Source organism: Symphalangus syndactylus, chromosome 19, assembly GCF_028878055.3.
Source record: "Symphalangus syndactylus isolate Jambi chromosome 19, NHGRI_mSymSyn1-v2.1_pri, whole genome shotgun sequence".
Taxonomy (NCBI): domain Eukaryota; kingdom Metazoa; phylum Chordata; class Mammalia; order Primates; family Hylobatidae; genus Symphalangus; species Symphalangus syndactylus.
The window spans coordinates 24738382-24882560 of NC_072434.2; the positions used below are offsets into that span (position 1 = coordinate 24738382).

General features: G+C 35.0%; 2 protein-coding genes across 2 annotated transcripts; one reads left to right on the top strand and one right to left on the bottom strand.

Moving 5' to 3' along the window:
- Nucleotides 1–6938: 6938 nt before the first annotated feature.
- Nucleotides 6939–87872, bottom strand: NEK7 (NIMA related kinase 7). Its single transcript, XM_055233886.2, has 9 exons — nucleotides 87788–87872; nucleotides 70728–70868; nucleotides 61226–61288; nucleotides 59628–59738; nucleotides 45531–45639; nucleotides 44539–44646; nucleotides 30524–30618; nucleotides 26345–26458; nucleotides 6939–9947 (listed from the first exon to the last, which is right to left on the bottom strand). Exons 1-9 carry the CDS (start codon nucleotides 87842–87844, stop codon nucleotides 9837–9839), a joined length of 909 nt encoding a protein of 302 aa, XP_055089861.1. The 5' UTR covers nucleotides 87845–87872; the 3' UTR covers nucleotides 6939–9836.
- Nucleotides 87873–120078: 32206 nt separating this feature from the next.
- LOC129458188 (proline-rich protein 13-like) lies at nucleotides 120079–120632 on the top strand. Its single transcript, XM_055233888.2, has one exon. The coding sequence runs from the start codon at nucleotides 120125–120127 to the stop codon at nucleotides 120530–120532; it is 408 nt and encodes a 135-aa protein (XP_055089863.1). The 5' UTR covers nucleotides 120079–120124; the 3' UTR covers nucleotides 120533–120632.
- The last annotated feature ends 23547 nt before the right edge of the window (nucleotides 120633–144179 follow it).

Here is a 144179-nt window from a genome sequence, read left to right on the forward strand (position 1 = left end):
GTGCTTGGATTACAGGCGTGAGCCACCATGCCCAGCCCTTAAATGTTATTTTTAAGTGTCTTATATCTTTCCCTTCCCTTTTCTGTCTTTTAAACCACAATTTCTTGCTTCATGTCCTTTCCTTTCCTTTAAGACAGATAGGGCTGGAGCTGTCTGCAGGACTACGGCTCCAGAGGACTTTGGAGATGAGGAGGCAGCTGGGCCTGCAGGGTGTCCAGGGCTGAGACAGAGGAGGTGGTGGAAGTCTGCAAGTCTGTGCCAAGGAGGTTGTCTGAGCCAAGCAGCAGTCGGTAGGGTCAGAAGACCATCTACGTACAGTGGGAAAAAACAAATATTGATACTGAGACCCAGGTTTCTCATTGTCTGAAAAGAGAGTTAAAATTCAGAAAAATAAAAACAAGAAAACAAAAACTTATGGTGTTGGACTAGAACTGAAAGTCTTAGGGTAACCTCATAGTTTTGTTTTTCATATAGACAGATGGATACAGAAATATATGTAAACGTGTATGTGCATTTCCTAGTTCTGTCTATTGAAAAGGCCCAGAAGCAATGCCAGCCCAGTACAAATGAGCACACCTGGCATCCAGGTCTCTATTTCTAAATACCATTCTTCTATAAAATAAATCGAGTACTTTGGGGAAAAAAAACAAAAACAAACAAACAAACCAAACAAACCTGATTCTAGGCCTGGGAAATACAGGATATAAGATTAACCTATTTTATATATATATATATATATATATATATATGGCATTCTACATTTGAAAGACTGTGGCTTCTTAGTGTGGCATATATTTTTCATGAAATGGTCCTGTTCTTTTACATCAGGATAGCCTTTTAAAAAGTCCATTTGTATAACGTGCCGGTCTTGTTACAGTGCTGATGTACCAGAAATTAAGGAAATGCTCAAAAAATGATGGGGATTTGTCAAAAAGATACAGGAGCCAGTTTGTAGGGGCTCCCATTAACAAAATAAGGGACAATTTATGCATCAGAGAAGTAATAAGAGTAACAGATTATAACCCATTGAATAAGAATCTGTGTCTACACTGATATAAGTAATAAAGGAATAAAACATAAATTGGAGGAAAGGAGAAATTTTAATAGAATGTTAGCCAATAAATGTAGGAGGAATGACTATGTTGGTGTCAACATTTGGCAACCATCATAGTAATACTTCAGACAGGCAAGAATGATCAATAGATGGTAAAACTATTTAGAACTATTTAAAACTATTGATTTATGTTTATTGAGAAACAAAATATCGATATATTCTCAAAGTATCTAACCCACTACATACTATTAATTACAAAGAAATAAACAGTAACTTTATAGTTAAGATCACCAGTTTACCAAGTGATCAAAGTTTACATCACCAATAACAGACAAATTGGCATTCTTTCTTTATGATAGGTTGCACTGAGATAAACTCAACATCATCACTTCAGTGATATTCCTGCCCGAATCTAATCATGAGGAAATACCAGACAAACCCAAATCGAAGGACAGTCTACAAAACTGGTTTCTAGTTCTAAAATATGTCAAGGTCATGCCAAATAAAAAATAGACTGAGAAATTATTATAGATTGAGGGTGACTAGAGAGATATGACAACTAAATGCAGCATATGAGCCTTGGCTAAATTCTGGTTGAAAAACAAACAACAAAAAAAGATGTTTGCTATAAAGGGCAGTTGATGAAATCTGAACATAATACGTAGGTTAAAAATATTGAATCAATGTTAATTTCCTGATTATTATGGTTGTATTGTGATTATGTAAAACACGATCTTAGTCTTTTAGGAAGTAAATACTAAAATACCTGGGGGTAATGGGCTTCATGTTTGCAACTTGCTCTCAGTTGGCTCAGAAAAAAAAAGTATATATAAAGAAACAATAATAAAGCAAATATTAACATTTTAGGAACCTGGGTAAAATATTCGTGGGAGAGTTTTATGCTAGTCTTAAGATTTTTCTATAAGTTTGCAAATATTCCCAAATTAAATGTTTAAAGGCATAGACTCAACTGAAAGTTAAAAATGCGTTATTTTCCTTATTATTTTAGAGTTGGGGTCTCTGTCACCGAGGCTGGAGTGCAGTGGTGTGATCATAGCTCACTGAACCTGGAACTCTTGGGCTCAAGCGATCCTTCTGCATAGCTAGGACCACAGGCATGCACCACCATGCCAGGCTAACTGAAAAAAAAAAATTATGTTTTGAAAAAAGACACGGTCTTGCTATGTTGCTCAGGCTGGTCTCGAATTCCTGGCCTCAAGTGATCCTCCTGCCTTGAAATCCTAAAGTCTGGGATTATAGGTGTGAGCCACTGTACCCAGGCAAGAGTTATTTTAATTAGGAAAAAAAAAATCCATGTTTCGTACTGAACAATAAAAAAAAATTACAAAGATGTATAAAGAAGAACATAACTATATTGGTCACGTTCTTTGTCATCTATCCTCTCAAGATGATTAATGTTAGCAGCTTAGTTTGTGTCCATCCTTACCTTCCTGTATGTTAATGTGAACACATTCAAACATAAGCACACTTAGTTTTGTTGTTTTTAAAGGGAACCACCATATATTGGCTTGGAACTCATTACGGAAAGAAGCATCCTGGACTTAAGGAAAAGATAAAGCCAAATCCATCTTTTTATTAATAACAGGAGTGTAAAATAATTTATTCAACCAATGCCATATTATTCACAGACATTCAGCGTTCCTCTTCTTCCAGTTCTTTTTCCACCGTATACTATGCTGCAATAACAATCTTTGTGGAAAAATAGAGAAATAGAGAGAGAATCTTTATAAGCTGCTGCTTTTGTTTCTGTAGAATAGATTCTCGAGATTGCTATGTCAAAGTGAATATGTGTATTTAACACATAATGCCAGATTACTTTTTATTCACAATTCACACTGCCAACAACCGCAAGAGTGCATTTCCTCCATCTTCTCCAATCTTGGAAGACATCATTTTTCATGGTTATTGACTGATTTCCTCTGCTATTGATTATTGATGTTCTTCCACTGTGAATTGTCCACTTAAATCTTTTGTTCCTTTTTTCTATTTGCTTGCCTTTTTACTTACCTATTTCACTTACCAATCTGAGGATATTTACTTGTATGTCGTTCCCAGTTTATTCTTTGTATTTTGATTTTTCTATCCATTGCCATTTATTCATTTTTTTCGAGTTTTCTGTCTACCTTATATAGGTCACTCACTCCCGAGGTTGTGCTTTCTAAATTTTCTCCTAATAATTTCTGCTTTCTAAATTACATCATTAATTCATCTGGTATTTACTTTTCTATATAGTGTTAGGAATCTTTTTTTTCTTTCAGTGAACATTTGTACCAGTACCTTTTAATGAAACACACATAGAAGCTTTTCCCATAAACAGAAGTCCTCTCTTTCATGTATGATCCAATAATACTTGGGTGTATGTTTGACCCTTTTTGCCCCACCACTCTATCTACCTATATTCCTTGCCAATTCCATACTGTTTTAATTATTTTTATGGTAAGTTTTCATATTTGATAAGTGCAGCCCATTTTTGCTTTTAAAAATGTTCTTCACTATTCTTTTTAATATATTATTCCATATGAACTTTAACATCATTTTATCTGGTTCCAGAAAAAAGTGGGAATCGGATTGATACTGCAATACTAATATTATAGAATGCTTGATATTTATATTAATCTTCCCATTCAAGAACATGATCTCTTTCTCTATTTGTTCAGGATTTGCTTTGTGTCCTTCAACAAGATTTTATAATTCTATTCATAGAAGTTGTAAACCTTTCTTGATCATTTTTCTAAGCATTTTATAATTTTAACTATCACGATTTTCCCCCATTTAAATTATTGATTATCGCAAGTAGAGAGGAAAGGTACGCCTCCAAATTTACCTTGCGTTACTCCACCCCCTGCTCACCCACTTTCATCTTCTTTTGCATCTTAGATGGCAGAGTTACCGCTCACCCCAAGATCTTCACAGGTCTTCTTCCTCTGCCTGGCATGATCTTCCTCTTGTTTGTTCTTTGGCTGAGTCCTTTTAGGAATCTTAATTTAAATGTCACTTTCTCGGTCTTTCTCTCCCTTTATAGCACTCATCAAAACTTGCATTCATACATTTATACTTGTTACGTGTTTCTTCCCAACTTGATTTTCAAGTCCATAAAAACAGAATCATTTTGCTTAAGACTGTACATGTGGGTCTAGTACACAGGTTACTTGATAACTGTTTGTGGTTAGTAGACCAATCCTTTCTGTGGATCCCGTTCTTCACCACCTTTTGCACTCCCCCTCTAAAAGCTTCAGTTTCTTCTTCATTTGCTAATTTTCTCACCTTTTAAACTTTATTTTTAAAAAAAGATCTGCTACCACTTCTGATTATCATCTGATTTTTCTCCATATGCCATCATTCCTATTTTTACCCCAACGTTTCCTATTCTAGTCTCCTGACATGGCTGCTCTGAAGACGTTACGATGTGTTTCTCATTAAGTCCAGGGGCCTAATCTCAGTCCTTATCACTTTCAATTTCTTTGCAACCCATGAAAATGATAACTTCAAAATTTTCTTTTGGTTTAGCTTGTTTTTGCATCTCTTACCTTTTTATTTGTCCCAGTCTTTCCTGATTTTTCATGTTTTGCATCTATGTTCAACACTCTGTGGTGCTTGGATAATGCTCATTTATTAATTTGGCAAAAATAAACTGAGTACCACAAATCAGGCACTGTATTATTAAGTGTCGAACACCATAGTGAACAACGCATGAAGTATTTTTCATTCTAGCATTTATCTATCAGGGAGATTGAAATTAAAGAATCATGCAAGTAATCACTTGGCTACAGTTGGGGTAAGAACTAAATAGAAAAGTACAGAAGGTACTTGGTGGCTCCTGAAAAAGGGTATTTAAAGTCAGCTTTGAAAGATTAGTTGGATTTTTTTTTTTTTTTTGCTAGCAAAAAGGGAAGAGCCATTTAAGCTACACTGTTCCTAATGTGAGAAAGAACTTGGGGCCTTTGAAAAACTAGGCCAGTGGGACTGATGGAGAGAACAAGGCAAAAGTAGATGGAAGTATAGCGAGAGACGAAACACACAAATTCTCCTCAACACTTGTGTATGAAGAGCTACATTTATCACTATTAGTGCTTGATAAATGTAGCTCTTATTACGTGAGTGTAGAAGAGAATATGCAGCATTGCATTTAGTCATTATAAAATGCATTACAATTATCCTGTAGAGTTAGGAAATGATATCCCTATAATATATGTGAGAAAGTGAGGATTTGAGCAATTAACTAATTTATATACAGGATTTCATTTTGAGAAAGGAGTGAAAAAATGATTTCCTATGCATTGTAACACTCATAGTAAAAATAATGTACTCGAACCCCCTGGTTACAAATCCTAACTTTAAAGTTTCCTTCGACTTTTTCTTTTCTAAGGTTTAAAAATAGATTTAGGTACCCAAGCAAACATTCAAATTGGTATCTCAGAAGACCAGAAAGAAAACTTCCTCAAATAAATCTCTCAATTAAATATAAACTTTGCAAACATTCACCTATTTGTCTGTTAATCATCATTAATTTTCCAGAAATTCACATATAATTAAAAAGAACGCAACAACTGCATCGGAGTCTTTTGATAACTCAAGGGATTCACTGCAGTTGTCTTTGTTAATAATGTCATCATTCTGATTTTTAAAAGTAATTGCATCAATTTAATGGTACTTATAGCTGTACCAATTAATACATTTAAACATATATGCCTAAAAACAAGTATACTTTTTTGAAATAAAAATATTTCAAAAATATTGAAATATTTTTGACTAGCCCCACTGTCTTGTGACTAAAATTATTACAAAATGGGTCATTCTTCATGACGGTATATTTGGAATATAATTCTGATGTGTAAGGTATATCCACTCACTCTACCACCAGTCTGGTAGGTTTCATCCCACTAAGATCTTTCAGACTCACGTTTTCAGGTATAGCAGTAACCTTCATTTATTATGTGAAGATAACACTCAACATAAACCATCTGTAACATTCTTAGCAGCCCATTACAATGACAGGAATTGAATCCGTCATGTAAATTTTAGACTCTAAAGCAAGCTTGTCCAACCCACAGCCCATGAGCCACATGCAGCTCAGAATGGCTTTGAATGCAGTCCAATACAAATTTGTAAACTTTTAAAAAACATTATGAGATTTTTTTTTGCAAATTTTTCTTTAGTTCATCAGCTCTTGTTAGTCTTAGCTTTTTTTTTTTTTTTTTTTTTTTGAGACGGAGTCTTGCTCTCTCACCCAGGCTGGAGTGCAGTGGCGCGATCTCGGCTCACTGCAAGCTCTGCCTCCCGGGTTCATGCCATTCTCCTGCCTCAGCCTCCTGAGTAGCTGGGACTACAGGCACCCGCCACCACGCCCGGCTAATTTTTTGTATTTTTAGTAGAGAAGGGGTTTCACCGTGGTCTCGATCTCCTGACCTCGTGATCCGCCCGCCTCGGCCTCCCAAAGTGCTGGGATTACAAGCGTGAGCCACCACGCCCGGCCTAGTCTTAGCATATTTTATGTGTGGCCCAAGACAATTCTTCTTCTTCCAATGTGGCCCAGGGAAGCCAGAAGACTGGACACCCCTGCTCTAAAGATTCAAAGCAGTAAGATTAATATTCCTTTTCTTTTTTTTTTTACACCTTTTAGAAAACTTTTCTCATTTAAAAACAGAAAATGATGTCCTGAAGATGTCCTTAGTTTAACGCATGTTGATAAAACTACTTTTTAGGATTCGTGTAATCTCTGTTATCACCTTTGTCTATTCCAATTCTTAAGCTTCTCCAAAATGGCAAAGTTATGAAAATGTGTAAGAACTGTTTCTGTATATTAAGTATTAAGTAAAATAAAAAATGGAAGACTTTAGGGGAAAATATCATAGATACCCGGACATTTTACTGTATTCATTTTTATTTTTATATTTTTGTTTATATTAGAATATTGTACAATTTTCAAAGCTAATAACAGAAATCTTTTTGTATGTATATTTAAAGCATAACAAAATAAAAGTATTTCACAAAAGATGTCCATATTACAGTACTATTGAAATATGAGGCACAAGGTTAAGTATGCATTTGTGGGTTAAAAACATAATACATTCATTTTAAAGAATAAACATTTAATGTGAATAACATTTTGGTTAAAATAAATATCATAGTAAATGTTAACAGCAACACCTGAAGTATATGGATACAAGAAAGGTGTTTTGTAATAGATACTATGTTGAATGGTAAAGCATTCATGAAATGGCTGTAATATCTTACTAAATTTACAATCATTGCACATTGTTGAGCACTTTATTTATATAGAGATACCCTTCATCCACCATTCCTAAACCTTACCATACAAAACAAAGTTACTCCATATTTTCAATTGGGTAACTGGTACCAATGTCTAAATAAGGTTTAGAATAGATATAGCTTTCATTTTACTGCTCCTCAAATCAATTCAAAAGTTTAACTTAGTCAATATAAAATTTACTTATGAACACATATAAAGAACATTTTATAGGTGACTATATAGAGTTTCAAATCATCTTCATAATTCTTTGAAATTATTCCATTCAAAATTAAAGTTTGATTTTTACACAGTGGTGTCTTCAGGAAAAATATGAACATGTAGATTTAAAAAGATATAATATTCGAAGCAAAAAGTTTCCACATGTAGAAATAATGAACTTCCCTGATCATTAAATTCTTCCCAGCTATTTCCTTCTAGCAGATATATTCACTGAGAAGAAAAGCTTAAATCTTTACTTAAAAGTCACTTTGAGGGGTCAAGCTAATGAATTTTAGATCTATGTATTCTTAAAGATTGCAAGAAAAAAAAGAGAGTATCTGTTCCAACCAGAGAACATTTCATCTCAATTATATTACATTAAAATGAACATGACAATAATGGTCAATAAGAATAATTCTTCTCATACTTCTAGGAATATATCTATGGATGCTCAGTATAAATGTTAAAAGTCATTAAGAGTGTGAGAAAAACAATGCATCTAGCCCTCAGGAAAAACAAACAAACAAAACAGATTTCCTTTACCTATTCCAAAATAAAATTACCCTTCAGAAACCATACATAACTGATTAGATTTCAGAAAACAAGAGTTTAGACTTTTTGCCCTTTATACATTTTTTAAGTTTACAAATGCTTGAAAGCATTCAAATGAGTGTAAGAAAAACACATATGAAAAACAAAACCAGCAGTTACATTGGCTAAAGGGAAGTGTTCTTTGAACATGAGGTTTTCACGTTGGCAGGATAATTCATCCAAGGTTGTAAGATGGCACAGAGTCCTTTAACAGTGACTTTCGCTTGGCCTTTAGGCTTCACAATTCTGTGAGAAACTGGTTGCCACTAATACGAAAGCATTCAGGGAAAACACATCTGCACAACAGCATTTACGAAATTCTGCCCATTTCCTTAAGCTACACGAAGTGTTACCATCTCAGTCATCTTCATGAACAAATACAGTACTTTACTCAAAAGCTTCTCAATAGAAATGTTAATCTCATAACAATTCTGGCGGTAGTCATGGCCAGTTTTCATTTTATTAAGCATATTCTAGAATTACAACCTTGTCAAATGAATTGTAACTGTATCAACATTCACAGGTACAGTATAACACACATCCTTTCTTCCTCTTTAACAAGACCAAACATATGCATACAGGGTGGCCCAAATTTTAAAAAGTTTAAAAAAATGTTTTCAATCCAGGAAAAGTGTTGGTATACCAAATATCTTTTAAAAGGGTATTATGCTCTCAGAAAGTATGAAACATTAATGGATAAAATGCATATACAATATAAATAAGAAAGTAACTTGAAGAATAATATAAAAAATTTCTGAAGGGGACCAATCAGAACTTCAATAAAACTTATGAATAAAACTTAGGCTTATATTATAGTGTACAATTATGAGTTAAAATGCACTTAAATTTATAAAGAAATTAAAATATAGTACTGCAAGGTTATTCAAAGAATATTTTTCAAATGTACAAACAATAATAAAAACACACACAAAAAAGCCTTGGGTAATGTGCAACTTTAAAAATTATTATCACACCAGCCAAACAAATCCTTAACCACTTTTTAAATGGATTCATTTATACCATTTCAATGCAAAGAGAATATCAAAAATATTAAAACAAAACAAAAAACTCTTCAGTGTCTGACTCACATTTTGTCCTCAAATCTTCACATTTAATAGTTGCATTTTGAATGTATAAGCTAAGAGTTTTAAATGTTTCTCAAATAGTTTGTGTCTACATTTATCATAAGAATCATATTTGAAAACTACTCTGCTAAGAACTAAAACTAGTACTTCAAACGTTTAAAAATAAAATCATCACAAAAGTTCACAATTGTGTTCATCTCAATGTCCATAAATAACTAAAAAAGAAACAAGTCACATGTTCAGATACTTTTTCTCAGGTATGAGTCTATTCTGATGTGTGCCAAGCTGCACCTTCAATATTTGGCACTGACAGTCTATCTAAACACAATTTATCAGCAGAAAACTGTAAGAAATTCTATAAACCTTTAGCCATTCAAAACCATCATGTTTCATTTTCTCTCCTAACATGCAATTCAGTTATTCCAAAGTCATTTGGGGGTTGCAAGGAGGTGATTTAGGTGACTGGTACAAAATGAAGCTTATATGAAAACTGGTTAAGGATTCAAAGCACACTAGCTCTGAAATATTAATCTTAACACCAGACATAAATGGGGAGGTATGACTTGCACAAAATACTTTCAATTACTTTGGTTACACTCTTCATGATCTTGCATGTTTAGCTGCTTGCAGTGCATGCATGCATCCTCTTTGCTACGTCATAAACATAGGTGACGTCTGGTCGCTTCTCTGGATCTGGGTTGATGCACATATTAACTAACTGTCGGAGCTGAGAAGAAAGAAAAACAATAAAACCTGATTAAGACGACTATTTTTGGTTAGCTTACTGAAAGGAAGAAATTATGAATAGCTATAGATTTTACAAGGAAAGTACATTTTCTGACTAAACATTCACTGTACTAGAAATATATATAAGACTGCTGCCAATGATTTTACAATAAGTTAAATGTTCTATGAAGTGCATTGAATGGACAGTATTAATGTCAACCAAGAAGTATTTTCCACAATCAGAGGCTTTAAAATGGACTCTGTTATTTTTTTCAGAGTTTAATCAGAAGATAGCAGTCACTGAGGACACCAGGCTTGTAACTGTAAGTCTCCAAGTTAACTGTAAATACACACATACATATTTGATCTATAATCTACTACAACAGACTTAATTGTAAGTTTAAATAGAAGGCAATTAGACATACATTTATAATGAACCATTTTGTACAAATATATATTAAAAGTTTTATGTTAAATTTTGTATTAGAGAAAAAAACACTCCTTTAAATTAATTATAATAAATTATAAGGGAAGTTATAAGTATTATTCCAATCCTCAATTGTGTATAGAGTATTTAAATGTCCTCACTTTATAGATGAGAGAGTTGAGGTTTACTATTTTATTCTATTTATATCATAGAATAAAAGCAGATTTCAATAAATTAAGAAAGTACCCTCCTATATGGTCCTCGATCCATCGGGTAGAAGAATATAGGATTTTATTCTCAATTCTAATTTCCATCAGTTTATGAAACTATGTGTCATTGTAATATTGTATATGATCTTCATAGACAATAAACTAAGAGGAAAAACTATATTCTTTTGCTTTGTAGGTCTCTTTAGGAACAGTTTAAACATTTTGAGAATTTGCATTAACTCTGGCCACGATATTAGCACTTAGTAAATTTTCAAAATTAGCACAATTTCTTCATAGTTCTCAATTTCTACCATAAAATAACTTTCAACCAGAGAAAATACAAGTGATGATTAAAAAGCGTGGGCTGAAGATGTTGCTAGTGCTATGGAGAAGGCTAATGACACTGAGAACTGTCATTCTGAAAGAGGAGGTGGGTCAAAGAGTGCCAGATGAAGGGTCAGAGTTTGGTAAGGAGTACAGTGAAATGGAAACCAGTCTTGTTGAAGGCACTTTGTAGCTCTGTGCCCTTGGGTAAGTCACTGTCTCTGGAGGTTCATTTCTTCATCTATTAAATAGGGAGGCTGGAGTGGATGACCTATAAGGGCTGTTCTCGTCCTAATCTCTTACATTTTATGATTCTAGCAGAATGAAATTTAATGAATCAATCTTAGCTACATTTGGAAATTTAACAATGTTTCATAGTAATGTTACACCCACTGGGAGAGCCTGAAGATTTTAATTTATATCCCTTGCAAAAGAGCAGAGAACAGCATTAAAAACCCTTAAGGGGTACAGAAATACACAAGGCATTTTATTATGGTGACCTAAGAGAAATTTACATCAGAAAGAGACTGGCATTTTACCAGGTTACAAAAAAAAACCAACAAAAATAAATATATCCAGTCATACACAATGCAGAAGAAAGTGGGAAAAGCACTTATATAATGACACATAATTTAAAAGATAATGTGTTCTAATGGGTCATCTAGCTGTCAGAAATTTTCTTTAGAGATAAAAACAAGAAAGCAAGCAGAAAGAAAGGCAGGAAAAGATAACCGTGGTACAAAAAGTTCATTATATTTAGCTAAAATGCAAGTAGATGCATGCAGTAACAATTTTTTGACTTCCTAACACTGCCACATCCTTCAAGCTAGTTCAGAAACCTTACTTTTCCTGTGTAATAATTCAGAATAGGGTAGAATTTCCAACCACTAAGAATGAATGACTGGCCCTTAAGTTCTCCCGGCATGAGGAAAAACCAAGATTAGAGATACAATGATGCAAGTTTAGTTGAAGAAGACAGTGATTCTCTAGTTCACCAAAGTAAAAAGATAAGAATTGGGAATAACAAAAAGGGAGAAAGACAAAGAATAAGGTAAATAAGTAGTGGGAGTGCCAGTGAGCAGTTGCTTCTAAACTGCTCCTTTAAGGATGGCCTTTCAAAGGGATGACAGGTCAATTGGTGACCTTGCAACAGGCAGAGCCACAGCACTGTGGAGTTTGCTTTTCCCTCCCCACTAACTGATTCAATCTCCACCAAATAGGAAGTGTATCTTGTCATAAAGAGTTTCCTTTTCCAGAAGAATGAACAGGGCTATCACCATATAAAATCAGATATGTGAAATACAGAATATGCATACTTTACTATATTTATGAAACAATCTGTTGATAACTTTTCCTCAATTATTTGTTACATTAAAAAATTAATAAAGTATAAAAAGAAAGAAAACCTATAAAATTAAAATATGCTTTGGGAATGCTCCCACTTATCCACTCCAGCAACATTTCTAGATGATCTACTCTACAAGAGACACTATGCTGGTGATACTTGATGGCACCGGATAAGACAAAGGACCTGTCCACAAGGGAAGGCTTGTTGTCCAGGATGAGAAGTGAGAGAATGACTCATTTTCCTTTCTAACCATCTGACTCTTTTGTTCTTTCTTTTTGGCCCTCTCTTCCATTTTCAGCCATTCATTCAATTGTTCATTCAATAGTTTCCAATGGAGTATTTATTATGTACCAGACACTTTGTTAGGTGGTAAGGATAAAGCAATAATGAAAAATACACAGCACAGGCCCTTAAACAGCTTACAATCTAGCAGAAGATAGACAGAACAAAGAAACAAATGTGAAAGTGAGGAAATCATAGAAATAATTCTATTATAAACTACCAAGTGATAGGTATCGATCTCAAGAGATATCTGTGAGATAAAATATTAAGTGTAGCTGCCCAGAGGAGGAAATAATTACTTTCCTCTTTTTCTAAAATCTGTTTAACTATGAGTTGTTGCACCTTGTTCACGGAGGTATCGATACCCACACAGCTGACAGTATCCTTCTCCATTCCAAGTACTGCAACCCTCATCTTGGGTCACTTTCACATTTATTTGATGTGAATCAATACAAATCTCTTTGATTACCTGGCTGTAATCTTCACCTTCATACCAATTTAGTCTCTGTCTTCCAAGGACATAACCTGTTTCTTAAAATGCTGTGTCACATCAGAAATGTAAGCACACACTCCTGTCCTTCTGTGTCCCTCCCTCCCTTCCTCCAGTATGGTTGTGTTTGATTTGATTGAGACCATTTCCAATCTCTTTCATCCTGGTCAGCTCTATCCTTTTGGATTTACATCATTCAATTCCGGCCTAGACCTTAACTTCCCTGACATTTTCTTCCTAGTTTCTTTTGTAGGTTTATCTTCCTTTGAAAAATCTAGTAAATGTTGGTATGCCCTAAATATTTTCCTTTCCTTAACTCTTCCCCCATTTCACTCTTCCTTCTTATCTTCAACAACTGCACTTACTCCCATGCCTTCAATAACCACCAGTATGCTGAGGAACACAGGTTATCTGTCTCCAGCCTAGACCTCTTTGCAGGCTCTGTTCCCATACCTCCAACTGCCTTCTGAGTAGAGCTGCATGCAAATATTCACATTAAACATGTTTAAAACTGAAATATTAGTATTTTTTTCTCCCCAACCGGCTCTTCCTAATAGCACCTCCAACTTCTTAAGTCAAAAATTTGGAATTCACACCGAACATCTCATCATACTTCCTTCCCACCTGCCTAACCCTCAGCAACCAGTCCTATTGGTCTCAGGTTCCTTAAACCTTGTGTTTGCTCCTGCCACACCATCTCCACTGCCACACTCTTGGAATAGTCTTCCAGCTGACAGCTTTGTTTTCGGCTGTCTTCCCATTTCCCTTGCACTGCCTAACTAGCCAGGTGATGCTTCAACTTTAAGCATTTCAATGGCTCCTCATACCTCTTAGAAAAGCTAAGGCCCTTAGCCTGGCATAATATGAGCCACTAACATCAGTCTCCTGCTTCCCTTTCCAGGCTCCTATTTAGCCCCAAACTCCTCCTCCCTTCCCCCACTTATTTTCTAACCATAATAAAGCACCTGTAGTTCTGTGCTTGCCAAACTGCTTCATGCCCCTATATCTTTGTTTATGCTGCTCCTCTGTTTATAACACCTCCCTCAAAACCCCTAGCTCGCTCACCTGTCTGCCTTCCCCATGCAGCTCCTCACTGTGTATCTCTTCTCTAAAGTCCTTCCTCATTACTGTGTTTGCTACATGGAACTTACTCTATTCTACTTGGCCCCCAGCGTACCCTTCACATACTTGTATTAAAGTCCTTATAACACTTTATTGTACTTCATTAAATGTCTGTTTTCTTCTATTAAACTGCAAGATCTAGAGGATGGATACTGGATGAACAGTAAGTGCTCACTGGCTTGCTGAATGAATGAAAGAATGAATGGGTAACTTCTGGCTGAGGAAAAAAGAAAAGGTTTTGTGGAGGTGGCATCTGAGCTGAGGTTTGAAGCAAGAACATAATCTTAATATATAAAAGGGAGAGAATTCTAAGCAGAGGTAACAGAATGAACCTTGATTCTTGGCCAAAGAAAGCATGATGTGGGTGAAAGCAATGGCAACTACTTCTGCATGACTGAGGAGCAAGAGGGATGAAATGATAAGCTGAGATCAAAGAAAATAAAGATTTAAGGGGTTTCAAATCTATTCACATAGACAATGGGAAATCAGTATTTAAGGCAAGAGGGAGAAATCATTAGAGTTGTGCTTCAGCACATATTTTCTTGGTACAAAGACAGGCAAAAAGAGAACAATGCCAGCAGAATGCTCAATTAAGTTCCTCTAAGATTTCAGGCAAGAAATAGCATTCATCAGAAGGATTCACCAGGGTATCTGAAATGGGATAACAGAAGTGGTAACACTAAAGAAGGTGTGGCCTGGAGAGGGCAAGAAGGATACTTTTGAGTTTTTGAAGTCATCACATTTGAGATACTGACACATTGAGATTTGGGTAGAAATATGAATTCCTGAATTTTGGGTTTAATTCTGCATTCATTTCGAGATAGCTGAATTGTATACATTAAATAACTTTTGTGACTCTACCAGATCTAGATTATGAAGATAAAGGAGACAGCTCAAGTAAAAAGTTGTTAACCTATATTAAACAATCATTTTTAATTGTATGCTTCTCTTCAATACTCATGTGTTGATTTAGTCTTGCTTAATGGCAGGTATCATTCTGGATAAAAAGTATTTCATATTTACATAGAACTTATTATTTTACAAAATCTTCCACATAATTTTAACAGTTATTTTTAAAGCACTGTAATCTCCCACAACAGTCTCATTTTATAGATGAAAAATCCAAGAATGAATTAAAAAATTAATGGTGGAACTTAAGTTGGAACCCAAGGCATTTGATTTTTTTCAGGCAGGTCTTTTACCACTTGCCATTGTTGACAGCTTGTTTACTTTTACCTTTACCTACTTGGTCTTTTGGTCTGAATTTCTCATGATGCTTAATACAGCTATATATACATGATGATTATTAGTAACACTAATTTCAAATCATTTCCATTATAAAGGGATGTCACTTGATTTAAGGTATCATCTGAGTTCCAGTCAGGAGACATGAGTGACTAGATATTAACAGGTCATCATAGAATGGAGAAAGTAACATAGTTAGTTTATTCCACTCAGAGATTGGTCTGACTTTTATTCAGTGAACACAGTGGTAAGATGGCTCAAATTTCACTAAGGGTGTCCACCTGACATGTTTGTTTTCCCTTAAGCAAATCAGCAGAATAGAATCCAGGTTCTTGTCAAAGAGTATATAACCTTAAATAGTGTGCCATGTAGTGGGTCCTACCAAATTCTTGTTAAGAATTAAAATTTAGAGAAGACTCTGTAATGAATAAAAGTCATCTTTACAACTTTGGATAATCTAAGTTCTATCCTTTAATTAAGTTAGACCACCAGAAGGCTGCATTCTGGGAGCGCATTTGTTTATCCCGCTGACAAAGCGCCTTTCCAAAACTGTGCTTTGATACTTGCTTTTGGATTTTATCAAACATCACTTAGGTATTTGCTGTAAAATTGATGTTGAAGACACTGCTTAGTACATTACTCAAAGATCTTCATATGAGATATTTATACCATAATTTAGTAGGAGAAAACTTTGTCTTCTGTGAGGAACTATTAATAGTATATTTCCCCCTTTTAAGGAGAAACTAATTTGCTTACTATGATTCCCTTTGTGCCATGAGATAAAGGAAGCAATAACTAAATGAGAACCTCAATCACAGCAAGTCTGTTGGTCATAACAGGTATACATTTACATTCCCTTGTATCCCTGGTTCTGAATTTTACTTAAATGTCCTTTTTAACAACAGGTAAGTAATGTCCATTGCAATAAATTATCTCAAATATTTTTAAAGAAAAGTGGATTGTAAATTACAGAATAGGAGATTTATATAGGCTGAATTCTGAATTTGATGTAATTTTCCTTGGTATTTATGAAATAACTATTTGTTGTTCTAAAGATATACTTAAATAGACCTGTTACTCTAGTGGGGGTAAAATAAGTTGCAAAAGTCTTTTGGTATAATAAGGGGAAAAATCACAAGTAACCTACTTTTATGTTATAAACAACCACAGACTAAGTTTTATTCCTTTAATGTTAATAATTTGGCTTAAAAATGTGAATTCATATGGATCCATGAATAGTCTCTTGTAAGACTAAATAAAAATTATAAACAAGGTCACATCTCACTCCTTCTTCTTTTAATGAATACAAAATTACAATACCACTTTAAGATCGTAGAGTTATTTGTGCTTCTGCCATCATGAACAGGAGGATAAAATAGTCACCTGTGGCCGGGCGCGGTGGCTCACGCTTGTAATCCCAGCACTTTGGGAGGCCGAGGCGGGTGGATCACGAGGTCAGGAGATCGAGACCACGGTGAAACCCCGTCTCTACTAAAAATACAAAAAATTAGCCGGGCGTGGTGGCCGGCGCCTGTAGTCCCAGCTACTCGGAGAGGCTGAGGCAGGAGAATGGCGTGAACCCGGGAGGCGGAGCTTGCAGTGAACTGAGATCCCGCAACTGCACTCCAGCCTGGGTGACACAGCGAGACTCCGTCCCAAAAAAAAAAAAAAAAAAAAGTCACCGTGTATTATAAACCAGGAATTGTATTAAGAGCTAGGGTTTAAAATTTATTAATTAGAAGAAGAGAAAAACCCATTTTTACGATGTTAAATATACGTAATAGGTTGACTCGTGGTTACTAAGGGGTCACTTTTTGCAGCTAGTGAACATACCTGGGGTTATAGTACTTAGACTTAGATATTCCACGGAATTATTAGTTTTTCTAAGACTCCAATGGAGAACTGAAAATATAGTCCCCTGAACATTTTCAGATCAAAATATATCTCCTTATGCTCTTTAAGATAACTCTAGGGTTTCAACTAAATGCTAGTTCCAATGCTTGAGTAAAGAAAAACTATTTCCTAAAAGCTAATATTTAATATTTATGAACAATTCTATGCATTTTACATGATTTAATTTATTCAATCTTCATTAAAACTCTATGGGGTGGACACTACTGGTATGTACAATTTTATAGAGTAGCAACATTCCTAAGGCCACAAAGGCATAAGGGGCAAAGCCTGGATTTGAACTGAAGCAGTCTAGCTCCAGCGCCAAAGCTTTTATATACAGTACTATATTATACTGCCTGGGAAAATTCTAACTTGATCTGCAGGGTCCCTCAGGGCCACCTCTGCACAAAGGTGGGGTGACCTTTCACACAGTCAAAGACAGATTGTTAGGTTATTAGATTTTCAAAAGAATGTTAGCTCTAACACCAGTTCCTCGGGTTTCTAAAATTAATGGATCTGCCTTCACATTTCATAGGCCAATTCTGATCAAAAAACAAACTAAAAAATTTTCTCTAGAGTTCAGCAAAATTCCCAATAAGATACAGGCCTACTTTATCTGTGAGGGATATATTTAAACAATGACACCAAAATATTCAGATTATTATGACTAGAGGGATAATTTTAATGTTATTTCTAATCTGACTCATGAAAATGGCAGTAAACTCCCTCCAAATGAAATATAGTTGATTTTTGTCACAGAACAATTTCTTTACTCTGGATTATAAACTTACATAGTGACCTGATGAACATAAGAAATAACCTCTAAGTTTTTTTTTTTCCAGATATCAAATAATCAAAATGAGATAAAGATCTTAGACATCTCCCTCAGTGTTTATTTTACATTTTTTAAAAGTTTCTGTTAACCTCTGGAAGGAATAAAGTTATTTTAAAAACTTTTAACATTTATCCAATACTGTGCAATGATTCTAAGTACTACATTATTAACCATGTTCAAAGAAACCGTGATCAGATAATAACATTAAGAATTTCATATCATTCCTTCATGTCAGGTTTCAATTTCTAACAGTGTTAGTCAATCACTTGTTCAAACCATTTCTTGTCCTGAATTGAGGGAGTTAGCTTTCTATTTATTGCTTTAAATTTTAGAAATAATTCCAATATCAGTAGATATTACAACATTAATAAGAATAAATAAAACTAAATAAGCATTTCATGGTTTATGTTATCTCAGAAAATTTAGTTTGCATCACTTTCTACTTGTTTGTAAAAAATGTCTACTTTGCTGCTTTTGTAAAAATTGTTTTATGTTAAAAATAAGGCAAAAGTAAAGGTCTGAATATACAAAAGCCTTTGCAAAATCAGAGAAAACTGTTTAATTCGGATGCTTCACAAAAATTTAAAAAGCAACACAGAAACACTTAAATGAAACAAAGTATACAAACTAAAAATAAAATGGATTCTCTACAACATTCCTAAGGGATTACGAGGTCATTAACCGTAAGGAAATTAATGAATGTTCTCAATAAAGTAGAGAAAATACTAATATATTTTTATCTATATATTTCTAAAGAGATATCAAAGCAAGTAGGTTGATACCAGAAATATTAAAAAGAAGACAGTGTTAACAGTCATTGTTGTCAGGGTGATAACCCAATTACAGATCAAGTTCAGTCACGTACAGGTAATAACAATAGGGCTCTTTGTGCATTATAGCTTTAGGTCACTAACACAATTCTCAACAGAATAATAAAGACTAGTGCTATTGGTACTGTTTCTTTTTCACCCCCATCTTAATCCCTCTGAGACCAATTATGTTATGTCAGCCTCCCGGATATACCCAATTTCCATCTACCCAAGGACGTATTTTAGCACCCCAAAGTGGGTCTAATACATTAAAGTACACTATATTTTGGAGCTTTAGATATTTATACAAAATGATTAGGCGTATCCAACTTGTACACCAAAGTGTCACTAGTGATTGACTTGGGGGTAAAGGGAAAGGGAAAAGAAAGTAATCTTACACAGATATAAGGTAATGTAATGTCTATATTTCACAGCTGAGAATCATTCAGTGTCTTTTGAAAACTGTGAAAGTCTTACAGAAAGTTACATGATTTTGTAGGATCCCACAGGACATGTGGAATATAGGACACCGTTTTGGATTCATGTCTTCAAGGAGCAAGTCCCCAGTGTCGCTTCAGAAGCAAAGGTGAACAAAGGGACTGCTTAACTATATTTTTTAAACAAAAATAGAACAGTCAGAGCTTAAAGATCTAATCTTATATGGCAACTTTCAGCAAGGTGGCCAACTGATATTGTGATGAGAATGTTAAATTTACTGAAACAATTTATAGGAAAGAAAATCAAATGTTATTAATAGTGTTTGAGATAATACGTTAATTTTAATAAATAATGGCACAATTATATATTATTGATTTTATTATATATCTCTCTCTACATTTTAAAGTAAAATACTTTTACCTCAGCATTTGATTACATGGTTGCAGAGACTGCAGAAATATTTGTACAGAATTACCTTCAGACATTATTTGTGCCATATAAAATAATGTCCTTCTTTTAAATAATCTCGGGAAAATGTATTAGAAAAAAAATCCTCTAACACCAACTTAAACAACTGTGGTTAATTTCCAGCAACAACTCCAGAAAAGTTACATAGATCTATTAAAATTTGTAAATCTAGCAATTACAAACTAAAAATATTTGGACTGCTCAAATGAATAAAAAAGTTTTATAAACTTAATTTAACTTCAAAGATGCAAAAATAATCTCTACCTGACACTTTCATCTTGTTTTTTCTCTTATTTACATAAAGCAGTTCTTTTCATGAACCAAAACAAAGGTCATGGTTTTTGTTACTGACTTAACTCCCTTAAAAATCTTCTTTAAATATATTCTAAATTTAAAAATAAACAAAAATTATTTATAAATATTCGGTTTGAAACCCAGTTATATTTTTAAAGCTTTCATTTAGTGATTTCCTTTCCTTAACAGTAGCCATTTGAAAACAAAGTATTAATAAAATTATGACAAACTGTAACTTTTTTTGTTCAATATATTATGGATCAACATATTTGCTATCTTGAGATATATGCTTGGTTTTTCATACTCAAATATATGGAAATAATTCCTACCCTTCTGCCGTTCTCCCTCATTCTTTCCTTTCAATGTTACATTGCCCCTGAGTTACCATGAGCCAGAAGAGTGTTCTAAGCAAATACCTCATTGTGCCTAAGCAAATGTCTCATGCCCTCTAACCTGCTATGCTTCTAGGGAAGGAGATTCCAGATAAATATGGTGAGTGAAAGGGTTAAGAACAGAGAGGAGAAAAATAAAGAACTGGTAAGTCTAAGAGTAAAAATCATGAAATGCTCATTCATAAAACACCTGAGAGTTTACTTTGGGCTCTGTGTTCTTGTAACACAAACAGGGGGATGTCATGCCACACGGGTACCACCGTGATGTCCAGTGTTTGCTCTAAACATTGTCTAGGTCTCTACTTACTCATATGTAAAGTGGGAATGATGCCATTGCCCTTCTTTAACAGGAAAATTGATAATTGCATTAAAGAAAATGTGATTTCAAAAGTTGAAAAAAATTCAGTATTGTAATTTTATTCAAAGCCACATAAATACGTTATACTCTCCAATAACCTATAAATATCTGAAATCAGTTTAGTTCAATTAAAAATTTATTTTTGTTATTCATACATAATCAACCATAGGAAAAAAAACCCTGTACTTTTTAATCCCTGTGTTCATTTTAAATACACCAGAAAATCAAGACTTTTCTTGTTTCAACAATATAGGAAATGATGCCAGAAATTCTTAAACATTTGAGTGAAGCAGCAGGAAAGACATTATCAGGCTGCACTGCTAAACTGTTCCAGGAGAAGCCAGAAAGAACCTCCCCTCCTGCCTTCCATTTCTCTAACTTGAAAAAAAAAAAAAAAGGAGAGGGACACTGTCCACCTAAGAAAGAAAGTCAAAAATAATAGAAAGGAGATAAAACCAAAATATATTTATTAGCATTTATGAGGTAAAAGTTTACGATTCATTCATATTAGTTATATGATTGAATGTGACCTTTCAGGTTGATATTTTATGGGTTAATTTTTTTGAGTGGACTCATTACTTGATTTTTTTAAAAAACAAATAGTTTTCTATCTGTGGGCTGGAGGTATAAAGTCATAAAATGAACAGAAATTTAAGGTAAAACAAAAGAGACATTAAGTAATGTGGAAACTGATCACTGGGTTAATAATTCCGATTCCAAAATCACATTTTGTTGGTTTCTTCACCTAAAAAAGCATTAATGAGACTTACTAAACTATCAAGTTTTTGAAAATATAATCAGAATATAATCACAAGAACCACAAATATTGTATCCTTCAGTACTTTATTTACAATACATTTAAAATTACTACTAAACATCTGCCATAGCCACTAGTTCAGATCAGCAAGCACTGTTGTAATAATAGTCTACTTTATTAAAAACATTTTAACCATCTTTCCAATGTTTGATAGGTGCTTAAATTTCTTTTTCACTCAAAGTATTGCTTTTAGTCTTCAATTTATCTCTACCCAATTTTCTTCAACGAAGGGCACCCTTTATCCTTCTTTCTCATTTCCATTTCTTAAACTTTCATCTGCAAACCCTGTACTCAACTTATAGAACTTTCTTCTAAATCTATCTCCTCAAACCTAACATGAAAAGAAATGTTATGTTTTTTTGTTTGTTTTTTTTTTTTGAGACAGAGTCTCGCTCTGTCGCCCAGGCTGGAGTGCAGTGGCGCCATCTCGGCTCACTGCAAGCTCCACCTCCCGGGTTCACACAATTCTCCTGCCTCAGCCTCCCGAGTAGCTGGGACTACAGGCACCCGCCACCACGCCCAGCTAATTTGTTGCATTTTTAGTAGAGACGGGGTTTCACCGTGTTAGCCAGAATGGTCTCAATCTCCTGACTTTGTGATCCGCCCGCCTCGGCCTCCCAAAGTGCTGGGATTACAGGCGTGAGCCACCACGCCCGGCCCAGAAATGTTATGCTAAAGCAACCACTGAGGCACTACTGTGTCAACCTTTCTTATGCCAAATAAAAAGTATTGAAAGAAACGAAGTATATATTTTGTTTGATATTAATGCTGACATTTTAACAGTATCAGTTAAATTTCTAAATAATTAACAATATAGCTATTTACTATTTTAGAGTTTCATAAGTTTGTGAACAAATAGATAATTTTGATGACTACTGCAATGTCTCTCAAAGAAATCAAATACTGAAATGGAAGGAAAACAGTCTATTTATCTTATTTCCCAGTAAATGGACACCTGGCATTACAGAGAAAATGATGCCTATGTAAAACAGGAAGTAATATCAATAAAAGAAAACTATCACATCCTCTGGCCTATCTTGTGAGTAATTTTCTGCCTTACTCTACAGAGAGTTCTTTGGAGAAGTTTCTCTCACTCATTCAATTGTCATTTATTGGTTCATCCTTTAATCTACCTCTGAGATTACTGCCCTCATTCCCTCAATCAATCAATCAATCAATCAATCAATTACTAGGCCTTTTAAAATGTGTCAGGCCCCAGGCCCTAGAGATATACAGATAAGCAGCAGAGTTACTGATCCTCAAGGGCAGGAGCTTGACAGTCTGCAGGGGGAGGCATCCATGCAAGGAAGCTACTACAACATGGCGTAACTGCCAAGGGAGGAGGCGATGGGGAGAGAAGAAACGAGGTCAGGGAAAACTATGCAGGAAAACTATGTCCAAGCTATTTTGAAAGGAAAAGAGTGAGTTTCTTTGGAAAGAACAGGAAAAAGAGGTACTTCAGAAAGAGGAAACATCATCTATAAAAGCATGAAAATTCATGGAACTTCTAGTAGAACTTGCATTGATAAGAGTTAGAGAAAGAAGAAAAGAACATCCAATGATCAATAATTCTTGAGATGAGCCCAGGTCAGTTTACGATGGGCCTTTTGAGTCACAATTCCTTATACATAAGTAAATGTTTGCTTCACTGTCACCAACAATACCAAGTTTCATTTAAACTAAGAGATATCTAAGGAAAGATATCTATCTTTTCAACCCAGGACTCTTGTTAAATATAGTAATTGCCCATTGATACATGGATGAGATCATTACTAGAAAAGGAAAAAATACAAAACATCAAAAGAACTCATAAATAAATATATTTAAGTAAGCCATAAAATACAGATTCCCTAATATCACTTATGTGTAGCTGAAATATATCAATCTAGAACCCTAATTATTTGTACACACTAAGACTAGCATAATTCAAAAGAAAAGATTTGACATTCAGGCTTATTTTTCTAAAACTTCTCATTTTTTGTTTTAATGCTTAACTGTTATATATGTTTTAGAATATAAGATAGGAAATTAAAAGAAAAATCCCAAGCTTTTAAACTCTGGGTTCTTAATAGAATGACTATATCTAGAAATAAATTGTGTAGAGTTCCTGAGGATTCCTGTTAACTGAGGCTGATTGGAAGGTATGGCTAGTATTCTCATGAAATCCTCCCTTAAAATCTTGTTTGGGAAGTAACCTTAAAAATTTGGCAGTAGCTACATAAATTTGGTAAGCTCATAAATACATACTTGATAAGTTGATTTGCTTAATTTTTTTATTTTTCAAATAGTTACACACTCTGTTATCATTGTAGCTATAAAATTAACAAAATAAACTGTCTTTTAATTAAAAGTTCACTGTTGAAAAACTCTGTACTTCACTTTTTATTAGTTCCTGTATTCTGCCGTACTAACAAATTAAATGGTATTCTGGATTTTTAAAAGATCTAAAAAGTCTACTTTATTAAAAAAATTTAAGACATTATAGCACTACCAAATTTGGGATTTTTGGCTACCATAAATTCTGAACAATTATTTTACAAATTGAGTTCCTGCTTAAGGAGAGAAAATATTTATTAGCACATCTGCATTTCAAAGCTGTTTTGAGAACTCTTCCACATAAATAAATGGATTAAAGTAACATTGTTATACAGTCTGCATATTTTTATATTCATTTCTTTAGTAAGAATTATTTTCCACATTTACCTAGAAACTACAGCTTTCTATTTCATCAGGGAATGACAACAGATTTTACTAATACGAGGAATCACATTTTTTTGGAAAGTACACCATATAATGTGTTTTGCTTTACAGCTCTTTTCGAAACTGGTAACTATATAGAATGAAGTAAAAAGTGGAATCTATTTTCCTTTCCCAACTCTAAGACCTTCTATCTGGGCCAGACTTTGATATTTGCCCCTTGGCTGAGAATCCGCATATCCAACTTCACACTTAGCTGCAGTGAAGTAGCCCTGCAGGCAGGCCGACTTCAACGAACCACTAGTGGTATCATCATTAAAATCCTGCTGAAGGTCACCATGGTAACCGCCTGCTGAGGCTTCACTGCTGCACTCGGCATCTCCTAATCAGCTACCATGTGAAATGCAAATTCAGACAGTCTGAAAATTAGTCAAGAAGAATAGGGGATGAGGATGCAGATATGTGAAATATTCATGTGCTTCATGGAAAAAAGAAGACAGCATGAATGACACAACAAAGAAAGGCCCCTGACATTCTTGCTATCATTTTGCATTATTGTTCACACCCTACTGTATTTCCAGGCCTATAGTTCTGAAGTTGGTTTTGTGAAATGCCATATTTATAGTCTATACCCAAAATTGTAATTAAAAATGGCTAACATAATAGTATTAACATCAAATAAAGATAATACTTTTAAATTATCATCACTGCTGTGTAACAGTTTATTCTAATTACCTGAATACAAATGCTATGGAGAAAAAAAACAGGCATCACTGATTATCAGTATCAAAACTACCAGAAGAAAAAGTGCCTATTATATTCTAGGAACACAAATGCTTTACATGTGGTGAAAATTCTTTAGAGATATTTATTATTCAAGTTACACGAACTCAAATTTCCTTACATGATACTAAGACCCAATGCTATTCGTTTCACAATAGAAAGACTGACATGATTACCTAATAAGTGAACATTATAATTGTTTTATATTTTTCCTTTTCTCCTTTCCATTTTCCTGAGGCAAAAAATCTGTTGCTCATGAGAAGGTGCGATGTCCTAACTCAACACACTATTTTCTCTTGGTAGGTCCCTGATGAGTATTCCATAAAGAGCTAATATGAAACATTTTAGTTGACCTGAGATACTGCTATTCTGCATACATCCTCCTTAAATATTGGTAAAATGATGATACGTTAGGCTAAAATGGGAGATGTTTTGTTCAATGAAAGACTGGACATTGGGTAGAGCCAAAACAACTCACTTCAGTGGGTTACCAAAGCAAGCAAGCATTCAGACTCAGATCCTAACAAGGTAGCCTTCTAAGACTTTCAGCCACAACTAACACACTTTTTAAACATGTCTACAATGATAACCTCGAAACATTTCCCCAGCAGAATCTGAGTACAGCAGTGAGGTGATGATAGGACAGGTATAGTCAATGGAGGGAAGGTAAAGCTTAAATAATAAGGCTCAGAGATATGTAGTTAAGAGATGCATGTTTTGAGTTTTGGAAAACATGGACGAAAGGGAAGTTCTGCCAAAATAGAAAATTACAACTGTGTGCTGGTCTGGTCTGGGACTGTGAGAATAAGGAGTTAGCCCTGTTAGGAAGGGCCATCAGACATGATGATTAACTAGAGCCTAAGTATGAGTATTAATTCTGCCCTTTGCACCGTTCAGTACACTGTAGAGTCAGCTACTATTCTTATCACACCTAGAAAGTGGCCAATTTTACACCACATGCTGTGTTGTGTTGCACTACACATTATCAATTGCATAGTCAACTCTTTAGAGAGCAAGTCTCCAAGAGAATGAAAGCAGAATTAAAAAGTGCTAGTTCTGCTAACTATACCATTCATTTTCATTTCTGGATAAAGTAAAATTTCTTAGTAAAATAAAAATGTTAGCAAAATGGACAACAGAAGAACATGTGGACTGAAAATGACTTACTTCTTCTGAATAGTGATCTGAAGGAAGAGGTGGGTAGTCACACTGTTCTATCTTCTTACACAGTGAGTATAAATTCATTTTGTCACCATAGAAAGGACTCTGTAATGCAGCCATCTGTAAAATGCCCCCAATGAAACTGATATAGTTAGATGGTAAATTAAAAGGTGATTTCATCAAGTATGTTACACGGGGGTAGAAAATAATTACAAATATTTTAAATAGAGTTATCTGGGCATTTTGATTTTTATGAATATCCCCTTCTGAGGAAATTTATTGAGTTAAAAATCTTACTACAACTTTTGGTTATTTTTTTTCCAACATTTAAAATTCCCTAAAATAGAGAATGAGTTAGCATATTTCTTTAAATACAAGTGCAACATAAAGAAAAATAACACATAATTTAAAAACTCTTTGTACCTATAATGACACAAAAACAACTACTATATCTCACAACAAAACAGTCATCACAAGGTGTAGCTCAACCATACAGAACAAACATGAAACTGAAGTTAAAACTGAATTATAATCTAGCATAGGGAAGAGAATGCAGAGCATTTTCTCTTGCAAAGTAGTTTCTGAAGATAAAGGTTATTCTGAGAAAAAAGTCTTTTCAATTTAAATGCAATAACTGATCCCCAAATAGTTTACAATGAATTAGAACTCTTTTCTTTTGATAATGTCTCAAAAACATTAAATTAAATATGTTCGAAAGCTCAATGAGTCATAGCTGTAATTCAAGGCTTCCAAATGAGATTTTTATGCAGAAAAACACGACCCAAAGGATGAACAACTTTAAAAAAGACATTATTGAATTTAAATTTATTTTAAGACAAGGTTCTAACTTGACATTTAAAGTGCAAGCAAGTACTGTGGTAAGCAGTGTTACAAACTAAAAATTCAATTTAAAATGTTCGCATCCTGTTCAAAACCTTCTAAATCTTTGAACCGCAGCAGCAAGAATACAACACGGAGTGCCAGGCTGCCCCAAAGTCAGTCACCCTTTTCTACATGTGCTAATAAGTTTGATTTTGGAAGGACAATGTGTACATTCCCTAGACAGGCAGAGTGTGTGTGAAACACGCTAGTCCATGCTGTGCTACTCAGTGAGCGTCAGTGGGGACAGGACAAGCTGAAAATGGCTCTCATCTGTCTTCTGTGCTCCAGACAGAGCTTTAACTCCTTCAGAGCCTTGATGAGAAGGGGATGGGATTGGAAATCAAAACTGGAAAGTAGCTCAACACATTTTTATCTTGCTTATGTTTTACATAAAACGTGCACACAACTATATAGAAGTACCTTAGGAAGAGTTGTTTCACATGACAAGAAAAAAGTTAAAAACAATCTGAATGCCCCTAATCTTATTAAACACTCTGAGAGGAAATTTCTAAAAGAACTACAATCATAATAATAATAATAATAATAGTGGGTTTTGTTTTAAATGCAAGGACACTTTAAGATAAATGTTACCTTAAAAATACACTGTATATATAAACTATAGTCTCTCTGTGTTTGCAAAACCTTAAGTAAATGTACATATATTCATTATCATATTCTAGGCATTCATTATAGTCCTTTTTCTCAGTACTGCAGTGTTAAAAAAAAAAAAAATCTGAATGTCCCCTAAGGAGTTAAACAGGAATAGTATATTTTCATGCATCTCCTGCTTTGACAGATGAAAAATGTCAACTGTCCTGTTTTTATTTTCAAGCTTTTGCACTATTCATCTGGTTCATTAGTGCATCTCGATGCTGCCCCTGACAGCTGCTCGCCCTCTCCTCCCAGCAGCTGAATTTTTCAGGCTAATTTGATCCTCCACACTGAGACGATCGCTAGAATGATTGACTTACTCCCTGACCTCCAGGGTCTGACTTTCCTGATTAGTATTCCGGGGGTGTCGGAGGGACGAAAGCCCACTGTCTGTCTTCGGGGCTGGTGGCAGCTCTCTTTTTTTTTGAACTGTAAGCCACCAACCTACAACCCTGTAAGGATGCAATTGCTGCGCTGAACAATAAAGGAAATGTGTAAAACCTACTTTTCCATGTAAAGGTCCGTGTAGCAAAAGCACAGCATCTTGATTTTAATTAGTAAAGTCTACTTTGTTGCATATCAATTAAAACTGTACTGCTAGTTTTTTTTTTTTTTTTTGAGGTTTCAGGAATATTTGAAAGTCTAATTTTCTGAGTTTAAAATACATTTTCAAAAAAGGCTTCCTATGTCTTCATTGTTAATAGTAATTTTTTAGTGGGTACAATACAAAATACGTGATGTTATGACCACTTTTTAAAAGCCAAACTGTTAGGTATTTCTATTAACAGTATATTGAAACATAACTGAAAGGAGATAGAACATAAATTTAAATTAAAGCTTTAGAAAAATTCTAGTTCTAAAAGATTTGCATGGATACATCAAGAAAATGCATTGAAATGAAAACTAACGTTAGCATGATAGATACTTTAACTCAAAATCATCCACAATACATATAACTCATGGATGTAGGAATGTCCAAAGATGTTATTTTTATTTTTGTGGCATTTTAAGTCCACACAAAAATGGGACACCGTCTCTCAAAGGCAAATTCAAAATGTGATAAATTATTTCCGTTTTGACATGAGTATGCTAGATCTAAAAGAATTATGCAAACTTCCTCTCAAAAACCACTTATTACCTCAATTGAACTTTTTCTTTTTTATTGCTAAATTTAATCTAGTTATTGGAAACCAATTTGCTGTTTACTTTTAGGGATTTGAAGAGAAAATGTTGCTTTGATAATATTAGACTATGCCCTAAAGGAATCTAAGGTTAACTAAACAAATATAAAATATTTTAAATGTACAGAGTGACTTTTAAACATTATAGTAACAATATAACAATCCAGTTTTTAGCATTGTACCAAATTATTAACAAAATATAACACAGTGAGTATAATTTCTTGTAATCTCATGTGCACATATAAAAACATGTTTTGTTACATTACTGACTCATAATTTTTCATAACAAAAATTATCCAAAGTATGAGTTTATTTAAGAATATTTAAAAATCCTTTCATTTTAAGTAGTTGTTAGTCACTTTAGTAGGAAGGACAAAACAAATAATTTCAGGTTACTTAAATTAAGGAAATTTGAATCTGCAATGAATAAAATAATAAAAGATCATGACATATATTTTTAAAAAGTCAAAAAACACCTCCTAATGCTCTACTTCCAAGTAATGGTGGCACAATTAAAATAGATGACTTCATCATATATTTCATTTAATTCTGGAGGACAAGAGACAGGAAATATATATAGTAGGAAATGCACTGGTTTCTATCCTCTTTAGACTTCTCTCATATACACAGAGATATGAAAATGATTCCTACACAGGGATATGAAAATGCTTCCATGTATTACATTTCCTCACTTTATTAAAACCTACTTAGATATAGACTAATTTTTAATTAACAGCTTTGACTCAAAGTCTATATTCCTAGGAAAATTATCATTCAATTAAAAAAACAAAATTACAGAAGTCACTAGCTTGAGATACTTTTATACCAACAAAGATGTAAAATGTGTTACTAACATGCTTTCTTTTATCCACCCAAATTATTACAGTGCAACATTTCTAGAGGACCTACCTACCTGATTCCATCTTCCTTTGATAAATGTTCACCAGTAGAACAAAAGAGATAGTATTTCACTGAGCTTTACCAATACAAATTATTACTCATGGAAACTAAACTAATAACCTAGAAGAACTATCTGTTTGCATACTATCCTTAATGCTAAATTACACCTGTGTAAAAGTGAAATAAAATATTGATAAAGATATTTACTATACTTTCATATATTAAATCCAATCCATTATGCCTCTCCTGTAATGCATGGATCAAGATTTATAGATGTTCAAACGTATATATTTACAAATGCAAGATATCAGAAAGGCATTATATTAACATAAAAGTTAATGCTTTAAAAATAAACTTCTCATCAAAAGAACACAATTTAAAAATATATTAGATGTGTAGGAATGTATAGTTATTAAATTCCATTATACAAAGTTATTAACCAACGAAAATTCTTCATAATTAAAAAGGTGATTCTTAAACATCCAGAAAAAAGTAAGTATATACTATAAGGATAGAGGAAATATACTAAGTAAAACTGCATCAATATTTGGAATTTATCAACATTACCTACCTCATATAGTAGACAGCCAAGAGACCAGATGTCAGATTTGAAGTTGTATCCATTTTCATGTATTCTCTCTGGAGACATGTAATAAGGCGTACCAACTGCAAAAAAACAAACCAAATAAAATAAGAGGTATATAAAAATAAAGATGCAGCTGTGGTAAGAAACTATATACAAAATTTTGAATTTAAAAACATCACCAAAATAATTCATTAGTATCAGAAAGCTGTTCTTGAGAATACTAAAAACTTTTTAATTTCTTCTTTACTCCTTGACCCTTAAATAGTACATTAACAACTGCACTAAACAATGTGGTGGGTTAAACTTTATTTCCTTTTGATCAATCCAAGGAGAATCAACGGAGCATAACTAAGGGAAAAAAGGTAATTCTGCTAAGAATACCTACTTAAATGATTCACATTGGCTTTATTTTTTTTAAAAAATATGGCTTGAATATCCCAAATAATTAAGCATGATAGTTTATTTAAAAATAAATAGTATTATATAACAATTTAGTACAGTATGAGTAAATAAATCATATTTGTTAACTTTTACAGAAACATCCTTTAGAACACAGCGTGGCTGTTAACAAATGATATAACACTTGATGCCTTACTTCCACTTTAGAAAGAATACCACAGACTTTTGTACATCAAAGGATTATATAATAACAAATGTGAAAGGGCACTGGCATCTCTGGAAAAATGTCTTGAGTTATTGTTACTACTGAGACCTTTTTAGAGACAAGACACTCAAGATAATTTTTGTTTTTGTTTGCTTGCTTTGATGTGCTAATACTTTTTCTTTTTTTATGACTGTTTTAGAAGATGCTATTAAACACTTGAAGATAAACAAAAGCATATATGTTACACTTTGAAGTGTAAAAATATTTAAGTGACTTTCAAAGTGAGTATCTTTAATTTCAGACTCAGACGGCTATTTCATCATCATTAGTCTAAGGCTTTTTGCCAAATAGAAAGTCAAAGTTTATGAACATTTAGAATCTTATTTACCTGAGGGAAGGGCTACCAAAAATATGTTGCTATTCAAGGAGAAAAGGGCATTCCCCTTTTTCTATTAATTTTTAAGACCTCCCCAGGTGTTTACTATAAATCTTAAATAAGACTAACAAGACTGAATAGGGGTCTTTAGTCAGAAGCAACAAAAGACTCACACCAATAATCAAAGCACTATACTCAAAGGCAGGAGTCAGTTTGCCAAAAGAATAAAGTTATAACCTAATAGTTATGTGTGGAAATTACACTAAGCTAAAGGTGAAAACATCCTACCTGTATCGGAATCCATTTTTACTAATCATAGATAGCCCTAGTCAGACTGGATGAAAGAAAAGTATTTATGAAAGTGACGAAGTTAAAAAAAAGTATGCAAACAGGATAAGAAACTTATATAAAATACGAATTATTAATATACGAAAATTAATGAGACAAACTTTAAGACATAAATTATTTAATAGTAGCATTTACTTTGAAGATAAACAGGTAAATATGCCAATTTCTATAGTGTCAGAAAAGCAAAGAACTTTGGAAAACAGCTAGGTTTAAAGAATCTGTATTATTACTGTGTAAAATAAACACAAGCTATCTAGCTTTGGGAGTTCTAACTACTTTCACCTGTAGTTTGCATAAGTGACACCAATTATTGGAAATATTTACACATTCTCTCCATTTAAGGAAGGATGGCAGGTACAGTTGGAATAATAAACGGGCTCTGCTCCTGGTTTCAGGACATAAAGCAAGTGACTGGCAGTGAGGAATGTGCAGAGAGAGGCTTCACGGAATCCACAGGGGGGCAACTGAAAACACTGAGGCTTGAAGGTTCAGAGTTTACCAAAAGCAAAGGTAATTTTAACCAGTAGCTCTGGGAAACCTGCTGATACATTAGGGGTTTGATATGAGTGTGAAAGATTGATGATAAGGAAAAAGAAGAACAAATGCTAGCATTTTACAGAGATTAGCCCCAGCATAACACCTTAACTGCAACACAAACTGAACTCAAGGACGACCCCCAAGTGAAGGGAGCAGAGGAAAAGAATGATTAGGAATTCTACTAAGCTAAACTTAAAATGTAAAAAATGTTAATGTACAAAAATCTTTTTTCAGTGAGCTGCTGGAGGTCACTGCAAAAAGTTACACACTCAGTTAACACTGATACTTTAAATTTAGATACTGATTCTTAATATTATAAATAACAAGCCTCTTTATATTAAGTAAGCATGTTGTATTTCAATATTTAAACTACATATATTCATTAGTATATATTAAAATGTAAAGCTAAGGATGCTACTCACCTCTTTGATCAACACATTTCCAAGAGTCATTATATGAGTAAGTTTGTATTCTGCAGCATAATTATTAATAGGATAAATTCATAATTCACTAGGGAACACAGGCCTAAGAGAGAGGTTCTACTGTCTCCTGACATGCTTCCTCATATGCCCCTCCGTTCTGGACAAGGACTCTTACGCTGACTGACACTGAGCAAAGAGGTTCAGCCCCATCACATAAACTGATTCGTCCTTACCTCTCTCTCTGTAGCAGAGAGGCCTAAAAGTTTAAGTGCTCAGGAAAATTTGCAGTACATTTAAATGCAGTGATATGTTTTCAACATTTCAAAATTAATGAAGATATAATTATTTCCAAAAACCTTTTTCAGAGATTCATGACAGCTGTGTCTACGATTACTGTTGCCTCAAGAATGTTGTGACTTCTTTTAACAGCTGTACAAGAAAAGAGAGTTATGGAGTGATATGATTAGACATTAAAATGATCATGTGAATTACTGTCCTATGTAGTGAGAAGCTTGAAGACTACAGCACATGCAATTCCACTTATCTTTCAAGAATTTATGATTGTAGGTAAAATGAGAGTACATTTTGCAATAGCAGATACTTTCGCCACTTTAACCTTCGGACACGAATAAAAGTAGGAAATGGATGATAACATTATAAAAAACAGAGGCTGACATTAGAGGAAAACTGGTAACAACTAAAAATCTTACCTGACCTTTCTTTATTCTATATTAATATTACATTAAAATATACTAAGGCAGTCATCCATATGTAAAAATCCCTTTCATTACATTGACCTGTTCTAGCTATATGAGAAAAGTTTTATATGGTATATACTCCATAAAAAACAAATATATTCTAATCTTTATCCTGAATAAAATGAAGACTGATATTTAGAAGTTCTGCAATATGTTTAAGAGAACCAACAAGTTCCGCTAACATGTTGCTATTATAGAAGGTATCACTAAATTAATAATTTTAATCAGAGCAGGTTATATATGGGATAGTTTAGCTAACATTTTAGCACTGTAATCTCTGCAAAGATTTGAATGAAAAAAGAAAACAAAATGACTGAAGCATCCTCATATGTGGTTAGCTTTGGATTGCTTTTTTGTGTGTTTTTTAAACAAGGGAGGCAGCACAAAACCAGTGAAAGATAAATCTCTTTCACATCTTACATTTGCCACTAACATTAGTTAGGACCATTTAACTTCTCTTTTCATTTCCTTCCCTCATCTGTAAGATACAGTGATGAGAAAGATGAGCTGATCTCTGAGGTCCCTTTTGCTTTAAAATTCTGTAGGACTTATAGAAACTCTACAAAAATCCATCTGGAAAACAAAATGGAAAAAAAAAAAAAGTCCTTTTTAAACTATTACTTAGGACAGCTGAGTGAGAGTGTTTTAAGTCCGAGAGTACAAACAAACGAACTGAGTTTAGAAATATAGTTTCTTTCTCTTAGAATCAGAGAAAACTACAGAAAAGAAAGCTTTGAATATTCCTTGTTGGGAAAATTAAAAGGAGACAAATCATCTTACACCTCAGTTTGATGTAAACACACACACACACACACACACACACACACACACACAACTTCAGGAAATAGGACTTAATTTCCATTCTTTCCTTCATACTTATGAGTCAGCCCAGAAATTATGTTGGCAGACAGAATGGAGAGAGGCCAAATTTATTTCATTGTAAGTAGTATTAACCGAGGTCAATATAGAATGGCTGAGTAGGAGATCAATATTTCTTCTGCTAAAGACATAAAATAAAATTTGTCATCTTTGAAGTGCAACCGATAACATTTAAGAGCTTTAATAATGCCGAGGAAAAACACCTAAGCATATTTTATTGTTATTGCTGCTGTGCTCCAGACCCTGTGTTCAATGCATTCTATGTATTATCTTGCTGAATTTTAACAAAAGTTTACCATACCCTGTTGCATGGTACACAATTCTAGGTCCCGTGGTGACAGAAGTAAACAGGACAAATCGTTGATCTTGTGGGGCTCACAGTCCAGTGAAACGGGGACTATTATAAGGTAGTTTTATGAGATGTTTCAACTATTATACTGCTTTAGAGAGAAGGCATAGGGAGGTCGGTCGGGTAACTTGCCAAGGATCATAAAACTGTTAAGCTGTAGACCTGGAATTCAAACCCAAGTAGTTCTTGTCTCTTGCATTTAAGCAGATGGTGATTTCATTATAACTGACCACTGTGAAATAAAACTGAAAAAAATATCTGTATCTTTCCAAATTAAGAAGCAGAGAAATCTTCTAAAAGTCACAGCATGTACATAAGAAAAACCAGGAATAAGGGTTCAGGTTCAATGGGCCAAAGGTGAAAATTATGCTACTCTGCAGCTACGCTGATTTAAAAAAATACTTGTTATGGCGGCTGGGAGGTTAAACATGCACAGTTTAAAATTAGATAATAGCTTCTTACCAGAGCAATTACTTAAGTCAAGAAGGGATTGAAAGTTAAAAATAAATCAGTGAAAGCAGCCTATAGTACTGACTGAACATACGCTGCCTTTATAGCTCTAAACCACCCTGAACAACGAAGGGGAAAAAGCCAAACAAAGATCTATCGAGAGGTGCTAGGAAAGGTGTGGGAAAAACAAGTATGTGACCACAGGTGGCACCTGGCACCAAAAATGAAACTGTTTTAATGCCTGGCTCAAGAACACTAATTTTCTAAGTTGAAATCAGAGGATATATCACACTTGGAAATAGTGTGGGGAACACGAATTGTACACTCAAGAGACTCTAGTGTGAAAACTCTGATATCGAGCTTGAATGATGGCCATGCATTTACTCTGCTGGCAATATTACAAAATCAAAGAACCATTTGTCTCACTGCGAAAGGTAAACAGGAGTTCAAGCAATCCTATAACAAAAACAAAAACAAGAACATAATTTCCTCCCAAGGGGTTTCAAATATTTGTTTAGCACAAGGATCAATATCAGAGAGTTTTAGTTAGCTTTTTTTTTTAAGCAAAAATCTATCTCATTTTTAGGATGTACAACAAGCACATACAAGTAAACTCACACACAAACATGCACTAAGCTAACAATGAAAGAAAATGATCTGTTTATGAATTTTTATTAAGCCAAGTGTGGCATTTTCTCCCTTGAAAAGTAAATGTAAATTACAATGCAATAAAGTACCTATAAAGACCTATAATAAAAATGTGAAAATCTAAAGTCAAAATATCTCTTCAAAAAAGAAAATATTTATTTTCAGTAAACGTAAACTTCCTTTAATTTTGGAACTCTTCCAGAGAACCTCTCTAGCTTTTTTTTGTTTTTGTTTTTGTTTTGAGACGGAGTCTTGCTCTGTTGCCCAGGCTGGAGTGCAATGGCGTGATCCACACCTGGCTAATTTTTTGTATTTTTAGTAGAGATGGGGTTTCACCGTGTTAGCCAAGATGGTCTCGATCTCCTGACCTCACGATCTGCCCGCCTCGGCCTCCCAAAGTGCTGGGATTACAGGTGTGAGCCACCACGCCCAGCCTAGAACCTCTCTAGCTTTTAAACAATTTCACCTATTTATGCTTTAGAGGAGGATACGAATGTCTCCCCAGCTGTCACGTCTACTAAAATGTCTATTAAATTAGTCTATTAAAATGGTGTTACAGGCAGAAATTTTGCCTCCACGATCTTCGCCTCTTGGTGCTATACCTGTTTATGTTATGGTAGTGGCAAGAGACTTTGCAGCCATAAAGGTTGAGGACTTTATAATAGGAAGATTACCCTAGATTATCAGTAAGAGATGCAACAGAAGGGGCAGGGGAGATTCAAAGTGTGAGAGGGACTCTCCACCACTGCTAACTTTTAAAAGGGAGGAAGGAAGCCAGGAGCCAAGGAATGAGGGCAGCCTCTAGAAGCTGGGAATGGCCCTCAGCTCACAGCCAGTGAGGAAACAAGAACCTCAGTCCTACAAAACCAAAAAACTGAATTCTGCCATAATCTGAATAGACAAGAAATGGACTGAACCTCCAGAAGTCCTGCAATCTTACAGATACCTTGATGTTAGCCTGGTCAGTCATATTGGACTTCTGACCTACAGAACTGAAAAATAATACATTTCTGTTGTTTTAAGCCACTAAGTTTTTGGTAATGTGTTAGGGCAGCAATTGAAAATAAATACAAACGTGTTAATGATTCGATTCATGCATTGAGTGGGAGAGTGAAACACTCAATTCTATGTGGTATGGATCTACCTCACAACAAGAATTACATAAGGACCGAGGGGGTAAGAGAAAAATGCATATTGTTCAAAAAAAAAGAGTTTGACCTCTAAAAGCTCACTGGATCATTTTGGGATGGTATTTTTTATTGTCAGGGGTGACGGAGCAGGAGAAGCCAATACATTCGCCAAAAGAATAATAATACGGTTAATAACGCAATGTATAAAGGTTAAAATTATGGTCCTTTGTAATTTAATGAACTCTGGCTTGGTCACTAACTGACAGAAATCTAAACTTGATAATCATACCTATCTCAAAGAGATGCAGAATAGAAATCAGTTAATGTGCTACATGACACTTAGTCCATATGAGTATTTAAAGCTTGATAAGTAACTATTTTTTATTATAAATGTTTTAAATTGACCAAAATAAGCTCTTATCAAAAGCAAGTCCAGCAGGGATAACTGCAGATTTATTGATCCAGAGAAAAGTCACCAGGGATCAATACTCCAGTGAACCTCATGAATCTTTCTGGATTTAAAGATAATATCTCTGCTTAGAATTTTCCAATTTAGAAAGATGTAAATTTCCTAATGGCTCACGCTTTATTCACCACTACCACCCATTCCCATTAAGAGAGTTAATTACCCTTTGGTTGCAATAGCTACAAATATGTCACAAAAATAAACAAGTAGGAAAAGGATACAAGCAGTATTTTTTTAAAAATCGAAATTAGGTATTTTTCCTCTATCTCAAAGCCATGGACAATACTCATATTCATTATTTCTGATTCTCCTCTTCCTGAACAAATAGCAGAATTACATTTCCCTGTCCCTTTGAAGTACTCATTGCCATGAGATCTGTTTTGGCCAATGAAATGTGAATGGAAGTAATCTGTGTTACATTCAAGCAGAAGGGCTTAATTAAGAGCCAGTAAGTGATTCTCCATGCTCTCTTCCCCTCATGGGATCACAAAAACGTATGTCGATATGAAGATAACACAAGACTGAAGCTGCCTGGAATGCCAAGTCACCACATGAAGGGACGTCAGCTACCTTAAAGACCAACAAAGGTCTACAACTCACTGTGGGTGACAAAAGGTTAGAACATACTTCATTGCTAAGCAATTGAAGCTTTTTTGTATTGTTTCTTCTTGCAGCATAATCTAACCTATACTTACTGATATACTTAGTCAAATTCACCCTTTATGTGTGTAGTCTGTCTCTAAGCTTCATTCATTTAATCAATATTTATTGAATATCTATTATGAGCAATCCCCTCTTCTAGGTATCTAGGATACATAAGGGAACCAAATACACAAAGATCTCTGTCCTCATAAAGCTTACATTTAGCTGGGAGAGACAATACATACAAAGCATAATAAGTAAATTACACGGCATGTCAAGATACTAAGTCCTAAGGAAAAAATAAAAAATAAAACAGGGTAAGGTTTAGGAGTTCTAGGGATGGAGTGGGAGTGAAGTGGGGGCAGTCAGGTTCAGTTTTAAATAGAGTGATCTCAGTTTTCTCATCTGTAACACTTACTGTACCCACAACACTGAGGAACAGAGGAGAAAACGTGCTTTAAAATGCTCAGAAATTTTTAAATGCTATGCAGTACTCGTATTCATTGCCACTGCTGTTATTGTTAATATTTAGTAGCAATAGAGGATTCTCCTGGGTCACTATTATAGGAAATAAGGGAAGTTTGATATGATTTGCCTAGAAATAGTATATATTTGGAATATATAAAATGGTTCTGGTATTCTGTTTATATGTTTAAATATTCAATGATTAAGATACTTAATTTCTTAGTAAGCTGCCTCTGGGTCAGGATGTTTATATTTGCTGAAAGGAGACCTCATAGTAAGTTAAGAAATAGAAATATACCAAAAGTATATTCTGCCTCTTATGATATGAGAAAATTTATTACTTGATTGCTGTGTTCCAATTTCACAAGTTTTGGTGAAATTTTAGCTTTCAGTATAAAATAGCCAGTTCTTTAGAAATATCAGCTAAAGTTAAGGGTGGACAGATGGCCATGAAGACAGATTTTGATATCCTAGAGGCCTATTTCCTGTTTACTTCTGAATCTTGGAGCAGCAAGAGTAGTCAATTCTAGGAGAGAAAGCAAACTATGTCTTCATATGTAGGCTCCTAAGCAATGTAGCAAAGCCGAATATAGTATTTCTAGATCTAATAACAACAAATCAGAAAACAGTAAAAAGAAAGAAAAAATGTCACAAGGAACTGACATAATGAAAAAACAGACTGCATGTGAGAGTAAACCCAGACTAGGAAGCCACAGACCTACTCACTATCTTCTAGCTGTTTACCTTTCTCTGCTTCGTTTTTTCAACTTTAGAATACAAACAGCTCATGTGCATAGTTCACATGTATGTGTAAAGATTTTAGAGAGTTGAATGATTTGCAAACTGTAAAGAACTATGATAAATGTTATTATACCCCTCCAGAAGCACAAGGAGCTGTGTAAATGAGTAATTTATGATTGACCAATTCAACTGGCCAGATAACAAGTCTGGAGAACATCCAAAAGTAGGTAGAAAATGGGAATTAGCATTTAAGTAAATGAAACAGCATGAAGGCGCTGCAGACCTAGACCAATGTTTTCCAAATTGTGGGTCATACAACCCATTGATGAGTTGTGAAATCAATTTAGTGGGCTGTAACCAGTGTGATTTCTAGTGAAATAAAATAGAACAGACAATATCAGAATGTAATGCAGTTGCATAATTGTCAAGAAATTTGAAAGCCACTGACCCACACTATTAGAAAGCTTAAGAAAGTTGTGCCCTCACCATAAATTTTAAAGATGTAGCTATAGATAATAAGTTTCTTAACATATATTTTTATAAGATTGACAAATAATAAGGCAAAATTCATAAGTGTATATATATATATACATATATATACTATATACTATATATGTATATATATATAAAATATCCTACAATTAGTCTCCCTAGCCACACCTCCATCCAAATTAATACAAAAACAACAAATGAAAATCTTCCCTAACATAACCTCGTGTAAAAATAAAAGTGAAGGTGGGAGGAGGATAAGGAGACCAAAAAAAACCCAAACAACTGTTTAGATCACAGATCACAGGCAGTGTAAACATTCTGTTCTATGGGCTAATGAGTTCCAGCGTGGTGTACTCTGTTCAGTTCTGGGTAGCACATACTAAGGGTACTCTGAGAGGAAAAGATGCAGACTCGCAGGACACAGAAGATCCTGAAGATAGGAGACTACCCTGGGCATGCTTAGCCCAAAGAAGAACGAAGGAGGTTCGTGGCTGCTGCCTTCAACCCAGATCACAACGCTCTCCTCATTACATTTAACCTTGGGAAAGCTTGCCACTGCACTTAGAATAAAACGTGAATTGTTCCTACATCCAGCCCTGTCTTTTCTTCACTCAGTTCCAGCAGACAGAGCTTATCCTGTATCCACCTTTTGTATGAAATGCTCTTCAGTCTACCTGGGACATTATTTCATAGCTGCCCCTTTTACATCCTTTACATCTCAGTTTAGGTATCACCTTCTCAGAGGGGACTTGCCCCACCTCACTCTCTCCAAATTAGTTCCCCAACTGGCCATTTTCTGTCATACCACTAATAATTCATCCTAGTTTTTTGTTTGCTTTATTATCTATTTCCTCCCACCACAAGGTAAGCTCCCTGAGGACACGGACTTCTCTTGCTCAGGCTACATTCCTTGTCTCTAGAATAGCACCTGCATATAACAGGTATGAAAACTATTTTTTGAATCAATCAGTTCAGGCAGAATAAATTGTACCTGGAGAACTCCTTCTCCACTTCCCCCTTTCTTTCTCTGCATCTTCATCACTTCACCACCACCATAAGCAATTGAACATTTATACAGTTCATTACAGTGTTAAGAAAACACTTGCATTCATTATATTATTTGGTCAGGGACTGTTCAGGAGTTAAGGGACAACATAGGATGGTTATTACCAGCATTTCTAGTTTTATAAATCCAGACACTGAGTTTTAGAAAAGTTAGTACATGGCTTGATAAAGGTCCTACAGAGCATGCAAATCCCAAGTGTTCATTCTTCCCAAAGCATCATGCTTTTCTCATGTTCACAAGAAAGCAAGAGGAAAAACATGGCTGGCACATCATAAACTGGGGAGATACAGTCAGTCAATAATCAGAGTGGAAAATTAGAGGAAACCAAACTGTAAAGGGCGCTGAATGCCAGGCCAAGGACCTTGCATGACATTCTTCAGGCAACAAGGAACCAAGGAGGATTTTGAGGAAAGTAACACAATCAGATACTGTCTTTGAGGAAGATAACTCTAGTGGAAACATACAGAATGGGTTATGAAGAAAAATATCAGAAACAAAAGAGGGTGATCTCCTAGTCCAAATGTGAAGTAATTATCGAGTAAGGATGAGGGAACAGAAAATAGAGATATTTTGAGACGATGTATGTGGTGGTAGCAGGGAGGAAGCAGAAAAACAAGTGAAGACCTGTTAGGATATTTTTCTGTTTTGAAGATCTGAACATAGTTTGAACATGCAGCAATATCAGATTTAGTATTTGTAATTTTCAATCTATATTAAAGGAATTACTACTATGCTATGTTGTCATACTTTTAAGAATTGGTTCTGAAAACTAATTGGAAATGTGGCCACCTATACAACTTTATTTGCTACAGAAGACAGAACTACAGGTTTTATTGTATGTTGATTTATTATGGAATGAAAAGATACAAATAAGAGACACAAAATGAATTGACAATTGAAAATGCAAAGACTTGCCAATCTCTTAAGGACTGTTAAATACAAAATAGTTTTGGAAGTGCACAATCCTATTAATGAATTAAAATAAGTTAAAATCGTATCTTGGTTTTTCAACAAAAATGTATTTTGAAAATTTAAATGCATAAGACGTTTTTAAAATCCTATATATCTTCACATTTTAAAATTAAATTCCTGAAAATACCTCCTTTCCAAAGTTAAAAGAAATTTGGCTCCAGTACAAACTTTGATTAAAGTAAACTTACTCAGAGTTTTCTTTATGAACTACATAGAGATTTCATTTATTTATAGTTTCACTGAAATTTATACCTGCTCTATGGATGAATCATGACCTATAGATTGTAACCTCAGTAAAATTAAAAAATGAATCAACATACAATAAAATCTATGGTTCTATTGTGTTTTCTATAAGCAAAATAAATTTGCATAGGTCACCACGTTTTCAATTACTTTTCAGTGCCGACTCTGAGAAGAAAACTTAAATTTGCTCTTAAAAATATATGACAACATAGCAGAGTAACACTTTTCCAAAAGTAAAAATTAGGGTCAATTTGTCATCAAGAATGTCTCTCAGGATTTCTATCATTGCTATTTTATATATATTGTATGTTAGCAGAGAATTTTTCTTGATTCTTCTAAGTAGGATTTTTATGGGGTCCAAAGAGCCTTAGTACACTAGAGTCCAAATTTTAATTATTTGTATTCAATGCACTATGCTTGGTGAACTTTAGTTTTAAACAATCAAAATCTTCAGTTCTTGTCTTCACAGAGAAGACAAGAAGGGATAAAGGAAATTTTCTTATTTTAAGGATATATTTTTTCTCAAAATAATATGTAAAACAAAAAATACTTGTGAAAAAAATTATATTCTATGATTCATCCATTAAGAAAACAGCCTCGTTTCTATTTTTTCACTGCTGTATTTCAGGTATGTCTTAGAATGCTTAGTAATTATGGGCATGAGCATATGTTTATTTATAATGTGTATATATATACACATTATATATATATAACTATATATTATATAAATATACATAATGTATATATATTACATATATATAATTACATGACCCTAGGTGAGTTGATTTTGATACAACTTGGTATGAGAAATTCATAATGAATTATTAAATCTTTTAAAATTAATTTTACTCTATAATTTCTACTAGCATATCACCTCAATTTGGAGATGCATATATGCTCTTAAATTCTGTTTAGAACTTTTACAAGAGGCAGTATCAGGCAAACCAAACAAAACGGTTAAGAAGTGAGTTTCATATGATAATGCTGGATCCTTCGGACTGGATGACTACAGCAGGCTCAGAGACGGTCTGCAAAGCAGCATGTAAACAACACACGTGTGTGCATGAGCATGGGCATGTGCAGGTGTGTGTGTGTAATTGTAGCCCGGCATTTCTAACTAAACTAGTGACAGAATGCTTTTATGACATTCTTCTATTCAGATGAGTAATATAAAGCGAAAACATGTTATCTACTAGTGATAAATGGCACTGGCTTAGAACAGTCCAAGGTTTTCTCTGTAGAACTCCTCCACTCTTTGTATTGCACGTATTGTAACTTCCCCAATAAAACTTTATTAAAGTGCTGGGCAAACTTATGCATTTCTTATGGAATTTCATGTCAAATTTCTTTATTCAGGAAAAATTACAATGCTCTATGAAAATAAATGTGAAGTGAAAGGAGAAAAAACTGTTATTCAGCATCACTGTGAAATCTCATTTTCTCAAAATACTTGACAAAATTGAAATCCTGTTAAAAATGCAAAGCATTATCTTTCTAACACTCTTGAAATTAGGATACAATATTTTGTAATTCAGCAAATATTAATTGAGTACCTACTTACGTTTTAGGTACTGTTTTAGAAATATAGAAAAATTCGATGACAGGTTCAAGGCCACACAGAACCTTAGGTAACAAAGCTAGAAAAACTTAAAAACTCTAGTCAACTAATTCAGATGCTCATTTTACTACTTTGTTATTTAGTATAACTCATTTATTCCTCATCAGGCCATTTAAAAGGTTTTTATTTCATATCTCAAAACAATTTTATAAAAAAAAATTGCTTTCAATGAAATTATGACACCAAAGGTGAGCACCATTAAATTAAAGCCAACTTATTTTTAACATAACTTTTACTTAATTCTGATTGTCTCCATTTGATCTAAGTCCTGTATTTACAAGGAGAATATATGATTTGAGGAGTTTTAAGATAAGCCCTATCACTCCTTTTAAGTTACTCAATTTAAAAATTATCTCTTTTAGTAATTTCTATTAATTCTAAACAACAACACTCACAACCATATACATTATTTTAATAAATAAAAATTTACAAACTACTATTGTATTTTTAAATGGTCAGGTGAAGTCTTCTTCCAAGAGACAGCTTAATCACCATATTATCTATTATTAAATGTAGAATAAAAGGACTTTCCTATGGCAATAGTTAAACCAGATTTATCAGCATTTTTTTTTTTAACTTAGTATCTGCCCGAGGTCAAGTTAACTGAAGTATCCAACTGTCGTATTAGAGGAAACCTGATACCTAATAGAGAGTTGCAGGCATCTGTTCAGGACCTGGTGATTTTTAAAATAGTTTTATTAAGAATGTAAGAGCTGGCATGTAATTGGTACACCTCTTATCTTTTAATCACACATACACAAAGTAACTGAATGAAATTATATTGTGTCTCTTACCTAAAGAATGTGCAGCTGTGGTTTTTGAGCTGAAAAACCGGCCAAGCCCAAGATCTCCAAGTTTCACCACCCCAGTGGCTGTAATGAACACATTAGCTGGTTTTATATCTGTGAATAAATGAAGGGATCAGGCAAAAGATGACAGATATTTTAGAAATTTTAAAGGAATTAAGAACTACTTTTCATGATAGAATTTCAAATTTATTTTAATCATGAAAGTTTGAATTATGAATCAATTAGTTTATTTTGAATAATTCCGATATATCCTAATACCTAGAAGTTCTCGATTCTCTGATAGACAGCTAATCATCAATGTAGCATGATGAACATGATTATTAATTTCTATTTCAAATGCATTTTGTTTTCCATTTTCAAAAAACATGTGAAATTCAAACCACAAAATACACGTGTCCTTTTGATATCAATTTTTAAATAAAATATCTTACTAAAAATTAACTTACTGGTAGATTTGCATAAAATATAAAACCACGACAACACTATAAGGCACATAATTATTTACTTAGATGGCTTTAAAAATCTTAATTGCATAAATGTATTGAAATTTTTCACACTTCAGTATCAGTGGATCAATTACTTACTGATGTAACATTAACACACTCTGCTCAACCACTTGACTGAAAAGAATGCTTAGCTAATACTGAATATTAAAAATCTAAGTGGTTATGATATACATTGTTTATTTGAAGAAACAAAAAACTCTTCCTTATATATATTTGATTGCTGTCTTGTCTTTACCAACAGCATCTTACTGGTTAGTAAGATGCTCAAAAGAGTCAAGCAGAAGATTAATTTACATTCTTATTTAAAACCAAGTAGTGCTTTATTTAAAGGTTTAACATTCTAGCATAATTATAATTTGAAAATAATTACCTGAAAAAGTATGGTATTATGTACTGACTTGAAGACATTTACTTTGAAGAACTTAACATCATTTAAAACAAGATTAAAAGTTCTTAATGATTTTATCTTACCTCTATGCATGACTCTTCGAGAATGCATGTGTTCCAATGCACTGCAAAGCTGAACAAAGTACTTCCAAACAGTTCTTTCAGGAATTAGCCTCTTTTGCTTCTTAAAATGCTTTTTGAAAATTAAAAATAAGAATTATAAAAACTAAAATTTCTCAAGACTGGATTCTGATAAGCAAAAATCCATAAGTCAGAAAAACACCTAATTTTATCTACCATTATCAACTAAAAAGCATATGATCTTTATACTGAAATGATTCCAAGAATTTTATCTGACATAATGGCTTAAGTTCTTTCCTATTATAACTAAGGGTAGCGGAAACTGTGTAACAGTACGTTTTTGTGATGTCCCACTATTTCAAAAAATTAACATCTATATAAAACAATTTCTTGTCTTAAAAGGAAGATGTCAAATTTGATTTTAAGAAGAGCCAGAATAAAAAAGTCTAGATACCTGTAGGTAATTATGTTCATTAAAAGACAATTCTTCTCCTGGCAGAAGGTTTCACTACAAAATTCCTTTTAAACATTGAACCACCCTGGTGATTTGAAATAATCACAATTTATTAAAAATTAAATAAATAAAAGGAATTTATGTAGGAAGTTTTCATGAATATTTCTACTGCACAATGCAACTCAAACTTGTACTTTGCTTTGAATGAATGAAAATAAACTCCATGGAAGAAAAACCTTACAGGAATGCCCAGGCAAAAAGCTGACAGCACCAATAGGCTACTTAGGAGAGGGGTCCTTGCACATAAGAGGGCAAATACTACAATAATTGTAAAACCAGAGGTACTTATTTATGCTCATTTTTTTCTACAACAAATCTGCTAGAAGACTATACTAATAATATACTACTTCAAGGACAAAGTTCTTAGCTTCATAAGACTTACAAAGATTCAACACATAAAAATTATTTTTCAAAAACAAAATGCAACTGGTTCCCCACTTAACAATACTTATAAGTGACCAACATGAATATTTCATTTTAATAGGTTTCCATAAAATTTTCTAATAATTTTAACTGTTTTAAAATATATATAGATATTAAAATTTAAATATGTATTTTAATGCAATTTATCCAAAGATATTTTGAGAAGTCCAACTAAATTGATTTTTTGTTATTGAATATGGAGGAACTATACTTGAGAAAATTCTAAAACAGCTACCTTTCAGTGTGACCAGCTGAGGGCAGGCTGAATGGAAAAACAGTACAAGGAAATCTGCTGATTTCCCTACATCATACTTAGCAAAAAATTATATCTACTGTCTCATATGTACTCGAGGTATGTACCAAAGGATAAATCTTTAAGGAAAAGCTAATCATCTTAGGTTAATCTTTCTTATAACACATACTACAGAAATAAAATGTATTAGCAATTTCAATAGCTATTATATCAGTAACATTACATCCCAAAGAATAAATAACAATTAGATGACCAGGTAATTAAAAAGCAAATCAAGGTCTTACTAAAATGTTAGAAACCTCCCATATCATGTTTCAATACTAAGTCTTCTTAATTGCAGACTGTGTCAACATCAGTTTTCATTCAAAGGGGGCAATGCTACAAAATCAGTTCTTTACACATAATTTTCTTTCAGACTTGGAATGAGTCCAAATAAACCCTGTATATGTGCTCTCCCTGATGCTGTATTCGCATATCAGAGGACTGTTTGATGTCAACAGGAAGATGGAGACCAGGTTTCTTTTCATTCAAAAATAAATATACCATATTCATGTGCATATCAGACCATGAAAACAAAGTTTTATGCTTTAATACAGATTTTGAAATCATCATAATGTAGTTGGCAGTTTACTTTTTAAATACCATTATAAAAAAGAAATCAAATCTAGAAGAAAAGGCATAATTTAAAAATTGCCCCCAAATTGCACAATAGGGAAGATGTTACCGGACCAAGATAATCTGATTATTTTCATGTTTTTGTATTCTTTGAGACTGTAACTTACAAGTTAAACCTGATGACAATAAGCTGAATTCAATATAATACTACTCAGAATGACCTGTTCTAAGAGTTAAGTATCCAAATTAGTTATAGGCCTTTGAAGAATAACATGAATTTGATTTTTTCATAAAATAAAGGCAGTTTCATTATGCCATTAGTATCTCTCATTATTTTTAATGTGTCCATTTAAACATATGTGGTTTTTAAACCATTCCTTAAGTACAGGGTTTTTTGGGTTTTATTTTTTTTTGTTTGTTTGTTTTTTGAGAAAACCAACACTTAAAATGAGAAGAGGCTGTCTGTTCTGATGGTGGCACTGTTGGCTATCTCTTAAAAGAGGATGAACAGCAAAAAGGCAATGAAAATTCGAATTCTTTTTACTATGGGTAAAATGTATATTAGCACTACAAAGCAGGAACTTCCATAAAGCCAAAGAATTTTTTAAAAAAGAAAGAACAACCTTCTCTTAAAATTTATTCTAATAAACACATATCTTTTTAAAAGTTAATTATCTAGCCAAAGAGCATTATTGTTTGAAAATCCTGTTTCCCTTGAAAAAAGGCAGCCCTATATAAATGTTTAGCTCTGATTAAAAAAAAAATCTAATGCCAACATGTAAAAAGTAAAAATGTACATATATTTGTTACATAGTAAGTTTTTAATATAGCAATAAATAATGTAACCAATATATCTGAAAGTTGGTATCAATATAAATATTTATAAGAAAATGAAAGAATATGTGACAGGGCGCTTTTACAATATTTATGCTATGAAATAGAATTGCAACTTTTTTATAGTTGAAAATAAAGTATCCAAAAATTTATGGGCAGGCAAAAATAAACACCCAGATATACCTGATCACTTGGACATAATTTTGTTTAGTCTTATTTTTTTTTAAGTAGGCTAGTCTTTTCTCTATGCAAATTTTCAAATACTATTTACTTTAAAAGCAACTTTTCCACTTTTATCAAAATTATTCAAATAAATACTGGATATTATTCAAATAGAAAAATCAGATGTGACAAAAAGCTAATCAATTTACATATAAAAGTATGTATATACAAACATTAGATTATATTATTTCTGACTTATATGTAAGAAGATTACCAGCATTTCACTTAGGTGAAATTCAGCATATCTGGTAAAACCCATCTGCATCACCATCTAAGTGATTTATATTAATATAAAAAGGGCTATAGCTGATTCAAGCTGTTTCCTTTCAAAGATTTTGGGAAAATAGTCACATCTTAATAGACACACTCTTTTTAAAATTATTAATCTCCAAACATCCCACTACAAATTAAATGACCAAGACCAAGTCCAATTATATAGTGGACACTGAATATCTAAGTATCATTTTTGAACTCCATTGGGTAGCTTGGTTCCTGCATTCTAGACATTACAACTCCAAGTAGAATATACACTGCTTATTTCTGAGTTCTATAATTCTAATATTCTTCCTCAAGAAAGCTCAGGAAGAACTTCGATGATATTACCCAGCATAACCTCATCAACGGAGAAAGAATAGAAAATGATCTTATTTTACAAAAAAATTACTATTCTCTGTGGCATATCAAAACATTTAAGCATACCTTTTGACATGTTAATCTTTAAGAAAGAAAATTTCAGGCAAAATATCTGGAACTATCAGGGTCAGCTTCGTGGGCAGGAAACCTGTGTTATGCAGGTCTGGCACTTGGTTTAAAGCTCTGTTACTGCCATCTTAAAAAGTTTTAATTTTTAACAAAGGGACTTGCAATTGTGTAGCCAACCCAGGGAATCATACACTAAGCATCCTTTAGAAATGTACTGCTGTGGTTAAAAAAATAAAAAACAAAAAAAAAAATGCAATCCTGGTGTGCAAGGTGTTTTTGAAGAGGATTAGGAAAAATGTTAATTAAATGATGAGAAATAATCAAGTTATAAGAGAACTAGAATTACAAGCACCAACTGCTCTCCATTTCTTCCAAGTATCTAGTAAGAGGAAGTAAGTGATTTATGTTAAATATAAGGAAGCATTTCCTGCTTGGAGTGTTGTCAAATGTTTAAATGTGCCACTAACACAATCCATATCCATCTTATAATAATAGACCTGATTATAAGGTTTGACAGTAACTGGTTGTGTGACCTTGAACAAGCCATTTAACCTTGATGGGTCTCAGCTCCCTCACACTATTATAAACAGAGTTTGGAGATGATCTATGAAGTCTCCACCACTTCTAAAATATAATCTGTGGGTCTACAGTCTTAGTTTCAAATAAAACAGAAATAATAAATGTCTGTTTGGCACATTTCATACTTAAAAATAATAGTTTCTTGGTATGCCTTATCCTTCATATATCCAATTAGTAAAAACAAAGCAACAACAAAAAACCTCAGAGATCCCTATTGGTCCATTTAATACAATAAAAGGTCTTAACATGAGATGACAAGTAGTTACAGTTCTTTGTTATAAGCTTGTAATTAGGTCAAACATTTACCATCAGAGGAGATGTTAAGTTCCCAAACATAGCATTGTAATTATAATGCAATTTTATAAGACTATATTTTGTCATGGTTATTTCAAATAATTAAATGCACAGAGACTGGGTGATGAAAAAGATAGGATGCTTCTGGAAGTATAATGGACAGTTCTAAGTATGATTTTTATCATATTAATCTTTCTATGGAAATATTTTTCTTTGGAAGGCATAATGAGGTACCAACAAACTAAGCTTCACAAATATTTGCTGTACACAATTGTGGGAAATTATATAAAATTAAAATTTTGGTATGTAACACTAATTTACAGTGCATAAGTATTTTCTCTCTTGGCACACAATAAAATTCAGATACCTTAAGATACATTAGAAGGTGTAAAGTAGGATGGGCCTGACAGTCATGAGATCACTGAGAATACTTATCACTAGCATCTCATTTTATCTTCTTATCCAAGGTCTACTAGTCTTTGTCTTTTCCTGTAATGTTGGAAAATCTATTAAGAGTGCTAAGCTGTTTTTAGATTATAACAGAATATAAATATAATCAATTCATTCCCAAAAGTTAAAATTGTGCAGGTTATTAATGCAAGCCAAAAATATATTTCATCTTAGGGTAGAAAACGTGAAACAGAAAATATTTTTCCTGAGCAATTTACACCTTGAGGGAAAAAAAAACCTCTTAAATTATTTAGCAAACAAGAAAACTAAGTACCCATAAAGTCACAAAACTTCCCCAAAACAGTTGCCTCCTGAAAACTGGTACATCAATATCAAGGCAACTTATTTAGAATATTAAAAAACTAAAAGATCAACAATAAAAACACATGAATGCATCAGGATTACTACAAAGAATGGTCCCTGCATTGCTGCCATGTGAATAATTCTTAAGAGAAGTTTCCACATTACTAAAACTGATAAGAAAATACCTGGAAATACTTAAAATGTTTTCTCTATTGCATCAGAGTACTAGTGATAGATAAAGTGAGATTAAAAAGAACAGTCAGTCTTCAAGGAGGCACAGAAGGTCACAAAGATAAACAGAAATATTCCCCTCTTTAATAAATTCTTTCTTGCTATGTTATACTAGACAACAGTAAGAGAGTTGAAGAGATATTTCAATTTTCATAATGAACAAAGAAAACACAGCAGAACACTAAAAGTATCTCAATTGAAATCTAAAGGAGAGAAATTAAGATGCTTAACATAATGGTGTCTGTATCCCTTAAGTGTCTACAGTTACCAAAATTACTGCTCATGATGGTATTACATGGTTTACAAAAGGGAGCTTTATATCACTATCATCTTCAAATGTAAGGAGCAATAAGCTCCTTCAAAATTATCTTCAATTTTTTCCAAGCAAACAGAGTTCAAAGTTCATACATCACCTGTTATTTATGCTCACAGAATTAAATAATGGTCATTTCATGGTATAAAGTGTTCAATTTCCTAAAATCTCTAAGTTCTATACTGCTTCGATTTCAAACTACTTAAGTATCAAGGAAAATCCAAGTGATATTTTATCAGTAACATTGCTCTTAAAAAAATAATTCTATAGAACACACCTACATATACATACCATATGTAGACATAAATTTATACAGATATAGACACATAGATGTACATATATTATGTATAGGTACCTAAGTAAATGTATCTATGTGTGTGTGTATATATATAAAATATATTTTTTAATTTATATATATATAAAATAATATTCAATCCTGTGTATTTTTTTCAGATAGTGCTACTAACTTGCAACCTTAGGACTTCAGAATAATTCTAAAATGAAATAGAAGATAGATGACAATCTTACACAAAAGACTTAATGGGAAACTGCGTTTGGAATCACTGGCAGTTCTCGTAATTGTCTGACATGGGCTATACACTTTGTCCAGATGCTGAAATGGAAAGTGTAGGTATCCTGGTAAACAATAAATCAGAGTTATCAAAGAGAGATGGGACTGCTGGGAAACCTTTATTGCTTTAAGGATCCAAAGGCCAAGAGTGTAAAAGACATTTCAAAGTGATTTTATTTCCAATACAACCTCTACATTTGGATAAGGACAAACAAAAATGTGTCTGCAAATGTAAAAACAGCCAAACCAAGCAGGTGAACAAGATTTTTAAGTTATAATATTTGAAGATAACAGTTATCTCCAAAATATGGTTGACATTCTAGTTAATTTATTAATGTCTGTCATAAGCAGAATTCTAAGATGTACCTCACTCCCTCAAATTCTCAAGTCCTGTTGTATAATCCCATTCTCTTGAATGTGAGTAGGGCATGTGAATATTATGAATTACTCTTCCCATTTCATATGATGTTATATAGAAGAAAGGATTTTGCAGATGTAATTAAGGTCCCTAATCAGCTGACTTTGAGTTAATCAAGAAGGACATTAGCATGGGTAGTCGTGATCTAATTGGGTGAGCCATTCAAAAAAGTCAAGAGAGATCTGAACCCAGAGAACTCTTCTGCTGGTCTTAAGGGAACACAATGGCAGGTTGAGGAGATGAATGGGGCAGAAAATGGCCAACAGCCTCAAGAACCTAAGGATACCCCCAGTTGACAACCAGGAGGGAAGTAGGAACTTTAGCCATACAACTTCAAGGAACTGAATTCCCCCAAAAACCATTGAACATGGAGAAAGACCTTGAACCTCAGTGAGCTCACAGCCCCAGATGGCACCTTGATTTCAATTTTCTAAGACCTTCAGCAGAGAACCCACTAATCCTGACCCACAGGAATCTAGAGTTCATAAATTTGTGTTGCTTAAAGCTGCTAAATTTGTAGTAATTTGCTATGCAGCAATAAAAAATTAATACAAAATACAATTATAAACACATGAAAAATCAATATATAAAATTAATTTTATGTATGTATAAAGAAAAAGTGTTTTAAGGCTCCTAGCAAATTTAGAAGGAATGACCTACAGGTGGTAACAAGGTAGAAAATACCAAGTCAGCAATCTAAGAAGATAGCCTATACCTAAATATCCTAGAAATAAGAAATGATGGTCTTATTTATTTATTTTGTGCAGTACCAAACTCCTGAGAGGAAACAGACATCCATTTAAATTATTTGTATTGCATATTTCACTAAAAAAATTTATAAGAATAATATTCATTTTCTCCTTAGCCACTGTGATATAGTATGACATTCTCTTGGCAGATAACAAACCTCTTTCTTCTCAAAATATTAGGTTACATTTTGTTTTATTGCTAGTCTAGCAAAACAATTTTTAAAAATATATAATATTAAATACACGCATTTATAGTTTCTTCTATTTTTCTCAAACTGACTTACCAATAGGTAGTTATAAATACAGGCACTTACAAATAGTTCAGTGAATGAAGTATATTTTGTGAAATGAACTATGAAAATTTAAAATTTATTTTAGTAACATTTCTATTGACAACCTGAAATTTTAAAATCCTCTTATTTATATATTTTTGAGATTAATTTCCTCTACACTGGGTATTCATCACCAAATATGTTTCTTGACATTAGAATAGTGAAATAAACAGTATAATAAGACATACTACAAAATGGAGCATGTATGTGTCCAATTTAACTACAATAAAGAAAATATATGGCTTACACAGCACAATTTAACTGAAATCTGTTTTGTAAGAGTCGATTTTCCTTTAAAATTCTGATTGCTGATAATGAAGAAATTATGATGAAAAATTCTAGATTTCCTTTTATCCTAAAACTCATCTGGGAAGTATTTCATCTGACCACAGCCTCAGGTATTCCTTTGTCACTAATTAGAGAAATACTGAATATTTCAACTATAAATTGCTTAATTATATTTGTCAGCCTGCTCTGAACCAATTAATTATTTACTTGTAAAAAATCTTTGATGCAGTGCTATCCAGAGGTTCATTTCTGGAATACAGACCAGAAGCTATATTTCCTCTTGTACCCCAATTAAGCTGAAGACTTGAGAGAATGAAATATACTGTTATGATGCACAATGATTTACAATATTACTCACTAAAAAGAAATGAATCATGTCCATTACAATTCAAGAATTCACTGCTGTCCTTTTTAAAGCTTTAAGGCACTGTTCTATTCCTTCACAAAAGAAGTTCCTATGATTTTTTTTCCTGATATAATCTATTTTATAAAGAACTGCTTACAGAACTAATAAGCGTGTTCAGCAAACAATTTTAGAATTTCTTAACTACCCAACCCCACTACCGTAAAAAAATACACTGAATATCACAGCAACTCTCTATGAGACCAGAGCATAAAGCAGCAGGAAATTGCTGTGACAGTTATACAACCACCCATGTTATCTACTGAGCCCTGGAACACAGAAGTGTAATAGAAGTAAAACAACCAACTTCTATACATCTATTCACTACATATTTATTGAAGTCGTTGCTATGAGCTAGAAGCTGAAGATAGCCAGGCAAGCAAAGCCAGCATGGTCTCTGTGCTCAACAGAAATTTAAGTCTAATGGGAAATACAAACACCAATAAAATAATTACACACAAGAGGTCGGGCGCGGTGGCTCACGCCTGTAATCCCAGCACTTTGGGAGGCCGAGGCGGGCGGATCACGAGGTCAGGAGATCGAGACCATCCTGGTTAACACGGTGAAACTCCGTCTCTACTAAAAATACAAAAAATTAGCCGGGCGCGGTGGCGGGCGCCTGCAGTCCCAGCTACTCGGGTGGCTGAGGCAGGAGAATGGCGTGAACCCGGGAGGCGGAGCTTGCAGTGAGCCGACATCGCGCCACTGCACTCTGGGCTGGGTGAAAGAGCGAGACCTCGCCTCAAAAAAAGAAAATAATAATAGTAATTACACACATGAATACATGATTATATTACTAAGTGCTATGTAGGAAGGGTACTCTGGGAGCACTTACACCATAAAGTACTCTATGAGTCAAAGGAAAATGCTTGAGGAAGTGATATCTAAGTAAAGAACTGAAGTACAAGCAGAAATAAAGTCAGCCAAGAATGGAGAAGAAGAGCATCCCACGTAAAATAAAATCACATTCAAGGAAATGAAAGGCCAATGTGCCACAGCAAGAGCAGGAGTCCGATTCCATAGCAAATATATGCCGAGCACAAGCTCTGTACCAGGCACTGCTCTAGGCACTTGGGATATGTGAATACACAAAACGGACTCTGATCCTCTCTGAGGGAGCGTATCTTCTGTATCACACAAGGCTTGCTGAATCTTGCCAAACATTTTAGTCTTTACCCTTAAAGTGAAAACCTAGAAAGATTTGATTGAAAGGAAAGTTTTCTTTTTTCTTTGTTTCTCCTCCCCTAACAGTTTAAAGACTGATGGAGAAACGGATTTAAGGAATGGGTGCTGGATGTTGGGAGACAATTAAAAAGCTCTCGCTCTCTCCACATGAGAGATGATAGGGAGAGAAATGGAAAGGGAGCCGGGTGGAGAAATTTGAAAGGCATTTAGAAGAAAAAATAAACAGAATCTGGTGAGATTGAAAAGAAGAGGTAAGGGAGAGCGAAATGACAAAAAAGAGTCCCGGTTTTCAGAGTGCACAACTACATAAACTGGTGCCAGGCCTTGAGTTAGGGAACATGGGAGGATGGGTAGTCTGTAAGGAATTAGTTTACAGACATATTGAGCCACATAGAGTCAGAATTTAAAGAGCGCTCCATGCTAAAGATAAAAAATTGGAAGTCAACAAGAGTATAGAGAGTAATTGAATCCATAGGTATGAATGAGATCAGCTATAACGTGAGTAAGAACATAAAAAAAAAAAAGTCAAGGACTGAAACTTAAAATTCCATCATTAAAGGCCAGGAAAAAGAGAATGACTCATTTAAGAAAAATGATAGTCTCCAGAGAGGTAGGAAGAAAATCAAGACACTGTGGGACTCAATAAGCCGGTGGAGGAGTGTTTTAGGAAGAGTATGATAAGCAGAGCCAAATGCTGCTGAGAAATCAAGCAGAATGAAGACTGGACAAAGGCCTCTGGCTTTCATGAGAGAGGTCACTGAAGAGCCATTATGTGTGGTAGGTTGGTAAGAGGGTCAGGAGTAAGTGTCTGAACTGTGAAGGAAAAAAAAGAATTAGGGTAGTAATTGAAGGAAAAGGCAGGCAGAGGTGATGGTGGTAGGACTTAAGAGGGTCTTCTGAGATCATCTTACTTAAAATAGCAACACACAGGCTGGGCACAGTGGCTCACACCTGTAATCCCAGCACTTTGGGAGGCTGAGGCAGGTGGATCACCTGAGGTCAAAGTTCGAGATCACCCTGACCAATATGGTGAAACCCTGTCTCTACTAAAAATACAAAAATTAGCTGGGTGTGGTGGTGCATGCCTGTAGTCCTAGCTACTAGGAAGCAGAGACAGGAGAATTGCTTGAACCTGGGAGGCAGAGGTTGCAGTGAGCCGAGATCGCACCACTGCATTCCACCTTGGGCAACAGAGTGAGATTCCATCTCAAAAAAATTAATTAAATAAATAAAATAAAATAGCAACACACCTCCTCTAAACTCCTTATTTAATTTTTCTTAATTGATTTATCAACATCTGGCATATCATATATTCTACTTGCTTTTAGCATTTTATTTGACTTCCCCGCTGGAAAATAAGTTTCTTGAATGAATGAATGAATGGGGAACAGGTGTGTGTGCATGTATATACATGTATAAATATGTTTAAAATAACAGTGACCTGAGCATATTTAAATGACGAGAGAAGGCACTCAGAAGTGCACAATGGTTATAAATCTAGGACTGGGAACAGAAAATGATAGGAATTAAAATTTCTGAGAATACAGGCAGAGAAAGGATAGAGAACCCAGGTGGAGGGACACATAACAATCCCTCCTATCTAACAAGAATGTGGTAACAGGAGAGAAGGAGGAGAGAACAGTAACAGACACAAGTAGGTCTAGCAGATTCGGTCATGGGAAGGTGAGGGTGCTCCTGTCTAGTGACTTCTACTCTGTAAAACTGGAGGAATAAAGTCAACTTTGAAGAGTAGAAAAGGGTAGATTTGTATGATGCAAGGAGGCTAGAAGAAGAGTAGTGATCAGAGGTTTACATGAAATAAAGAAGATGTGAATACCTATCAGATATCATACATGCATACAGGCACAGATGGATGGGTATGTGTACATACATTTGTACATATGTCTTTAAAAAGTATATATATAAAATACTATATATTATATTACTTAACCATCATAACAACACTGTAAGACAGGTATTACTGACCCAATTTTATTGATGTAGAAACTGGCTCAATCATTAAGATTAAATAACTAGGACAACTGATTAAAATCCTTTAATTGCCATCTGAATTCACTAGTGTAGTTTCAGAGGTCCTGTTATAATCATGCCTTATAACCCATACTTTTCCTTTATATAACTTATTACAACTGCAGGTATATAGTTTTATATTAGTATTAGTCAAATGTCTGTTTCTCCCACTGGATGATGAGTTCCAAAAAGCCATAAACCATGTACCTGGCACATAGTAAATGTCTAATAAATGAAAAAACAAAATCTAGAGCTATTTTTTAAAAGCTACAAATTGGTATTAACTATTTAAGGGACTAATTTGCCAATAGCTATTATCATTTAAAATGTGCATACTCTTACTCAGCAATATTTGTATGAATCCATGTAATAGAAATAGACAATAGAGTATGTATAGATATAGTTGTATTGATGTAGATAAGGCTTTGTACTTGAGATTTCTCTGTAAGAATAAAAAATGAAAACAATCCAATTATCTATTAACAAAGTAATAAAATAAATCGTGATGTGTCTGAGAAAAAATACATGTATTAGTATATATTCTTATATTTAAATGGGTATAAAGATAGTAAGTAAAGTTGGGAAGGTTTTATGCACATAAAGGTTAGAGGTTATTTCTGGGACATGGGAATAAGGGAGAAAAAGGAAGGACCATATAAATAAAATTGGGTCAGTAATATCTGTCATATAGTTTTATTATGATGGTTAAGTAATATAATATATAGTATGTTTGTATGTATACTTTTTAAAGACATATGTACTAATGTATGTACACACATCCATCCATCTATTTAAAGACATATGTACTAATGTATGTATATATATCCAACCACATATCAATCTTTCCTACCTGCCCAGGAAATCAACTCTTTATCTACACTAAACAACGCAGGAAGCCAGCGTGCTATAAGTTAGACTTGCAGGAAGACAGACTGCTATCTCTAGTGATAATCTAGGAAGCTAAACAGTAACTTCTATAACAATTGATTAATAACTGACAGCTTCCCTAACTCTGTCCCTGCCTCTAACTAGGACCAACCAGAGAAAGCCAAATATGTACTCCTAACCAATCACAAGGACGCCCTGTTTCTAGTCAGCTGGTCTATAGCTTCTCTATGTCAGCAGCCTCCCATCAGGGTATACCCAAAGGCCTCCCTTTTCTTCCCTTTATAAACCTTTCATTCCTTTGCTTGCTTTTAATTCTCTGCCAAGATGCAAGTGATGATTGGCTGACTCCCTTGCTACAGCAAGCTCGAATAAATAGCTTTTGTTTTTCTCATTCGGTTATTCTTGTTTGTTTCTAGATGGTTCAACTTGTCTTCCATAGTAACAGAAGTTTAGCTGGGCACATGGCCAGCTGAATGAAGACTTTCTTTTCCAGCCTTCCTTGCAGCTAGATAGGTTCATGAGACTACATTCTGGCCAAGGGAATGAAGTTGAAAATGTTGTGTGACAGGCAGCACTCAGGAATGTGCTTTAAGATAAAGCCAGCATGTACTCTTTGTCCCTTCAAGCCTAGTGTGACTTGATAAGCTAGAAGAAGGCTGGGTCTCTAAAATACTCTTGATAGAGCAGAGCTACCATACTAGCCCCAGACTTTTATGTGACAGAGAAATAATAACAATAACAATAATAATAGCAGCAGCAGATACATTTACATAGCCTTACAATGTGTGAGGCATTCTTCTAAGCTCTTAATAAATACTAATTAATTCAATCATTACAACAATCCTATAAAGCAGGTTCTATTATTACTGTGTTTTTTAGAAAATGTGACACTGAGAAGTAACTGGCCCAAGGACAAACAGTTTTTAAGCTACTATTATTTAAGGGTTTCTATTAATTGCAGCTGAACTTAAACCCAATTAATATGCCCTTAGAAAAGAAGGTTAAACAACTTAATTATATTAATTATGAATTAATATGCCCTTAGAAAAGAAGGTTAAACAACTTTTATGTGGGGTTGATATCCAAGGTCTGACTGCAAATCCCACTTTCTTTGATGGATCCCCCACCAAAAACAGGTCAGGCTGCTCTAGAGTCTCTTTCTACCTCCTTTTACTCATGTCCAGAGACACAGGATCAAGCATGGTCTGCTCAAAGAATCAAACAGCAAAACTGTAACTCAACTTACAGAAGACAAGTATCTTGGCCTCTTTCCAAGCTGGTTTTGGGGTGTTTAGATATTTAAGCTGACCAGTGTAAACATCACCAAGTAAACCAGTTTCAGAATTATGATCACTAACCATCTACTATTTATTACATATCTACCAGATAAGCCTTGCATTGAGGTATTTAGTTTAAAATATCTAATATCCCTATGTGTTTAACAGACAATTCTATTAGAAAAAAGCAAAACAAAACATTAAGACAATTTTTTTAAAACTTACCTTGATCATTCTGGATAGGTCGCCAGCATCTGCTAGTTCCAAAACTATGTTTAGTTCATTATCTTCAATGAATGATGCATAATATTTTATTACATTTGGATGGTTGAGTTGCTGAGAAAATAAAACAGGCATCAGAAAGTTTTCTTACTGTAAACATCCAAGAGTCACTTATAGTTTTGTACTTAAGAACAAACTTAACTGTATTTTTTAAATTACAGAAATCTTAACATGACAGTATATTTTTCTTTAGTGAATTGTGAAACAAATATTACAATTATTAAAAGTAAAACTAGGTATAAATTAATTTATCTTAATATTCTTTATTAGAAATAATATATTTTACATTTAAATCTTAATTTAAAAGTACTGCTATGCCCAATAAGCATATCAACAGATGCAAGAAGTAAATGATAGAATTAGGTCACCAACTGCTAAAAATTACATCCTCAAAATGAGAACTTTCATTTAGGAACACTCAATGATAAATAAAGTATCCCTTTTTACTCCTACTTGGAAGTTATGGCTGGTCCTAGAATAACTCCAGCTAGTAGACAAAACACAGCTGGTATCTACTATACTATATCTAACTATTGCTTTTATATCAAATAACATACAGGACTTATTTATGTGAGCCAATTCATAAAATCATCCCTAAGAAAAATTTTACCTTGTAGAAATATATGTATCAGTCCCTACTCATTTGCAATCCTTTTGTTCAATCTTTAAACACATTAATACAAGATTAATTGTTTCTCAGAGAAATTATGCATAAAGTATGGGTGACTTTCTTCTTTCTACTTAAAGTTTTCGCCGCAAATTTTCTATGATGACATGCTATTTCCACAGTAAAAGTTTACAAATATTTAAGCCAGCTACTTCATGTGCCAAGAAATAACTACAACAAACAGAATAGTCAGAAAACATTGTTTTGACCTTACTTTTTTCCTTTTTGCATAAATCTGGTTCATTTTAGGCACTAACATAAACGGATGGCATAAAAAAACAGCCAAGTCTTAACTAAAAGTTACAAAAATACAACATAAGCCATAGCATTTCTCAAAAGAAACTTCACTATAAAAGAAGCAGTGTAGAAATAACTGAAATCTCAGTCATATTCTTAGTAGATGAGAAACTAAAAAGCTAATTCCTGGCATACTCTTTATATGCACTCTGTCTAAGTCTGGAAAAAGTATTGAAATATTAGAAAATGCATGTGAACCATTTTGATTAGTCCACATTCTCAGTATAATACATGGTGAGATAATACTAATTTGCATTTATATTACTTAACCTTTAGAATATGTCCTGTTGGGGTGGTCAAGAAAAAAAATTATTCAATGTTTTAAGCCCATTTTATCCATTTCCTAGTTTGAAATGAGAAAAAAAAAGCTGGTCCTACAAATGTTCTGATTATATTATTTAACAATAAATCCAAAAAACAACTACATTCTTCAATATACTGCAATTTAACCTTATATAATATTACTTGAAATCAGTGTAGCATGTCTTAAAAACCTTTTTGTGTTTAAGTGTGATATTTTAGTAAATCACTTTTATCACCATGTTATGTTCAAAAGAGTCAATAGTTCATTAATTACCTTAAGAAGATCTATTTCTTTGATGCAATCAGCACGTGCTTTGGCATCCATTAAATCAAATATCTAAAAATAGAACCCAGAATTACTTAATAAAATAATAACCTATGGTTCAAGCTATTGTGTAAATTCATTTTAATACTCTACATGTAATTATATGTACACTAAGGAATTTTCTTTCTGATTAGCTTTTCTTTATTAAGGAGGTCTGTAGGTATCTTATGTTACCAACAATGCTTACATTTTCAGCAGTCAGTATTTTAAAAACGGATAAAGAGAACAGTTAGAAATCCCTTGACACTCAGGTCTTAAGTTCCAATGAACAAAATTAAAGTTGTGATTATTAAGATGATAAAGTAATAGCTAATATATGTTGCACAATTAATATATGCTAAATGTACTGCATAACCTTATGAGGATGATAATAGTAGTATTCCCATTTTACAGATGAAGAAGAGAAGCTTTAGAAAGCTAAGGAGACTGACAAAAGGTCACACAGCTAATCAACAGAGCAAGCAGAATTCATTCTCAGAGTTATCCATCTAGAACCCAAGCACTGAACCATTAATCTGTTCCATCAAATCATGTCTAAAAGGTCTGATGTATGCATTCTTGACAAGGGTGATATCATTCCAAGGGGGTGAAAATTGGTTCTTTGTGGAGAAGGGTAACAAAATTTTACTCTATTAAGTATAAAGTATAGATACACATACAGTACTGCACATGAACAGATATACTGTATTTGTGGAATTAAAATTTCATGGGTAGAGGTAATTAGAAAGAAATGTCTAAACAGGCAGCTTGGGGGAAGATAATGAAGAAAAGGTTGAAAAATATTAACCTACTGTTAAAAACATAAAAATAAAAAATACAACCAAAAAGATATTTCATGTGTCTCTGAAAACACAAATCTCTCAAGGTTCTAAGTGTGTGGAAAGTAACATTTAAAAAAGCATTATCTTAGAGACTGCAAAAAAAATCTAAGTCAGTACTGCAAGCTGATTAAAACCCTAGTTACATAACAAATAAAAAAATTAATGACATTTTTAGTAATCAGCTTAATCAAGTCTTCCTGATTCAGCCAGCTAACATTCCAGGAAAAGAAGGTACAATGTCAAAGGAGTGGCAGAATCCAAGTCTTTTTAATTAGAGAAGTAGTTATTAGACACTACCAGAGAGGGCTGGCCTCTTTACACGATGCTTTAAACTTCATTGCAATCTTGTAAGATAGGTAGTATTGGCCGCAATAACAAGATGAGGATTGAGGCTCAAAAAGATTAAACAATATGCTTAGGATCATAAAACTAGTAAAGGACAGAATCAGGACTTGAAGCCAGGTTGTTCTAGCTCCATAGTCAGTGTTTTCTCAATGAGCCAGGCTGTCATAAGGTCTAATGTATACACAACTAGCTAATAAGTATTAAAATATATGTGTGTACAAAGTGTAGTATTAGAAACCTAAGGAAGAAATTCCTCCCATGTAGGGAGGCAGGTAACATTAGAGGTGAACCTTGAAAGAATTATAGGATTCTGCCAGCCAGAAACAAAAGATATCTAATGCATAAAAGTAAATATGAAATAAGGGTGTATAATTACAGCTTATAAGGCAACTTTTTCTAGATACCATTCTTAATATCCAAAGATACACAAAGTTCTAATTTTTCTTAATTAAAAAAACCATATGAAGATATTAGATAAGATTATAAAGCAAAAATAAAATCCATAAACTCACTGCCTTCAAGAATTTTAGCTTTGGCTCAGTCTCTTCTATTTCTTGTACAAATGCACGTGCTTTTTACATAGTGAAAACAGCAGTATATAAAATGATATATATGCTTTTTCACTAACATTATTTTGGTTCTACTACTTCTAATGAAAACTTCAAGTATCAAATTTATGTTCTGCAACTTTTAATGTAAAATAGTTGAGCACTGCATACTGTTTAAGATTTGAAAAAATATAAAGCCTTATCTTAGTTAATGGTTTACAAAAAGAGACAGACTAGATTACATCAAAGTTTCTCCCATTTAATCAAATAACAGAAGAAGAAATATGTATGCCAGTACATAGATTAAAGAGAGTTAACTTCTCTTTTTTCCATTAGCAGTAATTCTAACCATGTCAGCCACAGTAAACTCATGTTAACTACCATGATTTCATAATGGAACAGAATGCAACGCAATGAAACAACAGCAAGGAAAGGAAAAGGGTAAAAAAAAAAAAAAAAAAGGAAAGGACTACGAGTGGCAAATCACTATCACAAAGTTCGCATAAACTATCTAGTAAGATATGCTTTGGCTAACATTAAGCTGTTGTATACATCAAGCTTTGACAAAATGAGCTAGATATAAATGGACACCAATAGCAGGGCTTAAAAAAAATACCAGTATTAAAGAACAAACCATATGACACCATTTATGGAAGGAAGGAAAAACCTTGTGGAAATTTTCTCCAAGAGCATCATAGTTTTAACTTTACACACAAATGATTAATATGAATAACCTGATCCTGAGTACAGACAAGCTTAAACTGTTAATGTCCACCCTTTCTACATATAAAAATCCATGCTGAATGCCATCTTACTATCAGATCTTATTACAGATACAAACAAGAAAACCATCTTGCAGTCCTTTAAGATGCACAGTGTCAGATGCAGAATGCAGACTGCAACACAGAAAATTAACACACAACTTGTAAGTGCTACTTGTTCAAAGTGATGTAAGAACCTTAACGGGGGTGAGCATGGCTGGCTGGAAGGGCTCTCAATAACTGATTTATATAAGCAGGAATGCATAATGCCCTTCAGGAAAAAATATATATATGTGTGTGTGTGTGTGTGTGTGTGTGTGTGTGTGTGTGTGTGTGTGTGTAAAATCAAAAGTTCTTGAACTGAAGGAATAAGCTTTACATTTAGCAATTTCACATAGAAATGCCATTCATTCCCCCAAAGGGATTACTATATCAACATGTTAAACAATAAAACAAACACTAATGGAAATAGAAAAATTTGAACTAGGTATTAGTTATAGGTATGAAACACACACACAGAGACTACTTGCACTTTAAATCAAAATGGCATGAGAAATAACTGATTCTTGATGCATCATGAATGCTGATGCCATTCTCAGGAAATGCTCTTTACAAGGAATTTGAGATAACTCAGAGATATACTGGAAAGCACAAAATTGTAAGTATATCAGATCTTGATGGAATTCCTGGTATTTTTGTTTGTTTGTTTTAGGAGGCAGAGAAAGAATAATGCCCATATAGTACCAGTAATTAAAATGAAGAAAATCGCAAACTTGGAGACATATATGTATCTAATCTCTCAGTAATCAATGTCTCTATGATGTGGAACAACATTTTTAAAAAACAAAAGAGGGTGAGTGAGATAAGAATAAATAACAGATGTATAAGAGTTTTAGGAAACCATGACGAGATACAACATACCAAGATAGAAACATGCTACACAGAAAATCTTTAATTCAAGTTATAAAAATTAATTTAGAATTACAAATTGACTTTTATTTTTAACTGAATTTTCAATAATATCAAAAGTCATTCCTCAAATGCAGGGAGAAATAAGCATTGATGGCACATCTAAAGCAAAACTAAATTCTGAATGAAATACATTTACAAATACATTTAACTGGAAATTCAGAAGTATCTTTCTTTTTCTCTCAGCCAACAAGTCAAGACAAAAATAAATAATAATGAATATTTAGATTACATCATTCCCAAACACAGATTCAAAGCTGTCCAATGATTTCATGAGCTAGAAAAAGCAGTATGTCTTGGGTGAAAATATGGACTTTGTAAGAATATCTTGCATATAATATGTACAAACAAGTCTTCAGGAGGCATCATTTTCATTCAGCCCTACCAAAGTTTCTTCAGGTTTTTAAACTCATTTTATGCTTGGTAAGAGCAAGGGATGAGCTGTGGTTAGGCAAGTAATGACTGATAAATTATTGGTATTCTCTGAATCATTTTAAAGGTTTTCTTTTGTCATCTTAAAATTTTGCCAAAATTACTCATAGTTAATGAAACTGAAAAGGTTAACACTAGATTTCTTTAAAAGGAAACAAAATCCTTCTAGTAATTTAACAGAACTATCCCCTTAAAAAGGCATATGTCAAATTGTTAGAAGAAAGACCATTTAAAATGCAGAAAACAAAGTACTTAAAAATATATACTAAGCAAGTTTTTGTTGTTGTTGTTTTCTTTTTTGAGAGAGTCTTGCTTTGTCTCCAGGCTGGAGTGCAGTGGCGTGATCTCGGCTCACTGTAACCTCCGCCTCCCGAGTTCAAGCAATTCTGCCTCAGCCTCCCAGGTAGCTGAGACTACAGGCGTGTGCCACCACACCCAGCCAATTTTTGTATTTTTAGTAGAGACAGGGTTTCACCATATTGGCCAGGATGGTCTTGATCTCTTGACTTCGTCATCTGCCCGCCTCGGCCTCCCAAAATGCTGGGATTACAGGCGTGAGTCACCGTACCTGGCTCTACAGCTGGAACCTTCCTATCACTACCCTTCAGATGACTGACTCCATATCCTCCACCTCTGCTTAAATTTCACATCCTCAGAGAGGCCTTTGCTGCACACTCTATCTAAAACGCTCTCCTCCTCTAGTTTGTCTCTAATACCATGGTCATTTCCTTTTTGGATATAATTATTTGATTTACTTTTTGCTATGATTATTTGATTTATTGTCTATTTTCCACACAAAAATGTTGGATTTAATTATTGTATCCCACTATTGTGTCCCTATTGTCAAGTACAGTGTCTGCCATATAGTAGTTTAACCCCAAAATGTTAAACATTCCATAAAACTGGAAATTTTCTGTTTCTTATCTGCTTAGAAATGCGTAAGATTGCAAGTACAAGTAATTAAAATTAACAAGCTTTAATTTTAAAGATAAAAGCCTATTCCACCTTGACAAGTAAAAACTAACATTAATTTACCAAATTGTTCTGTATTTTTTAAATGTCATTTATGAATTATTCTTACAAATGCTTAGTTTTCATTTATTCAAATAACAATTGGAAATCTGAAAGGAAGTCTATAGAGATTAAATGAAGTTCATAAAAGCTGCAAGATAACTTTATTAATCACAATGAACACTGAAAAAGAGATTGAATGCAAAGCCACAGAGGTTATGAATATATTAAAATCACTCTATGTATTATGGAAGTGCTATCATTGTCCACAAATTTCTGATCATCTATAATCCTAATTTCTAATTATATGCAAACATGCGGAATCTAAAATTAACATGAGTAAAAAGTAACTTATTAATAGAAATTAAAAAGTTATTTGCTTGAAAAATACTTTAAAGCAACTAGCAAACGTAAGTAAATGAAAGGTAAGCATTCAATATCAAAGAATACTTTGGGGAAGACTTTTTGAGATCACCTGAATCAAAAGGTGAATCTGAACGATATTATCACTTTATTTGTATAAATATATAAAGTATTATTTTAGCTTTTCTTCCTAAAAAAAATCTCACTGACAATGGCTGCCACACAGTAAAATAGTGTTATCTAGAAATATAGTTAAGAGTAAGCAAAGAGAAATTAAGCATTAATGAACAAAGGATCAAAATACCTCACGTATTATTTTAAAATGACAGTAACAATGGTCAAAGAACTAAGAAACAGCAAGGCCCAAAATTCACACTACTATAACACTATGTCAGACTGATAAAATAAAAACCAACTTCAATCCTATAGCTCTAATCAATGAGCAAAATATAATAAAATAGAGATTGCATATACCAGATCAAAAGAAGTTTTTGATAATCTTCCAACATAAAGAACGTAAGTTTTGAGACCCAGCTCACAAACTCTGTGAAGCCTCTTTCCTAAACTCCTCCTCACACCTTTTCTCTTCAAGGCTGCTCCTATCACAGTGCCTACCTCATTATGTTAGAGGTGTCTTTGTTGTACCCCCACTAGAATCCCATGAGTCTCATTATGTTTATCTTAATCTTCCTAAAGCCTTAGACACTGACCAATAAACACTAGGCGGTCAATAAATACTGGAGGAATGAATTCAATGATCAGCAGGAAGGGAAGCACTGAAGAAGGAGGCAAGAGAGAAAAGCAAAGTTGGTACAGAGAATTTCAAAATTGTTCTGTTAGTTAAGGTACCATGTTATTTTTTTGCAAATGAACCATGATGGGATACAGGTAAATTTTCAAAAAGACTGGTTAATGTTGCCATATACTGTAGGGTCTCAGATCCCTTTATGATTTCTAAGAAGTAACATGCATTTAGCACACACACTCTTCCTTCCCATACAGGTAACAGGCAAACCTGCAGGAAAATGTCCAGAGCTGAACACATCCTTTGTTAACAGCCCTGAATGAGTGAACTAAATGGAGTGGCACGAAGTAGGTAAGGGCCTTAAAAACTAAGCTGAGGATTCTGGGTGGTATCTCATTAAAAATTTGTAAGCAGAGAAATGAATGATAAAACCAATACTTTAGCTTATGAACTCAACCGAAGTATTCACGAAGGAGTCTAGTGGACCTGGGAACAGTAATACAGTTCTTGAGACAAGTAATACAGCCTTAAAATAACAAGTTGAATGAGGAAATTCAATATTTAATTCTTTCGGGTTTTTTTTTAAGAGTTAGGTTAGCATTCTTCAAAAAGGAAAAGCATTGGTCAGCAATATTATAAAATTTTGTATTTTAAGCTGCAGAGATGACTTTTTAAAAAGAAAGAACCAGGGGTTTTCCTGTTCAGCACAAGTGTAATATGTCACAAGAATCAATATGTCTAAAATGCAAATATATTTCTTCTTACAAAGGTTTAAGGCGTTGCCCCCTAATAAATAAGGTAAGAATATCCTCACAATATCATTTCTGTCTTCTATGAAGAAATTAGGTTTAAACTAGATGTCACAATATCAACACTAAAGCAGAAAGGAATGAGATAATCCAAAAGAATAAACTTTAACTTCCTACAGTAATTTGAGGTTTATCACAGCGTAAAACAGAGGCGGCTAGAGGGTAATATCCAATTAATACTGAATGGAAATACAATTGTGCAAATTAACTCACACTTATTCAAATTTCCAATCAATAGAAAAATGCAGCAAGAGCTTTTTTCTTCCTCCCTCCACCCCTTCCTCCATTCTTTCTTTCTTCCCTTCTTTCTTTCTCTTTCTAAGGAGAAGGAGAAGGTTCTGCAATGTAAAAAATAATCACTAGAGACAGAATTGAGCCCTGTTTTCCACACTCAGAATCAGAGAAGGGATCCAAGAGTCCCCAGAGACCTCCAAATGGATCTCAATCCATCCAACCTCCCATCTTGACAATCTGTGGCAGATTGGCAGCTATGTTCTCTCCACTCTATTCTGTATGTTGAGCTTGTAATTTTATTTTGAAAATAATGGATTTTGAAGATTGTTACCCTACTTGAGAGTCCACAGTGCATCCTTGATTGCCTACGGTTCAAATTCCTCTGTCTTGCTCCAATGCTCACCACAATCTGGGCTCACATTTATAGCCTGGCTTAAGTTCCAATTCCACCAATTCCAACAGCTCAAATTGACATCTCCATTCTGTGAACTCTTATTTAAATCAGGAACCCATGCCACAGGGTTTAACATTATATTGTTCTAGATAGACTCCTTTTCCCCTGGAGGGCAGGAATAATACCACTAGTTTCTTTTTTATTTCCCTGGGTGCTCAGAGATCATAGTAGAAATTTAATCCATTTTAAAAATGAATCAGAGTTCTTTTGTAAGGGAATAATCATTCCAAAAGTAATCTCTTTCATAAACACTAATACCTACATTCCATATTGTGTTTTCTTAAGCTCGGAGTGGCATATTAAAACAGAGAAGACTGCAATTCTTATATGCTGCTGGTGAAAACTTACACCAGTGCAACTTTGGAAAACAACTTGGCATTAACTTGCAGTACACATGCATCCCCTGTGGGATGCAGTCATTTCCATTCTTAAGCACAAACAAGAGAGAAATTCCTGTATGTGTATACTAGGAAAGACATGAGAATATCAGAGAAGCATTGTTTGTAATAGCAAATAACTGTAAACAACTTAAACAGCAATCAACAAGAACAAGTGAATATTATACAGTAGCAAAAAGGATAAACTACAGCACATGCACCAACACGGACTAATTGCTCAAACATGATGCTATGTGAAAAAAGCAAGCTCTGTGCAAGTATGTGTGTGTGTGTGTGTGTGTGTGTGTGTGTGTGTTACATATATGAAACGTGCTTCATTTACGTAAAGTTTAAAAAAATGCAAAAGTAAACAATAGACTATTTTAGAAATTCATACCAATGTAGGAAAAACAATAAAGAAAAACAAAGGAATGATAAACATTACATTCAGGATATGGTTATCTCTGAGGGAAGGGAGTGGCACACACATGTCAAAAATATTTTTAATGTTTATTTCTTAAGCTGGCTTGTGGATATGGGGGTATCTCTATTATTGTTTACATCTAACACATATACCAGATAAAACCTTTTATAAATCATTACTGTTTCATTTTTAAATGTAAATTAAAACTGTTCATCTCTATATTGGCTGTCACAAGTATACTAAACATCTTAAGAAGTTAAAAAAAGACATTTAGATTTCACAGGTCTCTGCAGAAAAAAGATAACAGAGTTGCAAAGCAAAATAGGCTGTAGCACATGTGAAGAATAACTATTACCATAATTGAAAAAGGGAAGTAAAAGTGTATGATTCACTGTGTGATTTATTGTTTGATGTCATACACACTGGAAGGCAGAAAGACAAGTACTTTCTAGGCCAGAGGATCTCATTAGGGCAAGTGAAACATTCAGGGCTCTGGCAAGTGAGCATTCCAGGGTAGCTCAGTGGGACTGCAACTCCAGGGTTAGGGCAGGACTTGGAAAGAGGAACTGGAGCAAGATAAATGAATTCGAGAAGATAGAAAAGGGTCTGGATTAGAGAGCAAATCTGATTCCAGAATGATACAAATACAATAAGAGATTTTAAAGTTAGGTATCAATGTTCTAATTTTATCTGCCTCATTGTTTTTATTTCCAAGTAAATAAAGTTCACTTCATTTTCCTTTCATTTTTTTGCTGGTATAGTTTAACTGCCATTTACTAACTTCGGGCAGTACGTTTTGTGACTCTAGTTTCTGGCTACAGTGCCTATAGCTGTAGAACTTCAGTGAGTATTCAACATCTAGTTAAATGTCCAGGTAGAAGTAATGGTGATGACTCAAATCTGCCTCTTAAAATCTAGAGTTGTGAAAGCTTTTTGAGGTCCAATACGAGCTAAATTTTTAAAGCCTAGAAATAGTGTTAAAGCTAATATTTCCACTCCATACTACACTTGATTCTGGCTTTTAAAATACAACTTTCATTCTTTCCCAGCATTCTCAACTTAAGGCTATCAGTACCCAATCATTCAGGATATACTTTTCTCATCTATAATTCACATAGTATAATTTTACATTGATTTATATAATTAAAATCATCTTACCTGCACTTTTTTTAAAGCTACTGGTACTCCATCCAAGAGACAGGCTGCTCTATAAACTTCACTAAATTGTCCGCGACCAATTTTCTTTTCTATTCGAAAGTTGGCTAATGTATTATAGCCCATATCCGGTCGTAAGGCCTTCTGTAATTAAAAATGTCAGAAAAATTTTCAATCACACAATATACATGCAATACACACAATCACTGATCATTTTCATATACGTAGGTGACACCTAGGGTAAGTTTGCAGACATCTATTCACTCAACAACAAATATTTATTGAACTTATGCCAGGCACTGTCCTACACACTGACAATACAGTAGCAGACTAGAGAGACAATAATCCCTGCACCCGAGGAACTTACATTCTAGTGAGGGGAATAAACAAGGAATACATTAAAACATACATACATATATATATATATATATATGTTTTAATAAATATATAAAACACACATATATATGCTTTAATAAATATATAAAACATATATATATATATGTAGTATGTGAGATAGGAAAGCCTAAAAAGAAAGTTAATTAAGAAGGATACAACATAGGGATGAAGAGTTTGAACTTTTAGATAAGAACTCCTTGTAACTTGTCTTTAGTTCACAGAATATAAACTTGTCCCACCCAATCTAGTATTTCTCTGCTATTTCTTTTCTTTTGAAAAGATCTTCGAGTTGAAATGGACCTTACAAAAATACATAATCATTTAGTCCAAACTGTCAACTAATGCATGAAACACTTGTTAACTTCCTGACAGTTAACTTCGGCAAAGAATATGTCCAGTGGCAAGAAGTTTAGTACCGCATCATTACATTTTAAACAATACTCTTTGTTGTTTTTTTATCATGGAAAAAGACATTTCTTTTTTTAAATAACATTTTTTGATATTTACCACATGCCAGGCACTGTGCTGGCTGCTAGGGAAATAGAGGTGAATGAGATATGCTTTCTGCTCTCAAACGACTTACCCAAATACATAGAAGAGGCTCTTCACTGTGCTATGAGAGAAATAATTATAAGATATTGGGGGCAGGGGCACAGTGGCCATCCCTATTTCGAGACAAAATTCAGGTTATAAATTTTACCGATTGTCCTAGTTCTTTTGTTCACTTTTTGTTCATGGACTCATTCATTCAATCTTCAGTTATGGGGTAAACACTAACTGAACATCTACTACAGTCAGACACTGTCTATTGCTAAAGTTGGAATATTACCTTTTACATTGCTGATGGCATTCATTTTAGCATCTCCAGCTATTTAAAATGTAACAAAAAAAGCCTATTTAAAACGATCACATGCCCTTACATCTTCTCTTTTTTGGCTAGACATGCCTGAGCCTTTTCAAGATTCCTGGAGTACTGATGAGCACACTCTTCCATGCCGTTTACCATTCTCCTCACATCTGCAGTCCCCTCTGTACTCTCCAAGCCAAACACGACATTGTTGTGGGGCCAGGCTAGCGCACCCTCTAATGAAACTGAATATTAAAGATCTATTAATGTAAAGATGGCACTGGTTGATGAGCACATTACATTCAGCTTAAACTCTTAGTCCTTCAAAGAAACCTTTGATAAGGCTGATGACCCCATATCCTAGACTTACGCAGAAGGCTATTTTGATATATGGGCAACACTTTGCATTAACCCCTAGTACATTTTATCTTTTAATTTCACTACATTTATCATGTAAAATTCACTACATCTAACTGTAAAATTCTGCCAAAGAGTCACTATAATTCAAACCCAATGTTTTCTCTTAAAAAAAAAAAGCAATAATTTGTTATTGTACATTGTTTTCTTCTAGAAGTCCAAAATACTGTCAAGAAAAACATCATGCTTCCTTTAAAATACGCAAAATAACCAGAGTACATGAAATTTTTCAAATTTCTCAAATTCATTTCATAAGTATAGGACCATAAGATAATTGTTATAATTACTACAACAATGATAGAAGGTCCCATTTTCATCCCCACAACTTAACAGGCACTGTATATCAGGACTTTAAATGCCATCAAATTCAATTCTCTCACCAGTCCCATTATGTAGATGTCATCAAACCAAGTGAATGTCTAGTTGATTCCCAAGTATAGCCTGTGCCACACTGCCAGGTTATTAAGCAAAGTCACCTTACTATATATGACCCAACATTATGGGACCCTTCATGATGATCCACAGATATTTTCAATGTTAAGTCTTTTGACTAAAAAAAAAAATAAAAATAAAGACAAAAATGGAATAGAAAAGTGTTTAAAATGAAGATGAAAAAGCATTCCACAACAAGAAACATAGAATGAAAATAAAATTATCAAATAAAGGGAGATAACTTGCCATGATGTTCATTTGTAAATGGATTTTTCATAGCCATTGAATTTACAATTAAGTGTCAATGTGACAATATGTAACAAAGAAACTCACAAAGTACCACTTCTCAGATATAGCCAATGGATATTTGGCAATTTTTTACGTTTTTAACTTTAAATAAAGGTTTTGTTTAAAAAGGAAACATGTTTTAAATTGTCTATGATTTCCTAAGAATTGTTTATATTGATGAACTAGAATAGTCTGTGTCATCTAATAAGTATAAATCCTTCTCCCATACACGGAGACCATTCTTTCACTTAATGAAGATTTGTCAATCTCAACAGCAAAATACAGCTTCATCATTAGGAACACTATCAAACAATTCAGATACTTTAAATTTGACTGGGAATTCCATCTTCTGTCTGCACAATAACTTGACAAATATTAGCGTGAACTGCTAAGGCAGTGTGACAACCGCATGCTGAGAGCAAAGTCTCACTAATGTGTTTTGGCATGCAGGTTTGTAATCACACATTTACATATGCAATGACCTACATTTGCATGTCAGATCACACACTGTCTTGGTTTATTAAGACTGGGCACCTCCCTGTGCTTGGCCGCCAGAGTGGCGAAAGAGGGCCAGAGGGCGGTGTTTTTTGGCAGTTGAGGGATGAACTGCCACCAAGGATTAGGTTGATATGGCCTGAGCATTAGACACTTCATTAGACGTAATCTGTTTAACAGTGGGCAGTGTATGTAAACTTCACAGCCCATTTGCGGCACCTTTATCCCCCCATGGCCTTTCTTCAAAGGGCAGTGTGGGTGAGTGACAGCTTGTCTCATCTGCTCCCATGTCCTGTCACCCAGTGTAGATGTGGAGAGCTGACATGAGAAGGAGCATAGCTGCACATCTCCAACTACCCTTGGGTCTCTTTGCCACACTGCAATTTGTATAAAAATAAGCTTGTATAAGAGGAGGTCTCCTTTAGGAGATCATCAGGCAGGTTATCTATAAACTTCGGTAGCGATTATAGTATATTGTTTTCAATGCCATACTTCATTTTGCTGAGTTACATCCCACTCTAGGTAGCATTACATTAGGTGCTTTAAATAAAAAATGGTGTCATCAAACGGGTTCCCACTCAAGTAAAGAACTATTTTTAGGAAATAGCTATATTCTCTTTGTTGAATGATGTTCTATGTCCCATATGTTTTAAGTTACTGGGAATAAAATAACTCAGCAAAATACTGAGATTCAAATCAATATGAAACATAAACCAAATAAAATCACTTAAATTGACGTTTTGCTGTTCTCAATTTGGAGTGTAAACTGAGTCTCAGTTTCTTGAAGTTCCTTAATGACCCAGGTTTTTTTTTTCTAAGCTGCAAAAAATGGCTTTTAGATTTGACGTGAGTCACTTAGAGGACCTTCAACTTTTATGGAAGTAAAAACCCACTTTGTTTCTTCCACTATCAAATGAGGATAATGATGCCTTATCTATGACAGAAGGCTTTTCAAGTCACTTTTGCACCTCGCTATGGCCCCCTCCATCAGCTGCACCATGTATTTCCCAAGTGCACTGTGAACTTTGGCCTCATGCCCATGGCATTGCACTTGCTTATTCCCATGCCTTCTGAATAACTTCCTTTTTCATACCCAGCAAACCACAGCTCATCTTTGGGATTCAGTTCCATGTCAGCTCTTCTAAGGAATTATCTTCAGCTCGCTCAGGCAGCTTTATTGGCTTCTACCTCTGTTTCTGTAGCAATTGACAGTAGTCATTCAACTCTACAAAGAGGCATACAAACGAAGGCACCATGTTGGGTCCCGGATCACACAAGCTTTTAATTACTTGTTTATACAGTTGACTCTTGAACAACACAAGTTTGAACTGTGCAGATCCACTTATATGTAGATTTTCTTCTACTTCTCCCTTCCCTGAGACGGCAAGAAACTCCTTCTCTTTCTCCTTCTCCTCTGCCTACCCAATGCAAAGACGATGAAGATCTACTTTCCACTTAATGAATATTAAATATCGTTTTTCTTCTTTATGATTTTCTTATTAACATTTTCTTTTCTTTAGTTTATTTTATTGTAGAATACATTATATAATACACAAAACATACAAAGCATGTGTTAATTGACTTTCTGTTATCAGTAAGGCTTCCAGTCAACAGTAGGCTATTTATAGTTAAGTTTTTAGGGAGTCAAAAGTTATATATGGGTTTTCAGCTGCACAAACTACCCTCTTGTTGTTCCAGGGTCAATTATGTATATACATTTCTCCTTCCAGACACTGAGTTTCTCAAAGGTAGAGACCAAAGTGGGGTTTTTTTTTTTCAGCTTTTTATCAAAATGCCATGAAGTAAAGAATAAATACTAACTCAGTGAATGTATTCGAAAGAACTAAATAAATGTAAAAGGCCCAAAATACATAGGGAATGACTATAATTATCTACAAGCTCTAAGTAGAATCTAGTAGCAGTATACAGTTCTGGGTTCTTATTAACAAACTTTTTTTGATGTGAATACACTCTAATCACATTAACACGAGATCTTACTAACTAATTGGGACTAACTTCTACATATCGGTCTGTGTTTACTGAGCTTCCTTCACATAGATACTTTTCATTTGAAAATAAAATTCCTTCTGTTTGCCACTGCTTCGTATTTTCACAGGTGCAGACTCTTTAAACAATAACTTCCCAGGACTAAATTAATCTCTTAATTTGCTTTAAATTTGAAGGCAAGGACACTTACTGAGCAATAAGATAATTCAGGATAACATTATGATGATAATCCTCTCTGGGGAAATTAGAAGAGTCACAGCATGAACTCAATAGTCTCCCCAGAGAGAAAATTATGTACTGATAATTCCTCGAGGTATTGTTATCAATGATTTAATATACAAGCCAGTATTAATTACAATAATTAACACCATTAATAAGGTTTTCATTGTTATTGAAAATTCATCTCTTACTGGTGATTTTCCTGTGCCACTTAATTAAACAAACTACCTTACATTTTATATTAATATTGTTGGATTTCTCCAAAATTTAAAACAAAACTTTAAAATGTCTTTCAAATTTTATTTAGCAATAAAGCTCATGCTATTATCTTTTATCTTTAAAAAGGTGTTACCCACCTCCAAATTACACAAACCAGAATATCCTTTCTATCATGTATTCTATAGACCTTCTGTCATATTTTCTACAGACTTCACTGGAAACCAAAAAAGGCAAATAAACAAAAAAACACCATATGTGCCACCAAGGCCTAATTATTCGTGCTTCTTCCTATTTGAAAAATTATCTCCCTAAACTTTTTAACTATGTCAAATGTCAAATGTAACGTATTCCTAAAGTTTCGTAAGTGTCAGTGACTTACATCAGTTTAGACAATATGCCATTAATCATTAAAACCGGCCTTTTATCAAAGGAGGAAATTTTACTATTGTGTAAGAAAAATGAGTGACCAAATATAACCAGTTATCTAATTAAACATTTGTAAGACCCTGGTATTTGTAGCACTTAATTATCATTAGTTATATTACCAGCATAATAATTACTACATCCAAATGATATAACCAAAAATACTGATTATCTCTCCTATGTTATCATGAGCAAGATAATTAATTAATGTCAAAGATACTCCCATCTCCCCTACTTCCCTATGAGCACAACCAGCTACACCTGGCAAAGTTAAATATGGAGAGAAAAAGCCTTTTACTGAAAGACAGAGACAGAGAGTAAAAAGTGGTTGTTAAAAATTTATTCATTTATTCCACAAATATTACTAGGGGAGGATATAGCACAAAGACACTAAACAGGCAATAAACAAATATATAATAATATCTAATATTTATTCTGCATACCGAAGCACTATGCAGAGAAACAAAATAAGTGATGTGATATAGAATGTGACAGAAAATGAGTGGATAGTTATTTTAGGTTGGTTAATTCAGGGATGATCTTGCTGAGGATGTAACATTTACACAGAGACTAAAAAACAAAAAGAAAGAAGCCATAGCAGAGAAAAACATCTGGAGAAAATGTCTTAAGGAAGAAATGAACTCAATGTGTTCAAGGACCAGCAAAAAGGACACTGTGGCTGGAGTACGGTGAGCAAGGGAGACCATGGTTAGAAATGAGGTTAAAGAGGTAAGCACTGAGCAGTCTGGCGAGGTGGCTCATGCCTACAGTCCCAGCACTTTGGGAGCCAAGGCAGGTGGATCACTTGAGCTCGGAAGTTCAAGACCACCCCGGAAAACATGGCACATGGCAAAAACCCATCTCTACTTAAAAAAAAAAATAAAATAAATACAAAAAAATTAAAAATATAAAAACTAAAAATAAAATACAAAAAGTGAGCTGAGATTGGCCAGGCATGGTAGCTCATGCCTGTAATCCCAGCACTTTGTGGGGCCGAGGCGGGCAGATCACGAGGTCAGGAGATCGAGACCATCCTGGCTAACACAGTGAAACCCCGTCTCTACCAAAAACACAAAAAAATTTAGCAGGGCATAGTAGCGCATGCCTGTGGTCCCAGCTACTCGGGAGGCTGAGGCAGGAGAATGGCGTGAACCCGGGAGGGGGAGCTTGCAGTGAGCCAAGATTGTGCCACTGCACTCCAGCCTGGGCAACAGAGCGAAACTCTGTCTCAAAAAAAAAAAAAAAAGTGAGCTGAGATCACGCCACTGCATTTCAGCCTGGGTGTCAGAGTGAGACCTTATCTCAAAAAAAAAAAAAAAAAAAGAAAGAAAAAGAGGTAAGCACTGAGAAAATCATATTACACTCTGACAACAAGAGTAAGGAGTAAGGGGGTCTGTCTGGATTTTCAGCAAGGTAGCACAATACTGTTCTGATACACATTTTACAAAAATAACTCACGATGCTGCATGGAGAACTGGGAAGGAGGATGAGTAGAGCAAGAATGGAAGCAGGGAGACTGGACAGGAGGTAGTAGGTGTGGCCTGAGGAGTTAGAGAGATGAGGACAGTAGATGTAATCAGAATATAATTTGGGATGGAGTCAAAAACTTGCCAATTAATTGAATATGAGGAATGAGGGAGACAGAGAAATCAAGGATGATTGAGATTTTTGGTTGAAGCACACAGATGAATAGCGATGGCATTTACTGGTAAAAACAAGGCTAAAGGAGAAGCCATCTAGGCAGAAGGTAGGTAATAAAGATGTAATAAAAGATATGATATGGAAGAAAACAATGGGTAGAGAAATGTGGGCCAAGACAATTATTGGCAGCATGTTGTCATTGCAGTCATCATCATCATTTTTGCTAACATTTAATGAGTGCTAACTATGTGCCAAGCATCCTACTGAAAGCTCCGTATCAACTTTATGAGGTAAAAACTTGATTCATCTCATTTACTAATAAGAAAACTGAGGTTTACAGATGTTAAACAACTTCCCCTCCATCACACAGCTAGAAAGTGAGGGACTAAGAACTGATCCCAGCCAATATGACTTCAGAGCTCATGCTCTAACCCACCATGCTAAGCTATGTCCTTCTGTTTCCTTCCAGGTCCGCTACATATTCCTCTCCATAAATGCTGGTACACCACAGGGTATCATCCTCAACATCCTTTTCTCATTTTTGCTCACTCACTCCAGGTAATCTGATTTATCATTCCATTTATTGGTTCTAAAATTAAATTAATTCCAGGCACTCCCCTGACCCCCTAAGAGACACCTATCATAACTCTAATAGAAACTCCTCCTCCTCTATTTACTTGTGCCCCAACACTGAATGAAATTTACTAAAGAAAAAGAAGACATGATTAAATGTATTCTATATGAATGTGACAAGAAAAACTTATCAAATTTTGAAATTTGTGTTTGTTTTATGAATATTTAGTGAGAAAGCTATGTGAAACATAAGAATCATATGACAAGATCATAATATTCACATAGTAACAATATAAAGGAAGACAAAATATACAGGTATCCTAAATGTAAATACCACTGACCTCTAACAAACAGATTAGAATGTATACATTCAACATTACTCTTCAAAACAGCTACCATGGAGGCTATGGTTTTACACCAGGAAGGCTTCCACTACTGAAAACATGTCTGAAACTCCTTTAGAATGGTAATCAGAGATAGCATTTAAATTGTATAAAAATTATTGGTCTTGGCCGAGTAGTGGCTCACGCCTGTAATCCCAGTGCTTTGGGAGGCCGAGGCGGATGGATCACGAGGTTAGGAGTTCAAGACCAGCCTGGCCAAGATGCTGAAACCCCATCTGTACTAAAAATACAAAAATTAGCCAGGTGTGTGGCACGCACCTATAATCCCAGCTACTCAGGAGGTTGAGGCAGGAGAATCGCTTAAACCTGGGTAGCAAAGGTTGCAGTGAGCCGAGATCATGCCACTGCACTTGCACTCCAGCCTGGGTGACAGAGCAAGACTCCGTCTCAAAAAAAAAAAAAAAAAAAAAATTATCGGTCTAAGAATATATCTCATTTTGGTCAAAAAAAGAATACCAAGACTATGTACTCAAAACCAAGTAAACACTTGGTTCTAAAGAATTTTATGATATTTCCAAATATCAAATTCATCTTCAGAAAAACAGAATGATTTCATCATTGTGGTTATTAAAGAATATTTCTTTTTTTTTTTTTGAGATGGAGTCTCACTCTCTCTTAAACTGTTTCAAATAAAGTTGGAAGACGGAAGACTATTTTGATTAATCAGCTTCATCCTCATCTTTGCCCCATCGCTCTGGACTGACTGTTCAAATAGAAATTTCCAAGAGAGCAGCAGGCAAGAGAATTCTTACTGTGTTCTTATTCTTTTCAAAAATCATGTAAATTTCTCAAGCATTTCCCTTAAAATATGAGGTACTCTCACTCGTAAGTATACAAGTGTGATGAATCTAAATTTAAAGACAACTCAAACGCACTTTAAATATTTTGAAGTCATTCCTCAATTTGACAGTTTTCTTAATATTCAATATTAATCACACAGTCATTTTCTAAAATAACTCTAGAATAACTGAAATCTACACACTATAAGAATAATACAGTCATGCGCCATCTAATGACATTTCAGCCAACACCAGGCAGTATAGGAATGTCTGGCCATAAGATTATAAAACCACATTTTTACTGTACTTTTTCTAGGTTTAGATATGATTAGGTACATAAATACTTACCATTGTGTTACAACTGCCTACAGTATAGTAACACACTATGCAGCTTTGTAGACTAGGAGCAACAGATTGTACAATATAGCCCAGGTGTGTAGTAGGCTATCCCGTCGAGGTTTGTGGAAGTGCACTCTATGGTGTTTGCAAAACAAAGAACTTGCCTGACAATGCAGTTCTCAGAATGAATCCCTGATGTCAGGTGACTCGAGACTGTACAGTTAACTAATCAATATTTAGTGGAAAAGGTAGAAATTAACTTTCAGTTAGAGACTATCCATTCAAAAAACATTTGCCCATTACCCTTTAGTATTCACTGATATAAAATATGATATACAAAAGTAAACAATACTCACAAAGCATATTATTAGAAGCATGCTAGTATAGTCACCCATATAATTATGTTTCTCAAAGTAATCTCATTATTGTCTTCCAAATTATATATTTCTTCTATTAAAATATTTTTCTTAGGATTTCTGTCATCAAACCACTTTTATAGGCAATATATGTTACAATGATTCTGTATGTTCATTATGTCTCATTATTGACTGAATCTCCTTGAATCACCTAAATCCATCATGTTACCACCTTGGAGATGAAAAAAAAAGCATGGTCATAATCAAGAAATGGCTGAATCTGAGTCCAAAATTCGAAATGGCACAAAATGCAGCTAGAGGAATAAAAGGAGACCAGATGATAAAGATCTCTGAAGTTATATAAAGCAATGTAGAATTCATCTGAAAAGCAATAAGAATCCAGAAGAAATAAGGCGAGGAATACAATAAAATGTATACTTTAGAAAGACAACTCTTGCTGCAATGTAGAAAATGAACTAGAAATGGTAAAATGAAAGAAGACCAGTTACAAAGCTGCTGCAATAATCCAGACATCAAATGACAACATTCTAAACTAGAGGAGTTATAGCCAGGACATAGGGAATTTGCAGATTCAACAGCTACTTAAGTGGCAAAATCAAGAGAACACTGAAAATGCCTAAACATGAGTATAACACTCCCTTGTTTCTAGGTTGGGCAACTCTAGATAAGTAATAATCACAAGCAAAAGTGTAACCTTGAACAGAATATGATAAATTTCATCTCGAAAACTACAAGTATGAGGTACCTATAAGAATATCAAGAGTCAGTAATTGAGGAGATAAGACTGTTCAAAGAATGTATGAGGAGATTTCTCTGTGAAAGCTAAAAACTAATTGGCTTGGAGTCAAACAGACCTGGGTCAAATCCCATCTTCACTACTTACTAGCTATGTGACCATGGGCAAGTTAGTTAATTAGTCTGAGCCTCAGTCTCCTCATTTGTAATGTGTAAAAAATAATGCCTTATATGGTTTATGTACGATTAAATGAGGCAATGTTATCTGAAATGGTAAGCATGGGGTAGGTACACTGTAAGAGCTCAATAATCAATAATAGTAGCAGCTATTAGTCTACAAAGCTGCATAGTGTGTTACTATACTGTAGGCAGTTGTAACACAATGGTAAGTATTTATGTACCTAATCATATCTAAACCTAGAAAAAGTACAGTAAAAATGTGGTTTTATAATCTTATGGCCAGACATTCCTATACTGCCTGGTGTTGGCTGAAATGTCATTAGATGGCGCATGACTGTATTATTCTTATAGTGTGTAGATTTCAGTTATTCTAGAGTTATTTTAGAAAATGATAGTAGCAGCAGTACTACTGTCCAGAATGAAGGTGGCAAGAGAGTGAGTCAGGGGTTAAATTTTCAATTCATGTGAGAGGTAATGAGGAGGTCAGAAGATGACTGCAATAAGGAAGGTATAAGTCCTTTAGTTGAATGGCATAAGCCTCAAAGCTGGGGTTTCTCACCCCACCCCGCCCCTTGCCCCTCTGAAAAAGGAGAAGTAGTGTTCTAGAAGAGACATTGTGGATGGAGAAGGTTGTGGTTCTGACCTCCTGATCCTATGTATATGGGCAAGGGAGAATAAGTAGCCTCCACTTGAGAGGGTTACAGGGGAAGCAGTGTCCTGTGGGGGGAGAAGTGTGTTCCAATTGAAGCAAGGAGGTGGGGAAAAATTAAAACTTCAGTAAGAAAGGGAGAATGTAGTTGTTACATGTATTATGAAAGATAAATGCTGAAGAAATTTATGTATTTTAATGTTCATTTTAAAAACAGGGCTCATGAAGAAAGTGGACAGGTTGATTTGAAACCAAGTTTGTATTCACTCAACAAATATTTATTGAATGCCTACTATGTGTACCACTCTGGGACTAGGGAGAGAGCTTATACCCCAAGAGAAGAAAAACAATGAACAAAATAAGTGATAAGGTGATACATTCTATGGAGAAAAATATTGCAGGGTTGACAAACTATGTGAGTGGGAAGGTTCCATTTTCATTGAGTGATCGAGAAGGTGATATTAAAATATATACTTGAAGAAGATGAATGAGCAAGCCAATGGGAAACTACTGAAAGGCTTTAAACAGATGTGACTGACTGAAATATTGCTGTGTTGGGAATAGATTAAAGGGGAAAGGAGCAAGGATGAAAGCAAAGAGATCAATTAGGAAGATACTGCAATAAGATAGGTGAAAGATTAAAGTAACTTCAGAGTAGCAGCAGTGGAGAAGAAAAGAAGTGCTCAAATTCTAAATATATTTTAAAGATTCGGCCTACGGTATCTGCTAACATTAAATATGAGACCAGAGAAATAGGAGGAAGTTAGGAATGGCTCTAAGGGTTTTAGCCTCAGCAACTGGAAGGATAGACTTACCACTGAGAAGGAGATGGTGGGTTGTCAGTCGGGAGAGATATATTTAGAGTTCAGTTTGGGCAGCATTAGGGTTGAAACACGCAAATTTGATGCCAAGTAGGCAAATGGATATATGAGTTTGGAATTCAGGGCAGAGGTCCAGGTTGAGATACAAAGAGTCACTAGCATAGAATCATGAGACTGGAAGAGAACACTAAGTAAGGGATATAGATAGAAAAGAGGTCTAAGGAACTGAGCCTTGGGGCGCTCCACTGTTAAGTGTCACCTTCTCAGAAGGTGAGAAGAAATCAATAGAGGGACCATTAAGACAAGAGAACAATAAGATTCCTGGAAGCCAAGCAAAGAATAGGTTTCAAAGAAGACAGCATAATCAACTCTATCAAATGCAGCTGCTAAGTAAAATGAGGCCTGAAAACTGGACTGGATGGAGCAGGAGAGGTAACTGTGACTTGACAGGAGCAGCTTAGGTGGTACAGTGTGGTAGAGAGCTTAATTAGAGTAGATTTTAGAGAGAAAGGAGAAATGGGAGACTGAATTACAGAAAAACCTTTCTGGGAACTTTGCTATAAAAGGGAGCAGAGAAATAGGTTAACTCGAAAGAAGAGTAACTTAGACTGTTTAAGGGATTTTCTTTTGTTTCATTTTGTTGTTTAGATGGGAGAAATAATAGCATAGTAGCACGGACCCAGTAGATGGGGTGCACATGGGAGGGTTGGCCTTTGAGAGCAGTGTGGATAGTTCATCTGGTAACAACAGAAAAGGCACATGGCATGAATACAGATTCTGGGAGGAGGATAACTATGGTAGGAGTCTGTGGAGGTTCTCTTCTGACTGCTTCAGTTTCTTCAGTAAAATAGGAGCAAGGGCATCAGCTTAGAGCTAGGATGAGGAAAGGACATGTTATGGGTTTGAGGACAGAAAAGATACAAAGTGGGAGAGTTTGGAGCCAGGAAAGTAGGGAGTGGATGCGCTAAGGATGATTGCTGAGCAGCATTAGGCTTTACTTGAGTTTCACGGCCATAAATTTAACCTATAGCAAGAGACTTCTTTCCTCAAAAAAGCTACTGCTCCTTCTGTACCATCAATAAAGTTATTCAATGAAGGAAACTGTTACTAGGAGAATGTAACATCTAAATTTCTGTAAAGACTTCCAAAAATAGAAGCATTCTACTCAATGCCTATGACAAACACCTTGGCAAAATCAGTTTATCAAAAGAAACAAGTTAAATGACACTTACTTCACAAAGAAAGTAACTCCAGAAGATAAGCTAGAGAAAAAAGAAGGTAATATAGTTATCAAGTCTAAAATTCATACCCACTCAATGGAGAGGGATACTTTCTTCCTGGCTGGCCTACAATGAACCCTGATTACTACCCTGAACATGCTACTCAAGGTAAACTTTATTTCATCCCTCCACACTCACTTCATAGAGATGCAAAATAGTAAATGGATTACAGTCTGAACTGCCATGAACCTTAAAGGAATGGTCTTTACTGGTTAAGTGGCAAGACTCCAAGATAAGATTTTCATACTTTCCACACTGTAAGAATAAGGAATATCTGTTTTTCTACCCACAGATCTGAGTGACATGTCTTTTCTCTTTCATAAGTAGCCAAAGTATTACACTATCTTCAAATTTAAAAAAATAAATAACCTAGGCCTCTGATTATATCACAATGAAAATTAATCCTCCTTCTAATAACATGCAAAAATTCTTAAAATTGTACTCTGATTATAATTGGTTTATAATTAACTTTTTGGAAAAAAATGTGACTCTACCACAGCCATTTTCACCCAATAACCATAAATCAAAATACTCACAAAATGTTAAACTTCCATTGTTTAAAATTAGTCTTATAGTAAAGAGTAAAAATGTTACTATTTCCCAACCACCACCTTTTATACAGTTTGAATTTTTATTTTTATTTTTAAAAAGCTAAATCCACTGTTCCACAAACAAGAGTCCAAAGGCAATGAAAATATACAGAACAAGAATCTAGTCAAAATATCTTTTCATTACCTTCTAGATGTTATGGAAGGAATCAAGAAAGGAAGAAAGGAGGAAAAGAAGGGAGGGTGGGAAGGAGTGGAGCTGATAGAAAAAACTTCAAAATACATTAATAAAGAAACATAAATCTCACATTCTAAAACAAAACAAAAGGAACTTATACTGTACCAAAAGGAGACCACATATTATGCACTATGGGGTGACAGTATTCATTTTGAAACAAGAAAAAGAATGGATATGCCAAGAATATACATCACTTATCATTATAACAGGGAATTGGTATTTGACACTCAGAAACTTGACATCCTTAGTTTTCTGTTTATGCCCAGACTTCTATTACAAAAGTGAAAGAAGTCATTGGGCTAACCAGATGTTGCCATATCACCCCCATTACTCAGGCCAGTGGTGTGGAACAAAACAAAAAAAGGTTGTCAAAGCTGAGCAGAGGCAGTCCTTTCCCAGTCTTCTAAAATAATGCTACTGAGAGCAGTAACGTTTTTCAAAGACTTAATAAGCAATAATGCCTATAAGCTCTTGTCAGGTAATCTTTCTTTCACTGTCTCACACCATCAGTGTGAATGCAGAGAGGAGGGGAAAAAAATCCTTCTCCCTTCCCCCACCTGCCACAAGGCAGCTAGAACCTGGGATGACACTTGCCTGTTTCCAACAGGGAAAGAAGTCCACCCACACAGGAGCAGCAGCATGCCATACAGAAGTCCATGCCACACAGGAGGCATAAACGAAAGGAACAGTGTGAAAAGAAATGCAGAATCGCTGCTATAATTTTGAAATTTATACCGTGGGGCAGCCCAGTGTCTCACAGGAAAACAATCACTTTTATTTTTCCCTCCTACTGCCGCTCCGACCTTTCCTGGTTGGTGAGTCAGTAGGAGGCAAAAATGAAAGTACTTACTTTTTTTCCTCTTTGAAACACAAGGTTGTTAAAAACTGTGAATCTCAAAATCATAACATGAACTACCTAATTTTTAGAGGTGTTCTTTTATTGTCTTTGCTGGAAATAATATGAAACAATAATGTTTGTGTATGTTTGTAAAGTGAGTCCTAAGAGGTCTAAGTTTAATAGATATAAGTTTGTTTATTATAACCTTGATAATATAATCTATGATCATAACATAAATATATATGGGGACTTTAAAAAAAACAAACAATCTTCTTGCAATTAAAATATTGGCCTTACTTTAAGCTAAAGGGTCTTTTTACTCAATATAGAGAATTCAGACAGGTATAACAAAGAAAAGCAATGTAATAGTGCAGTTAAGTAGAGGACTCATTTCATTGAGTTCCTGGTTGGTTTCAGTTACATATTCTTATTGAGCCCCTGCTACAGGTAAGAAATTGAAGTACTAGAGAGCATCCAAGGTAAATAAGACACAGTCCTTTCCCTCAAGATTTTAACCTAATAAGAGAGATAAAAATGACACCAAAGTATCAGAAATACCAGAAGAGAGATGCAAAGAAGATACCGCCACATTTCCAAGGAAAGACTGCTTTCAGAGGATCAGACAAATCTTTATGGTAGAGATGGCTTTGTTATTGGTCTTTAAAGGACGGGCAGGATTTAGAAAATTGGAGGGGAAGATGGAGGGTACAAAATGAGCAATGTCATAGAAGCAGAAAAGATTGTTTTTTTGTAGATGGTTATTCTCTAAACAGTGCTTCTGTGAGAAGTCAATAGATGCACTAAAAATAAAAAAAAGGATTCCATAGACAAATAAGTTTGGAAAACACTACAGCCTATACCACTCTTGAAATTCATTCACAATGCACACTAGTGTAGGAAAGGCTCTGAGGAAGTTCTGCCACAAAGTCACTGTTTTCCCCAAGTCTCTCAAACCTATTTGACTACAGAACACTTGTGAAAGAACACTTATCAATTGCCCAAATGTTTTCAGAAATACTATCCAAACAAAATTGGGACAAGGTTAGCAGAGTATACATGAGACATATTGTAGAATGCCTCAAACACCAAGCTGAGAAATACAGTCTTCAGGAACAACAGCAATAAAAATGAGGTATTGCCCTGACATGGGGTGGCAACTGTTATTTTAAACATGTCATTACACATTAGCTTTATGACAAGTATTCACAATGAATGCAGGATGTTAAATAATGCATATGTGTACATTTTTTACTAAGAGATTTTTTTACTTCATTTTATATTATTAAATACAAGAAACAAGCAAATATATCACAGGAGAAATACACTACAAGTGAGAGGGAGAGAAAAGTAACCATCATGGAAGGCAGCTGTGGGCAAGGCAAGATCAGCCCACTAAAGCAGGGTCAGGTACAACATGTAATGGCACTCCCAAACTTAGGCACAGACTCACCATTTTTTTTTTTTTTCCTCTTCCTTCCCTAAACCTAATATTAACGCTCAGAGCTTACAGGTCATTCAAATAAAGTTAAAAGCGAAAGCTGCCTTTTTGTTTTCATGTTTGTAAATGGGAACTAAGCATTATCAAACAATATTTTAAAATAAGTATTTCTATCAAAATGGCAAACTGCACCCCAAAAATATGTACAATTGTACCGTATCAATTAAAAATAAATAATATATTACACCTAAATAATTATACCTAAAAAGTGTACTAATTACACCTAAAACAATTATACCAAAAGCCATAAACAAAACTGAAAAACAAAGCAAAAAAAAAATGCTGATTAAAACTTGGAAATTCAAAATTAGCACTTTTGTGCTACTTTATTTCCTAAAGGAACTGTAAATGTACTACTTTCTTATACATATTTAACATAGATTATATATACTTCTGACCACCTTAATTAGGATAAATTACCTGTGGTTGGAACTGAGGAACGGGCGGCCCTTGCATTCCTTGTGATTGCTCATCCATTGTCTGAAGCAACAGGAACTTTAGAACTCTGCAAAAATGTAAAGTTGAAATTTAAATAATGTAATCATTACCAATTTACATCATTCATCATACCCCTGACACATGCATTCAAATGCTAGAGATTTACCTGATGCTTCAAAAATTCACTGAGATATACCACTCTTTTGCCATTTGCTAAATCCAAGCTCTAGTTAGCTCCCACAAATATTCACTGTCTCAACCATTTCCACTTCTCCAAAAGCATTATTTGCTTAGAAAATCCTGTTTCCCGAGATGAAATTCCTTCTTCTCCATTCTGCCCTTTAGATCAAAGATACTTTCCTCTACACTGCCACTATGAGAAGCTAAGTATCAGAGTAAGCTCCCTAAAATTATGCTCAATGTTTTACATCCCTAAAATGCACCTTATCTTTATAGTCTAAAAATGTTAGTACTTTCTTTTATCCAACTGCTTACTGTGATTTTTTTAATTTAAACTTAAAAGGCCAGTCCTCATATGAGTGTCTACTCTTTTATGCATACTTTGTAATTATAAAGCTTCATCCATTAATTCAGTAAACATAGGCTGAAGGTAATTACATGCCAGGCATCACACAAGATTCAAAAATTGAAATATTTAATGACACACAGCCCTTACACTCCAGGAACTACATTTGCACTGATTCTACTCAACACCATGTGTTTCTAGGTTCTTTATAAATATTATTTTATGGCCAAAATCTGAGACTCAAAAAACTAGCGTCCCTTTTAAATGGGGTTAACTGATGGAACAACTAAAACACATCTTCACTTCATCATACTCTTTTAAAAACCAATACAAATATTCTGGGCATGGTTCATTTGTATTACAGATTTCTTCTTCTACCCTGTGATTTGTCTTTTTAAAACCTTCCCAATGGTGTCTTTCCATGAACTAATGAATAGAAATTCATAATTTTAACGTGGTCTAGGTATTTAAACTTTTTCTTTATGATTAATGCTCTGTGTACTATTTATGAATTATTTTTCTACTCTAAGTGCTCATATTATTTTCTAATGTAAGCTTTACTTTTTTAACCTTTAATATTTAGATCTACAAACCATCTGGAATTAAGTTTTTTTATGATATAAGGCAAAGTCAATCTTTGTTTTTCTTTATGGATATCCAACTGACCTCAAATGATATATTGAAAAGATTATGCTTTACCACACTGCACTGCTGCTATGTCATCTTTATCATATACCAAATGATCATGTGCTTATATATATATATATATATATATATACACACACACGTATATATACACACACACACATATATGTATCTGCACTTTCTTTGCTGTTCCGCTGGTCTATTTATTTGCACTAACACCAATACTACACTATACAGTGTACTACTGCCCTACAATGTACCTACCACACTGTACTATCACTACTTTATATTAAACTTCAGTATTACTATAGCTTATTATAAAGTCTTGATATCTACTTAATTACATGTCTGATTTTAATATGAATTGTAAAATCAATCTGCCTATTTCAATTTTCTAAAAAAAGACTGCTGGGATTTTGATTGGGATTATGTCGACCTTAAAGATCAATTTGGAGAGAACTGACATCTTAATAATATGGGGTCTTCAAACCCATGAACACAGAATATCTCATTTAAATTTCTTTCAATAATGGCTTCCAGTTTCATTATACTGGTCTTTCACATCTTTTTTCAGATTATTTCCTAAGTGTTTTATATTTTTTGATACTACTGTAAATGGTGGGGGTTTTTAATTCAATTTTCTGATTGTTAGTATACAGGAATAAAACATTTTTTGTATATTGACCCTGTATCTTGCAAAATTCCTAAACTTGCTTATTAGTCCAAGTAGCTTTTCTGTAGTTATTTGCCTTACTGCAATAGATAGAACATCCAGAACAATGAATAGAAGTAGAGAGCAGACATCCTTTCCTTGTTCCCAATCTTAGGAAAAATGTATTAAATCTGTCACCAATAAGTATTATGTTAGCTGTACATTTTTTATAGATGCCCTCATTTATCAGGTTGATAATTCCCTTCTATTGTTTGCTGGAAGTTTTTACAAAGAATAGATGTTAGATTTTTATAAAAAATATTTGTGTCTCTTGAAATGATTACATGTTTTTTCTTTCCTAATCTGTTAAAATGTTGAATTATGTTGATTCAATTTTGAATATTAAACCAGTATTCATTTCTGGGATGAACCCAACTTGGTCATGATAAATAATCATGTTTATACAGTACTGGATTCAAGGAGGGGAGGAGGATGAAGGATAATCCTAGAAGTGAATCCAAATACCTTTTAGCATGAAATCCAATATTAAAATCAGCATTTCATACCTGGTGTCCCACAGACAGTTTCACAAGATATTCCATGAAAAAAAAGAAAAGAATTTCTTAGTCAAAGACCCCTATGAAATAATATTTTTATATGAATCTCTCTTGAAGAGTCATAGTGAATAGCATAGCAAAGGATCCAAGCAGCCCTGCAATTAGTAAAAGTTTTTTAAGTTTCTTTGCTTTGCTTTGGTTTCTTTGTGTAACATTTTAAAATGTCCCACAGTCTGACTGATCCAAAGAAGACATTTTGAGAAATTCTGTACTAGGTTATAATAAAGTGGTTTCACTATAGCTACTGATACGTGACAATGTCTAAGCAAATAAAATCATGAAAAAAGAAACCTAAAACTCAAAGAAACTTAAAGTGTTTTACTCTAAAAATCTACATAAAGAACTCACTTCTACGGTATCCCATAAAGAAGGTCAAGGAGCCTCTGCTCAGAAATAAAATTCTGAATAAATTTCTCATATTGAATGTATACTTAAAAAGAGTGAAAAAAGCCACAAACTGTGTTTTTCCTCTGCTCTCACACAACATTCACAATAAGACTTCTGTGACCAAATGTGTAGAGGTTTCTCTCCACACATCAAGCAAATAATCAGTTCTGCAGTGGACACCAGCTGGGTTTCCTCCAATTCAATTCCAACACTATCTTCCTGGAGATAGCACCAGATCCCACAGGTTAAGGGCTCAGTCCCACAAGACCACCGCCCCCTTTCCACCAGTCAGTAGTCCGAGCCTCTGGAACTTCTGACCAATCCGTGTCAAGTTGGGGTTCCCATGACCCCCTCTCTAGGTTTGATTTATTTGCCAGAGCGGCTCACAGACCTCAGGAAGGGAAATACGTTTACCGATCTATTATAAAGACTATTACAAAGCATACGGATGGAGAGATGCATGGGGGAAGGAGTGCAGAGCTTCCATGCCCTTCCCAGACACACCACACTCCAGGAACCTCCAATGTGTTGCAGCTATCCGGAAGCGCCCTAAACCCGGCCGCTTGGGCCTTTTGTGGAGATTTCATTGGCTAGGCATGATTGACAACCATACAGAAATGTGACTGGACAAAAAAAGATATGATCAAATACTAACAGACTGAGTGGGGAAACCCAGCCAGGCCTGTCTGTTCAGATTCTTCTTGGCCTCTTTGCGCAGCATTCCTTCCCCCAGAGTATGGGACAGAACCCCTTCTGAAATGAAGGTGTTAAGACCTACAATCAGACAAAGCAGGTCAGAGAATTTCTTTATGGCCATCTCCAAGACAGAAAGGTAGGGGAAAATTCCTGCCTTCAGGAGAAAAACAAGGAGGTGAAAAGGGCAGGAGAAGGTTACAGAGAGAGACTGTTTTCTGAGGCCTGCTTCTGAGCCCTGAGGCACCCCAATATTAGAACAAAAGGCTATAACAAGCATTATGGGAGTTATGATGCAGGAACTGTGGATGAAAACATACATATTACAGTAAGTATGATGAATAAAAATTATTTGCATAATATATCTAACATAATTACATGTGTAAGTGGTTTTTTTTTTTTTTTTTCTGAGACGCAATCTCACTCTGTCACCCAGGCTGGAGCGCAGCAGTGTGATCTCGGCTCACTGCAACCTCTGCCTCCCGGGTTCAAGTGATTCTCCTGCCTCAACCTCTTGAGTAGCTAGGATTACAGGCATGTGCCACCACGCCCAGCTAAATTTTGTATTTTTAGTAGAGATAGGGTTTTAACATGCTGGTCAGGCTGGTCTGGAACTCCTGACCTCAGATGATCCACCCGCCTTGGCCTCCCAAAGTGCTGGGATTACAGGGGTGAGCCACCATGCCCAGACTTCAGTGGGTTCTTAATGTTATTATAGAGTATGTCAATGTTTACATACTGATTTAACACCATTACTTATCATGTCCTCAGAACACCAAATAGTTTATCTTGTACCACTAATCCTTTCATAAATGAAAGAAAAATATATTTTAATATATAAAATATTTTAATATGTATACAATCTTCCAGATTGTAAGTTCCATGTTTCAGGGACACATTTATGTCATCCACAGCTGGATCACCAGTGCTTACGTCAATACCTGGTACAAAATAGGTGGCTGAAGGAATATTTATTTAATGAATGAATGCACGCATGCATGTCAAGAAAAATCAAGTAATTATTGCTACAAATTAAGTATAAAATCAATGATGAAAAAACTGTCATCACATTCAACAAATCTGGCAACCAATCTTTGAGAGAAAAAAAAAAAAAAACAAAAAAAAAACACTCCCCAAAGAAGGTGCTGCCTGAATTGGGTTTTAAATAATGAATAGGAAAAGATGAGCTAGGGAAGAGAGGAATTCTGAGAAGAGGAAAGAACACATCAAAACAGTGAAAAGTATAGTACACACCACTTTATAAGTAATTTCAAATTAAAGTTGGTGAGTTGTGGGAGACGGTGGGTGGGGAGTTAGTAGCAAAAGATTAATCTAAAAATAGACAAGTGTCAGTTCATGGAAAAAAATTATGATATCCATTTGATATGAGAGAGGTATTGTTAGGCTTTAAGCAGCTGAGAGAGAGAGAAGTTCACTATCTTTGAAAGACAATCTTTTTAGGAATAGGACAGAGGGGCACAACCACAAGCAAGAAGGCCAGTTAACAGGCTACTGCACCAATACAGACAAGAGATGACAAGAGCCATCATGAGGGTCCTCTTACTCATCCTCCACCAGCTTTCAACACAACTAACCCACTTTCCTGAAGTGTTCTGTTCTTCACATTCTCCTGGTTTCTCTCCTAGCTATTCTAAGTTCCCTTTTCTATTTAACTTATATACGCTGGAGTACTCCAAGACTTGAATTTTTTTTTTAACCTACATGCTTCTCAAGTCATCCAGAATAATGTCCTTTAAATTTTTTTTAATTTTTTAATTTTTATTTTTTGTAGAGATGGGGTGTCACTATGTGGCCCAGGCTAGTCTTGAACTCCTGGGCTCAAGTGATCCTCCCACCTCAGCCTCCCAAAATGCTGGGATTTCAGGCGTGAGCCACCATGCCTGGCCAGGATCATGGCCTTGAATACTACTGTTATATGATTACTCAGAAATTTGTATCTTCACTGCAGGCATCTATCCTGAGCTCTGAACTACAAACGCCTATATCCAACTGTCCACTTGGTGTTTCCACAGGAATAAAGCATTCCACCTCTCATGCACTACAAAACTTACTTTTTCTCCAATCTTTTTTTTATTTATACATGTATCACCATGTACTCAACCGACCCAGCTCCACAATTCTCAAACTTTTAGGTCTTCACATTTCTTTACCTGAGGTCTCTAAAGGCCTTTTGTTTATGTGGGTTATATCCAACTATATTCTCCATTTTGGGAATTAAAACTCAGAAATTTTAAAAATACTAATTCATTTACCAATAACATAAGCCCATTATATATTTTATATATATATATATATATATATATATATATATATATATATTATAAATAGCTACATTTTCCAAAAATTAGTTAGAAGGGAAGCATTGTTTCACATTTTGCAAACTTAATGTCTATCCTCATAGAAAAAGTTTCTGCATTCAATCTGTTGAGACACATTGTTTTGGTTGAAGTACAGACATATGTTGCTCAACGAAGAGGACACGTGCTGAGAAATATATTCTTAGTTGATTTTGTCATTGTATGAACATCATGGAGTGTACTTCCACAAACCTAGATGGTATAGCCCACTGCACAGCTAGACCGTATGGTATAACCTATTGTTCTTAGGCTACAAATATAACATACAGTATAATATAACATACAGTATATATATATAACATAACATACAGTATATAACAAATATAACATACAGTATAATAACATGTATAGCATGTTATTATACTGAATACTATAGACAACTCGAACACAGTGGTATTTGTGTATCTAAACATGGAAAAGGTAATGCACTGCACTACAAACGTTACAATACCTATGATATCACTAGGCAATAGGAATTTTTCATCTTCATTATAATCTTAAGAAACCATAAGTTTTATATGCAGTCCATAAAGCATCATTATGTGGCACATGGCTATATATTAAAAAAATCTGTCCTTCCACAAATGTATAGGTGAAAAAAAGAGAAGTATTTTAATAACCATTTCATATCACTGTAGATATTCTTCTTTCACACTATACCAAATTTGACAGGTGGCAGTTCCGAAACTGCAGTGTGCAGACTCAAATTATTTCAATGAGCCTTCATACTCTTAAAATCCAATGGTCTATCTTGCCCTTTGCAAAGATCTTTATTCTAAAAGATTTTTATATTGGTCCTCTGAAAATTTTTAGTCCACTGAGTTATTTAGATCTTCTAAATGTTGGCTATTTCATTATACCATTAAAAAAATCACATTAATCAACATCACCACTAATCTCATCCAAGAAGTCTTTAAACACCAAGAAGATGTCAAGGTCATACTGATGAATACGGGTTTCCCAAAACTCTAATTTTCACTTTAAAAGTTCAAATATCATTAACAACAATGTCAGTTGTTTTCCTTTAAAGGACAGGCAGTTTGTTTTCCTAAAAATATCTATGAAATGCCTGTCTGAATATTGTCTTGCTTTCAAGTAAACATGGTGTCCCATGAAAACAGTAGCTACTCACCTTGCTGCACAACTGCACAAATGCTTTTGCTTGAGACAACTTTGATTTACTGCAGTAGAACTTTAAGTATACTTCCCATTTCACACATCATATTAAAAGACATACACTCAAAAGTTGACATTTGATAATAATACTCTTTTACCACTTCATCAAGGACATTTTAAAATGAAACTTGCTCCCTACATCCAACACATCAGTAAGCATCATTTGTTCTACTTCCAAAATATATCTGAAATTTGTTCATGTTCCTCTATTACCACTAATACTACCCTACAAGTTATCATCATGTCTCCACCTGGGACTAACATAATAGCCTACTAATTGATCTCTCTTTTTCTACCATTCTCTCCAAAGTGATATTTTGAAAACATAAATCAAATTATAACATTCTCATTGTTCTTAGAATAAAATTCAAACTCCTTTCTGAAACACAGTAGAATTCTGTAAGTAATCTCCTGCCTGCCTCTCCCACATTATCAGCCCAGTCTCTCTCAAAGAATGCCTTCCATCAGCACTGAACTCCTTTCTGTTCTTGAAACCTGTGAAATCCTTTCTGGCATCAGGCCTTTGTATTTGCTATCCTCTAGGCCCAGAATCCCTGAATGGCTGGTTCAAAATCAACTCTACCCTAATTGCCCTCGCCAAAGTAGTGTGCTCCCCCCACCTGCCCCCGCCCCCCGCTTGATTCATATCTTCGCTCTTTAGTTTCTACACAGCAATTATAACAATTTGTAATTGTCTTGTTATTTACTTTTTTATTGTGTATCTCCTCTGCTATAAGTAGCAGAGGGTGAGACTGTCATTTTGTTCCCTGCTGTATTCATCAGCAAGTACCTGGCATATAATGGACACTCGATAAACATCGTTGAATGAATAAAACATGAAAGGAAATGGAGAATAGAGGATCGATGTTAGCATTGCTTGTTTTGACTTTTAGGACTTGTGACTGATTAGATATGGTGGGTGATGGAAAATGGAAGTTAAAAATGATTCCACGATTTTAGCTTGGGGGAAACAGCACGTGGTGGTACCACCATGGAAAGTAGGTAATAGAGGCGAAATAAAAACAGGGGAGGTGTCAGGAAGGACAAAGTACAGAATGAGATTCACCCAGAAGAAAACTAACTGTAAATTATTAGGAGAAAAACCATACAGAACAGTTTTATAATATTCAAAATTTCTTTGGGGAAGGGGAGTTCAATATATTGTCTTGAAAATCTCAAACCAGTTAGTTGTTTATCACCTAAAGCTTTTTAATGTGATTGAAAAAAAGTTCTCTTAAGCATATTATGGTAACCCCAAATCTTTTAAGTACTACAAATATGTTCACATATATCCAGAAACTCAATACACATTAAAGTAAAACAATCTTCTTACCCTATTATTGCATATGGTCACATATTTTATGGAAAATACAAGAACACAATTAGGAATCTGAATATCAGACACAAACACTAATTAAATGACAAAACCATTTAGTTTTAAGACATCAGATATGCTTGCCAGTGGACTGAATTTTCATAATTCATATGATGCTGATAAGAAAACTATTAAACAAAGTACAATATACTGTACAGATTACAAATATACAGTCCTCAATGACGCTATACTAGATAACATTATACTAGATAACTATCTTCACTTAAAAACTGAAATAACATTATAACACAGTTCCGTAAATGAAAATAATGCCTTTCCTAGTTCCCATATTTAATAAGTTAATTTTTCTAAAGCTAAAATCCTAATTATCAGCAATTTAAATCATGCTAAGTATACACTTTTTCCTGAATATCATTTGAATTGAAAAACTACAGCTAACATATTTACCTTAGCTAAAATCTTAATCAAAACAAGAAGCTTTAATCTACATCTGTAGACATCTCAGTGAATTTCATCTTTGAAAATTTACTTTGCAGAAATTGACCTAAAATAAACCAATATACATTTCAAAACATTCATCTGATTCTTGGCTAATTATATAGTATTAAAACGTGTAATAGAAAGGTTTTGTTAATGAGGCTTAAAAATAGGTTTTTAAGAAAAATCATTGGTGCATTTTACCTGTGATCATAATTTCTGTCAAAAAAACTTTATAACTGGCCTTTAGGCAGAAAAAAAATTAATTATATTACAGAATGTTAAACCAAAGAAAACTACTTCATTCTATATATACTTAATGAAGAAAGATTTAAAGACTGGTCAACCTCATAATCTTTCAAACTCAACTTTTAACTTAAAATGTAAAGTAAATCCAATTTAACCAAGAATATCCATAGATTCTATTTGTTTAAATGGACTTCCTCTTTATGTTTCCAAAGATTATTTAAATAGACTTCCTCTTTATGCTTCCAAGTAATAGTTCCATGATGCTATCAAAGTTTCCCTAAAATGAATTATTGACACAGTATGAAATCTTAAATATCAAATTATGTGCTTACCAATTTGAAGAGAGATTTCAAATAGAGCTTCAGAAGTTTTTAGTTTTCTGATTTTTTTCAGAATTCTAAAGAGTTGAAGCATATTAGTGCAAACTTATTTAATAGTTTCCTTTTCCTGAAATAAAGTGCCTTTTCAATCTTCAAGGTTATTCACAAACTCTTCAATATTCCTTCTAGTTATATGTACCGTTTAAATATTCTGAGAATATTAATAAGACATTTCATTGATTACAACTACAGCTCATAAATAACAAAAAAAAAGAGGATCAATCATATTTAAGTAGCAACACTACTCCCAACCAAAGGAAAATTATTGACTGAGCTGTATGTACACGTGATACCTAAAAAACGAAAGGGTATCATGGAAACTTTATGGTGACTGATACTTGGCAGAGTCTCAACATTCAAATCCAGAACTAATATTTTTCTTGGCCCCAAGTCACCATTCAGCAGGAATATTCCTGACCTCACTCTCCTGCCTCCATTTAACTGAGTCATCCAGTACTTCCTATATCAAGCAAGTGACATGTCTATATCAGACAATGCAAAAAAATAAGTGCTTAGAGTTGATAGTTCATTCTCACATTTCTGTTATGATGAATGAGTTTTTAAGAACTACTAGGATAACTGTCAGATATTTGAAAAGAACGAAGAATGTTTCTAGTATCCCAGTCTCAACATTTATAGTTAAACACATTAAACTAACCTAGTACCAATCTTGGTGTTTAAAGCCCTTCTCCATTTAAAGGAATTAGGGCTCTTTGCAGAAATGAATGGTTCTAGGACTCAGGCTGAGAAAGTACAAGCTGAGTCTGAAACATTTTGTTGTGCCAAAGACAAGGTAGTATTCAAAGAGCAATGTGGACATGTCAGAAAGACATAAAAGCCAGCTTGAGTGGGTTCCCATCAGCCATATTTGGCACAATTTGAGAGTAACAAATTATAATCCATTGAATAAAGTAAGAACCTATGAGTTCATAACAATATAAATTAATAAATAGTGAAAAGGGGGAACCTACTTCTTACAAAAGAATGCCACCTAATAAAGAACAATGGGATTTAAAAATCAGTATTTGCCAGTCATCACAGAAATAACTGATTCAGGCAAGAATCATCAACGGATGATTAGTGCAGCAAAGTTTTCACAGCGTCTCACAGTATTTCCCACCCCACCGGCCCCCCCAAAAAAACACTTATTAATTACAAAGGGAAAAAGAGTGATTTCATAGTAGAGAGCCTGGCAGACATCACATTAGCCAAATAATCAAAAGTTAACATCACCAGTAACGGGACATGCAGATATGTGCCTCCAAATACAATGCACTTAGCAGAAAACATCACCTCTGTGATATTCCTGCCAAAAACGTAAACCCTGAATTGTTGCAACTTATTTTAATTGACAAATAAAAATTCTATATACTTATTTTAACACAATAATGATGTTTTAAAATGTGTGTACGGTGGTGAAGCCTAGGATTTTAATGCACCTGCCACCGTAGTATATACTGTACCCAAAAAGTAGTTTTTCATCCCTCACATCCCTCCCACCCTTCCCCATTCTGAGTCTCCAATGTCCATTATCTCACACTGTATGCCTTTGTGTACCCATAGTTTAGCTCCCATTTATAAGTAAGAATATGAGGTGTTTGGTTTTTGATTCCTCAGTTACTTCATTTAGAATAATGCCCTCCAGTTCCATCCAAGTTGCTGCAAAAGACATTATATCATTCTTTTTTACAGCTGAGTAGTATTCTGCACACACACACACACACACACATATATACACAAACACACATACACACGCATATACATATTTTAATATATTATATATAAAAATATAAACTGTTAATTATAAACATTTTTATGTATATACACGCACACATTTTCTTTATCCATTCATCAGTTGAGGGGTACTTAGGTTGATTCCATTTCTTTGCAATTATAAATTGTGCTGTAATAAACATACATGTGCAAGTGTCTTTTTGATACAGTGACTTCTTTTCCTTTGGGTAGACACCCATCAATGGAATTACTAGATCAAATAGTATATTCACTTTGAGTTCTTTGAGATATTTCCATACTGTTTTCCATAGAGGTGGTACTAATTTACATTCCCACCAGCAGTGTATAAGTGTTCCTTTTTCACCATATTCATGCAGAATCTGTGGCTTTTTGACTTTTTAAATAAGGGCCATTCTGGCTGGGGTAAGGTGGTATCTCATTGTGGTTTTAATTTGCATTTCCGTGATGATAAGTGATGTTGAGCATTTTTTTCATATTTGTTGGCCACTTGCATATCTTCTTTTGAGAAATGTCTATTCATGGGTTTTTTTTGCCAATTTTGTAATTAGATTTTTTTTCTTGCTGATTTGAGTTCTTTGTATATTCTGCATATTGGTCCTTTGCTGGGTTCATAATTTGCAAATATTTTCTCCCATTCTACAGGTTGTCTATTCTGATGATTATTTCTTTTGCTGTGTAGAAGCTTTTAAATTTAATTTGGTCCCATTTATTTATTTTTGTTTTTGTTGCACTTGTTTTTGGAGTCTTCATCATAAATTCGTTGCCTAGATCAATGTCCAGAAGAGTTTTTCTTAGGTTTTCTTCTGGAATTTTTATAGTTGCAGATCTTGGATTTAAATCTGTAATCCATTTTGTGTTAACTTTTGTAATATGGTGAGCGATAGGGATCCAGTTTCATTATTCTACATGTGGCTATCCAATTTTCCCAGCACCATTTATCAAATAGGGTGTCTATTTCTCAATTTATGTTTTGTATTCTTTGTCGAAGATCAGTTAGTTTTAAGTGTCTGTCTTTATTTCGATGTTCTCTATTGTGTTACATTAGTCTTTGCATCTACTTTTATACCAGTACCATGCAGTTTGGATTACTATAGCCTTGTAGTATGCTTTGAAGTCAGGTAATGTAATGCTTCCAGACTTATGCTTTTTGCTTAGGATTGCTTTAGGTATTTGGACTTTTTGGTTGCATATAAATTTGAGGATTGTTTTTCCTAGTTCTGTGAAAATGATATTGATATTTTCATAGGAATTTCATAGGATTGCTTTGGGCAGTGTGGTCATTTTCACAATATTGATTATTTCAATCCTTGAGCATGGGATGTATTTCCATTTGTGTTAGTTATTTCAGCAGTGTTTTGTAGTTCTCCCTGTAGAGATCTTTCACCTACTTGGTTAAGTATATTTCTAGGATTGGGGCTTTTTTTTTTTTTTTGTAGCTATTGTAAAAGGGATTGTGTTCTTGATCTGATTATCAACCTGTTCATTGTTGGTGTATAGCGTGTTACTGATTTCTGTACATTGATTTTGTAACCTGATACTTAATTCATTTATCAGATCTAGGAGTGTTTTGGAAGAGTCTTTAGGGTTTTCTCGGTATAAGATCATATAATCAGCATACAGAGATAGTTTGACTTCCTCTTTTCCAATTTGGATGTCCTTTATTTCCGTCTCTTGCCTGATAGCTCGGGCTAAGTCTTCAAGTACTATGTTGAATAGAAATGGTGAAAGTAAGCATTCCTATCTTGTTCCAGTTCTTAGAGGGAATGCTTTCAACTCTGTCCCATTCAGTATGATATTGGCTGTGGGTTTGTCATATATGGCTTTTATTATTTTGAGATATGTTTCTTTATGCCTAGCTTTTTGAGGGTTTTTATCATAAGGAGATGCTGGCTTTTATCAAATGCTCTTTCTGAATCTACTGAGATGATTGTATTGTTTTGTTTTCAATTCTGTTCATGTGATCAATCACATTTATTGACTTGCATGTGTTGAACCATCCCTGCAACCCACTTGATCATGGTGAATTTTTATTTCTTTTGATGTGCTGTTGAGTTTGGTTTGCTAACACTTTGTTGAGGATTTTTGCATCTGTGTTTTACAGATACTGGTCTGTAGTTTACTTTTTCAGTTATGTCCTTTCCTGGTTTTGATATCAGGGTGATACTAGCTTCATAAAATGAGTTAAGGAGGATTCCCTCCTTCTCAATCTTTAGAAATAGTTTCAGTACACTTGTACTAATTCTTCTTTGAATGTCTGGTAGAATTTGGCTGTGAATCTATGTGGCCCTGGGCTTATTTTTCTTGGCAGTTGTTTTTGGTTTCTTAATGACTGATTCAATCTCACTGCTTGTGATTGGTCTGTTCAGAATTTTTATTTCTTCCTGATTCAATCTAGGAGGGTTGTCTTTTTCTAGGAATTTATCAATTTCCTCTAGGTTTTCTAGTTTGTGCATATAAAGGTGTTCACAGTGATGTCAAATGATCTTTTGTATTTCTGTGATATTGATTGTAATGTCTCCAGTTTCACTTTTAATTGAGCTTATTTGGATCTTCTGTCTTTTCCTGGTTAATCTAGCTAGTGGCCTATCTATTTTGTTTATCTTTTCAAATAACCAGCTTTTTGTTTCATTGATCTTTTGTACTTTTGTTTGTTTGTTCCAATTTCATTTAGTTCTGCCCTGATCTTTGTTACTTCTTTTCTTCTGCTAGCTTGGGTTTGGTTTGTTCTTGTTTCTCTAAGAAGAAGATGTGACATTGGGTTGTCAATCTGTGATTGTTCAGACTTTTTGATGTAGATATTTAGCACTATAAACTTTTCTCTTAACACTGTCTTTGCTGTATCCTGGAGATTTTGGTAACTTATGCCACTGTTATCATTCATTCTGAAAAATTTTTAAATTTCCATCTTGATCTCATGGTTAACCCAAAAATCATTCAGAAGCAGATGGTTTAATTTCCATGTATTTATACAGTTTTGATGGTTCCTTCTGGAATTGATTTCTAGTTTTATTTTCCTGTGGTCTGAGAATATACTTGACGTTATTTCTATTTTTATAAATTTATTGAGACTCGTTTTGTGGCCTATCATATGGTCTATCTTGGAGAATGTGTTATACCTTGTGCTGATGAGAAAAATGTATATTCTGCAGTTCTTGGGTAGAATGTTCTGTGAATATCTATTAGGTTCATTTGTCTACAGTGCAGGTTCATTTGTTCTAGAGTACAGTTGAAGTCCAGTGTTTCTTTGTTGAATTTCTGCTTCAGTGATCTGTCTAGCACTGTCAGTGGAGTGTTAAAGTCCCCACTATTGTTGTGTAGCTATCTCTTTTATCTAGTGGTATTGATTTATGAATCTAGGAACTCCAGAGTTGCGTACATATATGTTTAAGATTGTTATATCTTCTTGTTGAATTGATCCCTTTCATCATCCTATAATGTTTTTCCTTTTTTTACTGCTATTGCTTTAAAGTCTGTTTTATCTGATATAAGAATAGCTATTCCTGCTCATTTTTAATTTCTATTTGCATGAAATATCTTTTTCCACTCCTTTACCTTAAGTCTATAAGAATCCTTATGTGTTAGGTGTGTCTCCTGAAAACAATACTTATTTGGCTTTTTGATTTTTTTATCCATTCTGCCAATCTGTATCTTTTAGGTAAGAGGTGTCCAATCTTTTGGCTTACTTAGGCCACAACAGAAGAATAGTCTTGGGCCACACATAAACTAACAATAGCTGATGGGCAAAATAAAAATAAATAAAATAAAAATGCAAAAATATCTTATAATGTTTTAAGAAAGTTTAAGAATTTGTGTTGGGCTGCATTCAAAGCCATCCTGGGCCGCACGTAGTGCATGGCATGTGGATTGGACAAGCTTGTTTTATGTGGAGCATTTGAACCATTTACATTCAATATTAATACTGAGATGTGAGGTACTGTTCCAGTCATCATGTTGTTACCTAGTGACTTTGTTCTCTTCATTTTGTTATTGTTTTATAAACCTTGTGAATTTTATGCTTTCAGAAGTTTCCATTCTCGTGCATATCAACCTTTTGTTTCAAGATGTAGAATTCCTTTTAGAACTTCTCGTATGGCTGGTCTAGTATTGACAAACTCCCTCAGCATTTGTGTGTCTGAGAAAGACTATTTCTCCTTCATTTATAAAAACTAGTTTTGTCAATACAAAATTTTTGGCTGTCAGTTATTCTTTTTAAGGAGACTAAAGATAGGACCCCAATCCCTTCTGGCCTATAAGGTTTCTGCTGAGAACTCTGCTGTTCATCTAATATGGTTTCCATTGTAGGTTACCTGATGCTTTTGTCTTACCATTGTTAGAATTCTTTCTTTCACATTAACTTTACGTAGCCTAATGACTATATGCCTTGATGATATTCTCTTGTAATAAGCCTCCCAGGAGTTCTCTGAGCTTCTTGTATTTAGATTTCTAAATCTCTAGTAAAGCCAGAGAAGTTTTCCTCAATTATTCCCTCAAATAGGTTTTCCAAACTTTGTTTTTTCTTCTCCTTCAGCAATACCTATAATTCTTAGGTTTGGCCATTTTATATAATCCCATACTTCTTGGAGACTTTGTTCATTTCTTTTAATTCTTTGTCCTTTATTTTTGTCTGACTGGGTTAATTTGAAAGCCTTGACTTCAAGCTCTGAAATTCTTTCTTCTACTTGGTCTAGTCTATTGTTAAAACTTTCCATTGCAATTTGTAGTTTGCTAAATGTGTCTTTCTTTTCCAGAAGTTATGATTGATTTTTCATTAAAATATCCATCTCTTTAGAACATTTTTCATACACATCCAGAATAGTTTTTAAAACTTAGGTTGGTTTGCATCTTTCTCTCTTGTATCTCCTTGAGTAACTTAATAATCAACCTTTTGAATTCTTTGCCTGGTATTTCGAAGCTCTCATCTTGATTTGGATCCACTGCTGGAAAGTCACTGTGATCTTTTAGGGGTGTTATAGAACCCTATTTTTTCATATTGCCAGAATTATTTTTCAGGTTCCTTCTCATCTAGGTAAACTATTGTTACTAATTATTTTTGTATTTATTTTTTATTCAATTGGGTTTTATTTACCCCTTGAGGATGTGACTTTATTGTCATCTAGCTTCAGCTCTGGGGGCTTTCAGTGGCAAAGACTGTATTAATTCCTTGGTTACAGAGAATCTTTGTGCAAAATGCTGGCTTTCTCAGATGATGGTTGTAGCAGCAATGTGCTGGGTGTATGAGCAGATTCACTGACTCCTGTGGGGCCAGAACAGCAGAGGTCTCATGAAGCTTATTTCAGTCCCCAGCGGTGTGCATTTTTTTAAATTTTTTTCTTCAATATTTTATTCACTGAGTTGAACAGTTCAGGCTTCAGGCTAGTAGGACATACCCATGGGTAAAACTGGCTGTAGCTAAAGCCAGTGATAAATGCAATATCCCAATGGTGGGCAGAGGTCCCACCCTTGACAGAGGTGGCTGGGGAAGTGCTCAGTGAAATCCACTGACATCTTTCAGGGGGAAAGAAGGAAGGCACCACAGCCCTCCTTCCAGGCCAGCAGGAAAGCGACCCACCTCCCAGTAACACTCCTAAGCCAGTGTTCTGGCTATTGAGATCAGACAAGCACCTCTTTTCATCTGCAGGAATGCTGATGTTCCATGTAGAGAGGGGTTGTGACTCTATTTCTCATATAAGCCTGAAAGAGGAGAGTGCTCCTCCTCTGAGGATAGAGTAACCTTGAAGTGTTCCAGGAAGGCTGTCCACAGATGCACCTACACCGAGCTCCTGTGGGAGAAGCCCCAGCTGTTTCTGCAGTGGTAGGCAAAGGGGAGAACAAGCCCCCTTCTCCAAGACCCTTCACAAGCACAGGGGCTTCCTGACTGTTGGGGTAGAGCCGCAGACTTTCGCCACTGAGCCCAGCACTGCATCTGTGCCTCTGCTGAAACTTTCCACTAGTGTAAAGTTCAGAGGCTAAAGGCCTGCAATCTGGTTTCTTTTGTCCCACAGGGTGTTCCCTTAATGTGGTACACTCCTTCTTCCCTTAAGATTAACAGTCCCTAAAGGCCAGACCACTGTGAATCCTTCTGTGACTTTTGGTCAAGTGATGCTGTCACACTCCAGATTGGTGCTGTGGAATGTCTGCAAGGAATCAGAGGTGTGACCTGTCCTCTAGTCTCCCAGCAGCAGGTACCACACCAGCTCTGATGAGGGTGGGTGGGAAGATGTAGACACTGAGATTTCCTTGGTTAGAAAGAGCCTTAGTGTGTTGGCTTTGTCAAATACCAGCTGTAACAGTAAGGTACTGGGCATGTGGAGAGACTCAAGATCTCCTGGTTAGCCAGAATGACTCAGGCAATGATGATAGCTGAAGTCATGCAAATGTTTTCTTCTTCCTATGTGCTGTGTTTTTTGTGCCTGCAGATGTTGAAATGGACTGTGCTGGTTGGTCTCCAGCCGGGAGGTGGCACTTGCAAAAGAGGATCAGCTGTAGTGGTAACAGCAGATTTTCTGCTTGCCTTATGTTGGGGTAGTACTCTGGTATTTCAGGCAATGGGCTGGCCCATGGAGCTCCCAAATGTCCCTGTCCATTGTGTTACCCTACAAGGGCAGATAAAGGAGCAAAACCAGGTGTGGGCTGGGTCAGGCAAGTCCATGCTCTGGCTCCCCACGTGCAGGCACAAGCAGTGGCCCCAGTGGGGATCAGAGGGCAGTTCCCTGGCTGCTGGCGGGGCAATGTTCAAGGCAGGAGTGCAGCTGCCTCTACTGCACAAAAGAATCCCCATTGGGAGTGGGAATTAGCAGGCGGCAGTAAGCCCCACTCTGCTCCCATGTACGTGGCAAGGCAGGTCTCACACCCGCAGTGTTTTGCTAACAGCGGCTAGCTGAATTCCAGGCAGCCTGTGCTTAGAACACAAAACTGCCCCCAGGCCATATGCCCTTTGGCTTTCAGGCGATGACTCTCCCGGTCCAACACCAGTGACACAGGGGCATCCAGCTCCTGCACCTGTGGCTATAGCACACCTTTCGTTTGCTCATCGGTTACAGCCAGTGAGGTTCATCCCTACACAAATCTCAGTTGGGAGCTTCTCTCAACCTGTGACCAGAGCCTGAGTTAGCTGGCTGACTTCCGTGAGGTCCCCTGTGAGATAGGATCAGGAATGGCTTCCCTCCCGCCCCGCTGGAGTCTGGGAATGCACGCAAGGCACATCCGGATGCCTTTCCTTCTCATAGACTGCCCATTGCTCAGTTCATCAGCTCCAGGACTGGGTAGGGTTAAGGCCTTCCCCTATGGCCTGGATTGTCCTGCTCCCCTGCGGGAGTGTGTGTCACAGTCTGAAGACAGTTTTCCATTCAGTTCATGGTGCTGCTGTCCACTGCGTCTTTCAAAAGGTCTGTGGTTTCTTTCAGTTTTTCTGTTAAGTTCCTGTGTTGCTTCTTGGAAAAAAGTTCACAGCATGAATCTTTACAGTTTTGTCTTTTAAAGTGGAAAAGGCATGCTAATGATGCCTCCTGTCCGCCATCTTGCAAAAAAAAAAAAAAATGCATTTCTTTCCATTAGAACTATATTATTAATACCAGAAAATAAAATATTTTTCAAATTCTTCAATCACTGTTCTAATTCAAAAACCTATTATTTTTTATACTTTCTTCAATCTTATGCTAAAATTGTCTCCTAAAAATATTATTTATGCTACTTTGGATACTATAAATCCCTATAAATATTAAAACACCTCAAAATAATGAAAAGTAAGCACATGTGTACACACACATCACAAATGAGAATGACCCATTTGGAATGGCCTGAGATCTCACAAATATTTAAAACTACGTAATCTGTGAGTGTAATCAATGGAAAAGAGAATCGTGTATAGGGTTTTCATATTTCATTCTTTTGTAACAATGATAACTGTAGTATTCTTCATCTAATACAAAATTTCCTATAATAATAAGGTTCTGGAATCTGTTTCCTGCCACTCATTGCTAAAAGCTTTTTTAAATTATTCTCAACAAAGAAATAAGTTAAAAAGGATCATCCAAATATAAAATAATAAAAGCACAGAACTGGAAAAGAATTAGAAGACCTAATCCTACTTTAATTTTAACCCCACAGTTCTCTTCATAAAGCAGAGTAATTTTGTCTTAACTTTATGAACAACCTAATAGACACAAAGAAATACATATTGGAAATAACCATAAAGCATGTTGAATATCACTAATAAAGAAATACAAATTGAAGGGACAATGACATATAATACAGTTGATAGCCTATCAAAATAATAAATATTATACAAAGTATATATAATGCTTACATAGGTGTATAACCTTTCTAGAAAAAATATGACAATAAATATCAAGATTTTTTCATATACTTTTACTCAGTACTCTTAATCCCAAAATTCTCTTCTAAAAAAATTAATCAGTGATTAAATTTGGGATTACATATAAGAATGTACATATTACAAAAGCATTTATCGTTTTTAAAAACTGGAAACAAAGTATAAGTCTAACAATATGAGAATGGCCAAATAAATCACAGCAAATACATAAAATAGAACACTAGATTGAAAATATTTATTAAAATTTTTAGAACAGGTTCAGTGACTTACTCCTGCAATCTCAGCACTTCAGGGCCCAAGGGAGGAAACTTGGGGGGCCAGGAGTTCAAGACCTGCCTAAGCAACATAGCAAGACCCCATGTCTACACACACACAAAACAGCTGTGCATGGTGGCATGTGCCTATAATCCCAGCTACTCAGGAGGTGAGGCAGGAGGATCACTTGAGCCCAGGAGTTTAAAGTTACAGTAAGCTATGATAACACCACTGCACTCCAGCCTAAGTGACAGAGTAGGACCCTGTCCCCAAAAAACTAAAAATAGGCCAGACACGGTGTTCACGCCTGTAATCCTAGCACCTCGGGAGGCCCAGGCAGGCAGACTGCCTAAGCTCAGGAGTTCAAGACCAGCCTGGGCAACACGGTGAAACCCCGTTTCTACTAAAGTACGAAAAATAGCCAGGAAGTCCCAGCTATTAGGGAGGCTGATGCATGAAAATTGCTTGAACCCAGGAGGCAGAGGTTGCAGTAAGTCGAGATCATGCCACTGCACTCCAGCCTGGGTGACAGAGAGAGACTCCATCTCCAAATAAATAAATAAAAATATAAATAAATATTAGACCTGGCATGGTAGCTCATACCTGTAATCCCAGGCACTTTGGAAGGCCAAGGCAGGAGTATCGCTTGAGCCTAGGAATTCAGGACCAGCCTAGGCAACATAGCGAGACTCCATCTTTTTTATTAAAAAAAAAGAGAGAGAGAAAGTAAAAGAAAGAAAAATTAAATGTTTTAGTGATATTTTAAAATGTATGAAGTATAATGTGAAACGAAAAACTAAGACTCAAAAACAAATTTCCATGTTATACGTACTCGAAGGATATTATTCTTATCATTATCAAAATTACATTTAGTTAACTGCATAGTTATTTGTTGAAGCTATCTACCTTGCCAAAATATAAGCTAAATAAGGTTAGGAAATCCTTTTATGTATCACTTTATCCCTACAGTGCTTGGAACAGGGATAAACATATAGTAAATAAATATTTGCTGAATTATTCTAATAAGAATTTGTAATCTATTAAATCAAAACATCACTTTGCATAATAAAATGTACAAATTATCTTAATACTGTTTTTAAGAAAAGCACATTTGTATGTGTGTATGGGTATGAAAAAGAGTATAGGCAGTCTTTGCTTTCATAGTGGCAAAATAGTTCATACAAGTGCTCCTTCTGAGGACAGTTTTACCAAAAAAAAGAAAGTATACATATAAACACACACATGTGTCATGTATGTGTATATTACATATGTGTGTATACATATATGTGTGCATATATACGTGTGTGTGTGTGTATATATATATATATATACACATATATGCTTTAATGCATCATAGAGCTAATGAAACAGAGACATATTAGCGGTCCAGAGTATCTGAGGGCTGACAGAAGCCAAGAAAAGCGAACCCAACATCTAAGCATGTTTTTTCCACTGACTCTTATGCAAACTGTTGAAATGCAGTTGAGATGCTAAGAGGCTGTATGGCATTTCTTACAGTCTCTCGGAAATACAGAAACAGAAATTGTAGTCTAGAGTTCAAAAAGGGACTACAGTGAACATCGCCATGATTTGGCTAAGGACTTCGAAAGCCTTAAACATCATAAACAAGCCTTCTCACAGCATTAAATTATCTCAAATACTAAAATTATCTTAATTGACAAAAGCTGAATATATTTATCATACAAACATATTCTGAAATATGCACACATTGTGCAAGAGCTCAATAAAGCTAATTAATAAATGCATTACCAGCCTGGGCAACATAGGGAGACACGGTCTCTACAAAAAATAAAAATAATTAACTGGGCGTGGTGGCAGGTGCCTGTGGTCCCAGCTCCTCAGGAGGCTGAGGTGGGAGTATTGCATGAGCTTAGGAGGTCAAGGCTGCAGCACCAGTCGTACCACTGCATTTCAGATTGGGTGACACGGCAACACCCTGTCCCAAAATAAACAAACAAAATACATTGTACTTCATACATTTATTCAAACCCTAAAATTAAAGTGATTTCTGATAGCTACTGCCCCCAGCTACCTAGACAAAAAGTAAAAATTATCTGAAGGAAGATAACATCTTACATTCCAGATTATTTGTACAAACAATTTTGCACATACAATATCCAACACATCATGAAGAATAGCCAGGCACTCAAGCAAGTAAGACTACATGAACACAAAATAGCAAAGAGAATAGGCAGAATCAAAATGACCTCAGATAGAAGGCTAAAGATATAGGAAGAAATGTTAAATGAAGAGCATGGCAACAGGGCAAATTTAATAAACATCTACATGAAACCACAGATAAAAGTGATTGCCATGTTAGAAATGTATCTAAAATTGAAATACATGACAACCAACACATAAATAGAGAGATAAATAAAGTTAAAGTGTTCTAAGGGTTCTATTAGGATGTCTGGGAAAAGAAAAACTATATTAACATTATCTTTATTTCATTTTTATTTTTCAGTCTGTGTACCTTTTAACATTTATTTTTAGAACTTTTTAAATTAAGGTATAACTTATATACAATTAAATTGCCATTTTAATGTACAATTTCGAGAAGTTTGACAAACTCAGTAATGAAATCAACCACTAGAATCAAAATACAGAACAGTTCCATCAGCCCATACAAGTCCCCTGTGTCCTTTCAGTGTCAAACCCTCCTCCAATCCTTGACAACTACTAATCTGTATTCTGTCCCTATAGTTTTATCTTTTCTAGGATGTCATATAAATGAAGCCTTTTGAATGTGACTTCTTTCACTTAGCATGGTGCATTTCGGATTCATCAAGGTTACACAGTTTGTTCATTTTTATGGCAGAGTACTACTCCAGTGAATGGACGTATCTCAATATTCATTCTCCAACTGAGGGGGGTCTGCACTGTTTCCAGTTCAGAATAATTATGAATAAAGCCATTATAAATATTTGCATACCGGTCCACACATAAGTTTTCAATACACTCTGCACTCTGGTAAATACCTAGGAATCAAATTTCTGGGTAGTATTAGGTTTAATAAGTTAAGGATAAATGTAAAATAGCAGGTCTTTATTTGGTATAACAACAAATAAAACATAGAGAATGAAAGTATTTCAGACTGGCCTGAATTATCACATACCCTCTTTGTGGTCTCAGCGATGTTCCTGTCACTCATTATTTTATTGCTTACTACTCTAATAAGATTATCAAAAATACTGGATATCATATTTGCCTACTGAATTTGTATTTTCATCAATTCGCCAAGTGAGAAAGAAGAAACAAGTAATAGGATTTTAATAAAAATTGCGACAAATTGAGAAATGTAATGAACCTTTCAGTTCTTTGGAAAAGCAGACATTACCTTCCCCTGACTATTCACTGAATTAGAATGGACTTAAAATGAAATCTTAAATTATATGCTGGAAGCATATAAATGCCATATTTTCATCAGAAAATTAAGCCCACTATGAGGACAGTTGTTTATGAATTCCTACTCTTATTTCTATAAAATGCCTATGGTTATTAATCAATAGGAATGGAATACTGAAAAATGCATAACATATAACCATAGAAATATTAAAACTGTTAAATATAAGCTTTTTGATATAGGATAATTTATGTAAAAAAAAATTTCAAGGCACTGAAATGAGAAAAAATTCACAGCACTTGTCTTTTCCTTTAAATCTTTTTGGAGCTGTTGCCGTATTTCAGACATATTCTCTAAAATATCTGATCATTTCCCAATAGGGCAATATACTGAGAAAGAAAGATTCTACATTAGAATGCAGGCATGTGTCACTAAAATATCATTCTAAAGTTGTTTTACACTGCAGCATGACTAAAAAGTAATAAAATAAAGGTTGAGATAATCAGGATTAATATTTTTTATTTTGGTTCTTGCTGACACCTGCTGGTTCAATTTTATCTTCTTCCTTACTACATATTGATATATTAACAGTTCTAAATACAAAGGCTTGTAGCACATAAAACAGAATCTTTAATCAAGGGACTACTGACCCAAAAACGAAATGAGCACATATCAGCCAATCACTTCCCATATCCACTGATTTTTATTGAAATTAGTGTTGTGGTTATTACTGTAACTCACTCCCTAATGAATGTACTTAATTCAAAGTCTCTGTTACCTAATATTTTGATTCTGCCTTATTACTTAATTCTGAGACTTAATTCTGAAACTAAAATTACAGTTTTTTTTTAACTTAAACTGCAAAAGCCAGTAGGCCATATTAACAGAACTCAAAAACACAAAAACGTGGATGTCTTTAAAAATATTACACAAGGTACTACTTTTGTTTGTTTAAGCAAACCCCAAATCCCATACTGATGAAATAAGACAATAAATATCATCCTTACTAAATCCTTAAAATTTTACTTTCTTCTTTGCCTCCTCTTTCCCCCTAAACCCACTGTAACACAATGGAAGAGAAGTGGTACTTTCCTCTTTCTAAAAACTTGTTTCATATTCCTAACATTAAAACAAAATTTTTTTAAACTGACTTTAAAGGGAAAAAAGCTACAGTAAGCTGCCTTTTTACTTATCTTTTTATTGGCTCTTCCTCTGTAGCTTTGCGAACCTAATAAGAAATAGACTCCATATACCATTATTACATAGGCAAAAGGATTAACTCAAATCTGAGACTGTACCTTAGGATGTGTATGAGAAAGCAAAAAAAAAAAATGTGTGTGCAGTGTATGTCATGAGTAAATACTTTTCATTTATTAATTACACATTAAATCTGTTTCTCCCAGAGCAAATACGGTTATATAAACCTAATTATTTTGGGCCAAGTAATCCTGAGTGTATACTATGAAGAAGTAGTTCGCACCCCCTGCTTGGCTATCAGAATCACCCATGGAGCTTTTTTTGTTTTAAATATAACTGCTTGGGCCATCCAACACCTCCACCCCTGATTATGATTAGGTAAGTCTGAAGTAGGACCTACATTTCTGTATTTCAAAATAAATAAAAAGGTACAGAGATGATTATCATGCACAGTTAGGTTTGAGACTGGCACAGTATTTTCATTTAATAGGAGTGGAGGTTCACTCTATTTTCAGTTTAGTTCTTTGCATCCAGATGTATCATTGAAAGTGATGCGCACTTGGCAATGCCTGCCAAAACTGCCGCTGTTTTTGGCCCCACTAATAAAGCTGTTTTAGACTCAGGCAAAGAACATGAAAGAAGCAGCTCATGCTCAGTGCCTTTCTGAGTATAAATTGGATCCAAATAAAAATAAGCAATGGGGTTTTTATTCACAGACACTGAATGATGACTTAGTGGAAGTAGGAGAAGAAGGAAGGGAGGAAGCGGAGCAGCATCAGCAGCAGGGGCCTGGACTATTCCTGGGGCATTTTGTTGTTAATATTGTTGTTATTATATGTTACATTTTAAAAGAAGAAGGAAAATTGGGAGGGAGCACAAACATCCCTCCCAGGCACACGCGAATGCCTCTTGAATATCTCCCCATTCCTTTTTTTTAAAAAAAACAGGGCCGGGCGCGGTGGCTCACGCCTGTAATCCCAGCACTTTGGGAGGCCGAGGCGGGAGGATCACGAGATCAGGAGATCGAGACCATCCTGGCTAACACAGTGAAACCCCGTCTCTACTAAAAATACAAAAAAAAAAAATTAGCCGGGCAAGGTGGCGGGCACCTGTAGTCCCAGCTACTCAGGAGGCTGAGGCAGGAGAATGGCGTGAACCCCGGGGGGTGGAGTCTGCAGTGAGTCGAGATCGCGCCACTGCACTCCAGCCTGGGCGACAATGAGACTCTGTCTCAAAAAAAAAAAAAAAAAAAACAGATCTCAAGTCACACATTAGTTACAAATCTATATGAAATGTGTTTTATTCCTCAAATTGCAATGTTTGGAATAGTTATTTCAGCCAATATCTGTAAATGAAATACCTGAGTTTCTTTTTTTTTCTTTGAGACAGAGTCTCGCTGTCGCCCGGGCTGGAGTACAGTGGCGCGATCTCGGCTCGCTGCAGGCTCCGCCCCCCAGGTTCACGCCATTCTCTTGCCTCAGCCTCCCGAGTAGCTGGGACTACAGGCGCCCACCACCTTGCCCGGCTAATTTTTTGTATTTTTAGTAGAGACGGGGTTTCACCGTGTTAGCCAGGATGGTCTCGATCTCCTGACCTCGTGACCCGCCTGCCTCGGCCTCCCAGAGTGCTGGGATTACAGGCGTGAGCCACGGCGCCCAGCCCTGAGTTCCATTTTTAAAATAACAAATACAGATCTAACCTATTGAACTTTAAAAACAAACAGAAATCAAGCATCTCAATATATGCCATTTTAGGTAATGTAACAACATTACAGCACAGCAAAAAATAAGTGTTATGACTTGCTCTCATATTTATTTTTTATTTTTGTATTATTCTTTTGTAGCAGACCCTTACTCTGTCGCACGGGCTGGAGGGCAGTGGTGCAATCACGGCTCACTGCAGCCTCTAACTCCTGGGCTCCAGAGATCCTCCTGCTCCAGCCTCCCAGGTAGCTGGGCTCACAGGCACATGCCAACATGCCCAGCTAATTTTTAAGAAATTTTTTTGTAGAGACAGGATCTCGCTATGTTGCCCAGGCTAGTCTCAAACTCCTGGCCTCAAGTCATCCTTCCACATCAGGCTCCCAAAGTGCTGGGATATGGGCATGAACCCCTGCAACTGGCTACTCTCATCTCTAAAGTTTTCCATTGTATCCTCAAAATACAAAGACTACTACTTTCCCGAAAAGGATCTATGAAAAAATATTTTACAAAAGAAAACAGGAAGGAAGGAAGAAAAAAAAAAACAATGAATTCAACCTCTGTCACTTTCTAGGCCACAGGTCAAACCAATGGCTCTTTTTCTGAGCTCTCATTATTAGCAGCCCCTGCTTTAGATGCAGAGGTGAGGTTCATTCTTTTGTTAGTTTTATTGTTTCTGTCATGACTGCTCCTGTTTTTACTGACTAGGAAGTGTTTTCAAACACATGATATTACTTCTCACAGTCCTCACTGGATGAAAAGGGGCTTTATTCTCCAAAATTCAGTAAGATCGTCTGAGTCACAACAGAATCAACTTCCCTTCTCCGGAATAGATACCAATGTCCCCACAGACAGAAATCTCTACTTCTCCTAGACATTAAAGTAACAGAGTTCTTGTGTGTTTGTATTAATGTATTGCTTCTCAAAGTTTTCCACGGGCAATGAAGATAAAGTCTATTCCTGTACCTGGGGGTGCAACCAGAAGCAAGTCCATGTAAGTAAGAAATTCATTCAAAATCTACTTTTTCTTTTAAAGATGAGTTGTTTTTATGCTCCTCTTCATTATACAAAAGATTTTTCTTAAAAAAAATCTTCAGTGGAACTGATGCTCCAGGAAGATAGTTTCAAACACCAGGCTTGAGAAATGCAGCCCTAAGCCAACATGAACTGTAACTAATGTGACACTCCATCTAAAGGCTTGTGACACATCATCTATTTCACCCCCTTCAATTTTATATAAATGCATCCAATCACAAAGATTAACAGACTTTAGAAATTACTGGCAGTGGGGAAGGACGGTTATAAACGCCATGTGAGAACTCATGAAAACGTCATAGTATTTTATTTTGCTCCAAAAGCATTTGTAATTCAAATATGTCAATTCTAGCCTGAAAAAAAGGAAGTGGTAGAAAGGTGTTTTCCCAATGTATTATTGTTTCCATTTTTTTCTCCAGCCTTCCCATCCCTGACTCTAGAGTAATTTGGGATAAGGGAGAGTTATATGGTTTGGCTGTGTCCCCACCCAAATCTCATCTTGAATTATAGCTCCCATAATTCCCATGTGTTGTGCGAGGGACCCAGTGGGAAATAATTGAATCATGGGGGCAGATTCCCCCATGTTGCTCTCATGGTAGTAAATAAGTCTCACAAAATCTGATGGTTTTATAAAGGGTTTCCCTTTTCACTTGGCTCTCATTCTCTCATCTGCTGCCATGTAAAACGTGCTTTTCACCTTCCACCATGAATTGTGAGGCCTCCTCAGCCATGTGAAACTGTGATTCCATTAGACTTCTTTTTCAGAACAGACTAATACAGAGAGATTCTGGGAAAAGCAGCACCAGCGTAGCCACTGTGATTTCTGGTAACACTCACCAGTGAACTGGAAGGGAGAACACAGATGTGGAACATCACCTGCCTGAGAGGCTGTGCATACAGCATTAGAGGTGCTAAATCATTTGCTTCCATCCAAAAATAACACCTTCAACAGTAATGAGTTTCCACACAGGATTCTGGGCAAGTTACTCAATGACTGACAGGGGATTGCTAAAGTGAGGAAAGCATCAAACTAGCCCTCTCCAATCCTCCTTGTGAAGAAAGGCTGGGTCACATTTTTTTTTTTTTTTTTAATATTCCTGACAACACCTACAATGGCACTGAAACATTAATATGATGATTGATGCCTGTGAACATTTAAATCCTAAGCCAGTGTAACTAATGTGGATCTCTAGTGCTGCTGAGGCTATGTCTGAGTTATTTCTGGTTTGGAAATAGACGTGGCTGAAGTACCTCTGACTTTTTAGGTAAAGCCAAAAAGAGTCAGCAGACTAGATGCCCTGAGATGAATAATTGTAATAAACTGTCCTAAGACACGAAACTTTAGCTTGGTGCTAAATGCAAACTACAGTGCTCTTTGTGATTTCCACACAGTTTATTAAAAGCCTTTGCTGAACAAAGGGTTCTCCAATTCTCAAACCAATCTCGATATATGCTATATTTTTAAATAAAGCTTAACTGTGACCTTCAAGTGTTTCTTGTTTATGGTCACTATGTCAGAAGACATGCCTCCTCCTCTGTACTTACAAATCTCTGGTGCGAAAACTCCAAGTGTGTCTTGGTGTCACCTGGATTTTCCTAAAAGACTATCAACAGGGTGAGGTGAGGCTCCAGAAAGAGAAGAAAATGGGAGCAGAAAAGCATAAAAATTATATAAAGACAAAGGGAAAGAAGAGAGAGAAGATATATTCCTTCAGCTACAGCCAATTCCTTAGAATATTAATGATGGATTCTATAAAAAGAACTGAATCACTTTAGTTTGCTATCTAAAGCAGGAATTAGCAACCTTTCAGTAAAGGGTCAGACAGTAAGTATTTTAAGCTTCACAGGCATCAAATGCTCTCTGTTCCAACTGTTCAACTCTAATGGCAAAGCAGCCATAAAAATATATAAAGGGACATAAGTGACTATGTGCTAATAATACTTTATTTACAAAAACAGGCACAGTATGTAACATTTTATATATTAAAAAAACCACTATATACTCCTGGCTTTTCAAATAAAACTAATAAAACAATTCTAAGAGACAGAACAGAATACAGACCCATTCAGTGTATCCTAAAATAAAACTGAAATACTTCGCGGCCAACCACTGTATAAATTTAGATATGACCTATGGAGTAAATTCTGGTGGGACTCATTAATTTATGCTTCTGTTATCCCCTCGTCAACACAACACACAAAAACAGCACCCTCTTCCACTTAAAAAAAAAAAGTAGAAATTAAGCAATTATATACAATGAAAATATATTCCACACATTATGTACCACAAAAATCACTCTCTACCCAAAATCCTATAAATCTCAACAAGCCAACATGAATAAACACATAGTCTCCACAGAGAGGGCACCCATTAAGTCTGTAATCTCTCAAATAATCCAAGAAACCAAAGCAAAAGCATTGCTAACAGGATAAAAAGCAAAGCCAAGATTCTGGCAGACTCAGTGCTAGGGAGACAAAACTGGAGTGTAGAAAGCACCAAAGGGCCTGGCACAGTGGCTCATGCCTGTAATCCCAACACTTTGGGAGGCCGAGGCAGGCAGATCATCTGAGGTCAGGAGTTTGAGACCAGCCTGGCCAATATGGTGAAACCCCGTCTCTACTAAAAATACAAAAATTAGCCGGGTTTGGTAGCACATGTCTGTAGTCCCAGCTACTCAGGAGGCTAAGGCAGGAGAATCACTTGAACCCAGGAGGCAGAGGTTGCAGTGAGCCAAGATCATGCCACTGCACTCCAGCCTGGGCAACAGAGCAAGATCCCATCTCCAAAAAAGAAAAGAAAAGAAAAAAGAAAGCACCAAAGAGCAGAGGTCTGTGTAAACACCCTCGTCATTCAGTCAAGACCTCTGAAGACAGACCAGCCTCCATTTAAAGGGGATATGCTCATAATAAAAAAATACTGAATCTTCTCTGGAGATGGTGGTACCATTTAAAGCCTCAACAAGTTTTCATACACATATCTGGTATACAATTAGAAAAAAAAGCAAGCTGGCCAAGAAATTGGATACGGAAACCAAAATAAGGAGGAGAACAACAGAAATAGGCCCATATATGAACCAGATTTTAGAATAATCAGAAACTAAAATAATTATGATTAATATGCTCTATAAATTAGATGAAAATAGAGAATTTCTCAGAAATCTGAAATCTATAAAAGAAACGAATGCACTGTCCACAAAACAATAAAAGTCCTAATCAAATATTGGTTTTAATAGGTCAAAGACGCATTGAAATCTCTAGAGTGTTCACTAATAAAATGAATGGATGCACAAAGAGCAGGGTAATGGGGCAAGAGGTAGCAAAAAATTTAAGTAATCTTAAAGGAGAGCAAGAAAGGAGGCAAAATAGGACAAAGAGCAGTTGGAACAATAGAAAACAAATAAGATGACAGATTTAAATCTAAATGTATTAGTATGACACTGAATGAACAAAAAGCTCCAATTGAAAAACAAAAATTATCCAACTAACTTTTTTTTTAATTCTAAGTTGCTTGTAAGACATGTCTTACATATCATAACATAAAAACATTGTTTTGAAAGATGAAAAAGAAGCACTATGTGGACACTGGCCAAAAGAAGGCTGGTGTAACTATATTTATATTAGACAAAGTAGCTTTTAAGACCAAAAGAATTAGAAACAAAGAGGAACATTTCATAAAAATAATAGATACACATCAGCAAGACGTAACAATCCCACATTTGAATAACACAGCCAGAATATACAAAGCAAAAATGAATATTACTAAAAGGGGATAAAAACAATTCCGGCAGCAAACAGAACAAGCAATATAAAAAAAAAAGTATAGTATAGAGAAAGAAGTTAAACCACACAATTAACTAATTAATTAAATGTGTGCACTAGAAAACAAAGAAAATCTGAAAATCAGTATCTAAGCTTCTGCAGTGGATACCACGGTGTGCTGTGCAGATCACCCTCCAGGACTAAGACATTCATTCCCCAAGCTGCAGGGAGTGATGGCTCACACCTGTGTCTCTCTCTAAGCAGCTGCATCCAATGACTGGTCAAGGGGACTGAACAAAGGTCTACACCACTTCCTGAAGGGCTATTCTAGCTGCAGAATGCCCCCAGGGAACTGGCTGCAACCTCTACTGCAACCATATTGCAGTTCAGGTTCTTCTATCCAGTCTTGCTTCCTTCATGGTGGTCTTCCAAAAAGCATTATACAATAAACACCATATATGCAGATCTCCATCTCAGAATCTGCTTCCTGGAGAATTCAGCTAAATGGCAGCTGCTACTAAAGTGGACCAGAAAGCAGACTCAAGCATGGGAATTTGCAGCTCCATCACTGGTTGGCAATGAGGAGTCCCATTACTGATGGTAGGTGGAAGTATGGATAGCCCCTCGCATAAGCAGTAGTGCAATTATTAAAACTTTCACCAACCACGAAGTGGGACAGGATACCAACTGAAGGAAATTTATTGGGAGGTGAAATATCTCAGGCATCTGAAAGGCTGACAGAAGTAGTAATTATAAGGACTACAGAATCATCTTTTGCTGGGGGCTACCGAAAAATTGTGGGGAGAGGGAATTAAAAACTGAGAATCATTTGAGGTGACATGTGAAAGGTTAAAAAGCCTCTGTGGAGAACGGAAAGAGATTCTCATCTTCCTCACAGTTAGAAAACAGAAAGAGCTGAGCATCAGGCCAAGGATTTAATTATCAGGTCAACAAACTGCCAAAAAAACCCTGAATACCTAACATTGAATACTCAATCCTGGCAAATCTGCTATTCCAAGCACAGGATCCTGTCTGGGAAGAACCAAGACTGAGACTTTACACAGGAACATGTGGGTCGACAGACTTGAAAATCTTGAAACCCCAGATCACCTTAAACTCTCTGGGCCTGCAGAAGAGGCCCACTCCTCCTTCACCTGAAGACAATACAGACGCTTCTACTTCATAGGATACACAGGCCCCATCAGGATTTATCACCTCCTGGCCACCGGACTAGTAACCAGGATCAAGGGAAGGAAGCCCAAGGAAAGCTTCCACAGTGCTCGTAATGTCCTACATTTTCACCTAGTGTGTGGTCACATGGGGGGTTCCCTTCTAAAAATGTATTGAGCTGAAAAGAATGCATCAAGCCCAGGCGGTGGTGGAAAGGCTGGAGGACACACCTAAACATGTGGAATCCCAATGCCGGGCAGCCAGGGCCAAATCCATATCCCCCCAACATAGGGTACCCTGGAGGTTCCAATCCTGCCCACCCACCACCTATCAATCCACCCTTTCCCCAAGGCCCCTTTCTTCCTCTCCCAGGGCAATCCAGCTTTCCCCCCAGGTGGGCCGCTCATCCTGTGCCACAGCCAGGGTATCCAGGATGCCAATCCTCAGGTCCCTACCCTCCTCCATACCCACCGCCTGCCCCTGGGATGCCTCCTGTGAATCCCTTGGCTCCTGGCATGTTCAGACTAGGAGTGATAGTAGACAAGAAGATGCAGAAGAAAATGAAGAAAGCTCATAAAAAGATGCACAAACACCAGAAGCATGGCAAGCATTCCTCCTTCTCTTCCATCAGTGACTCTGACTGAATACAGGCCCTGGACCTTTCCCTCAAGTCTCGCCAGTTCTGTTCTCCCATCGAGCTTCGGATGGCATATTGTACCAGGGGAAAGTAGCCCTTGTGCTCCCCACCCCTACCCCCACCTGAGCCTAACCCTGCTGTTCAGCCCTGTGTGGCTAGGGAAAATGGGAAGAGGATTGCCATGGCATGAGCATCTTCTTGCTGCTTGATAGATCATATAGCTAATGAGTTTAGCAGGGGAGTCATTTTTTGAAGATGATGAACTAAATGTTGAAAACAAGTTTGAAAAAAATTGCTGAGCTGTACACTTCAATATGTAATGTAATATTTGTTTGTTGCACTTCGATAAAAAATTTCTTAAAAAAAGCAATTATATCCAATCTACATTTTCAAAGAAAAGTGCTTTATTAAGAAACTTCACAGTATCTTATCATATTGGTATTCACATACGTTAATTCTCTCTATCTTTATCACTGTGTCTACATAGTAGGCAAAGACCACACCAGTCAAAAACTATTCTTTATTAGAAATGTTAACTGTCAAGAAACTAATGAAACTTCAATATTATACAGTAAGTGACTAATAAAAATAGAAATTTATATTTCTACATAGCTTGAACACTAAAGTAGATACCATTTATATACTACTATGTGCCAAGTACCAGGCCAAGTACCTTATATACCTCATATAATTCTCATAATAATCTTCCTGTATTAATTCACCAAACAAATACATCTGTCAGGCCTTGTGTTAGATGCTAGAGATTCAGTAGTACACAAAAAGTCCAAGTCCCACCCCCAGTGGTTCTATTACTATACCCAAGAGAAAAGTGAGGCTTATTCAGGTTACCAGTGGCACTCATGGTCACTGTGGCAGACTCTGTAGACTGACCAACCCCACATCCATTCCCAAACTCTTCCTTGCATGCCTCTACCTCAGACACTAAAAAGCTAATTACTCATTTGCCAGCCAGTCTTTCACCTTGACTTAACCACATAACCTAGATTTGGCCAAAGACATAAGCAAAATTATCTTGTCCTGATAAAAGCTGCCTTTGCCCTTCCCTCCTTTCTCCCAGCCCACCATGTGGATATGATGCCTCAAGCTAAAGCAGCCAGGTTTTTTTTATGAGAAAAAGGTCAAAGAATCACAGAGATTCCAGCCCTGGCATCACTGAACATTACTATAATTACTGTCACTGAAAAAGATTTCTCATTATGTGAGAAAAATAAACCCCTTTGTAGTTTTGCCACTGTTATCCATTCCTAACAGATACATCACACAGCTAGCAAGTGGGGAACCAAGATTTAAACTTAAATCCAGCTCTCAACAAAGCATCAAACTGGGTCACTTTTCTATGAACATTTACTCCAAACTGTAAATAATACATTTTCCACAAATAAGTGCTTATTCCAAAGCCAGACAGATAATTTACAGAAACATCAAGAAGTCACCTGAGAACTCTGTTCTCCAGCATCTTTCACTTGGTTGCTGTACTAAATAAGCTTGTGACAACCCTTTCCTGACTTTTAAATACAGCTTTGTAGACATTGGTCTATAAGCAATAATGCCCTTTGAGCTTCTCAGAAGCATTAAGCTTTAGAATTAATAACACTAAACTTTCCAATTTTCCTAGAATATAGTAATGAATAACAGTCTGACTCACTTTCAATTAATAAATTATTAAGTTTATCTTAATCGTCATACTAAGACCAAAATCTGAGAAGAAAAATGTCTTCTGGTAGCAGGAACAATAACAGATGATATATTTATAGATAACCTTTTATTAAAAGAAATATCTCAGACCACTGGAAGAAAATTACTTATCTTCCTTAAATATAGATTAATAAATGTCTTCTATTTATTAAATTATAATTAATATAAATCATAATACATTTAAAATAGTAGTGCATATTCGGGTTAAATTTCTTTTTGAGATGGAGTCTCACTCACCAAGGCTGGAGTGCAGTGGTGCAATCTCAGCTCACTGCAACTTCCGCCTCCAGGGTTCAAGCGATTCTCCTGCCTCAGCCTCCCAAGTAGCTGGGATTACAGATGTGCACCACCACACCTGGCTAATTTTTGTATATTTGTTTTAGTAGAGATGGGGTTTCACCATGTTGGCCAGGCTGGTCTCGAACTCCTGACCTCAGGTGATCTGGACACCTTGGCCTCCCAAAGTGCTGGGATTACAGGCATGAGCCACCACACCTGGCCCATATTCAGGTTAAATTTCAAAGACAAATTAAAATTTGATTTAAAAAGTCAATCTTTGCTCTCTATTTACATTAAACAGTTCAAGGCAATGGGGGATATATGGTTAAATGGGTATTTTCTAGAATCCTCTAGAATGAGCTTCCATAATACATTCCTTTTAAATCATGTATACATGACAAAACAGTATGTATACTCTTGTGGAGAGTCAAGGGTTGATTCCACAAATGCATTTAAAATGTTTCAGCTGTGCTAGGCCCTAGGAGAAGGTGACAACTCCGTTTTTTTTTTTTTAGTCTACTGAAAGGTACTTACATGTCAGTTATTGTAAATATATGCTCAAGTGCCCTAGCAATTCAGAATTTTTTTTAATAAAATAGAAATACAGATGGTGACAAGCCAGAGAAGCTTCCCACTAAACCTTCCCAAAAAAAACTCCTTTTGTCTTCCCCCTTCTTCCAACTACTCTCCACTGTCAATATCAAATATCAGTATCTTCGTCTCACACAAGTCAAAGTGGCTATTATTAAAAAGTCAAAAAATAACAGGTGCTGGCAAGGTTGTGGAGAAAAAGGAACACTTATACATTGTTGGTGGAAGTGTAAATTAGTTCAACGACTGTGGAAAACAGTGTGGCAATTCCTCAAACCTAAAAACAAAACTACCATTCAACCCAGCAATCCCATTACTGGTTATATGCCCAAAGGAATATAAATTGTTCTATCATAAAGACACATGCACCTGTATGTTCACTGCAGCACTATTCACAACAGCAAAGACACAGAATCAGCCTAAATGGCCATTATTGGTAGACTGGATAAAGAAAATGTGGTACATATACACCATGGAATACCATGCAGTCATAAAAAAGAACGAGATTATGTCCTCTGTGGAAATATGGATGGAGTTGGAGGCCACTGACCTTAGAAAACTGATTCAGGAACAGAAAACCAAATACCACATGTTCTCCCCTATAAGTGGGACCTAAATGATGAGAACACATGGACACATATAGGGAAAAAACAGACACTGGGGCCTGTTGGAGGGTGAAGGGTGGGAGGAGGGAGAAAATCAGAAAAAATAACTAATGGGTACTAGGCTTAATACCCAGGTGACAAAATAATGTATACAACAAACCCCCATGAAATAAGTTTACCTATATAAGAAACCTGCCATGTGCCCCGAACTTAAAAAAAAAAAAAAAGAAAAAGAAAATGCAAAAAGCTAGAAATTCCAGAAGACAAAAAAAATTAAATTTAACTTAAAAATAAAAAATAGAGTCTTCATCTCAAGTTCAACCTCTCTCCTAAACATCTCCATCCGGATTTCCAATAAAGTTCATAAAACTCAGTATCCAAAAGTGATTTTGTATTCTGAGACTTTGCTGAAGTTGCTTATCAGCTTAAGAAGCTATTGGGCTGAGACTATGGGGTTTTCTAGATATAGAATCATGTCACCTGCAAACAAAGATAATTTGACTTCCTCTCTTCCTATGTGAATACCGTTTATTTCCTTCTCTTGCCTGATTGCCCTGGCCAGAACTTCCAATACTATGTTGAATAGGAGTGGTGAGAGAGGGCTTCCTTGCCTTGTGTCAGTTTTCCAGGGGAATGCTTCAGCTTTTGCCCATTCAATATGATATTGGCTGTCATATATGGCTTATTTGTCATATATGGCTCTTATTTTGAGGTATGTTCCTTCAATACCTAGCTGATTGAGAGTTTTTAACATGAAGGGATATTGAATTTTATCAAAGGCCTTTTCTGCATCTATTTTAATCATGTGGTTTTTGTTCTGTTTATGTGATAGGTTACATTTATTGATTTGCATATGTTGAACCAATCTTGCATCCCAGGGATGAAGCCAGCTTGATCATCATGGATAAGCTTTTTGATGTGCTGCTGGATTCGGTTTGCCAGTATTTCACTGAGGATTTTTGCATTGATGTTCATCGGGCATATTGGCCTGAAGTTTTCTTTTTTTGTTGTATTTATGCCAGGTTTTGGTATCTGGATGACGCTGGCCTCGTAAAATGAGTTAGGGAAGAGTCCCTCCTTTTCAATTGTTTGGAATAGTTTCAGTAGAAATCGTACCAGCTCCTTTTTGTACCTCTCATAGATTTCAGCTGTGTATCTGTCTGGTCCTGGGCTTTTTTTGGTTAGTAGGCTATTTATATTACTGCCTCAATTTCAGAACTCGTTATTGATCTATTTAGGGATTAACTGCTTCCTGGTTCAGTCTTGGGAGGGTGTGTGCATCCAGCAACTTACCCATTTCTTCTAGATTTTCTAGTTTATGGGCATAGAGGTGTTTACAGTATTCTCTGATGGTTGTTTGTATTTCTGTGGGGTCAGCGGTGATATTCCCCTTATTATTTCTGATTGTGTCTATTTGATTCTTCTCTCTTTTCTTCTTTATTAGTTTAGCTACCGGTCTATTTTATTAGTTTTTTTCAAAAAAAAAAAAAAAAAAAACAGCTCCTGGATTCATTGATTTTTTGAGGGGTTTTTCATGTCTCTGTCTCCTTCAGTTCTGCTCTGATCTTGGTTATTTCTTGTCTTCTGCTAGCTTTGGGGTTTGTTTGCTCTTGGTTATCTAGTTCTCTTAGTTGTGATGTTAGGTTGTCAGTTTGAGATCTTTCTAGCTTTTTGATGTGGGCACTTATTGCTATAAATTTCATTCTTAACACTGCTTTAGCTGAGTCCCAGAGATTCTCACATGTTGTCTCTGTTCTCATTAGTTTCAAAGAACTTCTTTATTTCTGCCTTAATTTCATTATTTACCCAGGAGTCATTCAGGAGCAGGCTGTTCAATTTCCATGTAGTTGTGGTTTTGAGTGTGTTTCTTAATCTTGAATTCTAATTTGACTGGACTGTGATCTAAGAGACTGTTTATTATGATTTCAGTTCTTTTGCATTTGCTGAGAAGTACTACACCTCTTCCCCTCAAATTGCCTCCAACTATTTCCACTTCAGCTGGTAAATACCACCATCTACCTGGTCCCTACCAAAGAAACCTTGGAGTAATCTTTCATTCAACCCTATCTCACCCATATCTAATCAATTTCCACATCACACCAATAAATTAAAAAGCAAATAGCAGAAATAGAGAAAATAGAAAACAAAGACAGATTCAACAAAACCAAAAGCTGGTTCTTTAAAAAAAAATTAACAAAAATAGACAAATCTATGGTGAGACTGATCGATTAAAAAAAGAGAAAGCAAAAATAAATAAAAAATTACGGAGGAGCATAACTACAAATCCAGCCAAATAAGAAATGTGGGGGGAAGAAAGGAAGAATATAAAAAAATAAATTTTACATCAGTAAATCTGAAAACATAGATAAAATGAACTTCCTGAAAAAAGTATGTATGCGTATTTGTACATATAAAAAATTAATTCTAAAATACGAAAAAAGGGGGCCAGAAATAGCCAAGAAATTTTTGAAAATCCTTACCAAGGTAAAGGCCCTTTCCTAAATAGAGATGATCCAAGCTTATTGAAAGTGCAGTTGAAGCAGGAAAAGACAGGGAGAACACCGGAACTACTATGCAGGAAAAATCTTTGAGACAAGTGGCATTACAAGCAAGTGGATGAAGTATAGACTATTCAATCAATGGTATCAGGATAGCTGGTTATCAATTATTTTGAATCAATAAATACATACACACATGTATACACACAGAAACAAAGGATTACCACCTTGTACTATACAGAGCGGATTAAAGAACTAAATATGAAAAGTAGAACTTTACAACTTCTTGAAGAAAATAGACAAGTATTTCTTCACAACATCTAGGTAAAGAAAAATACACTTCAGGACAAGTATTACAAACTATAAAAAAAAGACTAGCAAATTCAATTACATTAAAATTAGAAACATCTGTACATCAAGAGAGGTAATTTAAAACGTACAAAGAAAAGTCACAGATCAATAAAAAGAATATGTACAATGCATACAACTAACTTAGAATTCATATCTAGGATTTATGAAAAAAATCAATACGCTAAAGTCAACCTAATTTTTTTTTAATTGGCAAAAGACATTAACAAATAATTGGTAGAAGAGCATATGAAAATATTCTCAATCTCATCACAAATCAGGGAGATGCAAATTAAACAACAGGATACCACTTCATACTCATCAGATGGGCTAAAAAAATTAAATTCTGTCAAAATAAAACAAGGATATGGAACAGCTAGAACTCACATATACTACAGGCAGAAATATTTGAAGAACAACGTCCCTACAACCCACCAATTCTTCTCCTAGTATATACTCCAAAAAAACTCTAACATGTGCACAAAGACACACAGAAATGTTCAAGACAGCACAGTTTGTAATAGCCACATAGTGAAGAGAGCATTTCACTTCTGCCAGGACCCAGAGGGATTAAAGGCCTAGGACCCCTTGATGTGTTAGTTTCCCTGTTTGATCTACTGAGTTAGAAAAAAAATATTTTGTAAACTTAAGTGTTGATGTTACTACTTGTTTCAAAACACTCTAAAAAATATGTAAATGATATGAATACATCAAAGTATGAAATAAAAGCAAACGCACTAAACAAAATACTATATAAAACTCATGACCACCTCTTTACTGTTTATCTAATAGGAAGCATAGCAAAATCCTTCTACTGGTCTAGAAAAGCTAAGATTCTAATAAGATTATCACAAATTCCATTTGTTGGAAATAAAACAAAAAAAATTATCTTCCTTCTCTTCCAGGGCCACTCTCCTAATAACGGTAGAAATAAAAAAGAAACAAACCATTCCTAGGAAAAGGTACTAAATTTCTCAATTTGTAATTCCATTAACAATTACTTAATTACAGATATATTTGAATTTATAAGAATGCAAAAAAATGATCTAGAACCAGAATGAGTCACAGATTTTTAAATTCAGAGTTACAAGGGACTTTAGAGAGTATCCTCTAAATACACAGAGAAGCATGTCTTCTCTACAATATCTGATTAATTCTATTCAATTTTACTTAGTAAAACTGTATTTTTATTCTAGAAGTCCATAAAACAGTATACTCTAAATAAATATTCATTTTATTAAAGCTTAAGTCATCCAAAAGCATTAAAGAAAAATACTGGCATAAAAATTCCACCTATCTGCCAGTTTAGGTTGGTTTACTTGTTGTGTGAGAAAATATCAGGGGTACAGATTTAAGAAGATGGAGGCATGCTGAAATTTAGAGGAGTCTCTAAAAGTCTGTTGTTTGTTGCAACTGACTGAAAACTGACAACATGTTCCCAGATGAATGCTTTAATATGCACTAAATGACAAGTTTGCACAGTGGATTTTGATGGCAACTCTGATAGTGTTAGGGAGATAAAATGGGGTATTTTTTATACATCTTCAAGAACAGAAAACTTAATGTTGCAGTAATATTTTCATTAAAATACTTCTGTTTCATGTGTTTCAAATAAAATGCAAGCATTTTTCAAAATAAAATTACTCAAAGTACAGGAAAGAATTATTCAAGATGTTGCATTCTTAACATTTGCCTATATGGCAATACAAATTAAACAATTAAGTAGCCAGAAAATAATGACCCTTGTCTCTTTTTAAAAATATCATTGAAACCTAGAGATAAGTTTAACTTTTTAACCAATTAATACACAAATTCTTTATTCACATCCAACAGCTTCTTGAGATTAAATGCTGTTTTGATTCATAATGATTACAATTTATAGGTTTTTAAAGTTTATCACTTGAACTTGGTAGCTATTCTGAGTTTAGTACTAAAAATAAAGCAGCCCCAGAAGGAATGAATAAAATAACTTTAAGCTGTTTGTCCCAAAAGAACAAATACTTTGAAAACATATTCTAAAACATAAAATTTGCCTTCATCTTAAAAGCCCTTAACATTAATCCAGATGTTTAATGAGGCCTGTAAGTGGGTCATGACATATTTGTTCAATCCAGGCCAAAAATTTGTATACAAATTGTTCCTTAGAATTTTCAACCAAAAGTTATAAATACCAAAAGAAGGATTAATAATGGAAAGTCTGACCTAACACTAGACTGACTACTATGATCTTCTACTTAGTAGTATCCTACTGCTTACTGTTTATACCACTCAGAGTTAGAATGAATCTTTAGTTCTTTTAACTCGAAAGATGCAAATAAATATCAACTTTTTCTCTCAATTGTGCTTTAAATATAACTTACCAAATTGTAAGATGTCAGTTCATACAACCAGGGACTTATGACATGAATATTAAACAAAAATAACAACGTTTTTAAAAAATCCTTTCAAATAGCATTCTTTTCTACTTTCTTTTCCTATATGACACTAATACCAGTAAAATCTTAATTCAGACTTATATTCAAAATACGTAACATGCCACACATAAACTGAACTAAATTTTAACACCAATGTATTTCCTAAGCAAACTGTTAACTTAGGATTTTGAAGTTTCAAGAGAGTAACAATTTTACTGAAATATTCAGATATGTAAATATTATCCATAACCTACAAATCATCACCTTCTACTCATTCAAGCACACTTGATTTAGGATAGTAAAAGAAAACAGATGAGGTTCAATGCCTGGTTGCACAACTTTCACATATAATCTGCCATGTGCCACTTACCCTCTCTGAGCATCAGTTTTCTTTTCTGCAAAATGGAGATGATCAACTTTCCTGGCCTACTTCACCAAGTAGTCAGGATGACTTCACGACATAAATTATACAAGTGTTTTATTAACTCTGAAAGCAGAACTCAAATATAGTATTACTATACTATTTCATGCACATTATTTGAAAAAATACCTATTCTTATAATATTTTAGGTGTTTCATATTGATGATAATAATATATCAGGAGAGCCAAGTGTTTGCAGCACAGCCTCAAGAAGCAGACAAAACTACAAGGTCTAAGTATCTTCTGTCCCTGAGCCATTTCTATATAGCTAGTGGCAGGGGTCAAGGTAACTACAGGGACTTCAGTACAACTGCTCACTCCCTGCCAATGGTGTCAGGCTTGCCTGCTAGCTGCTACAAAAAGTACTGAGCCCTTAGCACTGGGCTCCTCAGCTGCCACACAACTCATGCAAGCATAACCACCATGAAGGGCCATCATTTCTCTCCGCTGAACTTATAGGCAAGAAAACTAGTACTACTATGCTGATACTCCTGCTGTTTGCTGTGCTTTAAAAAACTGTCTTGCTTTCATCACTAAGTCTTATCTACTTTTATCACCTATGAAGTTGTGGTAAGCCAATCAGCTTACTTAGTCATTTCCTCTAAAACTGTGTTACTCCTTGCATTCTCTATGAAATCCAGGTTCTCACCTAAACAAAACAAAAAAAAAACGTAGAGCGAGCAGTGTGCTGAGATAGACAATGACTTTTTGTAAAGCCAAAAGTCGATGTGACTATGACTATTAAAACAAGGATTCCCTAAGCAAACACAGATGGAATCAGCACCCAAAAAATTGGCGCCAGAAATTGAGCTATGGGAGCCCTGAAGCAGGTAGCTGGTTGAAAGCAAAGCAGTCTGATTAAAACCAAAAGTGCCTCTATAGAGCCAGATTCCTCCATGGAAATCAATCCCCCTCTACTAGAGGAACTAAGAAGCTGAGTGGCAACCTTAGAATAAATTACTCCTTCATTGCCTCCATTACATAACCTTGTACCTTTGTACCCTGATTTGCTATCCTTTAAAGATAAAGGGACCAGAGATGCAGTCAAAGTCTTTCCACCCATGGGGAAGACTTCAGGTAGAAAGGTCAAGGTGGGCAACCCAAACTTGTATGGTTCTTTTAGATACTGACACTAACAAGAGCTGGCAGCCTACAGTGGATTCTCACCAACTGAATTCAGTTGTTGTCCCTGTTGCTCTGGGTGTTCTAGACATTGTGACCATGACTGACTCAACCGCACAAACTAATGACACCTGGTATGCCACCTTGGATATTGCTACTGTCTCTTTCTCAATCCCTTGGGTACCAGAAAATTAAGATCAGTTTATCTTCAGGTCCCAAAACAGATTTACTGAGCAGCCATGGGAGTACCTGAATTCTGCTGTTTGCATCAATGCTGAGATGTGGAACAAGCCTTTCTCCCTTGGCAATGGCTTTGGAAGAGATGCTGACTCACATGAGGCCCCAGGGGTGGTTCATTAATCCTGATGAGATATAGAGACTAGCCATCCGAGTCAAATTCTCAGGAGCAATGCTGACTGCCCTGAGACAATAAAGGAAAAATTACTTACCCTGCAGCCCCCACCTACCAAAAGGGAAGCCTGGCACATAATTGGACTGTTCAGGTATTGAAGACAACATGTGCCTCATCTAGGCTAAACTACCCAGAGGACATGCAGACTTCTCGTTCCACATAGCAGAGCAAGTACTTTTCCCTGACAGTGGAATTCATGCCATAGAGCAAATGGTCAGAAATCTATCCTTAACTTTAGTTACCACAGTCAATGGGGCTGTGCAAACTCTGGAAAATCAGCAGGTCAGCTTAAAACTCCTTTGCACAAGTCATAATGCATAACATACTGGCCTAAACTACCAGCTGGCTGATCAAGATATGTATGAATTAATACCACTGCTCAGATGGAACAATCCATACTTCCCATAAGGAAGGGAGCTAAATGATTATCTGAAATAATATCTACTAGTACTCTCTGGGACTTTACTCAATTTGTTGAGTCCAGAATCCTCGGGTACATGGTTGACGTGAATACCGCAGGTTGGCCTCATTCTGTTGATAACTGTCCTCATCAAGTGCTGTATGAGATAAACTGAATGAATTTTTCCTCAGCTCCTGACAGCATATCTAATCTGAACTGCTGATGGGGTGGTATACTCATAGGAAAATTTGAGTTCAACCAAGAATGTGTATGGGCAAAGGTTGGACTGTCGGGAAAGACTGTCTGTCATGGGCCCCAAACATCCTTGTACATCCTTACCAAGTATGCCAAACAACAAATGCACCAGCCATCCTCTATCTTTGAGCTACTTCTGTAGCTAGTTATGTAGGCAATCCAGTAGGTCAAAGAACTGCAAAGTAGGTCTCAGCATTCCTTGCCAGCCTGTATGATAACTGGCAAATAACAATACAAAACAAAACAAAACAAAAACTTGCTCTTTCGCTCTTTACACAATATCCTGGCCTTTGAAACCTTTAAAGGAAATTCTAAACGTAAAGGGAAGTTCAATAAATCTAAATATTTATTTTAATGGTTTCAATATTATATTTTTGCCACACATCACATACAACCGATATGCCTTAACATCACTTGAATTCACTGCTAAACAGTAAATAAGTAAGCAGAAATATTTCAGTAGCTAAAGAAATAATTTCAAATACATCCTTTCACAAGTAAAAATAATTTCTGTTAATCATTTTACTGTTCTAAACATATTTGCCATAAGTTAAGTAATATGACCATTAGAAAGGTGATCTGCTAACATAAATCTTCCAGCTAGTTAAGGGCTGTAGCATAGCTCCTTCGAGATAAGATTATCTTCTAGATCCAAGACTATGTGTATGAGTTTTAGCAAAAAAAAAAGATGATTTATAGATTTTCATTTTCACTTTTAATATTTCAGAACGTGCCTACTGGTACAAACTGAAATAAAAATGACCACTAATCTGGAAGACAACCAGCAACCAATCACCAATCAAACTGAAAAAATAATGCCTTCTCTGCCCCATTTCCTATTCTTTCAATTTTAATAAAATCATAGCTCTCAGTACTCCTTGCCATCCTGGTACTCAGCACTCCTTGCCCCAATTTTAATAAAATCGAGAGAAGAGAAAATGGGGCAGAGAGGACATTCCAGGCAGCATTACCTATCGATAAGAGGTACTGTTTGGTCCTCACACTCATTATAAAGCTTACATTTCATGGATGGTCAGAGGTGGCTGGCAACTTTCAATATGTCAAAATAAGGTGTTTCTTAAATTTCTAATTTTTAAAATATTAGAACACTGTAACTTAAATTAGGTATCTAGTTCTACAAGTCATAGTAAGACTTTCATAGATCTACCAATAAAGCTCTACTGAGGCATTTTAGACATAATTCACTTGCTCCCTGCTAGAGGAATATAAGGTTAAAAATCTATATATTTCTTATGCAATTTCACAAATTTGGACAACACACAAAAGAAGACGCCAATCATTGAAAACACTTCTTTAAAAATGCAAATATCTGCCAGAAAATCTGGCTTATCTCAACTGATGGACACTATTTATGAAGAACAAAGTTCAAACACAGAATCACTAAGCAAAAAGCTTCTCTTCTGACCAAAAAAAAACAAAAAATAGAGAGCATGGACTACTATGTAAAAGAAGTGCCTCAGAACGGAAAAGCAGATATCTATAATAATGTGTCCAGTGTCTATATTAGATGCTTGCTTGTATACTAAAAACAACAGTAAGACACTGTTTTTACTGTAAGTTTTCCTAGTACCTTTCAAAACTGTCTTGCCACAAGACTCCCAAAATCACCACTATCTTTCTATTTTGGTTAAAAATATTTTGTTGGGGATCCCAAGGGAAGAAAATGACTTGAAGCCAGAAGTGCAACAGCAGCCTGGGCAACATAGCGAGACCTTGTCTCTACTAAATAAATAAATAAATAAATTTCAATTAGCCAGACATAGTGGTATGCAACTTTGGTCCCAGCTACTTGGGAGGCCGAAGCAAGAGGATCACTTTAGCCCTGGAGTTCGAAGCTGCAGTGAGTCATAATGGCACCACTGCACTCCAGCCTGGGCAACACAGCAAGATCCCATCTTAAAAATATATATATTGCAATTTCATTAATGGAAGTAAGGGTAATCTTGCTGTTACTGTTGTTGTCATGGTTGTTGCATTGTGTGCGTGTGTGTTTTGATGTTGGTAAACATGCCTTGAACACAAATCAATTTCATTTAAGAATTATTAAATCAAACATCAGTCATAAATCCCCTAGATCTTTGAATGATCTAGAAAAATGAAGCAGTTATATGAATATGTAAGCAGTTTGACTATTTAAAATTAAAAATATATTCTAAATTTTCCAACAACAGCCATGTAAAATGTGTCTGTCAAACAGATTGACAGGAAGTCAAGCTAATCAACTGAAGAGATAATATTTAGAACTGTAAATCTACTCCTTCAAGAAAAATCACAGAGTCATAAACCAATTGTTACAAAGGATTCTTGTGTCTGAAAAAGTGAAACATTCCATACATTTATTTATAATGTGTTTGTCATTTGTGAAAATTGCCCAGTGAATAAAGTCAAATCCTTGCATACTACGAGGGTACCTAATATGGTGTGAAAAATTACTACTTTCACACTATACAGCAGTAATAACAAAACATTCTTCAAAAATTCTAAAATCTGGTATGTACAAATCTCATTATAAAATCATTTTAAAGAAAGCTGTTGTTAAATAAACATCCAACTATTAAATGGACCAGATACCACCAACATAATGTTCAAGTAAGCCCAGGGTAGGCACCTACATTCCAAGATTTCCCCTTACAATATTTGTTAGGATAAAACGGAATAAAGGAAAGAAAAAAATTGTTTTTACATTTTCTTCACCTGTTTCTTGAACCACTTCAGAATTATAAATGACATTAGACCATTAAAAATGTCTCCTAGAGTCACATGCTATATTTATCACCACTGTGTTTCCAATGCTCAGAACACCATAGGCACATAGCAGGCACGCAAATATTTGCTGAATGAATGAAAATATAATGCCTGCTTAACCCTGTTTCATCTTGATAAACTTAAAAAACATTGGTAAAAAACTGCCTCTAAATGCTAATTTAGAGTCCAAAAAAAAGCAGCAGAAATTTGAACATTTGTTGTATCAACTGACTAACACACATGTTTAGGACATTATTAACTAAAATGTTTATTTACTGTAAGTCAGAAACATTTCAAAGTATATTTAGAGGGCCAGCATGCATAATACTCAATTGGCTGCAATTAAATTAAATCATCCTAGAACACCTCTTTCATTGTATCTTTCACTGTATCATTCTTTTTTAAAAAACATTTCTGATGATTCTTCACAATCTTTACAATAAATTCCTTAGCCTGGAATTACAGGCCCCTATCTATTCAATGGAAATTTACTAAACTCCTTCTTTGAACCAGGCAGGTACTCAGAATGGTTCCATTAAAGAGCTCATAGCCTAGTGAAGTAGTAGTATTCTGAAACATCTTCCAGAGACATCGCCACATGAAAAATCAAGAAAAATCTGAAGTTTCAGGCTACCAATGTAACCTCTAAAGACGGGTTTTCCAGATGGGAGTTATAGGGTTGATCTTTCATTTCACAAATACCACCATTTTGGCAGCTATGAAGAGAATGAATCAGAACCTCATGCCCCACTTATTTCTGCCAAACTGGCCCATTTTTGAGGTTCAGAAATCCTATTATAATTTCACCTACCACAATGGCCTCCTCTCAAAGCCCAGCACAAATCCCTATGCTTCCATGAGGTTTCATTTAAACCAAAGGAGACATCTCCTTCCTGTAGAAGGCCTATAGTATGGTATACTCTTGTGGAACTAAAGGCCTTTCTTATATTGTTAATGACTACTATCAATCGGGATTATAAAGTCCTTAACAACAAAGTCTGTAGTAGATTCCTCTGAATCTCCCATTATATCCAACAGTTTTTTTTCCCATAATAAGCCTTCTCAGAGTACAACAAATAACTGTAATCAGTTGTACTATATTTTACTGAGCCATTAAAGTATGTAAAAATTATAAGTAGATGGTTAGCACGTAATAAAACAAAGAACAAAGGGTTTGAAAGTAACAGTTTCTAAAATCCGGAATACAGAAGTAATGTTTCCAAAAAATAATTCCAAAATCCCTGCATTTGTTTTCCAGATTAATTACTTTGAATACATGTAGAAATCAATGGCCACAGGCCTGGCAGCAAGAATACAAACCAGAAAACCAACCCCAGGTCGTGAACCATAATCATGGTTTTGGGCTATAACAGGAAAGCTCAGTCTCTCTCTCTCACATGCGCACACACATAAACACACTTTTATTCACATCCATTCTCCCTGTCTCCAGTTCAAGGCCTAAGAGATTAAAACACCCTTGTCCATTTAGACACAGAAGCCAAAATAGGTCGACCTACTTAATATTTAATATATGATCTAAATGAAAGAGACAAATCAAGAATGGTGAAAACATTATTAATGTATGTGCAAGAATACCTTTCTAACTGAAAGCTGACCATCATTATCCACATCTCTAATTCTTCTTGGATTTTCTTGAAGTAAAAAATATTCATTACAGCCAACTATTGAGAAGTTGATTATTCTGATGCCCTGCTCTTCACTTCTACCTGTTGCCTTTTTTATTATTTCACTCTTTATTTCCTTCAACAGAGGTAAACCTGAAAATATTTACCCATATTTGAACATATCAAGTATATAAAGCCATTTTAAAATTATATATATATCACTTTTTTCTATTAAAACAAGAAAAAACAGAATCCTAACAAATGAAATCATTTCATTAACTGACAAAGTTTAATGAAGTCTCTCCTTCAATTCAACCACTTACCCTCACATGTCATTTTTAAAGAACTGACTTGCTTTACTCTGTCCAATGTTAACAAAATACATTTTAAATTGTCTTCATAGATTAATCCATCATCCAGTGAAATTTTTCAAATAATCATTTCTTCAGTAATGGCACTACATGACATCTAAAAGTCATACAACACTACAAGTTTAGAAGTTTATTTTTTTGTTGTTTACTTCAGTAATCTTATCACTGTTATTGAGGAGATTCTCACAAACATAAATAACATGGGGGGAAAAGCACTGGAATATGATACAGAGGATAAAAGTCTTAACCCACTTTACCAATAACTTTCTGTGTAATGTGTAATCAATCTCTGAGTCTTAGTTACTTCAAATACTAAGTGAAGGTGTTAGATTCCATGATAGATACCCAGTCTCAAAAGTTCACTCAATTCTAATGTCTTGTGAAATAAATAATCAAGTCATGCTGTATACATTGAGAGTTTACTGACAGGAACTTTGGGATGCTATGGATTAGTTACCTCCCAGAGCAGAGCCTCACTAGTAACGCATGATTAACTCCTAAGACACCCTTACTGAAGAGTCTTCATGGAAGAGGGCACTATTGGAAAGAAGTCAATGATCAATTAACTTGAAATAAAAAATACCAAGAAGTTTTTATCTGCTTAGAGTGACATTTCAAGTATATGGTTGACCTAACAAAAAAACTAAGATAATGCTTAGTTTGCTGGATTTCTTGTTGCTGTTTTTCTGAACTATTTAAAGATGATGCTATGGTCTAAGAGTCCAATTTATAATTAGTTATCTCATCAAAGTAGCATGGTGATTATCATGTGTTTAAAGTTAATAGGGAAACTATAGAAAATGGGTGACCTTCTTGGTTTGATAATTTGTCCTATTTTGACCTTTTCCATATAGATATCTCTCTTACACCAGAAAGTAAGTCAATCATATTATGAATGTATATTTAAGGCATCATTTTATAAAGCATTTTATAGACAGTTTTTCCTATTAGAAATCAACATTAAAAAATGTGTGAGCTATAAGCCCATTACTTATTCACACTTTTATTTTTAGTAAATGACTATATGAACATAATTTATTTTAAGGCTGTGAATTTGTTTTCTCAAAGTAAAAATTAAATGTCCTCTTACTGAAAATATTCCATGTGTGTTCTCATTGCAATTCTCCCACAAGCAAAAGCAACACATCATTGGACTACCTCCCTAAAAGATTATGATAATTATCAAAAATTAGTACAAGGTCAAAATTATCAGCAAGAAAATGCTGTACCCAAAGGGGAAAAATGTGTTAAATAACAACAACAAAAATTATGAATTCTAGCCCTGTCTCTATCACCACCAAGCAAATGCAAGCTTCTCAATGCCCTTCCTATACCATCTGTCAAGTGAGGAAAAGCCTGCCCATTCCTCAAGCAAACTGTTACGAAGGAAAGAAACCTCACCCAAACCTCTTCTCTCATATTTTCATCTAGCTATACAGTTAAAACAACAGGTCTCAGCACACATCCTGAATAAATTACTTTAGAATAAGGAATAAAATGTTAGTAACAATAATGATTCTAAATTATGATACTTCATTATTGATTAATTTTCTCTATGATGCAAAGGCTTTTAAGTATTAGTACAAACTGAATGCTTACTTTTAACTGGAAACACCCCCCCCCCCGCCAACAAAAAAAAAAAAGGGAGGTGTAGAAATCATGATTCACTCTGGCCATGATTTTTAAGGTTTCTAAATTTTATGTTTATATGTATTCTTCTAGCAAAATGAGCATCAATATGCTTTACTGACATTTTACACTTATCATTTTGTACTTTTCAAAAAGTTTCCACAGATATCTTCTCAAAACATCACAGTGGAGTGAGTGGGAAATAATTTCCAGATTACAGACAAGAAATTCCAAAGAAAGAAGTTACACAACTTAACCAAAATTACACAAGGAGAACGCAAAGAAACTCAGGTTTCCTGACTCCTATAAATCAGGTTTAAGTTCAGTCTACTTTGTGTGTTTACACACACGTGTCTACACACATACACACACACACACACATACACACACACACACACACACATACACACATACACTCCTGTGTAACTGTAGCTTCTTCCTGGCAAAAGGAAGATTGCAGAAATCTGCATACGAACAAAATTTTCTTAAACTCTGTAAAGCCACAATTGAAGGCTAGGGTTTCATAGACTATAAAGGCAGTCCTCAAGACCACAGAAAGACTGTTTAGCCCAAAATCCAACCACATCCTGGAGAGTCTGTGCCAGCCTCAGGTCTTAAAGTCCCTTGATTTTCCTACATGAACACTTCTATTCTGTTGGAGCCATCCTCATGCATCTTGCTCTACACCAAAAATAATCCTTTTTTTAGAGTATTATACCACTTTACTGTTCAAGAATCTGTATGAATTCTCTGTCACTTAACTGTTAGAACAAATTTAAATTCATCTTAAGAATTCAAGGCTTGCTGGATAAAAAAATAAAGCAAACATAAAAGCCCATAATGAAGAATGCCTAAGTTTTGAAAAGCCATGTATGTTTTACATTTTTAAAAAATGTTTTACACACACACACACAAATTTCCTAAAATCCACTGTAACTTGAAAACTACATGAGGATAGGTTTCCAAATAATGTTTTCATTTAAGAAATCACTATAGTATAGAATGCCTAAAAATCCAAGGCCTTATATTAGAATTGGCAACAGAAAATGTAAAGATTAATATATTTCCTATACTCCATGAGTTTAAATTATAGCAGTTGAGAAGAAATAAGGACAAACTTATATGAAATTACAGTATGTTTTTATATTGACCATATTCCATAACAAATGAGTCTCAATTTTCTAAGAGGCATTTCCTTAAAAAAAAAGGGAGGGGTATCAAATGATATCAAATGCTTATCTGTTCTACTAAGCTTATCTCACAAATTTTCTTACTGAACCAAATGAGATAATGAATCAAATAGCTAGATCTCTTCCATTATATCATCTTTATATGCTCAGATAAACCTTTATTGGTCATGACTGATGACTCTTTAACTGTACCATTAGTTTTAATTTTATTGAAGCTTTGTGTGTCTACATCCATAAGTGCTCTTCAAACTCTGCTCTTTAAAACGCTAGAATTCCAGGAGTTGTTAATCTTTATTCCATGACAACAAAAACAACAACAACAAAAAAATGGCAGGGAGAGGGTCCATGAACAAATGAATCTGTAAAATACTGGACAAAATAAAGTCAAGTTGGTTTCTTAGCTATAAGACTTCTCAGGGATCCAGTTACACTAAAGTGCACTGTAAACCCCAAAAGAGTACCCGATGCAGATTTTTCCAAACTTGTCCAGCCACAGAATTCTCCTACAGAATTTCTATTATCTTGGAAAAGTCTGGTAATCTGTTGAACATAGTCTGGTCAATATTTGACCAACATATCATCCTTTGGGCCAAATTTTTGCAGGCTTTGATATTAATATAGTAACTCAAGAGCATGAACTGAAAGATTCCTATTCATTTCAATTTAAAAGTCTTTTGCTCTGTGATCAATAAACAAGTCTGCTGATTCTCTTGCTTAAGTTTCCTTTAATGATAAGTCTCTTGGTTATTTAAATCAATAATCACACATTTTCAGCTGGACATAACCTGCCTCCTACATACTGATGATTTATAAACCTGTAGCTCCAGAATCTCATTTCCAATTCTATTGCATCTTTCTGCCTGATATCCTAAACCTAACATGTCTAAAATCTTGAACACTCTAAACTGTTTCTACTCTGTATTTCCTTTCTTAGTGAATGGCATTTTCATCCAGTCACCCCCTACACTGTTATCCAGTCATCCCCTATGGTCCCTAGGTCATACCAGAAACTTTTACTCCCTTACCTCCACATAAGTCCTCAACTCCTACTAATTCTACCTCACAAACATCATCACTCTGCTTATCCCAGACCCTCATGATCCTTGCTAGTATTAAAACCTACTAACTGCTCTTCCTGATGTTAGTAATGAAATTCTTATTCTATATACCCATTTTATATATATATTTATATATGATAAATCTAAGATGAAAATCTATGTCATAAGCCTGCTTAAAACCCTTTAATGAATAAAACATAATCTCCTCAACCTCACTCCTTACTTGCCAGCTACTTTCCCCCACATAAGTACCATACTCTGGCCTTAATGTGAACCATTTATACTTCCTCCAAATGTCAAGTTATTTAATACCTATATGCCTCTGACACAGACTATGGCATCATACTGAAATACTCAACCCAGCTAGTGAGCGTGGTCAACCTTGCTTGGTACTCAGGTAGCCTTTCTTAAAATACCTATTTTAAGCATTTGTCTCATGTATTTAAATGAATCAGTTGTCTGTCCACCTTAGGCCCTACCCATTACCTTTATATTAGCAACTACTACTTAAGGGCTGAATCTGTTTGCTCTTCATTTTTATACCTTTAGCACACATGAAGATCCAATAAATATTTGTTGAATAATTGAACATAGTTAGAAAACAAAACAAGAGATTAAAAGACTACAGGTCTAACCATCAGGAAACCTTAGTTTAAACTCACATGAGCACCTGCTTTCGATTAAAGACAACATATCCGCCCTGTGTCTCAGTTCCCTCCCCTCTAAAGGAAGGTTCATAATGAGTACATAGCATGAGAAGACAGAGCAAGGTCTCACATCATTATCTCTGAAACAACAAATCAAATCAGGGCACTTTCTACTGTAAAAGAAGGGCTGGAACAATAAAGTACTAACAGTCCTCAAGAGTTTTAAGCAGCACACAAATGCAAGATAGTATTATTTCTTCTGCTTATCTTTACAGAAGAGTTTCCCTACAAGCATGTGAAAGACAAGTGATACTTATGCAGCCCTTTTAAAGTATGTCCAAAAAGCTTTTGATAGACTTTATATTTGTTTAGGTTAACTGTGGACACAGAATGCTATTACAAATTCCCCTTATGTTTTTATATGTCATTCAGTTAGTCACATACCAAAAACTAAAGTCTGGCAAAAGCACATGCTCACTAAGCTAATCATTCAGCTGTAATACTAGAAAAATCATGACAACCAAACTGACATAAAGAGCTAAGATAAATAGCTTGGCCCCATCTTCAAAACCAGATTTAAAAAAACATTCTACTGAATTCCTTGTACTAAATAATTCATAGTATGAATTTTATCATAACGAAGTTGATAAGGCCTTATGGAATACAGGCTAGTACTTGGAAATACTTTCATTAGTATGAATTATTTATGGTAAGGTCATTTGTTTTTAAAAGCCTTTGGTCTGTAACAAGTACTCAATAACAGAAAAATCACACAGCAAAAATGAAAAACAGATTTAAATAAAAGAAAAATTTAATGGAATTTTCAAAATTAACACATGGTTTTACATTTAATCCTTATAGAAAGACTTATCAACTGCTCATATTTATTCATTTAACAAATATGTTTTGAATACCTACTCTATTACAGACACTGTTCTATGCATTGATTATTCCTGAACTTTCAAAATCCTCTCTTCTTTACATACTACAGTTTACAATAAACCATAAAGTAGTTTTAAAAGCTTTCCTATCAGGCATGGTACGGTGCCTCATGCCTGTAATCCTAGAACTTTGGGAAGCCACGGTGGGAGGCTCACTTGAGTCTCAGAGTTTGAGACCAGCCTAAACAACACAATGAGACCCCCATCTCTACAAAAAATTAAAATAGCCCAGTACGGTGGTTCACATCTGTGGTCCTAGCTACTTGGGAGGTAAGGTGGGAGGATCACTTGAGCCCAGGAGGTTGAGGCTGCAATGAGCTTTGATCCTGCCACAATGCTCCAGGCTGGGTGACAGAGCAAGACTCTGTCTCAAAAAAAAAAAAAACAAAAAACAAAAAAAAAACAATGCTTTCCTATCCATTATTCCTCTTGATGCTGCTAAAAACCGGGCAAGGAAACTGAGGCCCTGATCTCAGTGGTAAAGCAATGACTGACTCTAGCTCAGGTCTTCTGATGTCCTCTGCAATGAACTTTTTCACTAACCCCCGCTTAGGCCCTGACTGCATTCTTAGGACCTGAGTTAGTCATAACCAGAGTCTATTTAATGTATAATTAGGTTAGTAGGACACAATCGATGTTTAGCAACAGAAATGTAGTTTGTTACTTTACTTCTTGGAAAACTCACTGCCTTCCTCTCCCTCCTACCCACCTCCCCACATACACAAGAAACAAAAAGGCATAATACTTGTACCTTTGAGATTTTTCTTTTTTTACCAAGCATAAACATCAATGCAAATTAAGATTTCAAAAACGTAAAATTAAGAAAGGAAGGAAAAAAGGAAGTATATAAAAGCCACTGCCTCATAGTTACATAAAACTATCCTTGTACTTAATAATAAGATGTTTCAATGTACTTACAAGGTAAATCAAAGTTATATTTTATGTTTTAAAATTTACCTCTGGGAAACTAAATTTAATTGGTTATATATTTTTATATCTCAGAACTGAACTATGCTTTGAATGGATGGTGCAAAGTTAACCTAGGCAGTTGCTAAGCAAACTTTCTCACCAAACTCTGCCAAATTATTTTAATTCTGACCTGCACTATCTTGCAATTTCTCTCTTGCTCTTTTGAGCACAGACTATAAAATCATGCCAAACTGTGTGTGAATGTCTTTTAACACACATAAACATACACTAGAAACAAATGTACTTTCTCTGGCACTCTTACATGTAAAACTATTGATTTTATGGAAATACTATCCAAAGAATAAGAAAAATTAAAAGTAGGAATAACATAATGTTACGCTGATAAAGCTATCTAGGATGTTCTGTAAAAAAACTTTAATTATAAAGGACCCTGACCAAATAAATGAAAATCTAATTAATACTAACTATAGGCTTTCAAAATGAAATTATATAATTGACAGCCAGTTAAATTTTTTTCCAGAAACCTTCTGAATCTGTGAAAATCCATATTCCAACTAAAGAATGGTAAAGTGTCATAAAGATGGTCTATACTAAGAGGCTTTAAAAACAGATTTATTAAGAATGGAAATGAGATTATTTTATGTTGGTAAGAAAAATACCTCACATATTATACTTGAGTCAGGCAGCAAGTAACAAGTTAAATTTTACTTTCCTCCAGTATTCATTGGGTATTTATTTACCTTTCAAAAAAGCTGTCCTTTTTTTTTTTTTAAAGACAGAGTCTCACTTTGACTCCCAGGCCAGAGTATAGTGGCACAATCATAGCTCACTATAACCTCAAACTCCTTTGCTCAAGCAATCCTCCCAGCTCAGCCTCCCAAGAAGCTGGGACTACAGGCACATACCATGACACCTGGCTAATTTTTTAATTTTTTGTAGAGACAGGGTCTCCCTATGTTGCTCATGCTGGTCTTGAACTCCCAGTCTCAAGCAATCCTCCCACTTCGGCCTCCCAAAGTGGTAGAATTATAGACATGAGCCACTACATCTGACAAACTGCACTTTTAAGTGGGAAAGAATGGACAAGGCCCCCAACACACCTTCTTTAGACAGACTCCTCTGCTGCTACATATCAGTCTCTCTACTGATGACACCAGAGCTCTACTCCCGGCCGGACTTCTCTGCTGAGCATGAGATATATAACCAATTGCCTATTAGACAGTGTCAGCTACATATTCCATGATATTCCAAATTCAGCATCACAGACGCATCTTCTCACCACCACACAAAGAAACTGTTACTTATTACTAACTTAGTTATGATCATAGATTTAATCAAGAATTGAGGGAGTTATTCTAAACTCTTTGCTTAAACAGGACTCTAAATTCTAAGCTGATGTGGTTAATATTTCTTCTCCTTTGCTCTTCAGTACTAGG

Excerpts from the sequence above, each read along its gene's own strand:
- NEK7 (XM_055233886.2), bottom strand. The coding sequence starts at position 87,844 with ATGGATGAGCAATCACAAGGAATGCAAGGGCCGCCCGTTCCTCAGTTC. Across the intron at positions 45,640-59,627 it reads ACCTATCCAGAATGATCAAG|CATTTTAAGAAGCAAAAGAG; the intron begins GTAAGTTTTAAA and ends ATTTTCAAAAAG. Across the intron at positions 9,948-26,344 it reads CAGATCACTATTCAGAAGAA|CTCCGACAGTTAGTTAATAT; the intron begins GTAAGTCATTTT and ends CTTTCTTCTCAG.
- LOC129458188 (XM_055233888.2), top strand. The coding sequence starts at position 120,125 with ATGTGGAATCCCAATGCCGGGCAGCCAGGGCCAAATCCATATCCCCCC.